The sequence below is a fragment of the Takifugu rubripes genome, chromosome 9 (assembly GCF_901000725.2).
Source record: "Takifugu rubripes chromosome 9, fTakRub1.2, whole genome shotgun sequence".
Lineage (NCBI taxonomy): Eukaryota > Metazoa > Chordata > Actinopteri > Tetraodontiformes > Tetraodontidae > Takifugu > Takifugu rubripes.
The window spans coordinates 11,160,994-11,301,853 of record NC_042293.1 but is presented as its reverse complement, the minus strand read 5'-3'; the positions used below and the strand labels follow the sequence as shown (position 1 = coordinate 11,301,853).

General features: G+C 44.4%; 11 protein-coding genes across 17 annotated transcripts; all 11 read right to left on the bottom strand.

Annotated features, from left to right (window-relative positions):
- Positions 1–29,650: 29,650 nt before the first annotated feature.
- On the bottom strand, positions 29,651–35,350 carry LOC101069440 (uncharacterized oxidoreductase YjmC-like). The gene is made up of 11 exons (XM_003967476.3): positions 35,046–35,350; positions 32,422–32,570; positions 32,150–32,338; positions 32,009–32,070; positions 31,857–31,910; positions 31,675–31,773; positions 30,753–30,888; positions 30,554–30,672; positions 30,126–30,221; positions 29,948–30,058; positions 29,651–29,855 (listed from the first exon to the last, which is right to left on the bottom strand). The coding sequence occupies exons 1-11, from the start codon at positions 35,051–35,053 to the stop codon at positions 29,790–29,792; spliced, it is 1,089 nt and encodes a 362-aa protein (XP_003967525.1). The 5' UTR covers positions 35,054–35,350; the 3' UTR covers positions 29,651–29,789.
- A 2,610-nt stretch (positions 35,351–37,960) lies between these two features.
- On the bottom strand, positions 37,961–39,740 carry LOC101079827 (interferon-induced transmembrane protein 5). The gene is made up of 2 exons (XM_003967606.2): positions 39,480–39,740; positions 37,961–38,935 (listed from the first exon to the last, which is right to left on the bottom strand). The coding sequence occupies exons 1-2, from the start codon at positions 39,684–39,686 to the stop codon at positions 38,702–38,704; spliced, it is 441 nt and encodes a 146-aa protein (XP_003967655.1). The 5' UTR covers positions 39,687–39,740; the 3' UTR covers positions 37,961–38,701.
- Positions 39,741–44,710: 4,970 nt separating this feature from the next.
- Positions 44,711–66,431, bottom strand: LOC101079597 (dispanin subfamily A member 2b-like). 2 transcript variants are annotated; one of them, XM_003967605.3, is made up of 3 exons: positions 66,007–66,431; positions 45,122–45,406; positions 44,711–45,013 (listed from the first exon to the last, which is right to left on the bottom strand). In XM_003967605.3, exons 2-3 carry the CDS (start codon positions 45,335–45,337, stop codon positions 44,837–44,839), a joined length of 393 nt encoding a protein of 130 aa, XP_003967654.2. In that variant the 5' UTR covers positions 45,338–45,406; positions 66,007–66,431; the 3' UTR covers positions 44,711–44,836. The 2 variants fall into 2 exon arrangements, with proteins under 2 accessions (XP_003967654.2, XP_029697417.1); XM_029841557.1 differs by having other exon boundaries at positions 45,122–45,416; positions 66,017–66,431.
- Positions 46,527–50,624, bottom strand: LOC101079372 (eukaryotic translation initiation factor 4 gamma 3-like). The gene is made up of 13 exons (XM_029842076.1): positions 50,428–50,624; positions 50,220–50,346; positions 49,828–50,011; positions 49,597–49,701; positions 49,231–49,513; positions 48,969–49,144; positions 48,788–48,872; positions 48,446–48,583; positions 48,102–48,314; positions 47,448–47,578; positions 47,218–47,325; positions 46,896–46,979; positions 46,527–46,762 (listed from the first exon to the last, which is right to left on the bottom strand). The coding sequence occupies exons 3-13, from the start codon at positions 49,879–49,881 to the stop codon at positions 46,697–46,699; spliced, it is 1,443 nt and encodes a 480-aa protein (XP_029697936.1). The 5' UTR covers positions 49,882–50,011; positions 50,220–50,346; positions 50,428–50,624; the 3' UTR covers positions 46,527–46,696.
- Positions 60,921–61,861, bottom strand: LOC101069210 (dispanin subfamily A member 2b-like). The gene is made up of 2 exons (XM_003967475.3): positions 61,506–61,861; positions 60,921–61,397 (listed from the first exon to the last, which is right to left on the bottom strand). The coding sequence occupies exons 1-2, from the start codon at positions 61,719–61,721 to the stop codon at positions 61,203–61,205; spliced, it is 411 nt and encodes a 136-aa protein (XP_003967524.1). The 5' UTR covers positions 61,722–61,861; the 3' UTR covers positions 60,921–61,202.
- LOC115250996 (catalase-like) lies at positions 62,357–64,292 on the bottom strand. Its single transcript, XM_029841555.1, has 4 exons — positions 63,882–64,292; positions 63,651–63,758; positions 63,275–63,358; positions 62,357–63,148 (listed from the first exon to the last, which is right to left on the bottom strand). Exons 1-4 carry the CDS (start codon positions 64,179–64,181, stop codon positions 63,083–63,085), a joined length of 558 nt encoding a protein of 185 aa, XP_029697415.1. The 5' UTR covers positions 64,182–64,292; the 3' UTR covers positions 62,357–63,082.
- LOC101079144 (dispanin subfamily A member 2b-like) lies at positions 65,303–66,062 on the bottom strand. Its single transcript, XM_003967603.3, has 2 exons — positions 65,722–66,062; positions 65,303–65,616 (listed from the first exon to the last, which is right to left on the bottom strand). The coding sequence occupies exons 1-2, from the start codon at positions 65,935–65,937 to the stop codon at positions 65,422–65,424; spliced, it is 411 nt and encodes a 136-aa protein (XP_003967652.2). The 5' UTR covers positions 65,938–66,062; the 3' UTR covers positions 65,303–65,421.
- Positions 66,432–66,572: 141 nt separating the features above from the next.
- cat (catalase) lies at positions 66,573–71,865 on the bottom strand. The gene is made up of 13 exons (XM_003967472.3): positions 71,706–71,865; positions 70,440–70,611; positions 69,997–70,107; positions 69,737–69,867; positions 69,541–69,645; positions 69,173–69,298; positions 68,907–69,098; positions 68,558–68,710; positions 68,324–68,462; positions 68,097–68,227; positions 67,868–67,975; positions 67,482–67,565; positions 66,573–67,355 (listed from the first exon to the last, which is right to left on the bottom strand). The coding sequence occupies exons 1-13, from the start codon at positions 71,769–71,771 to the stop codon at positions 67,290–67,292; spliced, it is 1,584 nt and encodes a 527-aa protein (XP_003967521.1). The 5' UTR covers positions 71,772–71,865; the 3' UTR covers positions 66,573–67,289.
- Positions 71,866–72,780: 915 nt separating this feature from the next.
- syt12 (synaptotagmin XII) lies at positions 72,781–84,377 on the bottom strand. 2 transcript variants are annotated; one of them, XM_003967602.3, is made up of 8 exons: positions 83,980–84,377; positions 78,521–78,629; positions 77,748–77,941; positions 77,264–77,668; positions 75,153–75,368; positions 74,768–74,888; positions 74,468–74,601; positions 72,781–74,352 (listed from the first exon to the last, which is right to left on the bottom strand). In XM_003967602.3, the coding sequence occupies exons 2-8, from the start codon at positions 78,564–78,566 to the stop codon at positions 74,179–74,181; spliced, it is 1,290 nt and encodes a 429-aa protein (XP_003967651.1). In that variant the 5' UTR covers positions 78,567–78,629; positions 83,980–84,377; the 3' UTR covers positions 72,781–74,178. The 2 variants fall into 2 exon arrangements, with proteins under 2 accessions (XP_003967651.1, XP_029698026.1); XM_029842166.1 differs by having other exon boundaries at positions 78,521–78,581.
- Positions 84,378–85,613: 1,236 nt separating this feature from the next.
- peak1 (pseudopodium-enriched atypical kinase 1) lies at positions 85,614–117,066 on the bottom strand. Of its 2 annotated transcripts, none has more exons than XM_011607433.2 (5): positions 116,847–117,066; positions 96,257–99,717; positions 92,243–92,490; positions 89,733–90,523; positions 85,614–89,201 (listed from the first exon to the last, which is right to left on the bottom strand). In XM_011607433.2, exons 2-5 carry the CDS (start codon positions 99,589–99,591, stop codon positions 87,885–87,887), a joined length of 5,691 nt encoding a protein of 1,896 aa, XP_011605735.1. In that variant the 5' UTR covers positions 99,592–99,717; positions 116,847–117,066; the 3' UTR covers positions 85,614–87,884. The 2 variants fall into 2 exon arrangements, with proteins under 2 accessions (XP_011605735.1, XP_011605737.1); XM_011607435.2 differs by lacking the exon at positions 116,847–117,066 and adding an exon at positions 106,921–107,162.
- A 3,359-nt stretch (positions 117,067–120,425) lies between these two features.
- Positions 120,426–126,757, bottom strand: hmg20a (high mobility group 20A). Of its 4 annotated transcripts, none has more exons than XM_011607431.2 (9): positions 126,632–126,757; positions 124,880–124,981; positions 124,575–124,784; positions 123,629–123,761; positions 123,324–123,361; positions 122,614–122,689; positions 122,166–122,381; positions 120,895–121,027; positions 120,426–120,821 (listed from the first exon to the last, which is right to left on the bottom strand). In XM_011607431.2, the coding sequence occupies exons 2-9, from the start codon at positions 124,943–124,945 to the stop codon at positions 120,818–120,820; spliced, it is 876 nt and encodes a 291-aa protein (XP_011605733.1). In that variant the 5' UTR covers positions 124,946–124,981; positions 126,632–126,757; the 3' UTR covers positions 120,426–120,817. The 4 variants fall into 4 exon arrangements, with proteins under 4 accessions (XP_011605733.1, XP_011605734.1, XP_029697993.1 ...); XM_011607432.2 differs by lacking the exon at positions 126,632–126,757 and adding an exon at positions 126,373–126,519; XM_029842133.1 differs by lacking the exons at positions 124,575–124,784; positions 124,880–124,981; positions 126,632–126,757 and adding exons at positions 124,160–124,216; positions 124,407–124,557.
- Positions 126,758–140,860: the final 14,103 nt, after the last annotated feature.

Genomic DNA, 140,860 nt, shown 5'->3' with positions numbered 1-140,860 from the left:
TGCACCCTTGGGCGATGCAGAACATCCTGGAGGCAACAAGCAGAGAAACAAGAGCTGTTGCTTATCAGCTGCTAACTAATTATGACTAATTACATAACATGTAAAATCACAATGCCCCAAACCTTCCAGTTTATTGTTTGGATATACAGTAGATAGATTCTAGTGTTTTCTAGAGTGCTGCAACTGAGAGACAGATTGGTTTAAAATTGAAAAGAGATCTGCACAAAATGCTGCAGCAACTGGTTCCACATTGGAGGCTTCTTCCATCAAGTAAACAAGAAGTGAAAAGCGATCATAAATTAGACATGGCTGCACATTTTAGGCCACTCTTGCTTGGAACGCCGCAGCAGCAGCATGAGCAGAAACATCTGTGAAGAGCACAGACTGGAAGTGACAGGATCAGACTGAACCAGCAGCGTTCCTGTGGGACTTTGGGATCCAGACTGGTAAAGTAGTGGTGGCTAATGAACCAGAAACGGGGGTGCCAGATAAGTGCAGGTGGCAATGGATGCAGCCACCCCAGCGGATGCTCAATAAAGGCCAGCTTTTGTGGGAGGAGCAACAGAAAAAAGTGATGGCACAATGGGTGCTGGTGGTGGGACTGGCCCTACTGGGACAGCGGATTCCAGAACACTATCTGAGGGTGCTCAAGAAGACAATTTTAGGAAATGGGTAAAACAAAAAATAGCAAATCAGATCATTAAAGTGGCCTAAACCCAGAGAATGTCTATGAATGTCTGCACCTTCCGCGACCACACAGCCCACGATGAGGGTGATCAGCCATTGGCACAGTTAACATTGTCCTCTGTCCAGTGATGTCACCTGCAACTGGAAGCGACACTGTTCTTTCTGCAGTCTCCTATTTTCTCCGTGTGCTACCATTACATAATCCCCCCCTGAATAAAGAGCAGCAGATACTTACCTGTCTGCTCTATTCACCCTACATGCTGGACCTATATCCCTTACCTACGGTGAATAGCACTTGCAGCAGGTTCCATTGTACCTGCCGATATAGAGAAGGAGGCGCAGGCCCCCTTGGTGATCTGGTGTCCTGTAGGCTCAGGTTACCTTCAGGGAACCCTGGTATCTTTCTGTTTGCTCAGCATTATGTGTGTCTTCCTGTCAGTGGCGAGGATATGACTGCAGGATGCCACCTGGGACGCAGCGTCAATTGTCCTCCTGCTAGGTTCAGAGTGGTTCTTCAGAATTTCTCTTAATTACAATGACTTTTTGAACAACTCTGCTTCATTTATGTGGCACTGGTAATCTACAGTTATAGGACTTCCTTTCAATAATGCTATATAGTATACATTTAATTAAACAATTTAGTTTGAGGGCTCAAATTGAATTGTCTTTTTAAACAAGAACTCTGACTTTTAATGTAATCGCCATGACAACATGGTTAATTAATGCACGCTCCAAAATCTTTTATTTTTAAAACCCCATTTTATACGGCATGGGCCGATTAAATAGGGGCCACAATAACAGCAGAAACTTTATCTAGACATCGGTGAATGAATACTCTCTTTCATATACAGGCCAAAGTCCTTTTTGTTCTGTTCATTTTGTTTCGAAAAGGTTGTCATGTTTTCCTCAACCTGAGTAAGCTGAGCACGTCCTCGTGGGACTCGGGCAAAAGGTGAAACTCAAGACGATCTCTAGTTAGTGCAGCGAGGTTAAAGCATCCTGCTTTCAGAGGCAGGTGGAGAAAGAAGGATGGAGACAAATACGTTCCCACCGGTGGAGAGAGGTCAGCTCTCCTGGGAGGCTTCTGCACTATTCTCAGGGTGAGGTGTGCGATAAGAGGCTTTTTTAATGTAAAGAAAAGGATCCCACCCATAACCTCCTATGCTGCACCCAGCATGGATCCCCCTCACTTACAAACACATGCACATGCAGTGAATTAACTCACTAATGGAATGACCCCTTTACCCTTTCACCTTTGTTTGCAGGCACAGATTACATTTGTCCCGCCTTACTCGATCAGAGGACAGGAGGAAGGCTGCCATCCCTCACACATCCATCAAAAAGACCTTTCATATAGATCAGGTAGTACCGGAGGAGGCCGCTGGTCTCTGGCAGGACAAGCAGCTGCAGTTTGGGTGAGTTTCTTTGGCTTCTTGAAGATCTGATGTGACAACATCAAGGAGAACTTGTGTCTTTTGGGGTTTTTTTGTGCGTCTCTGGGCATCTGTAGTCCTTCCTTTTGGTCTGAGCTGCAGTTCTAAACTCATTGTTCGGCTGTCCGCACACATGTGCAACGTTTGTGTGCGTGAGGAACACCCTTGATCTCTGTAGGTGAAGCACTTTGTGACAAACATGCAACCTCACACCGGCATCTGACTCCACAAAACCATTTGAAAGGGAACTGAGGGCAAAGGTTTGCATTTATCCTGCGAGCTGCATCTGCATTTAGATGTGTTTGCACAGCACAACATCGCGTGTGTGCGAGTGTTTGTGTATCCGGACGCACCGGTTTGCGTGAGGATACCGTTGGTGGGTGACAATGTCGATGTCTGAGCTCAGATCAAAGGGCGCAGCCCTAAAAAATCCTCCATATACGGTCTCCTAAAATCTAATCTAATAAATCGAATATTTAAAAAAGCTTAAACTTCAGAAAACGGCACTTAAAACAGGTAAATAAAACCATCTTCTATTCAGTAAATTTCATGATTTACCCTCAGGGAAATCTGACACCTGATCCATCTCCGATCTTCAAAAGGAATCCTTAATTTCTGCAACAGGAAGTCTCTTCTGTCTCAACTGATTTCGTTACCAGCCACCACAAAATGCTTGTTTGATCTTCACTGTCTGAAATTCTTCCTCTGCCCTCTAATTTCTAACCAGGAGACTCTGTAATCTGCCGCAAACCAACGAGGACGGTCGCCTTGCGCAGCAATTAGCCAGGCATTTAAAGGTGCAACACACCTTTAAACAACAGCCGACACAGATCTTCCATCTCTCCGTTACTCATTCTTACCATGAAACCCTCCATACAAAGACTCCGTAAACAGTTTGTTGTCCCGCCTTGAAGGTGAATCACACGGAGCCCGTCTGTTTGATGATTTTTAGGTTTTCGCCCAAACTTTAAATGTGGCTTTTCATAGCATGTCTGAGTGCTTCAGATTTCAGAGGTGGTGAGACAGTTCCTTCCCAACTGCTTTGTTGGGAACGCCCTGTTCTGCTCAGCTGACCTTCACCAAGGACACGACAAAGGTATGAACGAAAAGAGAAGCTTGTTCAGTTTTTAGATCTGTTGGCTGCCCATGGAGGCAACCAGAGGAATGACCAGTTATGATCCAGGTGGTTTATTAGGGTCTGACCTGTCAGAATAATGAATCTAAATCAATTAACTCTAAGTTGGCCTGGAATAGAAAGAGGGAGCAGATTTTATTCATGATCATCAAGAGACAGTTAGACACAGGTGGAAGACTTGAGGGAGGGGAAATGAGCTAACAATGGAAGACAAACCACAGACAAATAATAATAATAACATAGCAATAAACGAAAATTATACATTTTATTCCTATGCACCTTCTAGACTCCCGAGGATGCCATCCATTGAGATCCAGAGAACAAAACACACACAATAGCACACATAAATACGAGAAAAGATTAAAATACACTAAGCTAATAACTCCATAAAACCAAAAAAAAAAAAAAACCCAGCTCAAAGGACCCATAAGAAACTGGATAAAACAAACCGAATAACTGATCCCGACCCTGGTGACTAGAGAAGCTGCGTTTCATCTCTTCCGAAACTTAAATATGTACAGTACTTTAAAGATGAACTATAACATAAACAATGTCTGAGGTTAAGTGAGGAAGAGGAGGAGGAAACTAGACTCCAATTTTATGGTATGTTTGTCTTTTTGTACTTTACAATTTATGCTGATCTGTGTTAGTCGAACCATAAATGTTTGTCACTGTCTTTGTCTGTTTATGGCAGACAAAGTGGGGGGAGGTGTGTGTGTTTGTATGTGTGTGTGTGTGTGTGTGTAATGTGATCCCATCAAGCAGCGCCACCATCCCCCAAGGCCATTACGACTCTCTGCTCCCAGTCTCCTCTCCCTCCTCCATCCATCCCTCTCTTAAAGTTTGGACACCTGCCAGATCCCACAGTCATTTTCCTAATGGGCACTGACAGCATAAAGTCAGTCTGGCTACAACACACACACACAGACACACAGACACACAGACACACACACACACACACACACACACACACACACACACACACACACACACACTGAATGGCTGTATACCTCTTCAGACAAATTGAATGAAGCATAAAGGGAAAATAAGTGTGATCTTGCCCTATTATCATGTCAGGAACAATTCTAAACTGCATCTGAGGCGTGCCTAATAGTAAACAAGTACAATCCTGCCATAAGAAGTGGGATATTCAAATGTAAATAAGTTTTAGGAACAAATAAAACAATGACAAATTAACTTGAAAACTCAGATTAACAGATCAGGAAAGCCGAGCCTTCACTGGTACATTCACTTCAACAACAGTCGAATACCTGTCGGCTAAAGACCTACACTGATTTTTCAATAAATACACAAGTTTTTATGGTTCGTATGGCTGAAGTGGGAGATGTGGAAGGAAAATGGTTCTGCAAGGTTACAACACATCAAATATGCATGCATTTAAGATGTTGTTCACGATGAAAAGAAGATGAAATGGAAAATAAATGAAATGATATATTAAATGGCTTCACACCTGTATTGTGCTGCAGTCACTGAGACTTCATGTCATGTATCCTGCACATTTGAAAAGCTCAAACAAAAACAAAACCCGGATGCTAATGACAGGAAACCAGTGAAGACAAATTCATATTCAGCCAAGACCGATTCACATGGGAAACCTCCGGAGTGAGACACCTGCTAACGTAACCTGATGAGACGGTGCACTTCCTGGCGGGACGCCGCCTGTCTGGTCAGGACACATACAGGAAACAGGTTAGTGGGGTGTGTGTTTGCGTGTGTGTGTGGGAGCAAGAGAGAGAGACTACACCCTCAGGAGTGTGCCACCACGGAAACTGTATTCATGGGAACAATACCACCTGTCGCTCAGGGCTATCAGACAATGGAGACCAGATGGGGAGCTAAGGGTGGAGGATAAAACTCAACGCTGACCTACCCAAACAGCTACTTCAGGTATTCTATAGCCCAAAATTGTAGACTTATTGTTTAGCAATTTGTTCTTAAAGGTATGGAGACACAACATTTCCCTTTTTACAAATCAGAGTTTAGAGAGTTTTTGTGTCCATGATAGCAGTGCCAAATCACAAATGACTGAACAGTTTTTGTTGGGAAGTTATTTGTATGTACTTTATACTAGTTAAATGGAGATTTATGCTCATCAGGTGTTTCTTTAAGCCCACAAGTGTGTGCATTCTGGGGCCATTTGTCACCTTGATGCAGGCCAGCATCATCTGCCTCTCATAACTAGTTGATAACCCCATGAGAAGAAAGAGCATGCACAAGAGAGCAGACGGTTTTGTTCCCTTTCTTGTCTTACACACGACGGTGCACTCAAGTATAAATCCAAGCCGTCCCTGCTGCACATGCCATGCAGCCATTGGCAGTGTCGAAGTGAAGGCTGAATAGAACACGAGAATGTGGGAAACTGGAGTTTTTCTGCCCTGTCAGGGTCGCCATCTGTTCTTTATCCACGTTGGCACTAAGCCCCGGTCCAACCCTTGGCACCCTCATACGTGCATTCATGTAGAAACACAAGTTGCATGACTAATATAATAGTAACTCTGCTGACCAAAGCAGATGTGCATTGCAACACAGATGACAATTAAAGCCTTTTGGAAAAAAAAAATCATTATCTCCATTTAAACGTCCGCAATCGAGCACAGAGCCATTCATCTCTGGGCTCTCCTGCAGAATTTTTTGACATTTGCCAGAAACAACAAAATGAACAGAAGGAGATCAGTAAGTGTGTATTTGTGTTTGTCCTTGTGCGAGCAAATGGCGAGGGGGTGGTTGCATTTGTGAGTGAGGGACTATTTGTGTGCAAACAAAGAACATGTCTGCAGGTTTGAGTGGACGCACAAGTGGGCCATGAGTATTTTGTGTGTTCCTCGGAGTGAATGCAAACCTAAACTTACCGGCCTTTGTTTCGCTGAAGGAGTGGGTGTGGAAGGTGTGTGACAAACGTGTTTGTCTCCGTCGAGTTTCCTCGGCTCAGCCACGGGTGCACGGGTCTGTTTGGTGACCACGTAGGTTCCCAAAACAAAACCGGCAGCTGTTTTCACAGGCTCAGTCACAAACCCGTTCACCTGTGGTCATCTTCACCCCCTTTTTTTAATCCCCAGTCCTTAATTCAAACTTTTAAATGATCCCACATATGAGTTTCCCTTAACATACCTAACGTTGCAAAGCAAAGAGGACAAAAAAAATGATGAGTTCCACCATGACGGAGCACGCTGGCAAAGCAACGCCAAGGTTTACAGCTGCTACCACATCTGTGAGCGATCACATTGTTTGGCTAACGTCGTTGTACGGCGATAGTTGGGAGTCACTCATCAGAAAAACACTTGCTTATTTCATATCACATAACAAAGCCCACTCCAGCATGTGGAGAATGTGTAAATAAACAGCTATTTCATTTTTTTTACCCTCCCCGTGACAAGCAAACACATGGAAGACACACGACCCAGTGCTGAAACAATAGAAATTCCGTTTGATAATCAATTACGGTGGATGCTGCGAGAGGCACAACCAGTGTTTGACAGCAGTTGCGCCGCAGCAATGGTCTGATTATAAATGTCAGATGTGTGTGTGTGTGCGTGTGGACTTCCACAAGGTCACATTTGTTCCTGGGTAAATAAGACACAATGGACTATTAAGCAAATTGCAACTTCTGATTTGTGAGTTAAATTGATTCAGGCTGTGTGTTTCCAGGTTGTTTGTGTCAGAGATGTCAGCACATTTCCCCCCTAATAAAACAATTGGAGGAGGAGGGGGGGGGGGGGGGGGGGGGGGGGGGGTTATGCCATTGGAAAATTGCAGGGGGGAGATTTAAATGATGCAATGGTGAATGCTGGAATTTGAATCGGCCTTCCCGCATTACTCAGAAACCCCCATTATCCATTAAAAACTTTTTTTTAAAAATGCAACAAAAAACAAACAAGCACAAAACTCTGTGCGCATGCATGTGTGTGTGTGGGTGGCTGTTAGGTGTTAAGACTATCATTAACCCCGTGTCTCTTACAGGACCACCCACATGTACCTGTGTGTTTCCTACGGACAGACTGGTTTTGTGTTGTCTGGTATTTATCCTCGCCAGTCTGAGCATCTACACTGTTAAAATAATGTTATTATGGCATCACAACATTGAAAAATGGAGGAAACGTGCTACAGAAAAATCACATTACTAAGAGGCTTTGAAAGTCTGGCAGGGCAGCAGCAGCAGCCCCCCATATGACTTAAACAGGTCAAGTGTTTGTAATGTGACTCTTGCTTGATTTTCCTTCTGATGACTCAGTGGAGCGACATATTTGGGTCCACGTGCCCTCCAGTCACTCTGAAGACCCCCGTCATTTGGGCTACACCCCTCCAAGCCTGACCTAGATGCACCCATAATGATTATTTAGCCCCAGTGGTCCACCCAGAAGATCTGCTCATCTTAAGTGTTGTTCCAGTAAATGTTTTTTTTTACTATCTCATTGATCAAAATGAACAAAAAAAAACCCAGCTCAACTTTTATCAGAGCTTACATGAGCTGTCGGGATACGACCCAAAACCCAAGGCAGATAATATGATCATGAATGTCATTGATTACACAATCTGCAGGAGGATGCTTGGGGTATTTGCTATCAACTCTCTCTGAGGCAAACAGATGGAGAACTCCATCACTTCATTCATGCTTCCCTTGTTTATTTGCTATTGCTATATTACATCCTCGGGTCTGTACCGTGCTGCAAGGCCTGACATGTTTTTGATTTACCGAATCTACACTTCTCATTATTTCACATACGCTAGAAAATATTTAGTTAATGTGCTGGATTACATCACAGCTTGTATTTGTATAGTTTAACACATGGCACCACCAAAAACCTTTAACATGTACACATGCAACACATTATATGCATTCTTTGCATGTATAATACGTCCCATATGCAAACATCAGGCATTCCATCTGTTCAATGCCTTTTTTACAGTTTATTTGGGTAGAATTTGTTGTTCAAAGCATACAGGAACATTCATTATGGCATTCTTTCAACCTAAGACTGTGTATGAAATGGATTTTTAGTTCCTCATATTTTCAACTTTGACAGGGCTCCTACAAAAGTCTCGTACAGCGCCTGAAATACACGACGACTTATTTCTTTGTCATTTTATACACCAAACTGTCCCTCTGCAGGGTAGATGTTCGGGAGTTAAAAGGGGTTAAATGTAAGTTTCTAGGTACAGACATGGACACACGTACACATCCATCACACACCTGCGTGCGCTCACCGTCTGACTTTCTCTGCCCAAATTTCACACATCCCCTGCGGGCCTATACACTGCCCAGTCTGTTCCTTTGGGCGTGGGCTGCTGGGCACTCGGTTAATGTGTACTCAGGTTTGATGCTCCAGGGCTCTAAAAACAGACGGTAGACGCACACTTGGGATACACAATGGCAAAAAATATATACCTTCATGCCCCCTTTAACAGTTCCATCTACCTTATCTCACATGATTGACAGTAATGTCCTTAAAAATGGAACCTAAACTGTCCTTAAACAGTTAAGAGGACAGTGTTAATCTAGACTGGATGTAAATATCACCAACCAGTGTGAGGGCAAACAAACAGAGTCCTGTTGTATCCACACAGCTGGGGAACTGGGAAGTAAAGGAATGAGCTGGATGATCTATAACATTTGATCTCACACACACACACACACACACACACACCTCAACGCAGCCACACATACACACTGACCACCTCAGCTGTTGACACTCCTGAGCAAACATCTGAAGAAAGGCGGCCGTGAAAATTAACACTGAAACGTCGCGTTGCAAACAACACGTCGCTCACTGAACGCTGACCGCGACACAGGTGACACAACATGCAACGTCTGACGCACAATGGAGCATGTAATGTCTGTCAAATCTATAAATGTGCGAACATTAATCTTAAGAAAATACAATTGCATATGTTCAAGAGTAGGTGTCCATAATGAGAATAAAACCCACATGAGGTTCTATTCAAAGATTTAAAGTGTTTACAAGCTCCACATCCATCTTATAGTATTTACCCGCCTGCCGACTCTTTACATCGTACTCACCAACCCAGTCGCTCCTTTTGACCTGCCCTCTGACCTTTCCCCTGGGTATTACCTGCCATAAATGCCCAACATTTAAACAAGGCATTCTTACTCAGGGTGAGGCAACAAACTATATTAGGAGGCAACAGCTCCCTCAGGGAGGGCTGGAGCCCTTCTCTGTTTTATAGAGCACACATTTAAAATTGCGGGCAACCTGTGTGTGTGTGTGTGTATGTGTGTGTGTTGCGTGTGTGTGTGTGTGTGTGTGTGTCTATAATTAGGGACTGGAAGTAATGAGTGAAGACCAGTGCTGTGGCTGTGGCAGCTGGCTCCACAACTAGCTAACCATCAACTAGTTATGAGATCCCAGAGACTGACTGAATCAGGAAGACTGACAGGCGGACTCCTCAAACAATAAAATACAGATGGATTTGTTCTGGTTTATAATGATAATGCAATGAATGTAGAATAAAGATAAGGAAGAAAAAGAATAACCAAGAGAAAATATAAAAAGTTATAACTTTGTTGTGTGTTAGAAAGCACAAAGTGAAAAACTTTGATCAGCCTATTATCTCCTTTATTAAAAACTAATTTTACATATACAGTATATGTTAGGGAAAATCTTTTAAACTCTGTATGGCCGAAACAGCAGTTTCACAGACAGACCTTTTATTTTAGATAGAAAAATGAAACTGTCAGCAGTTTAAAATTCGAAGCCAGGGGAGATGTTTAATCATTAGAACACAGCACGGCTCTGGAGGAAAAAGTCACTCAGCAGGGGACAGTTGGAGCAGGAGTTGCAGGAAGACCCACAGTCTTGGATTTGCCCTTTTCAGGACTTACATATATATCCAAAGAACCCATCTTCATTGTGTTCTGTACCAACAGAACTCTACACTGATGCTAGGATTTGATGTACAGGAGCAGTATCTGTAGCACCAAACCCAGCAAGAACTCACCTCTCTTATAGTCACAGCTACAAGAAGCTGAGACTTTTAACTTAACACATTACTGGACTAATTTCTGTAAGGAAAAACCCATCAGCATGTCTAAAAACCTGAAGCAGCTGGATGAATGAGAGAAATTCATTTTGTCTTTCGTTGAGTGATTTTGTTCAGATTTGTTTTTGCTAAGCTGCGCTTGGCTCATCTTTCTCGCAGGATACAGGGACTCAACACGTATCGGGATCTTTCCTCTATCCAGTAGCAGGTGGCAGGCGTATATGAACAGATTTGAGGAGGATGCCTTGACATGTCAGTAACCTTAGACAGCAAATCCACGTGCAGACAGGGATACTCTTTCAAGCTATGTGTTGACCCTGGAGAAAAAAAAATCAGAGCTTTTGTGTTTTAAACGGTTGGGTTTGTTGTTTTTCCATCAGCGACCCAACCTGACGCCCAACAGATGCGTTGGCATTGTCTGACAGGCATATCGTTGCACTTTAAAGGCTCCAAGATGAAGCGTATTCTTTTGTCAATGAGCAATCTTTTGTTTGACAGTACTGATCTCCAAATACTGTTCTTTAAGGTGTGAACCCATATGCCCCCTTTATACTGATTGTTGTTATTTGTTTAAATTGATTCCATAGAGAAAATATAATGCAAAATATCTCTGTTAGTGTAAGTAACTGTGAGCAATGCCATTTTTGTTTACATTTTGGATAGATCCAGAACAAAGGAGGAATGCAACACAAAAGATGAGGTGTAGAGGTCAAATCAGTGTTTGGACGTTGGCATGGATGTAAAAAAGCTGGATTTAATGTTGACATAAAACCCTGGAGTGTGACGGAAAAGACGCCCTCCCCCACAAAAGCAAAGACATAATTATCCCGCTGAAACAGTCGGCACAGGTGCCCTTAGTGGGGTTGAGTTGGCTGCCACACCCACTGAGCTCTGCAAGACAAAGACCATTAAGAGACACAGCCAACCCCGCAATCACAGGAGGTGGTGCCGTCACAGTGGTGTACATTCTGACCCAGAGCTGTCTCATTAATCGCTTCAAAACAGAGGAGTTTCACACAGAAGTCTGTCTCAGGGGTCATGAACAACTCCGGTTAGGAGGTGGCCATCTCACTCTCTGCTTACACAGTCAAAAAAATCTGGCAGTCAGTTGATTCAGGGCTGTAATGACCACAATGAGAAAACACAGTTAACACAGAACGATGGGGAGAATCAAGGTTCATAGAATAAGTTTAAAAAAAAAAATGAAAGAGGTGAAACTAGAGCTGAGCCTTTGAAGAGCTTGGAAAACTGAGCACAATCTATCATCATTTAATTAAAAACATATGTTCGTGTCGGGGAGCAGGAAAAAAGATTTTAAAGTGAAAACGTGAGTCACATCTGCGCAAACAATAGCCCACTGCTTTATTCCTCCAGACAATCCTTCCAACCCCCACTGACTTCCTTGTTGCTTTCTTTCTTTCTTTGTGTGTGTGCATGTGTGTGCGTGTGCACATGTGTGTGTCAATATACGCGCTTACTCTCCCTCCACAGCAGTCATTGGTTAGCCAGATTTGTTGGAGGGGGGAAAAAAAACAGCCAAGGCGAAGCCGGCAGATAGTGCTGACTCTGCACTAAGCCCATTGTTCTTGTCATCTCGTAACCCTACACCTCCCTGCCTCCAGCCAGGCACGCCATTGGCCAGCCACAAGTGCTGGAGCCAGGGGGACTGCGGTGTTAAACAGCACCAAAAATCTTATCTCTGCCTCCATTAGACCCACAATGAGAGAATTCAGCAGCCAGAATCACAATGGCCACAGGCCCATTCTCCTGGTCATATCTCTGCTCCATCTCCACAAGTTTAAATGAGGTGTTTAGGTAGCAATCAGGGCATTTTATATAAATAGTCCTACCTTTTATTTGGTCTGTGTGGCTTTTTTGGAAAATGCACACTTTGTGCCCTGGGCTTCCTGAAACTATAGGTGTGGCATCTCTGTGGGTTTGAGTCCTGCGAGACCTTGGAACTGGTGAAACATAAAGGTTGGAAAAATCAGTTCTTTCATGCTGAAGTGCATAAAACAAAGACATATAGAATTGTACGATTGTAAATGTTTTTTTAGGAACAAATAAAAATGTGAGGGCAAAGTTCAGGACCAAAAAGAGACTCCTGACTGGTGCGTTGTGTTAGAGCCCTCTAAAACACAGCACATATTGTCACGTAGCTCAGGAGAAATGATATGGGCCAACAGCTTCCTTGGGGAGACGTACTAGGTAACAAATCAACGCTCGATAGGGGAGGAAAGCGAGAGTTGCAGCAGTGCTAGTAATAAGATCCTCGGTTAACTGGGCCATTTAGATCCACAGGGTGATAAAGAGTCTAGAGAGGCCAGAATTTAGAAGGGAGAATTTAGGCATGATTTGTTTTGTTTTTCACATGATTTGAACACTGTGTGTAATAGTAAAACAATGCTTCTAACACCATGTTCTAAACCTGATTCTATTCTCCTTTTTAGTAGGAAAGACATGTATGAAATTAAATACACCTGCCTTGTTTTAGTGGTATAAGAATGGAACAATAGTCCCAAGTTCTGCAAACTAAAGTCTTAGAAATTAATAAATTGTAAGTTTGCATTTCAACTAATGAAATCAAACCTGCAATACTATTTGGATATCCCTCCAAATAACTGCACCGATTAACTGATTGTAACTGAGCGTAACAGGGTGAGAATGGCTCACCACTATGACTGCTGTGGCATTTGAAGCATCTGCACAGGTAAAACATAACACCAGGAAACTTATATTTCTTGTAAATGCTGTGCGTTCAGTTCTCTCAGCCAGTTAATGCATCGGAACCCGTGGGAAGGGTAATGGTTGAAGATGTAGAAATGTACCCCCCCCGAAGGCTGTACGAGCCTACACACAAGTTCACACGGATATTTCCACCCTGTCGACATTCTCAACGTCAACATTCGCATGCAGGATAACAACAACAGTTTGCATCCAAGCTCTCATAGCCGGAGCATTGTTTGCCTGTGACGCCCAACAATTAGTCGCTTTTCCCATGTGAGACAATTGATTCCCCTGAGCCTACGTTTATTAGATTCCGCCCTGGTTGTATGAATATGTAGGAGGGCTGAGTCAGGAGGCACAATGCTCTCCCCCTGTCCAACACTGCTCATCAAGCCTATTCATAAATCCAAAATTCTGCCCACGGCCACTCAGTGAGACAACGAGGGTCTTTCAGCGGTACGGCGGCTCAGACTCCGTCTCAACAGCATAAATTTGACGTGATTTGCGTGTACACCTCTCATGGGAGTTACGTTAAAAATGTGATTCCTCTCCAAAAGCATCTAAACCAAATCTGGAAAGTTCATAGCTGCTCGATTTCTTTTTTTTTGTACCATTAATTCCTGACCGTGTTCTTTGATTTTGAATGTGACCTCCATGATCTGTGATGGTTTAGAGGTGGAAAACATACTTGGGCTGACCTTTAACTGATGTTACACAAAGAACAAGAGTAATAATGTCTGACTGACCAACTGCATGAATGTTTAAGTAGTTCTCTCCCCTCTCCCCCCCCCCCCCCCTTTTTAGGGTGTACAATCAGCTGTCTGGCCCCTCATTTTATTCCTGTGTTCCTTCAAAGAGTCAAAGTGGGGCCCCTCTGTGGTATTAAATATCTTTATTAAACTACTGCTTTGGGGGGCTCCCCCCTTTGCCCCCCTGCTTCCTCCTTTTCTTCTCCGTACACCCCAACTATCCCCACAAACTTGGCCGCATTGGCTTTTCATCAAAGGATCCTGCAATGCGGCTTCTGCCGGCTACCTGCTGCGCTGCAAGATCCTACACAAAAGCCCCTGCTGGTCCCCGCTGCGTTAAACCAGGCAAGCTCCACCACACTCGGCTGGGCCACATCTGACGGGGGGGCTTTGCCCAGGCAGAGTCTACAGGATCTGAAGACAGTAGGGATAAGGGGAATAGGTTTTTCGGGCCAGCTGTGTCATGGTTTAGTGGCTGCTATCAATAGTGCACACAAATGTATACACACACTTTACTTTAACAGATGCTTGCTACAAATTTGCAATCTTGCAAAATGGACCCTCCCCCTCTTTCCACAGCATGAACAAACTCTGGGGTGTTCCTAATTTGAATTATAAAACATTTAACCACATTTCAGGAAATTATAAAGCTGGTATGAATATCAGAATGAACATACAGGAGCCCTTATCCCTTAATACAGAGACCAAAAGATGTGAAGTAAATACCCCAAGGTGCACAGAACTGAAAAAACCCCAAAAATATTCAGGTCAAATTGTCTCATGAATCAATATCGTTGTGTATATTTCACACCAATTACAATACCTGGCTCCCTGTCAAAGGAGCCAGGTATCGCTTTAATAATATCAATAAAACAATCCGGTTTCTGCCACCTTATCGTCATTGGAAGCCACCACTCCAGCAGCCACCATAACAACCACTCCATCTTTCTTGCTTCATCCTTGTTTCTCTACAATCCTGCTTCAGGACAAGACCAGCAAAATCGGGCTTTTGTTGGATGACTGGCTGTGTAGGCATTGCAGCCCTGCCCTTTGACCCCAATGACATCATACGACCGACTCTTGTACGTCTTTGCTGAACCGAGGGGGTCAAGATTATTCAGTGGGCTTTCAAGCGGGCAAAGAGTAAGTGTCGAGGAGCGAGAGGCTTCCACAATCATGTGTGTTTGCTCTCAGAGGCTCTGCTCTCTGTCTGTACTGTATGTGTAGCCGCAGTGGCCGACCAATTCTGAGAGCAAGTGTATTGAAAAGACAGGAACGTGTGTGTGTGTTTGTGTGTGTGCATGCACGCACGTTTTCGTCTTTGAGTCCAACAACCATAATATCAGTTATTTGTCACGTTCATTCCATCATCCAGTAGAGTTTTGGAGGTGGATTTAGGGGGTAGATAGATAATAATGGTTAACTGGTGACTTATTGAAGTAACAAAAATGACACAGACGACATATATAAAAAAATGACAAGAGTGAAAAGTGATTGACTCAGTTTATATCACTGTCATGCACTATGTTTCAGTGTTAAACTGTTGTCTTTTACATCCTGTTTTTAAGTCTAAAACAAGAAATTGTCAATATATGTACTAAATGTCTAACCCATTCATACCAAACTAATGGCAGATCAGTCACTATTTTTGAAACCTTGCAAATATTGGCTGCAAAGCACAGAACATTTTAATAAAATGAATGTTTTGTTAAATAGTTTCTGCTGAAAAGGACCGAAGTTAAGCCTTATCACTAAAATACAACACCAATTGTTTTTACACATGATAAAGCTATTTATTAGGGATGCAGCTGGATTAAGAGGGCATGAAAAAACAGGTATGGGTATTAGTTGGTGGAACCGAAGAGTTATTATTTGCACGTCGGCATGTTTGGACACAAAAGTCTGATAAGTGATACAACTTCTGAGAGATTCACAGTGAATCCCAGTGAAGCTCAGCTCCTGTCTCTTTCTGTTTGTGTTGCATAAGTGAAAACATATATCCTGGACACAAGAGTCCTGACCCAGAAACAGAACCCTCTGTTGTTGGTAGTTATTGTTGTCAACCATGAGATTAGAGTTAAAACACATGATATTTTGCTGTTTGTGTTGGCCTGTCTCTGACGTAATGCTGGATTACTGTTTCAACATTGTTGCTTCATGCTTTTTATGACGAGCCTTGTTACACCTCTATTCAGCTTCACGGGAGGACCAAGGGTGTAGAATATCATAATATATGTCACCAAATACCAGAGAAATACTGATGTTTACGCAACCTGTCTTTAACTCTGTCCAGTTTTTCCAGTTTATTTTGCATCTGTAACTCCATCTTCTGTGGACATCTTCTTCAGCACACGCTCTCCTAATCCGGTGATCCAGCGGCATATAAGACACAAGGTTGTTTTCACACCACTTCTGTCACTGATTTACCCAATATCATTTCTAAAACAGTTTGTTTACCTTTCATGTTTTTTAAAACAATGAATAATTTGCCAGAAAAAAGTAAGTACTGTCTGGTTGCCTGTCTGGATTTGAATGTAAAACTGTCATTATGGCACTGTAATCACAACCATTTTTGCCTTTATGAGCTCACTATATATATATGCACTTTTTGTGTGTCTGTGTGTCTGTGTGTACACCATTTCTAGAAGCTCTATTTCTGGCCAGAGGCACGAGTAACACCAAGTGACTACTCCTGGCCTCTTGAGTTAGCAGGCCAAAGGTCAGAATTGATTGAATGAAGGGCAAGGAGAGAAAAAGGGGGAAGGTGGTTAGTGGTGGGGGTGGCAGGGGGGTGCGGGATACTGGTGTGAGTGGAGGATTCCAGAGGGGGGTAGAAGAAGATCAAACAAGGAGGGAAAATTTGGCGGGAAAAGGGAGCCGTGGAGTCCCCTCTGAAAAACATACGAGTCAGAGTCTGCCTCAATCAACCAACCACTCTGAATCACACTCACATAAACACCGTTGCAGTAAATCCTTAAACACTTACACACATACAGACACACACACACATTGAAATATACACACCATCCAATTGCCCAGCCCCCCCCCCCACTCCAAATACACACAGACAGAGTTTCAGATGATGTCACCTATCTTCCCCTCTGTGGCATTGCTATACAGCCATGACTCAACGTGTGCATGCGTGTGTGTCAGTAAAGTTGATGAGGTCAAGGTCCATATTTTCAGCCTGATGTCACTTATCATTGACTAATCCTCCATGAACCGTTTGAACAAATAGAACAGCAAAGGGCGGGAAGAGGGAGTCAACGGGAGGTAAAAGACACAGAAAATGGTGTGCATGCATGCGTGTGTGTGTGTGTTTATGTGTTTGTGCATAAAGCAGAAACTTTGTTCACCGGCCTTCACACTTTTGCTATGTGCACATTACCTCACGTTTTAAGTCTTTAATTAGACACACACACCCAGCACTTACCAAACTACAGAAACACAAACACTCCTTCTGTCTGTCCGAGTAACTCAGAACAACTTTCTCCTCGGCGTGCACGCTCCTCAAATCTGTAAATACTTGTTCATAGGGTCCGCTCACACTCTAAAGTGAGCAGTGTATAAATATGTCACATTCACCTTCACTTCAGTGAAACTATTACAACACAGGGACCAAATTAAACATCCTCTGGACGCCGTCCCAGGGAAATGAACTCATAACCAATAACGTGGCCAAGTAGACACGGAAGCCTACATAGAGCAGCCCATTCAATAACAAGGGGGCAGGGTGGCGCTGGGCACGCACGGACATGCCAGGGGCCCATGCGGCCTGCCAGTCAGTGCAGGTGCACTGAGGAGCCTGATGCGGATGTGAAAAAGAAAGGTTGCATACTTTACACATGAAGAGCACATGTGGTGCACGCTGCTGTGTGCTCTGCAGTCAGGAAGCCATGTAAACAACACAGCCTGTGGTTCAATGTAAGTGAATGTGTGTTTGCACGCGTGCTTTCAGGGTGAGCAATAGGTGAAAGTGAGAGCTGAGGCTGGGTGACATACATTCAAATTCGAGTTTGCTTCTCTAAAGAAAGAAATAACATGGTAGGTAATAGACTACATGGACATTCAGTTAAAAAAACAGACAAAATATAACTAACAGATTTATCGCTGTTGCTCTGGGTCCCCCTAAGTGAGTGCTACAAGGCAATGGCATGTTTTTCCTGTAGCGTAGAACACACACACACAAGCGCACACACACACAGACGTTTAGTGGTTGAAACTTTTTAACGTCACAGAAATGTGAGTATTACAAGTCAAAGGCTACAGATTTAATACAAACATGCAATTCACGTCACGGAAAATGCAAAGGTCCAAAGCTCGTACTAATTCACCATATTGCACGTTCGAGTGTTGCAAATTTGGATTGAATACAAGCTTTAGTCTGTAATTAAGACTGCATTGTGACAGATGTTTAATGTCCCCTGTACAGAACATCACTGCTCCCCAGACATGCTGTGGTTTGAAGACGAGGGCTTTTTACATCCCACACAGACACTATATCATATTAATGAGAGGAGGCATACATTCTCAAAAGTGTTTGATCATAAGGAAACCCAGACTGTGTACATTTTCCGTTTGCTGTTGCTTTGCTCTCTGTTGCACGTGGCCTTGCTTAATCAAACTATATTTAAGAGTTGACAAAGTTCCTTTATTTTGCCGTCACTAGTTTGTCTCAGTTGTTATCTTGCTCTGGTGGGTGTAGATGATCAGGAATTAAAAATCTTAAGACAAAAATACATTTTTAAAATTTGTGTTTCTAGAACACTGCTGATAATGCATGTAAAATGCCTACATGTGTATACACTGAGCTTTACATGCCGACAAATCTATGCATTTTACTGTAAAATCACAAAATTGCTGGCAAATCTTCAAGTACAAGTCTAAGCCAAGGCACCAATAAGTTCAGCATGTAGGTTTAAATGAAATCTTTTGTAAAAAAAACCCCAAAACATTGCGTTGTTTAAGAAGTTTGAAATAATCTTTGTTGCAAAGATATGACTCATTCTTATACTGACATTTTTGCCGTGAACCTCAGCACCTGCTGGATAAGAGTCTTGGGGGATTGCCTTCGAAGTTACTTTGCAGAGGAAGCGAAAGTAGTGAGTGGAATAAAAATGCTTAATACATGAGAATCTTTCAAGTGGCAACAGTTCTGTTAAATACACCACCCAAGATTTTTTTTCTTTCTATTTTTGTGAGAAAATCATGTGTATTTTCATCCTTTCCGAGCTGAAATCTTTCACACAGTTTCAAAAAGTGTTTACATTTTTAAGAAGTTGGGTTAAACATCTATATTACTGCTTTGCCTTTTCCACCAGTATTTCCAGTAAATTGACATGTTTCAAATGTTTGTCCAAGGCTGAAATGCTGCTCATATCTCATAGATGAGTTATCAATTTTTGAGTTATCAAGTTATCAATTTTGGCCCCAGGTTGAATCTGCACCTGTTCCTTCAACCAGCCTCTGCAGTCCTTAAGCATATTTATCATTCTCTTCAGTAAAGGTGGCCTCAGGCACACTTTCACTCGGTTTTTACGCACTCTTCATTTTGTGACTTTCCCAGATAGATAGATAGATAGATAGATAGATAGATAGATAGATAGATAGATAGATAGATAGATAGATAGATAGATAGATAGATAGATAGATAGATAGATAGATAGATAGATAGATAGATAGATAGATAGATAGATAGATAGATAGAGTCTCAGAGAAAAAAATGTGTAAGAGAAAAAAACTTTAAAATGACATGATGTCATGTAATACAGAATGTCTGCTTGCATCTGTGTGAGAGAAAGAGACGTTAACTTAAATTTATTTTATATGAACGTGTCACGAGGCCTCATATGCCTCTACTGCCCCCTGCTGGTGGCCGAATAATGCAGAACATTCATCGCGCGTGCAGTGATTCCACTTTCCACTGACGCCTGATGTTTAACTTTTTCCAGTTCCATTTCACGCAGCTAATATATAATTTTGTTCGGTCTGCCTCATAATCCCAGCCTGTTGATTTTTAAAGTTAAATTTGTACTTTAAATATGGGTGAAATTAAAGGAACCACTAACCTGAGCAGTATTGACGTCCTAAAAAAGCACTCACACCATGTCACAGAGACTGACCTTTTACTGACACACACACACACGCACACACACACACACACACACACACACACACACACACACACACACACACACACACACACACACACACACACACAAACACACACACAAAGAGCCATTTCTCTCCAGCAGGGTGTGGCTCAGATCTAAACAGTAGGGGAGTTGTGTATGTTGTGTATACATAGAAAACGGCAAACATCACTGCTGTGTTCACCACAAATAATAAAACATACAATGTAAAACTATAAAATTATGTCTTATTACAGTTAAAGTTTAATTTTAAAAATGTATTCATCATTTTGTGTTGATAAAGACTTATCAAAGACATATCACGGTAAATCCTGACTAGGGCGACAGTGACCCCTGCTGGTGAAAGAATTTATAAAATGTATATTAAACGTGAAATAGCAATTAAAACAATACACTAGAATGTAAATGTGCATGCTTCAAAATAGGCAGATTTTATTTTAGAACAACGCACCTTATCCACTGAAGTCAGTATAAAATCAGTACATCATGCATCAATGCATCCATACTGTATATAATTCATTGTTTTAAAGATTTGCAGGTGCAGTTTTTAAAAAACTTCCCCAAACTTTCTGCCCATCTTATGTGTCTTAAAGAAAAGAGTTTGACACAGTCAAGTCAGCAAGGAACCAGATTATGATTCCGGATCATTTGATGGATTATAGCTTTAACTGTTTTAAGTGGATCATCTGAGATCAGTAACAGATTACTGTAAAAACGCTTGAAAACTTGATTTGTTGATTGAAGTGCAGAAACTTTATTTGCTGTCAGGCTGAAGCCCAGTTTCGATCTCAGGCTGTGCCAGGAGAAAACACGCACCTTGTACAGTATAATCTCATGAGCACACATCTGTGGGGTTTTCTTGCAGCTCCAGACAGGGCGATAGCCTGTATTTGGCAACAAACACAAAGTGACACCAGCGTCACTTTACACTGAGAATAAACAGCAGTCAACAGGCAAGAGCCGACACTTGAACACAGAGGGGAAATACATTAATAAGAGGCATTAAAGTAAACAAGCGAGTGCCACCTCGCTGTCCTACTGAAGGGTCTCATTATTAGAAAATCACAGGACAGACGATAAACAAGAGACATATTCAACATCCCCCTGATCCATATGGATTCATGCAGTGAGTCAAGTTGTGCTTTCTATGATAAAAGTATACCAAATGAAAACATACATAACTAAACATTAGCCTCTGATTCTTTGTTCTTTTGCAAGGATGACTTCCCAAGAATAACAATAGACTGTTCAATATGTTCCCTCGGCAGTGCAGAATAAATGATGGCTTTGCAGTCTGTCCATCAAGACCTTTAACACAATGCACTCATTAAAATGTACAATACAAATATCAGCAAAGCTTTCCAAAGCCACTCAATGCTGTGTCACTCATCTGTCATCCATTGTTGTCTCCTTAATCCCACCATTGACAGGGAGGTTCATTTCCACCATCGGGGGAAGCAGAATTAATCAGTGGGGCTAAATTAGCCCAGGGCAATTAAAACACCCAGCCAACGGTTAATTAATTGACCTTGGTGGTCATTAGGCAATTCATGGAATCAATCAAGGATCAATGGTCACCAGCAATCTTTAATGCTCCGGACAGATGGGCTGTGACCACTTAGATGAAACCATAGCTGATAACAGCGGCGATGAAGTGATGAAGCTTTATTTACCAGACAGATGGTATACAGATATGTATAGTCCACAAACATCCCCCCATATACCCCCCAAAATCCAGGGTTTTATTTTTTAACCCCAAGGATCAAGGCAAGTACGCCCCTGTTCGCTTTCACCTCTTCTTTTTCCAGGCAAATTAAGTGGGAACAAGACTGTTGAACTAAAGTAGATTGTCTCCTTTGTTTTTGTTTTTAAACTGATGCCGTTTAAAATGATGCTTACTTTTCTAATCAACAACAACAACAACAACAGCAACAACCACAATAATAATAATAATAATAATAATAATAATAATAATAATAATAATAATAATAATAATAATAATAATAATAATGGTTTGTGACCCCTGAAGGCCCAGACTAAGGGACAAAGGAACTCTGCTAATGTTGGAGCTCCTCCCCCACTGCGACTTCTGTGCATTTAAAATCCCCAGACTCCACCCCACCCCCTCACACCAACCCCCCCAAACACACAAAACACCCCCACCCCTGATCTCTGTCTATCCTGGGCTGATTATAGTCAGTCTATTGGTCTCCAGCATCAACGTGCGCCTACAAGGATGTTGAAGCAGCAGAATGCTCAGAACACTCAGACTTGTTATAGATCCAAATACATGCATACAAATATATACATATGTTGCATTTTCTTTGTAATATTCGGGTTCAGTTTTGTAGAAATTCTCTTTGATTTTTCTACGCTTCTACAACAACAATCTACAGGAATCCTTTGTGCACAAAGACTCTTTAATGAAGTTTATTTAATTACTTTAGATTCAAGCACATGTAAGAAAGAAAGTGATAGTGACGCAGTCAACAAAACAAAAACAAAGCATGGCATGCAGTAGTGGAATCCCATAAATGGATTAAAAGATGGAAACCATGTTTCGGATCTGATTAATATAATTAACGGTTTACTCCCAGATATCAGATATTTTTGGACATGTAAACGAGCCCAGTGACAAAGACGAGAGGAGGTGCTGACCTGAGAACTGTAGGTCAGTGAGGACGACACAGAACAGAGAACAAGAATGTTGGCATGATCCTGGACGACTAACACGGGAAGGACTAGTTGACTAGTTTACAGAATATTTGGTCCAGTTTTAGGTAAATGTTAAGGTTCAGTCTTTTTATAGCATTAATAGATTGTAAATATTGTGTCTTGGGTGCCACGTTGAGGTTGCCTGTCAGTGGCAGCATGTGTTTAAATGCATCATTGGGGCGTGATGTCATCGCTGGTGCAACCCCCCCCCCAGCCAACTCTTGTAAACACACATTCACCCTCCTCTTCCTGCGGCAGCACCGGCCAGCTGTCTCTCCTCCTGGTCTCAGCTGATGGACTACGACGGGACCGGGGAGGGGCTGGAGGGGCGGGTGGGTCGACAGCTGAGCAGATGCAAAAGCCCCTCCTGGGTTTGCTGAGGACAGACCCTTTCCCAGCCACCCCGCAGCCGTGCAGCTGCCCAGGCACCAGCTGTCCCCGGCGCTCGTAGCGAAGGGCCCCGGACACTTCCTCACTGCGCCGGGTGGTGGAGAACCCCTCGGAGCTGCTGCTGTATAGCCTCACTGTACAAGTCCAGATGACATTCTGTGAACACCCACCAACCCCTGTCGGTACCCCAGACAAAACATGCCTGGAAATGCACTATTCCCCTTTTGACCTTTGACCCCCGCCTCTCAACACAATGAGCCCAATGATTACACAGCACAAATACAATGGCGGTAACACATTTACATTTATATGGGGACAAATTACTGTACAGATCCACATTAAAGGCTTCTGGATTCTTCAGGCGGGAGTGTTCAGCATCTCCAAGGCCCTGGATGTGCAGCCTGCACGGGCATCCCATAATGACTCTCACTGAAACCCTGCAACATGCAGCTGCCGCTGACAGACGGACCTACAGGACGTACGTACGGCCGCCTTTGATGATGATCTATATACAGCATGGAGAGAACGTGCGCGCCTGATGTGTTATTGCTTGTTTGTTTGTTTTTCAATCACGTGACGGACAAATTCAAGTGAAAATCAATCTGACAATCTGAAGTACATTTCACAATGATGATGAATTCCTTTTAGTTTATAACGTTCAATAAACCTGATCGAAAAGCTCTGCATACATAAAAATAACCCATACAAAATAAGCACAAGGGTTAAAAAACACTACTGTGCGACACATTTTCTCAATCTGGATTTTATGTGCGTAACCTTCCACCATCGCGACCGACTGGACCAACTGAAAACTCCTGTCTGCAAAGGTTGATTCAACCTTTTTAGACCTTAAGTCACCAAATCTGCAAAAAAGACCCATAATCATCGATTCTGTAGTTGTAGACATCCGTTAGAACGCAAAGGCAACAAAAGGCAATGTATTATTAATGTTATAATTGTGTGTGTGTGTGCGTGCGTGTGCATGCGTGTGCGTGTGTGTGTGTGTGTGTGTGTGTGTGTGTGTGTGTGTGTGTGTGTGTGTGTGTGTGTGTGTGTGTGTGTGTAAGAGAGAGAAAGAGAGAGAGATCATGAAGGGGAGGGAGGTTGGGGCCCCAGATGGATAATGGATGGGAATTTATGCCACTAATGGGACTCTGAGGGTCAGAGCTGTTGACATGTCCGTCCGTCCAGCTGACACCAAATCAAATCACTCCGTAGTTTCACGAGTAATGAAACTTTAAATAAATCACGTCTATTTACATGTAATAAAATTGAACATGCAAACAAGACTGTAATTGCATTTGAGCGGAAGCATCTGAGGCTCTGCAATCAGATCCACAATAAGGTACTTAAACATTCTTGTAGCTTTATTTATTACATAAACAGAAACAGAATCATTAGAACTATCTTAAAGCCCAGCAATGTTCCAGAAAACACGTGCATACCTTCTGCTGTTTTAGCCTCTAAATACAGTAATAATTAAAAGACCAGAGCTGGGGGGGTGGGTCAGGTTTGGCCCGTATTAGATCAGTTTCCCCTGGCCAGGAATCATCTCAGCTGTACCCATCCATCACAGGGGCCCCAGGTCCTGGCCCGGGAGCCCTGAAGCAGACCCAGTGAGCCACCAAAGAGAAAGGTGAGCCGGTGTCCCCTCCTCCCTCCATCACCTGTCACCTGTTACTGTCGTCACCACACAACAGCAGCTTTCTGACTCCTGAACCGGGCGCGGCAGCTGGAGCGACTGTATTTGTTCTGTGTGTGTGTGTGTGTGTGTGTGTGTGTGTGTGTGTGTGTGTGTGTGTGCGTGCGTGCGTGCGTGCGTGCGTGTGTGTGTGTGTTGGGGGTTGCCTCTGGAAGTGTGTTTAGGGTTACTAGCTGGATACTAATCCTCTCTGCTTCAGTGGAAGCCTCCAGTCGCCCAGAGGGGAGAAATAAACCAGACCATAATGTCACGCGCAGCAGCTGCATCTGCAGAGGAGACATGTGTGTCTGCATCAAAGCACGGGTGGAACATGGCCGTCAGCGAGCAGGAAGGGGCGGCCGTGCGCGTCTTTGTTTGCCGTAGTGATCAAAGGATCTCCCTGCTTTGAAGTGATTGGATTGTTCTATTTCCGTCTCTTCTTGTCCTGGAACTTTTCGTGTACTTTCATTTATCGTAGTTAATGTCAGATATCTGCAGATTGCTTTGTTGTCTGCTTAAGAAGAACCAAACTTCAGGTTGATTCTGGGCAGGAATGAAGATACTCCATCATTGGGTTCATTGTTTACATTAAAGGTTATTACCATGTTATTACCCCCCTCATAATCATCCATTATTGACTATGACTGAAGACTACACAGAGCAGTGACAGGATGATTAGTTCTTTTCTTCCTGCTTTATGCGCATGTTATAACAACTCATTTGCTGAGTGATTACCATGAAAGACTTCAGATTATGAGTCTTTGTTACCTTGTGTTATAGATGCCACGTGTTAACGGGACAATCAGAATCCTGCCAGGAGGATTTCCTGGTGGGAATTCCCACTGCAGGGTGACGCGTCTCTTTGAGGATCACTCTGCAGAAGGATGAGGTGGAAGGAGTCGGCGCCAGCAGGCGTCAGGATCGTCACGCCGGTCAGGAGCCGACTGGTCGCAGGAAGTGTGGTGTCGTGAGAGGAGAACGACCCAACGCGCGGGTGGCGCCGCACAGGTTGAGCTTGTTCAGACCCAGCTGGTTCTGATGCTTCTCAACATTTGTGGCCTTTTTCCTCCCTCGTGTTCATCTTGACGCCTACAGGAACATCAGAGGAGCTTTCACGGCTCACTTTGACCGTTGGAGGACATCTGAACATCACAGTTCTTAAAGAAAATAAATCTTCTCGAGCAGCTTTCTGAAGTTTGTAGGGAAGCAGTGAAATGTGCACGTGTAACAGCTGTTAATAAAACCTGCGTACACCCCTATTTTTTTTAACAGATGTGCTAATTCAAGCACAACCTGAACGAGCAACAGTTTTGCCACCTTTGCTCTACACAATATTCTGTTTCTGTTCTCATAAATACAAAGAAGATGATTCTTTTATTACATAGTTGTTTTTTCAGACTGTTCCTTTAGCTTTACTACAATTTGAGTCATTTGCCGTCTACTGACCATTCCTAAATGGTTTCTCTTGAATCCCCATCAATAAAGAAACACAACAAAAGGCCCGATCCTGCAGCTTTTTATTCCCCCATTCATCATCCTCCAAAAACAAACAGGAGGGGACAGTGACAGGAAATGAAGAGAGAGTGGTGGAAATGAAGTGGACCTGGGATTGCAGAGAAAACACGGAGCCAGCTGTTAAAGTGAGATTAGGACCTCACAGACGGACAAAAGACTTCCATCACCTCAACTGGCTGTTGCCGCGCTGGTGTAAGAGTCAAGGGCCCGGGGGGGAGAGGGGGGGATCCACGTCAACCTGAGGTGTTGGGAGAGCCGTCGTTTTTGTTCAGTCTTTGATGCTTTCATTTGGTGCAACGGGACACCCGAATTGGGCCGCGGAGACGACCCCATGATAGTTTTCACTGGCAGAAAAGCAGTTATAACTGTGTCTGTTTTACTGGCAAGGTCCATTTCAAGGTCACCTGTGAGTTTCCTAAGGATATATAAACAAGGATTAATTTTTATTATCAAGTATATTTTGCCATTGATGCAAAAGAGCAAATGCTGTTATATTGAGTGGGCGGGGCTTAAGCAGTAACACTATAATAGAATATGTTGTGTGCGATCATTTCAGTCTTCATGACATTTTGATGTTTTGCCAGCATAAGTGAATAAAAGAGGGAGCCAGATGGAGGGACGTTTGCATTCCCAAGCAGTTGGAGAGAACGAGATGGCAGATGCTGCGCTTTTATGTTTACGTGTTCGCTCAGTGGGTTTGGAGGTATGGTGGCCCGGGCAGGACAAAGGGCCAAGGCCATATCTTGGCTTTGCAGGGGCAACAGCTGGGAGAAACAAACCAGGAAGTCGCTCCACTTCATTAAAGGCCCAGCAGGAGCTCAGTGGAGAGCTTCACGCTCTCCTCCTACTCCCTCCATCACGCCACTCCTCCCTCCTGTCTGTCATCAGGCAGGCTTGTTAGCATCTTCAGCCGGAAACAGAAGCTAAACCAGTAAAGTAATGATTCTGACTAATAGGAGGATTTATTCTGGTTTTATTCGGGATTATTACTGTCAATTTAACGTTTCCAAGAAGATCTTGTCGTGATCCTTACTGAAAGATGCTTTTTTGACTGTTTTTGTCTGATTCCTGAGTCCCTGGGATGAGCTCTGTTACTTTAATCTTGTTGATCTCCTGTGCGCGAGGGTTTTTGCACTCACCGACCAGCTAATCTCTCTCAGAGTGGCTCCCTGCAGCTTTGCAGCCAAAACAACTGATCACTTTTTCAGCCACTATAAAAAGGGGGGAAATGGGGGGTGTCTTTGTGAACGATGTTGGACTTCAGTCCCGGTTTAAGGTGTTTTTCCCCATTTATCTGAATCGTTCCCTGGATGGACGACCAGCGTACAATTTAGCGTATAAGAAAAAGCCACACTTGTCAGAGAGAGGCCCGTAGCGTCTGAGCCCAAAACAAACAGTGGCGCAGGAGGACACACAGGCCGTGGCCTTTTGACATCCCTCGCCTCATCAGAGATGCTCACTCACTTCATGATTTGCTCGTTCAGTGAGTGACGGACAGTTTTCCCCTCAGCAGCACAAAAGAAAACACCTGTTTGAGTCTGCCTAATCCCGGCCTGCGGCTCAGCTCTTGGGACTCTTTTGGGCCCCTTCTAATCTGCACAAGGGCACCAGGCCAAGGCCGGGACAGATTAGACCCTAAGAAACCATCCAAGCACACACACACATCTCTAAATTTGCCTATAACAAGTGTTTGAAACGGCCCCTTAATCCTTGGGACTCTTTCCCCCTCAGTCCTAACCTAATCTCCATGCAGCCCCCTCATCCCCGTCTCTAGATCGAAATGCTCCCCCTACGTCTCCCTTTCCCTCCCCCAGTGGGGCTGAAAGCCCATTGATTTGTTGATTTCTGTTCTTTTGTTTGCAGGCGACCGAGTGTTAATGGGACATCCAGGGTCCAGGGTCCAGTGCCAGGACTTTTGGCATGGGAGATTAAGGTCCTGCTCAGGGCATCTGTCTCTGCCCTGTCTCCCCTCTGCATTGTGACACTAACAGGGGCCCGTTTTTAGTCCTCAATTAAACTTTAGTATTAAATTAGTGCTTTTGCTGGAGAAGAAGCTAAATTTTCTTTTTTGTCAATAACGGTAATGACCAAAAAGAAGAAACACAAAATAAAAAAATACTCTAGAAATACAGCACATAAATATGTTGGATGCAATATTTGTTTTTCGCATGCATAGATGCATAGATTCAGATGTTCATGCATTTTTCAAATATAAGAAATGAATAATAATCTTTTTTTTAAATATAAATTTAGATATTTGCAAGCTTATGCACTAAAAACTGGGCATATGTCCAGAAATCACAGATTCATACTATCTAATTTATAAATTAAGACCAACATAATAGATATAAATTACTCTTAAATGACAATTGCTTTATTCCAATCCATTTATTTCACACCTATGATCGTCACATCCACAGCCTGTTTCCATGACAATTATAACATGAAACAGAACGCACGGTTAGCCAGTCTTTGTCTCCACCTAGTGGTAGCATATTGATGTGCAACCACAGCGCACTCATAAACCAAACGTAGAAAAAGAAAATTATTCAATTTCATTTGATTTAATAAATGAGTGTGTTACTGCAAAAAAGAAAAAAATAATATTCTAAACGTGAAATGTTGAATCTTTGCGTCACTGTGTTTGCAAATATCACCGACTTAATCTTTAAATTGGTTTTACTTTCTTGTTTCACTTTACTCCAATATTATCATATTATTATATCATTATTTTGCTCCTATTTTGTGTCCTTGTCCTTTTACATTTAATTTTGCTTTTTAATTTAAGGATAAATTTGTTTTTATTGTATCACACGTTGGTAGAATGAAATATGCTGCCATCTAGTGGTTAAACGATTAAGTGTACCAATTTTGGTACATCCAAATAAAGAGGAAAAGCTGTGCAAGATTTTAAAAAAAAGGAATAAATATAATAGGATAAAAACATAATAGGAATCCTTAAAATAGTCTATGATACAAATATAAACACCAGAAAGATACTTTGTGTTCATATGGCTTTTATTGACTGAGGCAAATAGTGATCTTTTGCCAAGGCTTTAAAACTGTGTGAACATTCAAGACCATTTAAGAAATGTGAATTTAAAAAAAAACCCCATTGTACTATATGGTTACAGTACAGGTACATATATACATTGAGATTGTTGGTAAAATTATAATGGCCCAGGTTCCTTTGACTGAACCATCAAGTACAAAGTTCAGGCATGATTGTCAACAGCATAACTCCACCTCTTGATGTTCCAACATCCCAGCTAACTGCTTTGGACAAAAAAAACATAGATATTTGGATTCATCTGTCACACAAACACATGAAAATCATTGTGACACAAGACAACATGTGCAATTTCACAGTCATGATGAGAAACTTAGTTCAACAGGTCCAGCCACAATAGAAAATCTGTACAGTTGTCACGTTTTTTCTGTTTTTTTTTAATGAAAACTTCCAGTAATGTTGAATATGAATATAAGAATGTTAACAGGCATTATGAGTTACAGAAGTTGCATTTCCAATGTGCAACATGAACTTCAACATGAGCCGACATGCCGCGTTCACAGCCTAGAATTGACCTTTTATTCGGAGACGACTTTGTCACATGGCAGAAGTGGACTCACGCCGATTCTCTTTGCACAGTCGTTCTGCAAAAAACAACATAAAACACAGTAAGTCTCATTCCTGACCAGGGTAATCCTGATCCAACCCCACGTCTCTGCTGTCGTGCAGCTCTCACCATGTAGTTGACGACGTTGATGTGATAGGGAATCCCTCCCATCTCGTCACACTTCTTCATGTTGGTCCTCTCTGGATCTCCCGCGGCCAGAACAGGGAAGTCAGGATCCGCCTGACAAACAGCAGCATGTCAGGATTTCATTTGCATGTTTTATTTGCTAGCCAACATGAAGACTCACAGGCTCCATCCCCCTCTGGATGGACATCAGGTCAGACATCCTCTCATTGAACCCGTGAGCAAAGTTGTCCGGGTTGATGGCCACAAAACATTGACCCTGAAAGCACAAACAAGCCGATGACGATGTAAGTGACCCGGTAAAGAGACCTGACACAGTCAGGGATGTTGGCACGCGTTGATTGTGCTGATCTTTAAGATAAGAAAGGTAAGAGTCTATTTCAACATGCAAAAGTTGTGTCTAGGCTCATTTTACCGACCGTATTACTGATCAACCAAACCAAACACGTCTACTGTGTTTTTTCTTAAACCGCTGGGTTAACTTGTCAACATACTTTCACCTGCTACTTTAGTTGCAACATATTGACAAAGAAACCTATAAAGGCAGGATCCCACTGAAGTATTTCTGCTACAAACACAGAAATCACGTACCAGGTTAGCTACACGATCCGTTACTTTCCAGGTTCGGATGTTGTTGCTGTACTGGGCGCCGGCCAAGATGCCACAAAACACCTCCACCATCATTCCCAGGCCGTAACCTTTGTACCCTCCTGAGATCAGAAGCAGTCAACGTGTAAAAGAAGAGCTGTGTCACGAAGAGCCAATTCATCCTACAAAAAGAGACTCGGACCCGTGGCCTCGCTGCCTCCGATGGGCACCAGTCCTCCTCCGTTCAGAACCTTCTTGGGGTCTGTGCTCAGCTTCCCATGAGTGTCGCAGCCCCAGCCTTCAGGGATGGAATCTCCACGTCTGTCATGGAGCTCCACCTGTGATAGGAGATAGATATGAGGCACCTTTCCAGATTTACCACCTTCAAACCTGTGACACACTAGGCAGGAAAAACAGAATAGTAACAAACGTCAGGGACGTGTTTGCAGGGTGACGTTGAGATCTCAGGACGCTGTCCTCTGTGCTTTGTAAGCATTAAATTCCCAGTTGTTTGTATTATGGTTGCCCGGTTGCTTTAGTCTGTAGGGGAATACGCTGTCCAGCTGCAATGCTTTTAATTGCCATCAGAGATTAATCCAGCACTGAGGTGTCGCAGAACTCAAACATCCCAGAACAGAACAGGATGTATGAGGCGAACAATGTGTGCAGACACGTCCCAGCGGGGGGACATTTAAATCTGACCACCTGCTTCCTCCTCTGCAAATAGTTCCCACTTACGGGTAACTGAAATCCAAAAGAGTTTGTGGTGCAACATTAACATGTAATTATTAAAAAACAAGTCTATGCAGCAGTTTTTAAAGACATTTTTGGACTTGCATGAGGAGCTGTCACTAAAAGAAATCCTCTGAAACTACCGACTGAGCACTTTCTGACCCCTTGCAAATGTCAAAGGTTCCCTCGTGATCATGCAAGTCGGCCAACAGGAGTTAATGATACCAAGAGCTAATCTGTGAGAGGGGCCCATAACATGGGCGATCGATCGGAGTCAGGCCCGTTCTTATTCCCTCTACGATGGACCAATAAACGCTCTGCGTCTCCAGTTCTCAGGAGCAGCGCTGCACAACCCGCCAAAGTGCTACTGAACGATCGAAACACGACATCACCTTTCCGAGGGCGACCGCCGACGTGGCCATGTCCAGGACGAAGCTGTCGCCGTCTTTGCCGGGAGCCGCCACGCTGATGGGGTTGGTGCCCAACGTGCACTGAAAAGAGCAGGTTCACAACGTTGAAGCGTGAGAGAGATCAGTCCGGACGCAGCACAACGATGCAGGCCGGCAAGATTTACCTGTTTACCACGGGTGGGAACCACCAGTGGGGAGGTGTTGGTGAAGGACATGCCCTGGGGGGGGGCAGGTTATGGCACATGTGATGAGACACAGCTGATCCACCATCGTTACGCATTTCAGGACTGGAATAGTAAAAGATCAGCACTCTTACAATCATGTTTTCCTTCAGAGCCAACAGTGCATAGTGTCCAGCGATCCCATAATGGTTGGAACCTAAACGGGACAGTTGGGAGACGGTGAGGTTTTCAGTCATCGTTCGGCGATTTCACCGATGAGGAGTTGAAAAACACACCGCGAGCGACCACCCAGCCGATGCCGGCCTCTTTGGCCTTCTTGATGGCCAGGTCCATGCAGAAGTTGCCAACAACAGGCCCCAGCAGGTTCTTCCCGTCCACCAGCGCCGTGGCTGCACTCTCCTTCTCCACCACCGGCTCACCGTCCTTGGCGCAGATTCCGGACTCAATGTCCTTCACGTACATGTCTGCCAGAGAGACGGATCAAAGTAGAGCGACTCCACGGTCCTCTTTCAAACGCGCCCTCCCCCATAACGCTGCGTCCACTCACCCATCCTGTTGAGCCCATGGCTGTAGTGCCCCCTGTGGTCTCCCTCCACCAGCACCTCGGCCAGGCTGCGGGCGTGATGCGGCTTCGTGCCCACTGCTACCATACAGCGCTCCACAAAGCTCTGCACCTCCGCCTTCGTGATCAGACATCTGCACAGGAGGAAGGAGGACAGTTTAGTTTATTACAGGACAGGAAACAGACCAACAACACAGATAGTTTGGCTGATTATTGTCTATTTCGGCTACAAATAAAGCCAAAGAAGCCCCAAACAACCTCTCCTACAGCTCAGGCGTACTTGCGTGTATGGTATTGCATAGCTTCATGCACGGCAGTGTGCTGACACGTGGTGCTTGAGGGAGAGCAGAGCTCCAAGATAAGGAGGAAGTTCATTGTCGCCGCAGTGACGACATAACCAGGAAAAACTTTAAGGCCATGGCGCTAAACTACGAGGGGGCGTTGAGTTAAACGGAGAAAAAGCAGTCCGCGAACGCATGTTTCTGTGGCGCTGTGTGAATATGGGCTGCAGGACATCACAAACTAGGGGGAAAAATGCCCACAATGAGGCAATTGTGTCAGTTTCTGTCACACTTTGAGTCACATGCATGTGAGAACTTCACAGCACGTTTAGGCTTCAAGTTCCTCTCCAGCAAACAAGGGATTACCCAAAGATAACAGGCGTCACAAGCTCGGCTAAATGAACCACACATGGCGCCTGCACAGGAGAACGTGCGCTGGCGAAGTCAGGAACAGCGGACGAAACTTTATTTACTTGCTGAATTAGCCGGAAAATGAAACTAAACTCAACTCTTCTCTTGACTAACTTGTTTTTCTTCCTACTGTTCTTATCGTTGCCACCGCCCCTCTCTGTTTCCACTGGCCACAGTTAAATGGAGTCTTTTGGAATGTGCTATAATTTGAAGCAGGCATGCGTTGGGGCCGAGCTGCCCCTGCTCCCTGATTGGCTGACTCCTTGTTTTCTGTACAAACAACTTTGCTCAAAAAGCTGAAAAAAAGGTCATAAAATATCAGTCCCGTGGGCGATGTGGATGCTAGCCAGACAAGGATCCAATAACTGCTTACGGTTCCCACTTTCTAACTGATTTGAACCATTTACGCGACCCTTCCTGCAAAAACTGGGACGAAAACTTTTTTTGTGAAGCTGTTTCTGATGAAGAAACCCGTATAGTTGCGCAACCCCACACTCCCACTGCGCCCCCATCACTTACAGAAAACAGCCACCTCCTCTTTAGCTGTATAATTTGTGGAAGGAACCCCCTTTGCAGCCTCCGCCAGAGCGTGCAAAACTAAACTGTTCATCCAAACATTTGTCCTTTAAACACTTATCAGTCATGAGAAATGGAACAGTCACATTTCTCCCAGGGGTCAGTGACCTCTGGGAGAAACTGACTGTCCCAACAATCAGTTTCACATATCGGTGCTGGAGGGAACGAGATAAAGGCCGATTTAGATTCCTTCGCCCAAAAATCCAACCTCAGCCATGTTCTTATCTTCACAGTCTTTAAACAAACTCATTTCTATGTACATTTAGCAGTGAGAAACCCTGCACTTAAACCAATATGGGGCCACCTCTGACACAGCCGGTGGTCTCAGGTTGGGGGGAAGGTTGCCGAAAAACCCAGGAGTGCATTTAGGATATCAGGAGGAGCCAAGCTGGAACTTATGTAACATGTTATGCAAGAAACCTGAAGACAACCACATGTTCCGCTCGTAGTTTGGGGGTTTGATGTCAATCAGATGTGGAGGGTCTGTGAATAAAACACAAAGGAATGCTTTGAGGCAACAACGCGATGGAAACCTGACGACACTTGGGAATCTGGCCCTGTGTAAATGCTCGTTCTCTGAGAGGCCCGAACGTCCTTTTTAGATTCTGCATACGAGACACACGTGGGAGATAGATCAGCAGAACATGAAGGAAAATGTCTTGTTGCACCTGACTAATGACCAGAGGTTTGCATCTGGAGCACAAACAGACCTCTTGAATCCCTCCATATAGACCCCCCCCCCCCCACACACACACACACACACACACACACACACTTCTGAGGATTACAGTCAGGGTTATCTCCCCACTATACTTTCACATATGCATCTTTAATACTGGAACATTTCCAGCAGCAGGCCAGCAAGGTACTCCAAGGGTCTAAACTCCAGGCAGTGTAGGTGCGTAATTGTGGGACAAAGTTCAACCATACCAGCCTAAAGTCTGCCTGCAGATAGAAAGCTGAACCCTGGACTGACGCATGCGGACAACATCAGAAATGTGCGGGTTCGCCCTTTTCCTTTTGTTTTATCTCCTCAACTGTCAAAGTGCCTAAACAGCAAAAACACAGTCGATCCGTTCAGTTTTTGATAGTTTTGCAACTTGGGTATTCAACACCTCAAAGGGAAACGGATCGCTTCCCTGTTGTAGTTAACGCTGCTGCGCAAATACAACTACACACAGACACACACCCTTTTGCATTAAATGCGGGAAGTTCCATGCTGAAAATATATTTCTGCATTGTGCGACTCAAGAGTTTTCGCGGAAGGTCTAGTTCAAGTTCCTCTCTGCTGCTCCATCATCTTCCTCAGTCCGAGCCGACCCGGGCCTTCTGCAGTCCTACCTGCTCATGGTGGTTGTCTTGTCTTGGGCTGCTGCGGCTCGATGTCGGTTCGTTGATCTCGGCCTCGGTGCTGGTGATGCGCTGGCGAGGAAGGAGGACTCGGCGACCGGCGAACTTGCTCTTCAAGCCCGCGGACGGTTGCACGTCAACGCCCAGTATTATCGAATCTCTCAGGTGGTGTCGGGTGTCTGCTGTGGGCGGGTCAGAGGAGAGGCTGCAGGGCAGGATCGAAGCCCGCCGAGGTCGCTGAGATCCGGGACAAACGCGGCTGTTTACTGTCAGAGGTGCGCTACCTTCATGGGTCACATGCTGCCCCGGAGGGTATCGACCTCTAATCAGGGCGTGTGACCTCTGCACTGCGCACCACTGTCCAGATCTGATCTGATTTTATACTTCTTCCCTTGTATTCACAACAATAAAAAACAGAAAATAAACTGTCGGCTTAAAGGTGGAGTCAGTTACAAGAGAGAACCTCTTAAAAAAGGATTGTTGCTCCCTCTTGTGGTCCAAATCTGTCCCATTCGAAGATCTATATGGGAGTTTCCTGTCTGACAGAAAGACCCACCAGTCATATGAAGAGCTCGGAGCGGATTTCCGCCATATTTGTGGGTGACATTTTTCAGCTCTCCTGACTACAAAACTAGTCACAGTATCAGTCCTTCACTCAGTGCAAACACTAGAATACTATATTGTCTATGTTCGATGTAAATCAGATTTCCTGCAATAAGGGGGTGAGACACTTTGGCCTAGTTTACCTAAAGGATCCATCGAAAAGGGTCACAAATCAGCTTGTACTTTAACCTGTTTCATCAGTGGCATGTTCATAGATAAGAAAACGATAGTGTGGAAACAAGTTAATCACCAGGAAGACCAATCAAACAGCATTCAAGTCTTTCAGAGAACACTGTGACTAAAGTTTTTCAAAAGCAGCACATAGAAGTGGGAACGTGTCAGCAAACCCAGAGAGGCAGCGTTATAGCCAACCCACGTGGGTTAGAGCTAAATTAAATCAAATTATACATTAAAGTGTTTCTGTTCCTCTGCCTGCATGTCTACAGTTCCATGTGTGCTTGTTTCTACCTCATTATAGACGTAAAGTCTATTTTTAAAGGATCAGAAAGGCTGCATATAAGCCATGATGCCACCCACAATATTTAATGTGGTCGAGTGAAGCCTGTGACAGATGTTTGTTTACATCAGTGGTGCCTTTATTTGTGTTTAAATGAAGAACCGTGACTATGCAGGGATCCATCCCAGTGTGGTTGAAGATGTTGGACTTTAAAACTCAACAGACCTAAAATGCCCAAAAGAGCTCCCCCCAAAAAACACAGCACACGAGAGCCAAGCTCAGGTGGGCACAGACACAGCAGAGACACATCCACCTGGCACCAGCAGCAGTGCTTGGACTTAAATACAGGTCAATCAGATGATCAGACACAGGTGTGCAGACAGGTGTGACACCAGCACAGGGGCCAGAGAGGACGAGACACAAGAGCAGGAAACAACACTGAAGTCGTTTCAAAGCCAAAAAGTTACGACATTGTGAAAGAGAACAAATATTAAACACACTAACACAATGAACAACATGGAGTTCTCCTGACATGTTCTGAGGACACGTTCTGCAGCCTGTAGTTGGCGACAAAGTTGCTTCGGCTTCTGTTTTAGGCAGTTAAAAGAAGTTTTACGCATAAATTCCTTTGAGCTGAACTAACATGCCAGATGTTTCCAAACAGCATTAATCCAACCAGCGTTTTAATCACACCAGAAAAGCATAAACCCACATTTATCATCTTAAAGATAAACCTCGCTTGCACCCGGGGGCTGGTTCACTGGCCTCAATGTTACATGCAGAGTTTATAAGACCACAGTTTCTCATTAAGTTGTCTTTTTTGGACATATTACTACTGTTAATGTGTGTTAGTGACTTTTATTCATGTATCCTGCAGGGACAGTAAAATGTGTCCCGATTTATTAGAGCTGTCTTCTAAAAATCACCCTTGAATGGGATCATTTCGCAATTGTAGGTTATTTTGGATTATTTTAGGATATTTTTGAAAACATCAAAATAGTTCTGAGCTTCTGCTGAAGTTCCCCCAATAATGGTGATATTGTGAGTCAGACAGACGGACATTCTTGACACTGATTCACAGTAGCACAATTGTCCATGTGTGTGTCCCCGCCCCCTTGATGTGTGGGGGTTTAACTGCAATAAACAGAAAAAGTCAAACAAAAAGTCAACCGTTTCTCTCTGTTCCTACCCTGTCATTTCACACATCTCAAACATCTGTAAACATTTCTGCAGCCGCACGCAGGGAAAAAAAATAGAAAGTTGGAAGCTTTAGGTTGTAATTTGGGGCGTTTCTAAATAAAGCTGGGAGATGGAGCCGGGCTGCCCTGGAAGCCCAGAGGGTGGGAGGTCCAGAGGTTTGGAGCGTCCACATCTTCAAAAGCAGGACAGGAGACGGGAGGACAGACTGATCCTCGGAAGGCTGCAGCACCTTTTCATTAGCCTCTGGACTGGAAGGACGTGCACATCAGCGGTGCCTTCAAAGTCTTTATCCCAGAGAACACAGGACGTCAGAACACCATGGACACATTTGACATGATGTCATCTGATTCTTCAGAATGGGACCAGATTGACTGGAATCATGTCTCATTCCTCCTCAGGCAGGTGGTTTGTGTGGAAGGCGTCACAGCTGAGGGAACATCTGAGCAGTTCAAGGCACATGTTCTGTTTATACTTGCAGGCCCACCGCTGGAGATAAAAAAAGGGCCTCGTCCTTTCATTTAGACCCTCCCAGTCCAACCACATTGGCCAAATTATTAGTTTAAAACCCAGAGCAGGTGCAGAACCTCTTAATCTGCATGAGTTTGAAGTATTCAAAATAAGAACCTTTCGAAGCAGAACTGATTTATAATTTTACTGAGCTCAGTCAGCAGACAGATAATGTAAAGTCCAACTACTTAACATGGAAAACACTAAAATACAATAATAATACATGTTTGGAAGAATTAAATGAGTCAAACAAATAAAGAAGGAAAAACAACTCAGTATTAATGAGTGGTGAATGTCCCGCGACAGAGAACATGTTTCAATGCAACACCAAAATAACCCAAAGGGATTGAATGCCTCCTGGGAAGCCTGGGAAACTGGCCCGTGACCTTCCCTGTCACAGGAGCATGTGAATAAAGATGCAACACATGTGGGCATGTTCAGAATCCTTCCATCTGAATACGGATCTCAATCTGAATATGTTGACCATGTGATCAGACCGGCTCAGCAGTCGACTGCTCTCTTTTCCCACATTCCTTAAAGTATAAATACAACAATAAATAACAAGAAAGGTTTGACTCCCCACCCATCTGATGTTTCTGGTTTGTTTCTTCGTTCCCATTAAGGGTTTGGTCTTCTCAAAGGCAGCATGTGTGAGCGGAGCTGTTGCACCTCAGTAATCTTACAAAAGCTCATCAATAACCTCCCTCTTTGATGCCTCTATTTGATATAACTCACAAATTAAGGTTTGTTGTCATAATCAAGAACTGAAAATAATTAAAGAATTCTCCATTTTAGCTGATGTGTCACCTTCGCTAATGCCTTCACCGAGTGTCGACGGCTCTCCGGAACCCTTATTGGATTTTGGTTTGACAATTCCTGTCTACCAGCTGAACAGTTTCATAAAGTTTTGGAAGCCGTCCTCGCCGAAGAAGTCAAAGGAGCCTGGGGACGAGCCCTGGGAGGTTCCCAGGTGGATGAGGAGCAGCACCAGCAGGACCACGAAGAGCAGCGGGATCAGCAGGTTCCAGCCGGCCGCCAGGATGTTGTACCACTTGGCCTTGTCTGAACACTCCTGGGCGAGCTGCAGGTTTCCCTGCGTCTTCTGATCCCTGGCCTGCACAGATGCAATCAAGCACAGCAGTTGCTTCGCTTTCAGGGCTTCGCGGTAACCTGTAGGTTATTCTCTTTCCAAACACTAAAGAAGAAAAATCCCTACAGCTACTTACAGCTGGTGTCCACCTTTTTTTTTTTTAAAGGACACGCCTGAGTCTTTCCTGAGTACTCTCTAATTTCCCATGAGCCCAAAAATAAGATGCCAATTACCCTTTTTTCTTTCCTCTAAGAAAAGCAGCCTGTCTATAATTTTGGACCCGTATTGGACCCGTGACTCTCTGCTGCGCCCACTTGTGCAGTGGACCTGAGTAAAAGGTCATCCACGCCCCGCTATGACGACCTTCAGAATCTTTTCTTGTTTTTTGAGGTCACACGGATGGATGACTGCCTCTATACTCAGGCTCGGTCTGTAATATTTCCAGAAAGCTTGAAATTAGAGATAACAGATACGCTCCTTACCACCACCTACAGCTGAAATGAAAAGAGTTTTCACAACTGATCAGGAAATCTCGTAAAGAAGGACAATATGATATGAAGTCTCTCACCTTGATGGAGTAGACCAGAGCCATGAATCCCAGGCAGCAGAAGTTCACGTACAGCGTGTTGCACAGCGACCACACCAGATAGTCCCGTGGAGGGTTCTGATCGACGTGGCCCATGTTGACCATGGTGGACCCGCCTGGTTTACGGGCAGACTTACAGTTAGTCAGCGGGGTGCAGTCGGAGGGGAAGTGGTACGAGTAGTTGTCCATGTTTTGACCCTGATTCGACGAGCCGCCCAGGTTTCCGTGCGCTGTTTCTGTTCGGAAGGTGGCTCCCAGAAGCCTGAGAGGCTTATAAAGGCCGGTGAAATGGGAGGTGAGAGGCAGAGGACCGATGGGCAGGAGCTTTCACGCTATAGCAAGTCTGTCATTATGCGGTCAGGCCCGAAATAGAGATAGGCAGCGAAGGAACGCTGTTTGAGGAGGAAAGACGCCATAAGTCTCCATATCTTCAGCTCTAATGGTGGAGTTTAGTAGCAGAAGAAGAAGAAGAAGACATCATCAAATGTAATGACTTTCAACAAAGTCACATTCCACTGGAGTGTCTCGGAACAATTCCCCCCATTGGCACCTGTTTCCTCTCTCTGGTTTAGATTTATGAAAGAGTCTCATCCCAATTAACAGTAAATCTAAACAACTCAAAAGTCATGGAGTCTGAACACCTTCCTCCTGGTTGTCATGTAAAACTCAATTACATAAAGTGTCCACAGTTCCAGCTACAATATAGCTTTGTTTGCCAGATTGGAGAAACTCTGGTAACTCTGCACAGCTTAGCTTTAAACCAGTTCAAGCCTCAGTTCAGTTAGTTCCTCCTGCTCCTGTCATGGCCTTTCCACCAAATGATGCTGAGGTATATGGGTTCCTAACCTAGTCCCTAACCTTGCGCCACAGGCCTCTACCCATACTTGGGCCTTCATTTGGGTCTGAAATTCAGTTAGCATCTTTCCTTTTCAAAAACCTCTACATCACTGTTACTTAGATGTTAGCTAGCCACAATGCTGCTGTCACCCTTACCTGACGCATCCACGCATCCTTAAGTCTCTTGACTCAAATTACAAAGTAATTAGCTACCTGCTGCCACCTACTGATGAGGTGAAGTATTACACAGCGACTCGTCAGCACAGACACTCGACAATGGCACATTAATTAAACTCAATTGAATTTTTAAAAAATATATTTTTAGCCCAATTACATGAAATTAAAGGAAATCGAAGGCACACCAGACAATAACTACACACTGTCTGCCGCGGCACAGTGATTGAAAAGATTGCCTTATGGAGATGTTTGACAGGCTTTTAGACACTTTGCTGCTTCTCTGGACCCAGCATCCCACATCCTGCTCTTTCATTTTATATGAACCACACACACACACACACACACACACACACACACACACACACACACTCACACACACACACACACACACACACACACACACACACACACACAAATAAGAGTTGAAACCCTGGATTTGTCCACTTAAGTGAGATGTGAGGATGAATCCACCTGCAAAGTTGTAAGAAAAGAGTAAAAGATTTTTTTTTTTAAATGCCTGAGTGACATTATCCTCATCTGAACTGTTGTAACGGGCCACATCGGGATACACCTTGAACTTTGACTCCACGCACTGAGGCTGGATCTCTGGGGCGCTGAAGCTGTTGGGATAGTAGTTTGGAGCTCCACCTAGAGGACAGAAGAAGAAAACAGCATCCTACATCGTTGTACACACACACACTCACACACTTGTAATTGTATGGATTACAATACACAAACACTATTTTTACGTTTATATTTCTAATTTTATGTATGATCAATGCCACATTGTGGCACAAGTGAAGAAATTGAACACCCCCCCCCCCTTCCATCGCATTATATCAAGTTTGAGTGTAATGTTTTAGTATCACTAAAAGAACAAATATAATAAATACGCTCAAAATACCAGAATCTATTTTACTTTAAATCACACTTTATTTTATCATTAACCACTAGAGATGAATAATACTTGTTAGAGATAGTGTTCTTGAGGTAGTTTTAGTATAAATGTTTATAACTGTCTTGAACATTCAACCTCAATAAACCAAAACTCCTTTAGAGAGTAAAACATGATGATCATATCAGGATAAATGGTGCCTAAAACATAAATGATATTCAAGCACTTGTATTTGGAAATAAATTGGATTTTATTCAAAGACAGATGATATTACTGTTAATGAAATAATGCAGATTTTTAAAGAAAAAAATTTTTTTTTTTTGCTCCCCAAGTTCACTTTATCTGTCTGTTCGCCTCTTGGAGCCAGGTGAAGAAGTTGCAGACGGATACTACAGCTCTGCCTGCCAGTGAAAAACGTAATTATGGACAGACATGCGTTCAACACAACCAACCAGAAACAACATGAGTCTGTCCAGTCTTATGTTGCCACGCTGAATGTAATGGCCAAGAAATGTGACTTTGGTGCGCTACATGATGAACTGGTTAGGGATCGTCGGGTCTGCTGCATCCACGATGACGCGGTCCGCGCCCAGCTCTTAAAACAGAAAACGCTGACACCGGACGCGGCCATTGAAATCTGCATGCTGCATGAACGGTCGGAGAGGGCCAACAGAGAAATAAAGAAGGAAGCTGTGGTGTGTGTGGTCCACTTCAACCAGTGTACAACCTGCGGTGGTCAACATGCACCCGAGCGCAGCAAATGTCCTGCTTTTAACAAGCGCTGTAACATCTACAGAAAACCCAACCACTTTTCGAGATGCTGCAGATCAGGAAAACCACCAAGCACCATCAGACCAGCACAGCCCCTGTCCCCCACTGCACGTAAGGACATGTTTTACTGCAAAAGCATAGACCAACCACAAGATGTGCGTGACCGAGATGAAAGGTTTGCTAAGCTATCTGCATGCAACACGGGCAGGCAGCTACGCGTAAAGATTGACACTGGGGCCAAATGTAACGAAATATCCAGGGCGCTCCTGCAGCACACTGACCCCTCTGCCGGAAACGTCAAGCCCTTGCTGGGTCTCAAAGACAGTGTCAGACTGGGTTTTGTGACTTTTGGTCCGGAAGTGCATGCCCTCACACAGCAGGAATCACCTGAGCTATTGGAATAGAAAGACCTGTTCAACAATGACACCATCGGCAAACTGCCTGTTGTGTACCACATACGCCTTGATCACTCCGTGCCCCCCACCATATGTGCCCCGAGGTGGGTGCCACTGGCCATCAGGGACAAAATCGTGGCAGAACTGCAGAGAATGACTAACATGGGGGTCATCACACCAATCCAGGAACCCAATGAATGGGTTTCAGCAATGGTGGCCGCGAAGAAAAAAGACTATGCATTGACCCTGTCAACCTTAACAAGGCCCTCCTCAGGCCCCGTCACCCCCTGAAGACTGTGGAGGAGGTGATCGCTGACATGCCAGATGCCAAAATGTTCAGCATTCTGGATGCAAAGTGTGGCTTCTGGCAGGTGCCACTCAGCAAGGAATCCTCAAGACTCACCACCTTCATGACCCCAGTGGGCCGCTACGCCTTCCTATGCATGCCCTATGGCATCACCACAGGCAGTGAGGTCTTCCAGTGTCAGGATTTCTGGGTTGTGTCGGTCGTTGTGCTGCAGGGGGTGGTGTGGGGCACAATTGGTTTACATCGGGCTGCCTATTTAAGCAGGTTGCGCCTGCCTGTCAGTGCCAGGGTGTCTGTTTGTGTTGTCTGTTAGTCTTGTCAGTGTGTCTGTTGGTCTCGAGGCTGTCTGTTGGTCTTCCTCGTTGTGTGCTGGTGTTCTGTGTTTCCTGGAGGGCCGCTCCAGCTTCGTGTCTCCTGAAGGGCCGCCCCTGTTCCTGGCGCCCTGGAGGGCCGCCCCTGTTACCTGCGCCCTGGAGGGCCGCCCCATTTCCCTGCGCCCTGGAGGGCCGCCCCTGTTCCCTGCGCCCTGGAGAGCCGCCCCTGTTCCCGGCGCCCTGGAGGGCCGCCCCATTTCCCTGCGCCCTGGAGGGCTGCCCCTGTTCCCTGCGCCCTCTGCAGTCCTGGAGGGCTGCCTTCGTGTCCCTCGTGTGCTCCGCAGCCCTGGAGGGCTACCCTCGTGTCCCTCGTGTGATCCGCAGCCCTGGAGGGCTACCCTCGTGTCCCTCGTGTGATCCGCAGCCCTGGAGGGCTGCCTTCATGTTCCTCGTGTACTCCGTGTTCCTTGTGTTCTTTGTGTGCTCCCTCCCCCTGTAAATAAAGCTTGTTTGACCATTTTACCACTGTGTCCTGGCCTGCGGTCGGGTCCCAGTCAACCTGTTCGTGACATCCAGAGGTGCATGGAGCAGCTGTTTGAGGCACAGCCATGTGCGATCGTGATTGACGCCATCCTCGTGTGGGGCCGCTCTGGGGAGGAACGTGATCTGCGCCTCTGCCAGGTCTTGGACAGGGTCCGTGCTGTGAACCTGAGACTGAACCCCAAAAATGCAGGTTCAGGGTCACGGAGGTCCCCTACATCGGCCACCTACTCACCGACCAGGGTGTTAAGCCAGATCCCTCTAAGACAGCTGCTGTTCGCCTGTCCCAAAACACGGCCTCCAGAGGTTCCTGGGCATGACCAACTACCTGGCCAAGTTTCTACCAGGCTACAGTGAGATCACGGCTCCTCTGCGTGAACTGTTGTGGCAGGATGTGTACTGGTGCTGGCTGGAGCCCCACACAGCGGCATTCACTAAACTGAAGGACATCATTGCCAGCCCCCCTGTGCTGAGATACATTGATGTTCACCAACCAGTTGTACTGTCAGCTGATGCCTCGCAGCATGGACAGGGCACTGTCTGCCTCCAAAACGAAACGCCGGTGGCTTTTGCTTCCAGGGTCCTCACAGAGACTGAACCGCGCGATGCTCAAATTGAGGAGCTCTTGGCTCTCGTCTATGCCTGCACAAAATTCCATCACTACATTTATGGCCGGGCCGTGACTGTTGAAACTGACCACCAACCTCTCATCACCATACTGAGAAAGCCACTGCACACTGCCTCTGCACGCATACAACGGATGATGCTTCGCCTCCAGCGGTACAACCTCAATGTTATCTACAAGAGGGGCAGAGAGCCCTATGTCGCTGACGCTCTATCCCGTGCACACCTGCCCTCCACTGACCAGTCTGCGGAGTTGGAGGACACCATGTTGCTACACATAAGCGTCTTCAACGGACTAAATGAGAACGAATGTTCATACTTTCAGAGTTTACTGACAAATAGTCCAAGCTGAGTTGAGTTCATCTGCATTTTTATTGGGAAGTTGAGAATGATTTAAAAAAAAAAACCCACACATTTCTGGCTAAACACTGTTTTTTCTTTCTTTCACATCATTCATGTGCCAATGAGGCCCAAATTCTTCAACCGTAATAATGGTTATGATGCTTGTTTATCTCCACAGGTACAACAATGACTGTGATTAAGACAATGAGGAAAAACACAGCAAGCAGCACAGTGGACACGATGTTGAGGCAGCGGGCGGTGGAGGCATAGTGCTGAGCCCCGTTCATATCCCCCATCATCTTTCTGTCTCTGGCCTGGAATGGAAAAATGGTGAAATCCTCAAGCTAAACCTTCTTTTTAAATCCCAAAAAAGGTGTGACCTGATAATCTGGTGATTCATGACAAAATCCTCAGAAACTCACCTTGACAGAGAAGATGAGAGCTGCCAGTCCCAGGCAAAAGATGTTGGAGTAAGAAAAGCAGATGATGGACCAGATGAAATGGTCCTTGGGCGGCTCGGCGGGGATGTCCACTACTGTGGATGGATATGGAGCTCCGGGAGGCCCTCTGGGGAAGCCTTCGCTGGGCACAAGCATCAAATTTGTTTCCATGGGCTGCATGGCTGGATTCATCGTCATCGGCTCAGAGGTTTTCAGAAAGATGCTTTAGAACTCAGATGCAGCAAAGAAGTGCTGAGTTCCAGATACCAGTTCGGATTTACAAAAAAAAAGGTGTGTGTGTGTGTGTGTGTGTAGGGGGGTACAATTGTCAACCAACGACCCAGAAATGAAACAAATAGAAATTTCTGAGAATCACTCCCACAAAGATGAGTGCGTGTGTGTGGGGTGGATGGTGGGAGGGGGATCTGGACGGTAGGTTTCACTTTACACAGTAAGCATGAATGTGTTTACACTACACTCAGTTTATAAACTAAACCTGCAGCTAAAATGCAAACAGTCTTGAATCATCCAGCATCTCCAGTTTGGCTGAAGAGAAAGTTCAACAACATTCACGACCATCAATAGGAATAAAATATGAAGGACTCTGAATGGACTGCACTGAAAAATGAACGATCAATATGGAACAATAGTCAGAGCAGACGTCTGCTCAGTAACCCAGTTAAGTGGATTTTGAATAGACTCAGAACATCGTCAGGATGTTTCAAAGGCTACAGTAACAGCAGCTGGTCCCACCGGTGGTTCAAAGGAGAACATGACAGGTCTCAGGTCTGTTCAGGATAATTACAATTATTATCGACACCAAACCAAAAACTTGGGTGTGAGGGTTCAATTTTATTATCAACAACCTGTTAGTAGCTTTTCAAGGTTTGGAAATGACGTTAGCACTTCATTTTTGGAAGCAGATGGTGATTTTTGGTTTAAAATTGCAGCGAATCTTACAAGAAGTGCTCAGAAATCACTTTCTAGACGTCTGATTCAAAACCATTGAGTTAAAAACAGATTCTGTGCAGATCTACATCTGATCAGCTCCTCAACAACACAAGCACTTATTACAACTTTATTAATGTTACATTTAGATGCACATGAAATGCAGAATAAGTCAAATAACTGCCCCAAGCCAGTGTGGTCAGTCCTTAATAATACAGTTCTACTTAATTTATAAACACAAAGCAAGGAGGGATTCTTGTTTCTTGTGGAAATCAGTTCACAGCTCCTGAAATTCCAATTTTATAGACAAATAAATGAGACTGAAGTGGTTTCTGAAGGCACCGAGGAGTTCTCTGATGTAAACTTCTTGAACAGATGCAGAGATGCTAGCAAAAACTCACAATCTTCCAAAGCAGGAGAAGAAATTCTGAAAGTGGCCTTAGAGATGTGTTCATCTCTACATAAAATATTTACAATCATCACTCATGAAAGGATTAGGTTTGTTCAGTGAGCAGTAACAGGCTTCCTGTTACTGTTATTAGCAGTTGGGAATAAGTGCATTTGCGGTTGTTCACTTGCAAGGATGCCATCGGTGGAATTTTAAATCCATCACATCTTGGAGGATGCAGCCACGGCAGATGCTCCTGGACGGGTGTACACGCGCACGTGTGCATTCTGCCAAGGACAAAATTTCGCAGAGGAAGACGAAATGGCTCAGTACGCCATTCATTGTTACCATCACAAACACAACAAGAAAACCCTGAAACACAGAAAGGGCAACAAAGTGCATGAAAGGTGTGTGTCTGACCTTCTCCGCCTCCTCGTTGTACTTGTCGAGAAGTTTCTGGACCCTGCTGGCGTAGTCTGGATGGATTGCCTTCAAGTTCTCAACCTGCACAAACCAGACAACAATGAAAAATACCTAGAACATAGACTGAGCATCTAATAATGTCAAGTTAGATTATAATTACTCCAACACAAATTTACAGTTAGTGCATTGAAAGTGAAAGAAAGAAAAATAAAATTGCAGTTGCAAGGGCACTCTCAAAACCTCAAACCCACAGGAAATAAGCTTGTTAGGGTTTCTTCTAATTTATAAGCAGTTGGTTAAAGTTAGTGTGTGGACTCACCATGCGTTTCTGGATGAAGAGCTGAGCCCCCTTCAAGGATCCTGCAAAGTTCTCACAGAGTCGCTGGCGCTCCTCATCATTGAGCACCTCAGTGTAGAAGGTGCGAACCTGAAATTAAGGACACAAATAAGAGTTGAAACCCTGGATTTGTCCACTTAAGTGAGATGTGAGGAGATGAATCCACCTGCAAAGTTGTAAGAAAAGAGTAAAAGATTTTTTTTTTTAAATACCTGAGTGACATTATCCTCATCTGAACTTTTGTAACGGGCCACATCGGGATACACCTTGAACTTTGACTCCACGCACTGAGGCTGGATCTCTGGGGCGCTGAAGCTGTTGGGATAGTAGTTTGGAGCTCCACCTAGAGGACAGAAGAAGAAAACAGCATCCTACATCGTTGCACACGCACACACTCACACACTTGTAATTGTGTGGATTACAACACACAAACCCTATTTTTACATGTTTTGAGTTTACATTTCTAATATTATGTATGATCAATGCCACATTGTGGCACAAGTGAAGAAATTGAACACCCCCCCCCCCCCCCCCCCCATCCCATTATTTCAAGTTTGAGTGTAATGTTTTAGTATCACTAGAAGAACTAATATAATAAATACGCTCAAAATAGCAGAATCTATTTTACTTTATATAGCACTTTATTTTATCATTAACCACTATAGACAATTAATACTTGTTAGAGATAATGTTCTTTAGGTAGTTTTAGTGTAAATGTTTATAACTGTCTTGAACATTCAACCTCAATAAACCAAAACTCCTTTAGAGAGTAAAACATGATGATCACATCAGGATAAATGGTGCCTAAAACATAAATGATATTCAAGGACTTGTATTTGGAAATAAATTGGATTTTATTTAAAGACAGATGATATTACTGTTAATGAAATAATGTAGATTTTTTTTTTTTTTAATTATTTTTTTTGCTCCCCACTTTATCTGTCTGTTCGCCTCTTGGAGCCAGGTGAAGAAGTTGCTGACAGATACTACAGAGACTGTGGACGACTTCCATTTAAAGAAGGTCTCGTCCTGGATGACTTCTTCATCCAACAGCACGTCTAAAAACATCCGCAGCAGACCTACACGGACACACACCAGCAAAAATCACAGGAATAAGTCAATAGAAACACACCACTGGCTTCTGAATTTAGAGTTCAAAGTTAAAATGAACAAAGCCGTGACCGTCGAGGTGGATAGATGGGACACTCACCATCAGGTTGGTCTATGTGGACCACCAGCTGCTGCAGAATGTTCAGGGCCACCAGCTGCTTCTCGTCCTCCTTGATGTACTTCTTTAAGAGGCTCACTCTCTGGAGCAGCTCGTAGGTTCTCAGTGTAGGAACCCCACCTGACAACACAAACACTGTCTTCACACCACTGTAAAGAAACTGAACACATCTAATCATGGACCATAAAGTGTCCCAGGCTGGTTTTGTAGATGTGCTCATATAATGTAAAACAGACATCTATGTGGAGTAAAACTAATGAATTATGTTTTTGGACAGAAACAGGCTTAAATTTCTGCCTCTATTTGACATTATAGAACACTTACAGTCAACAATGACTGACTGGCAGACTGCTCGCATCAAGGCCCTCACAAACCCGTCTGATGACCTCTGTCTGTTGTTGAGGGTGTTCTGGGAGGGGGGAGAGGAACCTTTGTTAGTTTCATGCCTACAGTCACAATCTCTGTAGAAATATCCAGTTTAAAGGTCATTCTCATCCGGAGTTACCTGGATCCACTCTTCTATTTTATCATTATTGCAGTTCCTCTGTAGGAGTCTTTTTAGTGCTTGGTACACTTGTTCTTCATTGCAGTCCTGCACTTGTGCCTCCTCCTTTGCGATCGACTCCAAATAAGAGGGCTCTGATAAATATCCTGCCTGCTTTGGGGGGGTCTTGTGTTCAACTGCAAAGAGCAACAAGTAGTGAAAAACCCCATCCAGATGTCTGCTTTAAAAATGCACCTAATCTTTTGGTTTTTCAGTTATTTACCTGGAATTTTGATGACACCACGACATGAGCTGCTGCCCAAATGGCACCGCTGCTTCCTTTCTCCATCACAGTCGCGGCTGGAGTCCTGGTTGACCTTCCCAGGAACCTCTTTCACATGAAAGGATTGGCCGCGATCTGCCGACCTGCCACCACCTCTCCAGTGCATGGTGGTTTGCCAGTTTTTGTACTGGAGCTGCTCCCTCTCTTCAGCCTCCTTCACCTCTTGGTGAAGCTGCTGAATGGTTTTCGGTCCCTCAACTTTCCTGCAGGTCACCCAATTGTTCTGAAGGCCACACAGGAGATGTGATGAGAATTCAACCCTGACTTGCAGACTATATTCATGATTTAACCATCAAGGAGTCTCACCTTTCTTAGGGCCACAACGTCCTGCAACATGAATTTTATTCTTGAGGACATCTTCTTCTCCTTCAGTAGGAGGCATATGTGGCCATAGTAGCTATTAAGTTTTGGCTAAAAGGAAGAAAATAAGAGTCCCACTCATTCAGTTTATGTGTTGACAGTGTGTGTGTGTGTGTGTTTGTGTGTGTGTGTGTGTGTGTGTGTGTGTGTGTGTGTGTTGCACACAGCTCTCCTTACCCTCTCAGCTTCAGTGTCCAGGCCGTTCCCCACTATGGACAGTAACTTGCACATACACTCAAGAGTTTATCTACGCAGGTGTGTATGATGGGCTCCCAGATCATCTTCAGCTGAAAAAGCTCACCGATGAACCTGACGGTTCCCACCAAACGCACGCGGGCCTTGTGTCTGGTTTACTCAGATCCTTTGAGGGCAGATTTGCATGTATTTAAGTTAGGTGAAACACTGTAAAGCTTACATTTAAGTTTGAGTTCAAAATCTAACTATTCAACCGTTCTTGCCAGTGGAGCAAGCACAATTTTTTCTCACGAAAGGTGCATTTATGAAGCTGAGCTGCAGTCCAATAATTGCCCTTGCATATTTGGTTCCGCTGCAGGCGTGCCGGTACTCACCTCTTCAACAACAGACACATCATTTTCCTTTTGTCAGGAGTCCACGGTTCTGGAACTCCATCTGACATCTCGTGAGCAGAAGTTTATGGAGGACGAATCCATCGCTGCTTGAGGACGAGACCCTCAGCTGATGTGGGAAAGGTTTGGCATATCAGTAACAATAATCTGGTCCAAATTCAACCAATTGTACAAAGAAAGCAGAGTTTACCCCCTTCAGGTGGTGGCACATTTGAGCATAAGTTGAGCTGTAGCTCTGCTCAAACAAAGCTTTGTCCACAAGGAGCTCAACGACCGTGTTCAGCGTCTCCTCATCGTTGATGTTGAGCTCATCCACCTGTCTCGTGAGGCTTTCAAACTTCTCAGGGGTGAGCTTGTTGAGGATGCCCCGAAAAGTTTTGATGACAGGTGGCCCCTGCTGTCCATCCATCTCCCTCGCCGCCATGCTGGGAGCTGCTGATGGAGGGATCCTGTCCTACCCGGCAGATGTTAGTGCTCATAGTTGGAGTCTAAAACCACAAGAAAAAACAAAAAAGCAAACATTTGCTATAATTTAGAATGACAAGTAAATTTATGCTGTCACATACAAATATGCCATTTTCTTTGAAGCGTTAAATGGTTTTGACTGAGGGAAAATTTCACCCTAAAGTTTCTATAATGGCCTGTTTTTTTGAATGGTGCTTTGAATTAATTGAAGAATATGGGCGTGGCGGTCGCTGTTGGGGACTGGGCTGAGGAGCGAAGGGTTCTTAGTTCAGGCCCCAGTGCAGACAAAGCAAGGGAGGCAGTAGGAGAAAGTGTCAGAAGCCCCGCCTAGTCAGAGCACTGCCGAGGGACCCTTGAGCAAGGTACCAAACCCACAATAGCTCACATAGGGCCCTCTGGCTTTGTGCACATGCTTTGGTTCTAACAGTCAATCCTCCATCTACTTTTTTCTTTAGAAGTGATCTCGCTCTCATCAGTTTTATTCCATTAATTAAACCAAATTCATTTCTACTGTGTCCATAAAGAATTCCACAGGTCTAAAACCAACTCATCTCTGTTAACTTTGAATTGCAGCAGGTGTGAAGCATGTGGCAAACGTGGTAAACACTCATGTTTCAAGCTGCTAACATTGGTGTGAATTTGTTTGAAGGTGATTGTAAAATACAATGTAACTTTAAGTGCACTCAGGGTGACATGAGTATAGATTTCTGGGCTTGTCAGTGGTTGACCGGACTGTGACGGCCCATGAGCTGTGGGGTTGTCTTGCTGTGTGCTGTCTGTGGTTCACAGGTTTCCAGCAGGGTGGAGCTAACCTAATTGGAGCACCAGGCCAGCGATCTGCAGGTTATAAAGCTCCACCTGATCCAGCATTTGGTGGGCTTTTTCTCCTACCTCCACCTGATGTCTCCAGCTGCTTTGCCTCTTGGTGAATTATTGGATTTCACACCTACAGCATACTTCACCCCTTCACTCACTTCATCCAGGCACTTGCTCACACCCCTGATTTTCACCCTCACCTGCCGTATTCCTTTGTTGGGTGTTTTCTTTTTGGTTTAAGAAATAAAGGGTTAAACTAGACAGCGTGTCTTCCTCTTTCTTTGGACCTCATGAGTGGGCCATAACAGTGGCAAAAACTACAGCTTGGACAGCTACATTTCCACTATTTTCGGTATCTTTAATTAAAATGGAATGAGTTTTATCTGTTTTTTTTAAATTTTCTAGTATTTTTATGAAATAATGCCAGTTTTTACTGATTTATTTTAATCTTTTTTTCAAAGGGGAAACATGTGTATGTATACATATATTTTAATTTGCAGTACAAACTACAACCTGGATAGCTACATTTTCACAATCTTTTTTCATTGAGACCTCCTCAAACAGCATCCTGACGTTACTCAACTGTAAATATACTAAGGGAGAAGTCAAGCACAAAGAGGGCTGTGCAGCCATAGGTCAGTCTACAAAATATCCCGTTTTGCTTCATTTGTCCCCCAGATGCTTTTGAGATGAAACATCAAATTCTATAACTTGTTAGTGCCTGAGAGATTTGCTGACCTTGCTGCCAGATTTCAGCACCCTCAGAAGTTCCAAAGGGTAAAGGATGGCAAAAATGGGGATGTGAGGCCTTCAGGTCAGCTAAGAAAGGTCAGCTAAGAAAATCTTTTTCTGGTTTCTTCTCAATATTTTATCTAGACAGATTAAAATGACAGGTTTATCACAAGGAGGTGCTGGACTAATATACACAGCTCTGGGCAGGCTTTGTGTTCCCAGGGGCAAAGGTCAAGTGAAAAGAACACCTTTTCTCATTTCACACAGCTACTGCACAGTTTTTATTATTTAACTATTTATATATAACATTTTACTTGCACTTGTGTTTTTATTTATCTTTTATTTACTAGTATTTATTACCAATATTAGCACTGTGATATTGTTGCTGCTCTAAGAGATTCAGCCAAATGAAATTTTGTTGTATTTTTCTATGATGACAATATTTCCTCTCAAACATTACTATTATCATCATCACAATAAAATAGAAAATTCATGATGATAATAACAATATTTTAATGTTGATTATTATTATCATCACTGTTGTGAATGATACATCCTCTTTGTATATTCCAAATCCTGTTCTATTTGATTTTATCTTATTTTTCTCTGCATGCTCTTGCTGCTGTTGTTGCACTGTAAATTTCCCCGTGTGGGACAATAAAGGATCTGAATGAATGAATGAATGTAATTGATATTGATAACCATGACAAAAATCCAACATAATCTAATATAAGGTATTTTGTGAACGCACGCACACACACACGCACGCACGCACAGATAATATCTACACACTGTCTGCCGCGGCACAGTGCTTGAAAAAGATTGCCTTATGGAGATGTTTGACAGGCTTTTAGACATTTTGCTGCTTCTCTGGACTCTTCTGTTCTGGACCGCTCCTGTTCCTAAGCTTCTGGTTTCCCTGGAAGACCGCTCCTGTTCCTGTTCTCCTGGAGGACCGCTCCTGCTCCCCTTGCAGCCTAGGAGGACTAACGCTAGGCCAATACTAACAATTCATTGACCGCTCCCTTTGATGTAATCAAGAATAATAGAAGTTTAATCATGGTGCCATCTTCTTTAGATGTTCCCGGATCTGTCCAAGCGTTCTCTGTGAATTACCTGCTGGGGTACATTGATTCCAGTGATACCAGAGTTAGGGTTAATGTGTTAGGGTGTTAGTATGTTAGGATGTTAGGGTTAACATGTGATGTTCACTCTGCAACATCAAAGGGACCAGTCCACCTGTGCTCTGACCACTTTCACTTGATGACTCTCTTAAGAACCCACTCAGCTGTGTGTGGAATTCCTGGATCCTCACTGACTGTTGTTACAGAGGTTGCCTGTTGGGAGAAAACTGAGAGAGTCGTTTTTAGTTGAACAAAATAATATTTATATTTCATAAAAGTGCTGGGCTGGCCTATGGATTGTAAATCTTTATTCTTAAAATGAGTTCCATTATCATATCTAATTCGTTTGTGGAAACCATGTGTCAGATTAATCAAAAATTTAATAACACTTTTTGCATCTTCTGCTTTTACGGGAACCGCCTCTGGGCAGCCAGTGTATGCATCCACTGCCACCAAGAGGTATCGGAACCCATTGACTCGGTCTATCATGTCAGTGAAATCTATAATAATTTCTTGCCCTGCCATGGGGGCAACTGGAAACTTTCCCTCATGTGGTCGAATTGTTGATTTTACATTAAAGTGTGTGCATATTGAACATTCTCTGATATAATTTTCTACAATGGCTGACAAAAATGGATGCCACCAATGTGTTAGATACCGCATCATTTGTGGTTTCCTGCAGTGTGTCAGGCCGTGGGCCTCTTCCAGAACGGCATCTAACAGACCGGGCGGGAGAACAGGTCTTCCGTCTGGGCCCCGCCAAATTCCTTCAACTTTCACAGCCCCCCTTTTCCTTTCAAACTGTTTTTTCATGTGGAGAAGCTTCTTCTTGATCACAACTAAGTCTTTCCCTGTCATATCTTGGAAGCATTTCATGGACTGTTTTCTCTGCCAACAACAAATTGTAACTTGGTTTATAACCTGCAGCCTTCTTTGCTGCCTGATCTGCAGCCTCATTACCTCTTCCCTCCAGAAAGTTCTCTTTACTATGACCTTTGCATTTTACGACTGCGACCTCCGCTGGTTCCATGAGTGCCTGTGTCAGTTGCCTCTTCTCTGCCTCATGTTTTATAGGAGATCCTGATGCTGTATTAAAACCTGCCCGCAACCATTGACAACGTTCTAACTGGATAGCTCCCACTACATATGCTGAATCTGTATAGATGGTCACTCTCTTTCCCTTTGATATTTCTAATGCTCTAATAACTGCCTTCAATTCTGCAAGTTGTGCTGACTCTTTACCTGTTAGGTTTCCTGTTTCCACTTCTTCAAAATCTTCTTCCGATTTTCTAACTATTGCATAGGCAGCTTTCAGCCCCTCTTGTGGGTGTCTGAAACAACAGCCGTCTGTGAATAGTATTTCATCTGGATCCTTTAACGGCTCCGCCTTGAGGTCTACTCTGATTTTTTCATCTTTCTTCACTTTCTCCTCACATCTGTGTGGTTCGCCCTCTCCCATACCATCTGCCATACTTATCCCTTCATGAGTGTATGTTATGTGTGTTGCCGTTAAAATCTGGTCCATCCTGGTCTGTCTAAGTGAGGTCATGGTGAATGCTGCTGAGCTGACCAGTGATACCACACTATGTGTTGTAAGAACTGTCAGAGCGTAACCCATCACTAAATGTGCTGTTTTTTGTAAAAGTTTTGCTACCCCTGCTATATACCTTACACATGGTGGCTGCCTGTTTTCAATGGGGTCCAGCATTATACTTGCATACATTAATACTTTCCTTTCACCCCCTTTTTTCTGAAAGAGAACACCATTTACTGTATGTTCTCCTTCAGAAACATCCAAAAAGAAAGTATCTTTATATTCCAGAACTGCCAAAACATGCAGATATCGTGAGTGCCTGTTTAAGAGCAATGAACGCTTTCTCTCCCTCAGTTGTCCATGTTAACCGAGCTGCCAAATCACGCATTCCCTGTTCATTCACCATTGCACGTAGGGGCGTAGTCTTTTCTGAATATGCAGGAATAAAATGTCTACTATAGCTCGCAAGACCCAGAAATGACAACATTTCCTTTACAGTCTCTCATACCACTCATTCTGTTCAGCAAAGTCGACCTGCGCAGCCACACCTTCAGGCCCGACACACAAACACGGTGATGTAATCATCCAGAAATTTCCCTGTAACTTTTCTCTAAACGCATCCTGATACACCTCATTATTCCCTCGTAAAATAGAGTGACATGATAGGGATCAACTGGCGGGGCAAAAGGACTTAGCATCGACAGCCAGGGCCTCCAGCTCTGAAACAATGCCACAACACCGACACCAGGTGAAGTCTCAGGCTCAAGTTCTCCCGAATAAATATCCACCCACACCTCCTGTTCTGGAGAGGGTGTCGGACTCATCAGCATTTGTCCCTTCACACCTTGGTGTGAAATACAGCAGTTCAATTTCCGTCCATTAGGAAATTGCACCACAAGACCTTTATCTCCACACAGAATAGCTGCTCCTGTCCTCACCAGGAGATCTCGTCCCAACAGGTTGATAGGGCAATGTGGTGAAATGACAAAGGGGTGCAACACAGTCTGTCCAGCAAAACGAGTCACTAATGGCACAGAAAACGGCAGTCTTTCCGGGCTTCCTGAGAACCCCACAAGCTCGACGGTGTCAGATGAGATCGGCTCCGGTGATAAATTCCATGAGATGGTGGAACACTGCCTGGTACCTCCGGGTAGTTGTGATATGGACAGTCCCTTTGCCAATGACCATACCCTTTGCAGGCGTGACACTGATCTCGGCCTAAGTACCCGCCTATCAAGCCGTATCCCTGCCCGCCGCGTCTCCCACACATGCCTCCCCTTGGACTGACCCAATACGGGTTTATCGGAGCAAAATTTTGCTGCGGACCTAACTGATCTGGCTGCACCTGCCGAGGAAACCGCTGAACCATCTGTTTCTATTCCTTTCGTTTATCATTAAACTTTTTCAGTGCCTCATCTAACTGTATTTTTAGGAGCTGTTCCTGGGCTGTCATCACCCCCTCTTTCTTTCCCTGTTGTTTAACTTTAAATGTGTTGATATGGTAAGAGAGATGTCTCTCCCAGACATCCGCTGTACTGCCTGGAAGGTCAGGATTTCCTTCCATGGCTTCTTTCACTAATTGTGGAAGTCCTAAAATTATTGCCTGACGGAACTAAGTGGTGTGTAGATTATCTGAGCCAGGATGGCACCCTGTGGCACACATCCATTCCTCTTTACACCTCGTAAGGAACCCATGTGCCGACTCACTTTACTCCCACTTAAATCTTAAGTTCTGCATTGCTCCTGGAGATATTGGAAATATCTGTCTCATAGCTTCACCAACCCTGGTTGCACAAGGCCCAAAACGTGCAGCATTAGGTCTATCTTTAATACCTGCTGCTACCTCGACCTTATCCAAATCCCAGAGAGACACTTGTCTCCCTAAAATTCCTCTAAAGTCTCCCATCGCCAACTGCATGCTCTGTGTTAAACTAAAAAGGCTGGACATCCACTTGCCGCCTCCCTCTGCGGGTGGGGGCATCTTATTCACTAAACAATTAATGTCTGTGATAGCAAATGGAACATATACTGGTTCCTGTCCTCCTCTTTTCTGTATCAGAGGGGCCTGTAGTTGCGGCAGTCCTGAAACGGGCCCCTTACTCCTTGTGTGTATTCCTGTTTGACCCACCTCCTCATTGTTTATGGCCCTTGTCAACGGTTCACCTCTATACTCACACTCACTCTCTTCCCTTGATTCTGATTCATAATTTTCCATACTTGAACCTGGATCTTTTTCATATAATTCGGTCTGAAATTCAACAGGCTCCTGAAGCTCCAATTCCCCAATAAATGTAGCCGGAAGTTTAAGGGTGTCTGTCTTACTCTCGCTCTCCTCTTTATCACTGCCATAAATCAGTCTTGCCTTCTCCTCCCTGCGTTCAGCCCTGGCAAATCCTCCTGAGGGATCAGCTCTTTTCACTTGTTTTGTTTGATTGCTAAGTGTTTTAAAGACGATTTTTGACTGTCCTGTTTTTTAAATGTAGTCTGTTGGGAGATTTTAGGGTGAACCACCTGGGATTCTTCTCTAAATTCAATTTTTCCTAAGTTATCTTCAACCTCTTCCTGTCCCTGTTTGATCATTCTAACCTGTCTCCAAAGTTCCCACACTGTCTCACGTAACTCCTGCAGTTCTTCATCTCTGTCCACATCTAACTGACCACTATTAATAGTCAAAACTGGCAATTGATATGGGGGTGGGGAAGTGATAGTAAGTAATGATGGATAAAGAGTGGTGTTAAATGTCAGTGTCTGGTTTGGATTTCTAATGGAGGCTTCTCTTCATTGGGCACTTCATTGGAGGATTGCCTTCATTGGGCATTGGGTAACCCCCTAGATCTGCAATTGTGCACTGCTGCACATGTCATAGCCACAACATGTATCCTTCGACGCTTCCCTGTTTCTTTCAATAGTACTTCTGGCCTCTAACCGTCTATTTTCCGGACTCGAACTGTAATTCCTGCAGTCGTTTCAATATTTTCTATATTTGTATCTGGAATTTATAACTAGGACACTTCAATTGACAGTGACGACAAATTTGGAAATTGCCAATGTGCAGAACTTTTGATTAAACAGGTGTCTGCTTAAATTTTATTAGGGATCCCTTTGTCGTCAGTTGTCCTCCGAAGTGACCGTTGTTGAATTCTTTGCCTCAGATGACTTTTCTGTCTTCATCACGTCGGGGTTACCAAACTGTTGGATTGCAATACCTCTCGTGTGTCACTGCCAATCCGCGTCTTCTTTAAATGAAGACTTCAAGTAAACAAATGCCAATTTCAAAATGTATTTAGCAAATAGAATCAATTCAAGATACAAATATACAGAGCTCTGGGCCAGTTCATAACCCTAGCAACAACAGAGTTAATTGTCAGGGCATGAAGTCTGACAACCTAACTATCCCTTGACCCAGTCTTTTATAGAAAAACATATGTAAATTATTGATGCTAATTCAGTCCAATCCAGTCCTTCTTCTTGGATGACCTCATCTTCTTCTTCCAGCCTCCTTTGGTGTTGGTGCGGTCCTTCTTCTCCATTATCGTCCCCAGATGGCCAGATCAGAGATCTTATTTCTGCCGAGGAACTTATCAACACCAGTAAACTATGCTGTCACATTTTACGATGGGGGTCTACCACTTTCCGTCTGACTGTCTCCTCCTGGCCCCAACCGTCCAAACAACATTCATGTCAAGGAAGGGTCAACTGACTTGCTTATGTTTATTCCTACTAAAGATTATATACTATCCCTAACTTCTAAACTAACTGTAACAGAAAACAAAAACATATAGTATAACACATGCTAACAAGATAAAAGATGCTGACAAGATATAATAATTCTTTTCAAGGGTCTCGGGGCACGTTCGTGTGGTGAGCGTGTCGCGCCGGACTCCCGAGTCCTCGTCGGTCCTGGAGGACTGCTGCGGGTTGAGGACCCAGCAGTCCAGGGGGACTGCGTCTGGTGTGGGGACTCGCCGATGGACCTGTGACGGTCGGACGCTGCCTCCCGATCCCCCTGCGGTCCAGGAGGACTGTTTCTATTGTGTGTGCTCCCCTTCCCTGTAAATAAAACCGTTTTGACCACTCCACCATGGTGTCCTGGCCTGCGTTCGGGTCCTGTACTACCACGTATCGTAACATCCCACATCCTGCTCTTTCATTTCATATGAAACACACACACACACACACACACACACACACACACACTTGCAGAGAAAGAGAAATGAGCAATGACTGCTGTCTGTTTAGAATTTACTTAAACTAGCCAGTTCTGATATTAAACAGGGATTAACTTTAAATGTGCATGGTGTAATATATAATATTATATATATACAGTGATCCCTCGCTATATCGCGTTTCATCTTTCACGGCTTCGCTGCTTCACGGATTTTTTTTGCGAGTCGTTCATTGCAGTTCTCAAATATAATCGAAGGTGGCATATCCGTTTATAAAAATCTTCTTGCTCAGAAAAAGAAAGAGCGGCAACAACTACCCATAACAATGGGCCAGATTCACGAAACGTTCTTACGAACAAATTTGTTCTTAAGTCCCACTTACGAACATTTTTTGAAGATTGTGGCATTCACCAATTTCTTCTTATCCTGGATTTATGCGTAGGTAAGAACAAATCCTACGAACACTCAGGAGTACTCTTGCGCACATTTCAGTGCCGACATGTTGGCATGGTTGGGTTTTCTTCTCTTGTGCAGTTCAATAAAATTCAATATTACAATGATAATTCTGTCATATTTATTTATTTATTTGTTTATTTCCTATTTTTGGTGATTTACGGAGAATTTTAAAATTACGTAAATGTGCCAATGACTTAACATTAACCAACCAAATTGGAAACCATGCCAAAACTGTCTTTTTATTTGATTTTATCTTGATTTATTTTATTAGGGGATCGAGGATATGCCCTGGCTCCCTGGTTGTTGACACCACTGACCAACCCTCAGACTCCACAGGAGTTTTATTCAATCAGATGCATGCGCGCAGTCGCTCCACCATTGAACGCACCATCGGCATGTTAAAGGGGCGCTGGATGTGTTTGGACACAGAGCCACAACCCCCTGAGGATGTGCGTCCTGACGCAATGATGGGGCCAGACTGCAGGCACGCGGTTCACGTTCGAGCGCGATTAATTGCCCGTTTGTGAATAAAATGCATTATTGTCACAATCCGAGCACAGCTTTTACACGTTTATTTTTTTTACATTCTTCTTTTTTTTACATTCTCGTTGATTTCTTTAAGCGTGTTGGCTATAGTCATCAGGGTTGAGGCAATTTTTATCAAGCGTGTTAGCCATCCTTTCTTGATTGTTCAACACGGCGTCAGAAATCAGGCGTGGAGAGGCAAGCTTTGGGCATTTCGCTTTGGGCATTTGGCTGCTTTTTGCTCTGTCTACAGGGTCCTGCTGCAGTTCCTTTTATGGGCATTAGTGGGCGGTGACTTATGCTAATCGTATGTTAATTAGACTCACCTGGCACGCGCTTTCAACTTACGAACAGATGGCATTCATCAATCTAAGAACACAGCTGCGAACAATTCTGGGGCTTACGAACGCGTTGATGAATCCGACGTAGGGTTTTCTTAAAAAACTTCTTAATAACAACTTAAGAAAGAATCTAAGAAGATTCTTAAGAACATATTGGTGAATCTGGCCCAATGTTTCCAACCTTGTATTACTATATCATAATTATTGTTTTAAACAAATTTGGGGCTTTAAAACAGGTTTTGATTTTTGGTTTCATTCTATAGTTCAGTATTGCATTGTAAAATAATAAAAAAAAAAAAAGCTGACTACTTCACGGATTTCACTTTTCGCGTGTTATTTTTGGAACGCAACTCCCGCGATAAACGAGGGATCACTGTATATATATAATTTTTATCTTATAGTGTGTTTAGATTGAAGTTGAGGTATTGATCACAATAGGGCAAAGTCTAAGTTCTCTTTTCCAATAGGCGTTCCAGTGTTGTGCAATCCAAAATTGCCCAGGAAAAAAGGGAATGATGCAACTCTTTGAGGTTCGAGATGGACCGGTTTATTGAGCAACTCCTCAAATTCCTCTCTGAAGTGGGTACACTTGCCATGTTGCAACACATAAAGGTGTCTTCAACAGTCTAATCTAGAATGAATGTTCATACTTTCAGAGTTTACTGACAAATAGTCCAAGCTGAGTTGAGTTCATCTTCATTTTTATTAGGAAGTTGAGAATGATTTATAAAAAAAACCCTCATATTTCTGGCTAAACACTTTTTTTTTCTTTCACATCATTCATGTGCCAATGAGGCCCAAATTCTTCAACCATAATAATAGTTATTCTGTCTTGTGAAGGTGTGCATCTGCTTTATCTGCACAACTACAACAATGACTGTGATTAAGCCAATGAGGAAAAACACAGAAAACAGCACAGTGGACAAGATGTTGAGGGAGCGGGCGGTGGAGGCATAGTGCTGAGCCCCGTTCATATCCCCCATCATCTTTCTGTCTCTGGCCTGCAATGGAAAAATGGTGAAATCCTCAAGCTAAACCTTCTTTTTAAATCCCAAAAAAGGTGTGACCTGATAATCTGGTGATTCATGACAAAATCCTCAGAAACTCACCTTGACAGAGTAGATGAGAGCTGCCAGTCCCAGGCAAAAGATGTTGGGGTAAGCAAAGCAGATGATGGACCAGATAAAATGGTCCTTGGGCGGCTCGGCGGGGATGTTCACTACTGTGGATGGATATGGAGCTCCGGGAGGCCCTCCGGGGAAGTCGTCGCTGGGCCCAAGCATCGAAATTTTTTCCATGGGCTGCATGGCTGGATTCATCGTCATCAGCTCAGAGGTTTTCAGAAAGATGCTTTAGAACTCAGATGCAGCAAAGAAGTGCTGAGTTCCAGATACCAGTTCGGATTTATGGGAGGCGGAGAGAGGCCAACTGTGAACCAACAACCCAGAAGTGAAACAAAAAGAAATTCTTGAAACTCACTCCCACAAAGATGTGTGAGTGTGTGTGTGTGGGGTGGATGGTGGGAGGAGGGATCTGGACGGTAGGTTTCACTTTACACAGAAAGCATGAATGTGTTTACACTTTGGACCCGTTCCACTCAGTTTATAAACTAAACCTGCAGCTAAAATGCAAACAGTCTTGAATCATCCAGCATCTCCAGTTTGGAAAGTTTGGCTGAAGAGAAAGTTCAACAACATTCACGACCATCAATAGGAATAAAATATGAAGGACTCTGAATGGACTGCACTGAAAAATGAACGATCAATATGGAACAATAGTCAGAGCAGACGTCTGCTCAGTAACCCAGTTAAGTGGATTTTGAATAGACTCAGAACATCGTCAGGATGTTTCAAAGGCTACAGTAACAGCAGCTGGTCCCACCGGTGGTTCAAAGGAGAACATGACAGGTCTCAGGTCTGTTAAGGATAATTACAATTATTATCGACACCAAACCAAAAACTTGGGTGTGAGGGTTCAATTTTATTATCAACAACCTGTTAGTAGCTTTTCAAGGTTTGGAAATGACGTTAGCACTTCATTTTTGGAAGCAGATGGTGATTTTTGGTTTAAAATTGCAGTGAATCTTACAGGAAGTGCTCAGAAATCACTTTCTCGACGTCTGATTCAAAACCATTGAGTTAAAAACAGATTCTGTGCAGATCTACATCTGATCAGCTCCTCAACAACACAAGCACTTATTACAACTTTATTAATGTTACATTTAGATGCACATGAAATGCAGAATAAGTCAAATAACTGCCCCAAGCCAGTGTGGTCAGTCCTTAATAATACAGTTCTACTTAATTTATAAACACAAAGCAAGGAGGGATTCTTGTTTCTTGTGGAAATCAATTCACAGCTCCTGAAATTCCAATTTTATAGACAAATAAATGAGACTGAAGTGGTTTCTGAAGGCACCGAGGAGTTCTCTGATATAAACTTCTTGAACAGACACAGAGATGCTAGCAAAAACTCACAATCTTCCAAAGCAGGAGAAGCAGAAGAAGAAATTGGCTTTCGAGATGTGTTCATCTCTACATAAAATATTTACAATCATCACTCATGAAAGGATTAGGTTTGTTCAGTGAGCAGTAACAGGCTTCCTGTTACTGTTATTAGCAGTTGGGAATAAGTGCATTTGCGGTTGTTCACTTGCAAGGATGCCATCGGTGGAATTTTAAATCCATCACATCTTGGAGGATGCAGCCACGGCAGATGCTCCTGGACGGGTGTACACGCGCACGTGTGCATTCTGCAAAGGACAAAATTGCGCAGAGGAAGACGAAATGGCTCAGTACGCCATTCATTGTTACCAACAAAAAAACCTTGATACATGGGCAGAAAGGGCAACAAAGTGCATGAAAGGTGTGTGTCTGACCTTCTCCGCCTCCTCGTTGTACTTGTTGAGAAATATCTGGACCCTGCTGGCGTAGTCTGGATGGATTGCCTTCAAGTTCTCAACCTGCACAAACCAGAAAACAATGAAAAAAAATAGAACATAGACTGAGCATCTAATAATGTCAAGTTAGATTATAATTACTCCAACACAAATTTACAGTTAGTGCATTGAAAGAAAGAAAAACAAAATTGCAGTTGCAAGGACACTCTCAAAACCTCAAACCCACAGGAAATAAGCTTGTTTGGGTTTCTTCTAATTTATAAGCATTTGGTTAAAGTGACCACAATAAATTGCACGTGCAGAGGCCTGGGAAAATGGCCTGAATCCCTGGGGTACTGATAGTGTTTGGACTCACCATGCGTTTCTGGATGAAGAGCTGAGCCCCCTTCAAGGATCCCGCAAAGTTCTCACAGAGTCGCTGGCGCTCCTCATCATTGAGCACCTCAGTGTAGAAGGTGCGAACCTGAAATTAAGGACGCAAATAAGAGTTGAAACCCTGGATTTGTCCACTTAAGTGAGATGTGAGGAGATTAATCCACCTGCAAAGTTGTAAGAAAAGGGTAAAATATATATATTTTTTAAATACCTGAGTGACATTATCCTCATCTGAACTGTTGTAACGGGCCACATCGGGATACACCTTGAACTTTGACTCCATGCACTGAGGCTGGATCTCTGGGGCGCTGAAGCTGTTGGGATAGTAATTTGGAGCTCCACCTAGAGGACAGAAGAAGAAATTATATAATTCTCCAAGGCACACCAGACAATATCTACACACTGTCTGCCGCGGCACAGTGGTTGAAAAAGATTGCCTTATGGAGACGTTTGACAGGCTTTTAGACATTTTGCTGCTTCTCTGGACTCTTCTTGTCTCAGTAAACAGCATCCCATGTTGGGGTTTCTGGGATTGTGTCGCTCTTTGTCCTGCAGGGGGTGGTGTTGAGCACAATTGGGTGCAGCTGGCGCTGCAGGCAGGCGCACCTGTGGGCAAGTTGCATCTCGTTGCCTATTTAAGCAGGTTGTGCCTGTCTGCCAGTGCGTCTGTTCGTGTGGGGGAGTGTGTTTGTTTTTCTAGTGTGGGTGTTTGTTCGGGTTCCTTGGTGTCGGTCGGGTGTCTGTTCGTGGTGAAGCTGTTTGGTCGCTTCCCCTGTCGTGTGTTGGTGCTCTGCGTCTCCTGGAGGGCCGCTCCTGTTCCCAAGCTTCCGGTTTCCCTGGAAGACCGCTCCTGTTCCTGTTCCTGGTCTCCTGGAGGGCCGCTCCTGCTCCCCTTGCAGCGTAGGAGGACTGCCTCTGCCTTCAGGGTCTCGGGCCACGTTCGTGTGGTGAGCGTGTCGCGCCGGACTCCCGAGTCCTCGCCGGTCCTGGGGGACTGCTGCGGTTTGAGGACTCACCGGTGTTCCGAGTTCCCAGCAGTCCAGGAGGACTGTTTCCTGTCGTCAGTGTGTGCTCCCCTTCCCTGTAAATAAAACCGTTTTGACCACTCCACCATGGTGTCCTGGCCTGCGTTCGGGTCCTGTACTACCACGTATCGTAACATCCCACATCCTGCTCTTTCATTTTATATGAAACACACACACACACTTGCAGAGAAAGAGAAATGAGCAATGACTGCTGTCTGTTTAGAATTGACTTAAACTAGCCAGTTTTGATATTAAACTGGGATTAACTTTAAATGTGCATGGTGTTATATAGATATATAGATATATCTAGATATCTTAGTGTGTTGAGATTGAAGTCGATGTATTGATCACAATAGGGTAAAGTCTAAGTTCTCTTTTCCAATAAGCGTTCCAGTGTTGCGCAGTCCAAAATTGCCCCGGAAAAAAGGGAATGATGCAACTCTTTGAGGTTGAGATGGACCGGTTTATTGAGCAACTCCTCAAATTCCAAGTCCTCTCTGAAGTGGGTACACTTGCCATGTTGCAGCACATAAAGGTGTCTTCAACAGTCTAATCGAGAATGAATGTTCATACTTTCAGAGTTTACTCACAAACAGTCCCAGCCGAGTTGAGTTCATCTGCATTTTTATTAGGAAGTTGAGAATGATTTTTTTTATTTTTTTTTAAAAAAAACACTTTTCTGGATAAACACTTTTTTCTTTCACATGCCAATGAGGCCCAAATTCTTCAACCATAATAATAGTTATTCTGTCTTGTGAATGTCTGCATCTGCTTTATCTGCACAACTACAACAATGACTGTGATTAAGAAAATGAGGAAAAACACAGCAAGCAGCACAGTGGACAAGATGTTGAGGCAGCGGGCGGTGGAGGCATAGTGTTGAGCCCCGTTCATATCCCCCATCATCTTTCTGTCTCTGGCCTGCAATGGAAAAATGGTGAAATCCTCAAGCTAAACCTTTTTAAATCCCAAAAAAGGTGTGACCTGATAATCTGGTGATTCATGACACAATCCTCAGAAACTCACCTTGACAGAGTAGATGAGAGCTGCCAGTCCCAGGCAAAAGATGTTGGAGTAAGAAAAGCAGATGATGGACCAGATGAAATGGTCCTTGGGCGGCTCGGCGGGGATGTCCACTACTGTGGATGGATATGGAGCTCCGGGAGGCCCTCTGGGGAAGCCTTCGCTGGGTCCAAGCATCGAAATTTTTTCCATGGGCTGCATGGCTGGATTCATCGTCATCAGCTCAGAGGTTTTCAGAAAGATGCTTTAGAACTCAGATGCAGCAAAGAAGTGCTGAGTTTCAGATACCAGTGCAGATTTATGGGAGGCGGAGAGAGGCCAACTGTGAACCAACGACCCAGAAGTGAAACAAAAAGAAATTCTTGAGAATCACTCCCACAAAGATGAGTGCCTGTGTGTGTGTGGGGTGGATGGTGGGAGGAGGGATCTGGACGGTAGATTTCACTTTACACAGAAAGCATGAATGTGTTTACACTTTGGACCCGTTCCAGTCAGTTTATAAACTAAACCTGCAGCTAAAATGCAAACAGTCTTGAATCATCCAGCATCTCCAGTTTGGAAAGTTTGGCTGAAGAGAAAGTTCAACAACATTCACGACCATCAATAGGAATAAAATATGAAGGACTCTGAATGGACTGCACTGAAAAATGAACGATCAATATGGAACAATAGTCAGAGCAGACGTCTGCTCAGTAACCCAGTTAAGTGGATTTTGAATAGACTCAGAACATCATCAGGATGTTTCAAAGGCTACAGTAACAGCAGCTGGTCCCACCGGTGGTTCAAAGGAGAACATGACAGGTCTCAGGTCTGTTAAGGATAATTACAATTATTATCGACACCAAACCAAAAACTTGGGTGTGAGGGTTCAATTTTATTATCAACAACCTGTTAGTAGCTTTTCAAGGTTTGGAAATGACGTTAGCACTTCATTTTTGGAAGCAGATGGTGATTTTTGGTTTAAAATTGCAGTGAATCTTACAGGAAGTGCTCAGAAATCACTTTCTCGACGTCTGATTCAAAACCATTGAGTTAAAAACAGATTCTGTGCAGATCTACATCTGATCAGCTCCTCAACAACACAAGCACTTATTACAACTTTATTAATGTTACATTTAGATGCACATGAAATGCAGAATAAGTCAAATAACTGCCCCAAGCCAGTGTGGTCAGTCCTTAATAATACAGTTCTACTTAATTTATAAACACAAAGCAATGAGGGATTCTTGTTTCTTGTGGAAATCAATTCACAGCTCCTGAAATTCCAATTTTATAGACAAATAAATGAGACTGAAGTGGTTTCTGAAGGCACCGAGGAGTTCTCTGATATAAACTTCTTGAACAGACGCAGAGATGCTGGCAAAAACTCACAATCTTCCAAAGCAGAAGAAGAAATTGGCTTTCGAGATGTGTTCATCTCTACATAAATTATTTACAATCATCACTCATGAACGGATTAGGTTTGTTCAGTGAGCAGTAACAGGCTTCCTGTTACTGTTATTAGCAGTTGGGAATAAGTGCATTTGCGGTTGTTCACTTGCAAGGACGCCATCGGTGGAATTTTAAATCCATCACATCTTGGAGGATGCAGCCACGGCAGATGCTCCTGGACGGGTGTACACGCGCACGTGAGCATTCTGCCAAGGACAAAATTGCGCAGAGGAAGACAAAGTGACTCAGTACTCCATTCATTGTTACCAACAAAAAAACCTTGATACAAGGGCAGAAAGGGCAACAAAGTGCATGAAAGGTGTGTGTCTGACCTTCTCCGCCTCCTCGTTGTACTTGTCGAGAAATATCTGGACCCTGCTGGCGTAGTCTGGATGGATTGCCTTCAAGTTCTCAACCTGCACAAACCAGAAAACAATGAAAAAAAATAGAACATAGACTGAGCATCTAATAATGTCAAGTTAGATTATAATTACTCCAACACAAATTTACAGTTAGTGCATTGAAAGAAAGAAAAACAAAATTGCAGTTGCAAGGACACTCTCAAAACCTCAAACCCACAGGAAATAAGCTTGTTTGGGTTTCTTGGAAAATAAAACAATTTATAAGCATTTGGTTAAAGTGACCACAATAAATTGCACGTGCAGACCGCTGGGAAAATGGCCTGAATCCCTGGGGTACTGATAGTGTTTGGACTCACCATGCGTTTCTGGATGAAGAGCTGAGCCCCCTTCAAGGATCCTGCAAAGTTCTCACAGAGTCGCTGGCGCTCCTCATCATTGAGCACCTCAGTGTAGAAGGTGCGAACCTGAAATTAAGTACACAAATAAGAGTTGAAACCCTGGATTTGTCCACTTAAGTGAGATGTGAGGAGATGAATCCACCTGCAAAGTTGTAAGAAAAGGGTAAAGGATTTTTTTTTAAAATACCTGAGTGACATTATCCTCATCTGAACTGTTGTAACGGGCCACATCGGGATACACCTTGAACTTTGACTCCACGCACTGAGGCTGGATCTCTGGGGCGCTGAAGCTGTTGGGATAGTAGTTTGGAGCTCCACCTAGAGGACAGAAGAAGATAACGCATGTGAGCTGGAACATGCTTTAGCGTAGCTTTGTGTTAAATTATTCCCCAAAAAATCATAGGTGGCACACACCCTGGTTGTCAGACATGCACATCGGACCATCGCGCTGGTAGTTGGCCACACGGGCTCTGTAGGGGCAGTTGACTGGGATCTGCAGATAGTTGGCCCCCAGTCGGTGTCGATGCGTGTCCGGATAAGAGAAGAGGCGGCCCTAAAGAAAAAGGCTCAACGTTTACACACTACCGCACCAGACAGAGGCACCAAGGCGCCGTGAGAGCGGAGGACTGCAACGGGTTTCCGGATCACCTGCAGCATCTTGTCAGGGCTTGGCTCAATGCCTGGGGGCATGTTGCTGGGGTCATGGGCCATCTGCTCCACTTGTGCAAAGTAGTTGACTGGGTTCCTGTTGAGGACCATTTTACCCACTGGGATCAGAGGGTATTCTTTATGCGACCAAACCTAAAAGACAAAACTTGTAAACACCCACTGGGAAACTACAAACCATCAAGGTTACGCTAAGATAAAAAGAGAGCATCATGAAGGATTTATGTGTGGGGGAGAGAAAGTTATGTGCGGTTTTTAGGCTTTAATAATCACGACACTAAATTAGTTCTTCGTTTCTAAATGACGGCTACATTCGCCAGGGAGGAGATACCTTGGTAAGATCAAAGGGGTTGAAGTGGAATTTCTCCGCCTGTTCAAAAGTCATGACCTGGATGTAGAAGGTCCAGGATGGGTAGTTACCATTGGCAATGGCATTAAAGAGGTCTCCAATGGCATAGTCCGGGTTGGCGGAGGCCAGACGCCCTGCCTCCTCCACGGACAGATTCTTGATTCCTTGATCAGTCTATAAGGCAAAAACGTGTTCTAAGAAGAGAATCTACACGTTTAAAGAAACCCTGATCGAGACGTCAGACAGACCTTGAAGTGGAACTTGCAGTAGACACATTCCCCTTTGGCATTGACCAGTTTGAAGGTGTGGGAGCCGTAGCCATTCATGTGGCGGTAGCCATCAGGCAATCCCCGATCGCTGAACATGAAAGACACCTGCAAACAGGCAGACGATATTTGTGACACACTTCACAGTCATAGTCACCACTATTTTAAAGAAGCCTGTGTGCCTTTTTAGGGACACAATTACATTTATGTAAATGTCAGCAGCTTATATGAAGTCATTGACATTTATTACATAAGCTAACGATCGTTTTCATTAAAATCAACATGTCTCGCCTGCGCGCACTTGGCTTATATGCGCGTTCAGCAGCGGGTTCGGGGTGGGCAGCAGATACCTGATGCAGACTCTCCGGCCTCAGGCTCCAGAAGTCCCACACCATGTCAGGGTCTTTCATGTGGGTTTGGGGGTTTCGCTTCTGCGTGTGGATGAAGGACGGGAACTGCACAGTGCATAGGAGCCACACGTGACATGTTTGACATGACCCGTGTGATTATGGCACAAACTGTAACGTTTTTACGCCTCACACTCACCAACAGGGCGTCCCTGATGAAGAAAATGGGGGTGTTGTTGCCAGTCAGGTCCCAGTTGCCCTCTTCAGTGTAAAACTTGACTGCAAAGCCTCGTGGATCTCGCACGGTGTCAGCTGACCCCGATTCGCCACCTGAAAGGAAACATATTCTCCACTATCGCTTGATATTCTTCCAGTGTAAAAAAACCAAACAAGATCTCACCAAAATGTAAGTACTGGAGGTCAGATTCACCCTTTACGCACAGGTGTGGTGCTACTCACCCACGGTGGAGAAGCGGACAGCGATGGGCGTTGTCTTGCCGACATGTTCAAACAATTTGGCCTTGCAATAGCGGGTGATGTCATGAGTCACCTCAAAGTAGCCAAACGCTCCTGGATTATGTAGGAAACAATAATATCACAGTTTGCTTCACCACATTCAAAACCATGGTGGTCCAGCTAGTTAAATGTTATACAAACGTTATCTGCCCATCGTGTGGCCAAAGTCTGCCCTACAAGATAAACTTATCAGGATAAACATTTGACTGGGATTAATCCTAAATAACAAAGTCTGCAAAATACTACTTTTCAGACGTGTTGCTGTTGGTGCAACATGGAAACAGTGAGACATTATTAGAACCTCAGTCTTGCGCAGGAACCAAAAATGTATTTGATAATTAAAATAACTTCTAAAGAGAAGGTTGAGGCGACTCCTCAACACTCACCTGCCCCTTTGGCGTGCACGACTCTCTCTGGGATTCGCTCACGATCAAAGTGGGCCATCTCGTCTGTGAAGACCACATCTTGGACCAGCAGGGGACCCTTGGGTCCTGCTGTCTGCAGATTCAGTTTGTCCCCAATGGGATGGCCACCCCCCGTGGTCAGGATGTCAGGCCGCTGTTGCAAAACAAAATGCAGACAAGATTTAGGGCTCAGAAAAAAAAAAGAAGGATTATGCGTCTTAACCAACAAGAATACAATCATTACTTCATAAACCGCGCCCTTGAGTAATTTGTTAATTCATTGTTGAACAAGGTTTATTCTGTATTATCTAGAACCCCTGTTATGTAACTCAATTCTCTTAAGTGCATCAATGGCAAGAGAGTCAAAGCCAAACCTGTGCATGTACCAACAATCTAAATCTTTGGTTCCGGTGATATGGATTAATTTCTAATGACTCTAATGACTAATGTTATTTAAATTCTAATGTTGAGAAACTGGTCGTTACATAACTTAATGCTTTACAGATCGGTAAAGACAGACAATATCTGAACATTTAGAAATACCAGAGGATCTAGGCAGACGCTTGTGTGCAATGATGTTTGAAGTGCCAGGACCCAAATATGTGGAAAAATATAAACCTGACTCCACCATATGTGTTGAAACTAACGTGGAGAGCTCAAATGGTCTCTATTGTCCTCTTCACTCTTATGGTCACAACCGTGTTTATTATTCAGGGATGGATTCATGGTCTCATAACTAGTGTAAAAAGGTTTGGAGAAGCCTGAAACCTTCACACAAATAAGGGGAAACTGCCACAAAGGGACAGAGGTCGTGAATTTAAGAGGTTAACTATGCGCTGCGTGTTTGTTATACAATTCGGGGTTGAAGTTCACTAAGTATCTGCACAATGAACCAGTTCCTAATCAAACCGTTTGCATATGCATTGAGATCTTTTCATATTCAAGTCAGGAAACATTGAACATGAAACCAGCACAGGGGTTTGTTTTATGTCTTTTTGCAATCAAACTTAGCAGGTTTGCTACCAACCAGAAAATCGACATTACAACATTATAAGATACAGCAAGCAAGCAACAGTGTTTAGCTGCAAGGGGGGGTTCATGTAAATGATTGTTGGCTACGGCTCGGAAGAAAATTCCGACATTATGGGTGAAAATTTGCGATTTTGAACCTTTCATGACCCCTCACCCAAATATTCCAAGCGAGACAGTGCAGCGCAGCAACAACTCTGAACGTAGATATCCACCCACCTGATAGCCACGACTCTCCTTCCACAGCTTCATCTGATCGGTCGCTTTGTCTCTTTTGTCAGCCATGTCGACGGCTCGGGGAGGCGATGCTTCACAAAGTTGTGGAGAAATGCGTTATTTCTGCAGCCTGGAGTCTTATATTTCTTCCTGGACCTCAGCCGATAGGCCCCGCCTCCTTCACGCTCCTCTTCTCTGATTGGCTGGTAGGCGGGAATTGACCCATTTTCTCATCTGGTTGAACGGCGGAAGTGGAGGCGGAATAAAAACATCTATCTGGTGTTTTTACGTAAATTAGTAGGTTAAATAAATTTGACTCTTCCTACTTTCAGGTTTGCAAACAAAACAATGACTTGCGAAGTTTTTTGGTATAACAAATGACTGCCATTAAAGGGCCAGTATATAACATTCAGCGACATCTAGCGGCGGGGATAGAGATTGCAAGATTTCATAGCTTCCTTTTTTTCTTTACCCTTATCCTGCCCACCCAGCAGTGAGGCACACCCCACTGGCATATCATATTTTTTGCGTCAGACAGATTTTGCCTTGTCAGGATGAGTCTGTTGAAGTCAACATGTATCATGATGAGTATTAAAAATGTATTTTATGTATGAGTGTTGGACCTGACTGCCGGGAAAAAACAGTAACTAGCAAACTATCACAGCAAAACAACACACATAAAAAGAGAACAAAAAGAAAAAGAAACTAGCAAACCCCCCAAAATAATAACCACTTCACCCCCCACCATACCAATCCAGGAACAATAGACAGAATCCCCAATTTGTACCCTTTAAATGCAGGACAGAAGAGAAGAATGTCGTGCACAGAAATTAAAATATGTACATGACAGCTGCATAGTTTAAAATAAAAGGCATTTACTCACAGAAAGCTTTCAGTCGTTGCATCTCCTAAGGTCCCAGGTGTCTGGACAGCACTTTAGTGCACCTTCCATATTAACCTACAATAGCTCAATGACTTTAGGATGTAGTGTTCAATCCTGTTAGTGTCCAGTACCTCACTGGAACAGCTCAATAACGTCTAAAAAACCAAAGAAAACTGCAAGAAATGACCAGCGTGGTGCAGCTGAGTTGCTTTTATTTTAAACAGCATCCACACATTACAACTTATTTGTGAGGCACATTCACATCAGTGCTAAATAACGTCATGCATGGTCGAATGGCGGCTACAGCTTCGATAAAATGCCAGTGCTGATTGGAAATGAAAATATTGCTTCATTATTTGGCACAGGAGGTAATATTGTAGATTAACCACAGATGAATTACACATTTGATTATAAATCTCATGATGCGTTTGAAGTTTTCATGAGCGTTTACCTCACAAGAGACTTCACACTCGGAAAACACATCATAACAATAACTGGTTTTAAAGTGATTTTTCGGATCAGGAAAACTATTGGTGTTGTACAAACAAAAGCGTACGTTGTAAAAGTGTAATAACACGGATAATAAAATCCTATTTGCACCCGGAATTGAAACGAAAAGGTGCTGATGAACAGGAGTAATACCAAAAGTTACACGATCGATTGATCACATGTTACATTCATGGTAAAAATAGAACAATAATGACATTTATGCTAACTACAATTGGTTTTGCCACCCTGTAACAACTGCTACAAATTACGTTTATTTCACCTGGATAAGAGTACCTGGATGTGTTTTTTTTTTGTTTTGTTTCTCCAAAAGCACATTAAATTCAAAGAAAAACTAGTATTTTCCCGCCTTATCGTTACACACAAGCAAATCCAAGAGAGCGAATTCAAGTTAGCTTTAAGAGAGCTACAAAATGGATGGAGTGCGCAAGATCCACGAGTGGCACGAAAGACAAAAGAGTTTTGTCCTGAAGGTGGAGAATATCATCCATTCAATCAGTCGGTCTCCATGCAGGGGGGGTTAGAAGGGGTCAAGAATGAGCTGCTTTTGTTAGTTAAGTCTCACCTAAAATGCAAACTACAACTTTGCAAATGTGTCTCTCTTCCTGTCGCCATTTCAGATTTGAGTTAAAGTTAAAAATTGTTGTCTTAAAACGCTTTAGGTTACTTTGGGCGACTAATCTGAGATGATCTACAGTGGCACCGAGACGTCCGCAGGCTGCTGAGAATGCAAAACATCGCAATTGGACAACAGTGACAAGATTGTTTGCTATAAATTAACGTGAGTACAGAAAGTTGCACGATAACGAGGAGGGAATAAGGACTCCATCTCTTTGTGATTTATTACCTAGGTGAGATCCACGTTCACAATCTAGCCTGCAACAGGCACAAGAATGAAAGCCGAGGGGCGATCCAGTCGCTCCCAGCTTCTGTTTGACACTGGCTTTTTAGATTCCTCCCCCTGGCATGAAGAGATGGCGTGAGCCAAAACTTCTGATCTGAGTGAAAGAGCTGCGCCGCAGGGGCAAAGGGGAAAGGAACATGAAGAGCACAGTGTTTTATTTACTCGACTGGGGGAAAGAAGGACTAGATCCTGCGCAGTGGGTGCCACATGGACACAGGCTTCCTCAGAGTGGCCAGCATCTGGTTCCAGTGAGTGATCCCCATCCCACTGGCCTCTGGGCCGATGATCACGTGACCGAGGTTCTCGCCGCGGCCGTCTTCTGTGGTCTCCGCCACTGTTACCCTCAGGGAGAGTTCCTGCAGACACATGGCACGGTTGCGCTGTCGGGATCACTGTCTTTTTCACACACACGATCCCCCCACTTAAGGAATTATACCAGCTGATGTGATGTGATGTGCAGAACGTTCTTACCTGCAGAACGTTGGATGGGACAGAGAAGATCATGGCTTCGTTGAAAATGGGGTTGGTGTCATCCCTTTTGGTGGACGTCTTCTTCTTGCTGATCTTCTTGCCGTCTTGTAGGAGATACACCTTGACGAAGGGGTCTGGGAGGACGCGCGAGTGACAAAAACGGTACGAAAATGTGCACATTTTACACACACAAGGAACAGAAAACACAATCAAAGTTCCAGTAGTGCAAGCACAGCGTGATCGGACGTTTTTCATAATCAACCAATCAGCACGTTGGTCCCGATTATAGACGTGTCTAACCTGCCGTCGTCTTGCTGTCTGTCCACACCAGGTTCTTGCACTTGGCCACAACCACAGTGAGACGCTCGGCTGTTGGCAGATAGCTGAGAGACAACAAGATTTCTCCAACCGCATCCACGGCCTGCAATCAGACAACCGCCTGGGTGAAGCTCCGACGTTTCCACAAAGTAAATAGCCACCCACACAGGTCTATAAATGTGGACAGGTTTCTTTTTATTGCTCTTTAGTGCAGCTGAAAAGATTTTTTCTTTTTTAATACACACGGGGTGCAGTTCTAAAGAATATCCAGCAGAGGGAGCACAACATTATTGCATGTCATGCAACTAAAATGGAGCATTTTCTTACTTTCTTAAAACGTGAACCTTTGTCACATGGCTGCACTCACTTTGTTAACGTCCTGAAGGTAAAGCCAGGCATTGAAAGGTCTGACGGTCAGATCCAGATCTGACAGCTTGAGATCTGCTATCCCAGCGCTTATATTTCTCTCATCGGCGTCAATGCCAAAAGCAGCAAAACGCAAAGTGTACTCCTCCAGAGCGGACAGGTCCATAGGGATGGTGTAGTGCTCGTCAAAAATCACCGTGAATGCGTTCGTCTGGACCTGTGGGAGGCAGAGCATAAATGTGCAGTGATGCAAAAAAAAAGAAGTAAAAAATCGCTCTTGCAGGGAGAAAGTCCTCTTGGACCTGATTTTTTACAGGTTTATTCTGGGGATGCACATGTGAAAACTATCAAAATGGAAGAGGAAGGGCTAATGGGAGGAAAATTGAAGAGTTTAATTATGTAACTTCACTATAGTGAAATAACACAACAATTCAATATAAATATAAAAAACATTCCATCCTTTTAAAGCACCAAAAACTGTTGAAAATCTAGGAATAAACCATCTGCACAAGGAAAGAAATACACTCTACATCCTTCATTGTGAAGTCAAACTACTATTCTGTGTCCAAAATGAAACTTTAATGTTGGATTCATGACTTGACCAGTATGAATTCCTGCCTCTCGCCCAGTGACTGGTGGTAAAGGTTCTGGTTCTGAACTGGTCCAGCTTATCAGACACTGTCAGGTTTGATCCAAAAACGATCCTAAAGATCCTAAATTGAAGTCCAAACAACCAATCAGTGCAAAGTGAGCTGCTCCAACATCTCATAGCCAACCATCTCCCCAGCGGCGCCTCCTGAAACGTGCCCAGAGACGTGGGTTCACACCGCAGTTGGAGGTTACCAGGCAACGCAAGTGTGCAAAAACACAATTTAATAACAGCCTTGGTGAGTATTTTAACTAATGAGTCTGGAGTAAAACCGCAGCCTTCCTCCAATAAAAAGACACTGAGAGAGAATGAGGAGTCGTTCAGGGTAAATAGATAAATAACGGTTGCTGAAGGCGAATCCAGACTGAAAGATTGGAAATCTATTGGCCCAACCTTGACCCGTGTCTCAAACATCATCGCAATCATACAGCATCCACACAGATATGAAGCAGCCCTGCACACCATTTTATCACCTGTGTGTGGTGGTGACAGTGAGGCAATAACAGCTCGGGGGGGGGGAGGGGGGAGGTTGTCGGCCACTGGGGATCTGTTTGTGTCTGCCAGCGGGTTCCATCATGGATGGAGAAAAAGAGGATGGAGCGAAGACACGTGATTAAAGGCAAAACAAAGGTGTGAAGCGGTGTCAGGAGAAACAAATGGAGGAGGGGGGGGGGGGGGGGGGGGGGGGGGGAGCGATAGAGTGGTAAATAAAGGAGGCAAAAACGGCAGAGAGGAAAATAAACAGGAGGGAGAGAGAGAGGCAGACCACCGGGGTGGAGCTGATGTCAGCGGTTCTTCTCGCTCAGGAGGCGCCGCCAGAAGCGGCTCCGTCAGCGACGGGCTCGGGCGAGGTGAGCCCGCACCTACAGCATCGAGCCGCAGTGAGCCGATGATTCACAGCCCGGCGGGGGGGAGCGGAGATTCTGGCGGTGTCTCAGTGAGAGCAGAAGGTGGGAGGCAGGTGTAGCAGATGGATGACTGTGGCTCCGCTGTTATACATAAAAAGCAACATCGGTGGCGCAATTCTGTCATAAAAGCTCATCCTTTCAACTTCAAAGTGAGCTCCTCTACATAGAATTACGTTTATATTGGAGTATGGATACATCATTAAGTACGCTCCTGAGTCGTCGGTTGGATAAATATTAGATATGACGGGCATGACCCCTCTGACATCAGCTCCTGATAGGGGGGAAAAACCTGGCATCCAGATCCTCATCGTGGTTCAAAGTGGAACAGATGGTTAAACCTCCGAGGAGCTCTTTCACCAAAAATGACAATGATTAATTAAGACATTTCTACATCTGTGGCATCGCCATATTTCCATGTGATCCTAACTACAGCGTGTCTGCTCACTGTTGTGGCTGTTGCCTGCAGCTGGACTTTATCCACCCCCAAAATGAAGGATCAACAACACGATTCCAGATGCATGTTGGGACAACAGGAGAGGAGAGCCGTTTCCTTACCCTCGTGACTCCTATATTGATCTCTTCGGGCCCCAGGGAAACTCTAATGAAGCAGCCGGGGAAGTCTCCCTCCTCCTTTTCCAGCAGGTCTTTGCCCTGGTGCAGAGTCATGTGGAGCAGTCCTGTCCCCTGGTTGGGGTGTCGGGACGGCTCGAACTCCAGGGTGACCTCCAGCTGGCCCACCGTGAAGTCGTGGCCGAAATTGTTGGCGATGGAGGAGATTGAGCTGAGCGAGTCGGTGGAAATAGAGCGGTTAAGCTGAGCCATCCCGGTGGGGTCCAGCTCCCTGCTCATCAGCTCCAGGTGACCCAGGTCCCTGAAAGCGTCCGGAGTGTCGCACAGGGCCAGGCTCGGCTTGCGGCTGGACGTGGCGGAGGTTCGCCGATGGTTGTTGGCAGCGACTCGCTTCGGGAAAGAGGGTCAAAGGTCAACCGTGCCCTCGCCAAGAAATTACAGGAAGAATAAAAACAGCAGCTGCTGATACCTTCTGTCTGACTTCTGAGAAGGAAGTCCCATATTTTTCTTGTAGGTAGCGATAGTCAAAGTTGGGGAATGGGGACGGCGTGGGGAACGTTCCAGATTTCCACAGCTTCCAGATGTTGAGCCCCGCCACGGCCAGCAGCACAAAGAAACCTGCCAGGTAGATGCCGACCTCCCAGCCAGGTGGGTTCCGCACCACTGCAGCGAGCACACATCACACCACTTTCAACAACCGGACAGAGTTTTGGTCTCGTAACTCGATTTTTAGTCATCGATGTCCGAGAGAAACCGGAGTTTTTGCTTTATTTAGAGGCCGGTATGATTTTTGGTTTTACAATCCATAAGCGAGTCAGCCAGCTACTGTACATCGATCAGCAGCCTGCAGCGGAGCGACCGGGAGGCTTCGGGATGCATAAAAACTAGAGGAAATCAGTTTGTAATAAAAATCCACTCAGAGCATCTGATGTTGCACTGCAGAGAGAGACTGAGCCCGTGCCAGAGGTGGTTTACACTTGATGAATAAGTTGCGGGGGAAGGTTTTGACAGCCTCCTCCTAACGCAAATAATACCCCAATTATAGGCCAACTTCAAATGTTCTCTAACCCTGATGGTGTTCAGAGGTGCTCTAAAGCTCGAGCGTTTCCTGAGAAATAGACTCGAGGACACACACACACACACACACACACACACACACACACACACACACACACACACACGTCCTGCTGAATTTAAAAATGTGTTAAAGCAAACTTTAAAGGAGCGTGATGAAGCACTCACCGCTCAGATGGTAGCCCGATATATCCCCACTTTGAGGCGAGGACATGGTGCTGCAGCCAGCCTGCAGACAAACATTCACAGGGTGATCTGTTCAAGTTGGGTCTCCTTTCTGTTGTCAGACATACAAAACACAAAGAAAAAGTGGGAGATAAAACTGTTACCAGACAATATCATTGGTGGAGTGCACGAGATTCGTCCTGCGAATCTCACGCCAGGGCAGCCCGGCCGTGTGAAGGTCCGAGCAAAGAAAACCCGTTAATCACAGGAGGGTTCTGCTGTAAAAACCATCTTACTTCCCCCAAACATGGCAGCTTTATTTTTCTTTTTACCCATAACTGCAGCTCAAACCACAATTCCCCTTCCACATCGGTGCCAAACGAAGCTCTGGCTGTGCCCAGAGACCTGCAGCAGGTTATATAGAAATCTGTCCAGTAATTGGATGACAAACAAACGCGGGTCAGCCAGAGTGTGACCCAAGAGCTGACAGATGCTGCAGCCGCTCCCAAATATAGAGGAAAACAGTTATAACCGTCACATGCTGTTATAACCGTCACATGCTGTTATAACCGTCACATGCTGTTTGATTTAATACCTCCCTGTCGTGAGGTTTCTCAGAACTAAGTGCTTCTACCCTTAGACAACCTTCCTTCATATTTTGCCTTTATTTGCTTTACAGTAAGAAATCTATAGATTGATTTTAAAAACAACAACAACAAAAAGACACCTGAGGCTGTTTCATAAAAGATGGGATTATTTTTCCGTGAACCTCTTCCTCCGCAAACTTCAAAAAGAAAAAGAAAGGATGGGCACTGGTGTGTGACTCATTCCTCCACCTAACTTCCCCTCCTCCCCCGCCTGCTGGAATCTTCCCATATCTCATGGCTCGGAGGAAACGGGAGCATTACACTAATGATATAGAGAAATGCTGCAGGGGGGGTTTGTTGGGGGGGTTGTTCACTCAATTCTGCTGAGCGTTTTTGCAGACCACAGCCATGCGGGCCAATTAAAGCGGCTGACGCAGTGCGGGGCCCACTGACAGCTGCTGATGTTCCATTAGCAAAGCTCGGGGAATCTCTGGGACGGAGCAAACCGGCAGACACGGCCCTCCGGCGCGGCCGGGCCGTGGACGCGATCGGTTTAACCCGGCTGCCGACACGTTGCGCGTGACTGGAGCACCTGAGGGAGGCGAGGGGAGGTTTTAACAAGGGGGGGATAACAATGAGGCAGCGTGGGTGCTGGATGCAGAAGGATGCTCCAAGTACAACCAGGCTGTGAAGCTTTAAATAGATGAAGAAAACAAAGAGGCACAAAAGGAGCTCTGAATGTGTTGTCTGGGGGAGGTGTTTGGGTTCATTCATTAGCATCAATTAAACTCTTCAAGCCTCAAATTATTGTAAAGTATTGCGCACAAGGGCCACCAAGATTAGATCCACCTCTTTTCCCACACAGGACATTTTTTCCTCGTTTGGAAAAAAAATTTGACATTTTGACAGCAATTATCAAACTTTCCCTTAAACAGGGTCTATTGGAAGCAGGTCAGACTCCAGGGAATGAAGAACACTGATTGGTGGAACCTGTTGGTTGTCTTTAGCTAGTTTGTACAAGCTTCACTTTGTTTCAGAAAATGGAGGGGGGGCTTGGTAAGACTTTATTAAGCCTGCAGTTTAGGCAGTTTAGGGTCACTCTTGCTCACCACCTTCAGAGGGTCAAAGGCAGAACCTTCAGCTGAAGACCACCTGAATCAGGATGCAGCTCAGTAGTGTTTCGTTATCGGGGCTCCAGCCCGGATGCGTGGTCTCCGTGAGTCAGCGATTCACTTCCCTCCAGATTGAAGACGTTCTTCAGTCTGACAGCTCTTTAACACGTGGCCGTGAAGGGAAAGACAACAAATTTATTCCAGCTTATCTGCTGATGTGATAACTCCATGAATCAGTCATGCTGGGATTCCGTGTCTGGCAACGTTCCTCACCGAGCCTAAAATGACTGTTTTCCCTCACTGCACAGACGGAAGACATCTTACCAGATGAGATAAGCATGAAATGAGTTTTGCCACCTCGGCTTGTAGAACCGACTGTGATGATCTTGAATGCTCCTATAAATATTCATGTATTTGAACAGTAGCTTCCAGCCAACTGGAGGAAGTCAGACGTGAGCAGCGATGCCTTTTTGGCTTATATTCAATATTAAATTCTCTGGCTTTGGTTGAAGGATGCAAGAATCTTAGCGTTTCTTAACTTCAAGAGCAAACTGGCTCTTCAGCACATAATCTACGTTAATAGAGTGCGTTCACCGAAGGGATTCTGATCTACACACAGAGAGAAATTACAGAGAACAATAGTGAAGCAGAGGGAGAGAGTTAAGGAGGGAAAATTCCAAGGTTGCCTTCTTCTGAGAGGGAAAGAAAAAGCCGCTGGGGAAGAAAAAAGGGGGGGAGGGACGGCAAACCTGTCTGCTGTGAGGCTTTCTCACTCGCTCTGCTGATATCTGATCAATCAACTTTACTTTTAATCTGATTAACTGCCTTCTCGCTGCACTCAGTGAGACGCTGTAACCCCGAGCAGCGTTTTTGCCCTTTTACTCACGACACTTCTTCATGCTTTCCCGATTAAACGTCTCTTCTTTCGCATGAATAAATAAAAGCTGCAGCAAACGGGGCTTTGAAATGTCAGCGTTGCAGCAGAGAGCTCTGACAACACTCTAAACCTGACCTCTACCCACAGGTGGAACAGCCGTCTGAGCGACCGGGCCCATTTAATGATGGACATATGCCCAGCTCAGGGCTGTGGGTTTATCCCAGTACAACCAGAGGGCAGTTAAACAAGGTGTTGACTGGGTCTCTTTTTGGTTCCTCACACTGACAGTTATTCTGCATCGTAAAACATTCGCCAGATCCAACTACATTTTTCATAAAAAGGTTCCCTCGTGAGTGTAAATGCGTGCAGAAGCCAAAATTGAGGCATCGGCAGTTTGAGTCGGGGAATCAGATTTATTGATCAGCCATCGCTGAAGATGTTTTTGGACAGAAACACACAGCTGATGTGCCACTTTGCAGGCCTGCTTACTGCACTTTCCACAGAAAAATTGCAGAAGTTCAAGTTGACATCAGCTACAGATTTGACTCCTTCTTGAGGGAAGCTATTTAGCCTAGCCAGCGGCTGCATTCCTGAGCCGAGCCAGGGCCACCAGCCTGAAACCCTTGGGTCAGTGTTATTTTCTTATCACCAAGGCTTCTAATATTTGACCTGTGAGTCAAACACACTTGTAACAGCTGTACAGTTGTAACACACTTGTACAATAATACACCATCAATGCAGATGTCTGTAGATAAAAATTAAGCATTATATAAGAACAAAGAGCAGATATTGTCCCTGAATAAAGACCTTAGTGGCATTTCAGGCTTTCTATATGGAATATATACCAAACTGGGTAAAGTTTAGCTCTCTGGGATGACTTTCATGATCGTTGCCTTATTGTATACTTGAAATACGACAATAACAGCGAAACCTTTCAGGAATCCAAACCCCAAACCAACAATGAACACAAATCCCCGAGGCGCCAGAAACATTTATGGCATTTTCAGCCCGTTTCGACTCGTCTGCTGCTGTCATGGTGATCTCTCTGGAGGTGCTGTGCGATGGAAAACTGTTGGATGACTCATCCATATTCTCATCCGTGTTCCTCCGCGATGTCGGCCCACGTGACCTCTCACCACCCAGCCTGGAAACCATTTTGCATCTTCAGCACTGATTTTAATGGTAACTGTCACGTCTGCGTCTCAGCAGCCCCCAAAACAGCTCTTAGCGCCCCCTGGTGGCAGGCTACAATAAAGGCATGAAAATCTGGTAAGGTTTGATTAAACCCATCAGTATTCTTGTGTGGAGAAAATACATTTAAAAAAAAAATCTGAATTAAGTTCTAGACAGAACTAGAATTTAGAATTGATAGAAAACCAGGCCAACCAGAGACACACGCTGCCTGCTTGAATCTGATGACTTTAAGAGTCCCATTCTCATAAATATGATTAACCTTTATTTTATGAGTACCCCCCCCCCCCGCCGCCAGCTGTGTTCTCCTGTAGCTCCGAGCGTGAGCCACATTTGTCAGCCGACTGCTCCGTCTACAGGCATCAGATATAAATCTGGGCCCTCCTGCAGGAGTTGGCTGTCATAATTTCAGGTTTTAGTGGGAATGGGACAGTTCCAACTCTCACTCGGAGGAAGGGCACATTTTTATTAATGTCGCAGTGCTTTTCTTCCTAGAAATTCCAGGGGGACACGGGGAGAGTGAGAGAGAGAGAGAGTGTGTGTGTGTGTGTGTGTGTGTGTGTGTAGGGGAAGCCCATGACAGCAAGAGGGTGGTGCATGAATGACTGAGGTGATTGCATGTGCTGGTGGAGGAATTCAGTTCTGTGGAGATTGTAATTTCAGTCCAGCGAGGAGAAGACAAGAGTTACACACACACACACACACACACACACACACACACACACACACACGCACGCACACACACACACTACTTCACCTCCAGCATCAGCATCAGTGCACTTGCTGATTCTGAGCATGAGCTCACATTACCAAGATTGAGTTTTTCTTCTCGGTATTTAAGTTTAACACAACCAACCCAGAAACGCTCGTTGCCAGTCAGCTGAACGCTCATCTCGTGGATCTATTTCAGTAATGCAGAAGCTCGCCTCCCACACATCATCTATATTACAGCTAACTGGCACGAAACGCCTTTTTGGCTAATCACAACTTTTTAAAATGGAATTAAAGACTGATGTGAAACGCATCACAGTGGGAGGCTCCCTGGATAATGGAATAAAGGCAAACTTTAGTTACACTCACTGGAAACACAAAAACATTCCCATAATAATGAACCCCCAGAGTTTTAATCTTCCATATGTTTAGTCAAGCTGTTCAAAACTAACAAGCATCCTGCTGTATCTTTTCCCCTCTTCTATTTCCAGTTCTGCCATCCTTTTTTGGTTTTCCAACAGACATTAAACGCAATTTGTCAGGTATCAGTTGTCACTTTTACAGTGTTGCATCCATGAAAATGATGGAGCAGCAGGACTCTTCATCAGCAGTAGTAAAGTCCATTGTGAGACCACGTTATTACAGCTGCCTCTCAAAGCTGCGCCAAGTGCCACAGATCTCAACTGGAGTTCAGCGGGACTGACAGCGCTTTTTGGAACACCTGAGGTCCCTGAATGCCGCACGGAGCATCAATTCGCTCCCGCAGATATACACCAGCTCCCGGCTACGCCATTCAGCTTCTGGGTCGTCTGAGTGGAAGTAAATACCGCGACATCCCGTCAGCTAATCCATCAGCGGGAAATTAACAGCAGCGGGAGGAAGAAAAGGACGCATGCAACTGGCGTTCTGCGGGATGCGCACCGGGGAAGTGCGGGAGCGCAGCGGCGGATGCGCGAATGGCCCGAGAGAGCACGCATTTCTTACCCCGAGTTTTCTTTTGGTGCAGTAAAGGATAGAGGGAGGAGGAGGAGGGTAGAGAGCAACTCCGCCGCTCTCCCTTCTTCAGGCGCTTCTCTCCATCCAATGGCACCGGTGCCGGTCCGCTGCCTGTGTCCCGGGAGGAGGATGTGGTGCTGGAGGAGGGAGGGGAACCGCGATCACACTCCTCCCGTTTCAGCGCAACCGACAGCTAGAGGGAGGGTGGAAGAGGATGAAGAGGGCAGGGGGGAGGAAGAGGAGGAGGGTTTCTCACGCTCGGAGACTGCGTTGGGAAAGCTGCGCTAGAGGCGTCTCTGTGTCGGCTACACACCGAGCACCAGAGGACGGGAGATGGGAGCCCCCCTCGGAGAAACTTCCACCACCGGTCCCATCACCAATAAGAACCCCCCCACCCCAACACACACACACACACACACACACACACACACACACACACACACACACTGGTGTTACGCAACAGGGCTCACCACCCATTAGGTCAGGTTGAACCTCCTAAATCAGAATATTCATTTATATCTCATTATATAGAAAACCTCATTATTTAATAGAAGTGAAAATAAGCGAATGTATAAGTTTTAAATAAAGATCAAATGAATAAAAATCCATCGCTCCATCGGTGATGAGTCAGTGTGAAATTACACAAGCGTCTGTCCTGGAGGTGGGTGCAAAACGACTGTCCTCTCATCAGGAGAACCAAATTAAAGTCAACGAGCCCTGCATGGCTCTGGACATCACACAAAGCCCGATCAATATGATTATTTATTCTTCATGAAACCATGGTAACCACCTCCTCCATCAAGACCGTTTGATTGTTAAAGTAAATATCAATCCCCCCCCCCCAGGTTTATCTCACAGCTGATATTATTAGGCAGCCGTTGCCTACTCGGGAATACCCTGGAGTAGCTTGACCTCATCCAATTCCCTAATTGATTAAGTAATAAGCCATTGAACAGGTAATAAACCTACTGGAGCGTCGTCAGGCCACATCCACAGATGACCACGGACAATTCTCATCATCACTTTGAGGGTGGGCAATTGGGAACAGGCAGACAATAAACTGATTTTAAACCTGATTGTTTTACACTTAATATGCACCAAATACTAAGGTTGGGTTATTAATGAAAACAGATTTGGTGAGGAAAATGTACACCAGCTGATCTGATCATAACACTGTGGGGGCTCCAAGACCTGGTAGAGCAAGAAAATCGAGCTGGAGACGAATATGCACCCTCCAAAACTGTTCATGCCCATTACTTCAACCTTTGGACACGTCCTAAAAACAGCAGTCATTCATTAAACTATGGAGCAGCTTCAGCTCTACGCATTTCATTTAGGGTGTCTCCCCCTGTTGGAGGAAACAGGTACTGCTGAGTAACTTATGGTCCACCACGCAAAATTCACAGAGCTGCACGTTAAACACACCGTCGGCCGGGACACTTATTGAATTTCATTGGGCATCTCACAGGTCTGATCTTCCAGAGGATCTAAGATTCAACCTCTGCATATAATGGGCTTAAATATCTGAAAGTGTCGTGAACTACTAGTTAATATTAACAACAGTGCAATATTTCCTTTCATGAGCTGTAAAATCATACACACTAACTGAACAACCTGTGTATTTATAAAAACATATATTTATTGTTCTGTTACAGTTGGATAAATTGATCAACAATAAACTGTGGCAGGCCAGGACACATACTGTACACATATTCATATAAAGTAATAGAGGTTTTCCTCACCCCCCCCATTCAGTGGCAGTTAACATTGTGAAAAGCAAAGAGAGAAAATAAACGATATTCACTGTCGGCCACACAACTGACAGATGTTCTAACCGTGCAGAATCCTGCAGGTTCTTTTCAGAGTGGTTCGTCTCCGGATAAGCTGACCAGGCGGGTAAAAGAAAACAGACATTGTTCTGTATATTGATGCTTTTTATCATGTGGTTTGAAGAGAACGTGATCTTTAGTCTTGGCCTTGGACAGTGATAAACTACTCACCCCTTTCTCCCCCAAGGACGAAGAACGTCAAGTACAGCTTTAAAAATGAATACATGATGTTTAAAATCTCTCAGAAATACAGGTGCTCTACAGCGGACAAAATAGTGTGCAGATTAAAATAGGTTATATTTCAAATATAGCGTTATACGTATGGAGGTTTCAATCTCTTGACACAATGACAGCCACCAGCGGCGTCGACACACACTCCTCAGCACACAAACCCTTTTTAACGCAGAAACAAACTCACACTTGCTTTATCTCATTTTTTCTCCGTGGCCCATTAAGTCTTGTACTGAACATCTGCACTGAAGCAATCACAGGATCCTGAGCCCCAAAGCGCCCCCCCACAAAGTGACAAGTTGAGTCGCTGCAGTGTTGATTGGAAGAGGAATATTTACTGGAGTGAGATGAGCCAAACTCCTGAAAGCTTTACTGTAGTGTCAGTTTGAAACCGTCGCCCCGGAGGGAAAGATGCAGCCATCAGAGTGCTGCTGGGTTCTCAGCTTCAGATGCTTTTACATTGGTTGGATCAAAAAGAAAGTCCCAAAATAAAGCTTGAAAATGACAGTTTAACAGGGGATTGTTATTGTCAGAGCTCAGTCATGAAAGAAGGTGGAGGGGGGCAGGTTGAGGAGGCACACTTGCATCCCACGCACAAGATCACCAACCAGGCTCCCATTAATCGCAGGACCAGTCAGTCTCCGTCGCGTCTTCTCCACCAGAGTACCAACGCTCAGAACAAATGTGCAAATGCTGTCCGTGCCGCAAAACTGTCCCAAAATGACTTGACGGGAACAACAAAACAGCCAAAGAACTCTGTGGCAGTCCCTGAAACTTCCCAGTTCTCCCATCCATGCCTACGAGTCCGATTCTTAAATAGCAGGAATTAATGTACAAGAATTAGTATATGTGCCACCAAACTCATGAAAAAAAACAGGACTTGTATAAGGCTGCGTATCGTAGAAGCTGTAACCTCCAAAGGAAGTTAGCAAAGATTAGAATTGCACATGCTCCAACAAGAAGTCAAGCCTGGTCAGGGCTGATGGATCCTACCTCATCTTTAAAACTCTTAGAACTACACAGACAAAAGAAGCATAGTGTTCAAACCCCACGTTGAAGCCCTGGGCACAAGTGTTGCATTTGTTCTGACACAACATTTTAAGGTCAAACATCCGTTAATGTGCAAATCTGGGGACTAGAATGAAGAATCGTTTTGTTAAAATGTTGATCTTTGGTTTAAGTGGAAAAATATTCATACTACTTCAGATCTGGGGTGACTTTCAGGGATACATGAATACAAAAGCTTAATAACTGTATCCCTTTATTTCACTTTGAGTCCCAATTTCAACTTTAAAAGGTTTTGTATCAAATACAATATATGCATGAATGGATAAATGTTAGCCAACTCTTAAAATTTCCTTAGTTAAACAAACCTTAAAGACAGGTTGACCTAATTCCCTCTGCATCTATTCACAATTTGATAAACAAAAAATCCCTCACGGGTTTTGTGTGTGTAACAGATTCAGAGAACTTCAGTGGCATGACAAAATAGGTGGAAAACCTCACAACGTTTCAGGTTTTCTTAGTTTCTATGAAAAAACACTGAGTAACAATGGCATCCACCCTGACGTAGCTGACCACGTTGGAATCCTGTATCCTGTATCCTGGCTGGGACGACAGCCTGTCACACTGCAGACGGATTTCACCATGAAGAAGAACACACAGCCACTGCACAAACAACAGTTTAGATCGAGGTGAGAACTGTGACTGCAACAACAAAGCTGACAATTAGATCACATCACACATTAGCGCCGGCAGAAGGACCAGACGGAGGAAGTAGGAACTGTTGCCATAGAAACAGCCGAGTGGAGAAAGTCAGAGCGGCTGCGACTGTCAGGTGGAGTGTGCATGAGTTTGGTGCTGTGCTGCCTGGCTCAGGCTGTGGGGCTGAGGGTGGGGCTGCTGCAGGATGTGCACCACCCGGCTCAGGGTGTCGGTGGTGGCGAACGCCAGATACTGGCAACACAGCCAGTCCTCCAGGCTCACGCCGCAGGCCGTGTCCAGGGAGCGCTCTGCGAACTTGATCATCATCAGCGTCCGCTTCAAGTCCAGCCAGTTCTGGAGGGTGGCCTCGCGGTGGCTGGCGGTGGAGCCTGAGATGGGGCCTGTGCTGCTGCAGCCCAGCGCCTGGAACAGGTCCTCACGAGGGCCCCAGAGCAAGCACTGCAGGCAGGCCCGGGCCTCGGACATGCGGATTCTTTCAGATGGGTTGACTGTGAGGAGCAGTCGGGCCAGCTGCTGCAGCCCTTGTGAGTAGAGTGACCTGACAGGCAACAGCGGCAGGTCTGCCCACGTGTACTCCCTCTCCTTTAACTCTGGTGTCTCTTCAAATGGGTTGAGCCGGTGCAACATTTCGTAGATGAGAATCCCGGTCTGAAACTCATCGCACTTTCGATATTGGGTCGCCGTGACGATTTCAGGTGCAAGTCGGGCCTGGTTGCGTAGTGTTCCGGGGTCGGCAGTCATCAGCGCGCTCTTCTGTTTGGCCTGGGAGAAATTACTGATGATGAGGCGGGCGGGACAGGTGGCGTTAGAGGCAGCAGCGATGAAACTGGCGCAGGTTCCTGCAGAACCAGCTCCACTGCTGTTGTTATTGGGCTCCAGAAGGTCCGGGCTAGAGGGGTTGCTGGGCTGAGAGTGGACCAGCAGCAGGTTCTCCATACGCAAGTCACAGTGCGTCACGTGATAGGGTTTCATGTGCTCCAGGCCAGAACAGAGCTGCAGGAGCAGGAGGCACACCTGGCGCTCATACAGCTCTGGGTTCTGAGCGTGCCGGGCCACACCTTCATGGACAAAGTCAGCCACCGTCTGAAAGGGCACCTCGCGTGTGATGACCACCACTCGGCTCTTTAAATGTCCAGATGTGTTGATGTCACCTGCAGTGGGCGTTTCTTCCAATTTCCTATTGGCTTCAGTCTTTAACTCTTTCCCTTTGAGGCCTTTTCTGTTTTCCTCTTCATCTTCTTCCTGGGGTTCTTGCTCCTCTGCCTCCTCCTCTTCTTCTTCTTCCCAAGGAAGCAGGCACGTAGGAACATCAGCCAGAAAGTGCCCACAGTCTTGTTGGATGTTGAAGTGAACGGGAAGACTTTGTCTCACTGCCAGGCTGTGGAAAAACTGCTGCTGGGTCTCTTTGACTTTACTGCGGCAGATCTGAAGAGGGCAGAAATTAGACTAGCTTTAGCTTTAAAGGAAAAATAATAAATGTGGGAGGCAAATTCCTTGTTAATCCCAAAATTGTACACTGTGTGTTCAAAACAACATGTTTTTATACAAAAATCTTAGAAATAATGCGACAGTGGTTACAGATGTAACACTTCTCAGGCCACTAGATGGCGGTAAACAGCCAGTGGGTGACTGAGACAAAAAATGGGAAATGGGGTCACAACACTGGAGAAAGTAATGAGTTCAGGTCAAACATCAGTTAACTTCAACTGTGGAAACTGTCACAGTCTGACAGGGAGCTGCCTGACTTAGCGGTCTCATGTTGCTGCAATATAATTCTTGTACAACACATAAAGTTAAGGGGTTATTAACTGGGTTATTATCTAATTATACTGGTGGTACGATTGCTGGGACAAAAATGACAGCCTCTGTACTTTTCAACACTTTATCGCTGAGCAGTTTATTATTTTAAAATCTGCAGATAAAGATACAATTTTCCATTCAGATCTCGTGTCTTACCTTGATGGCATAGTTGACCAGTGGGTCTTTGGCATACGAGGCAGTGTAGTATACAGCATCTCCTGCCTCACAGCAGGGTTTCCCAGTGGTCAGTCTGAAGTGAGACCAGCTGTCGGTGCCAAATCTCAAGAGACCTTTCTGCCCAGCCATGAAACGGTCTTCGCATTTTGCTGCCAATTTCCGCAGTGTATCTGTGTGGAGCCCCCGGATCCTTCCCACCACTTCATCCCAGCTATCCAACCCCTTATACAGAGCAGGTCTCTGTGTTTTGGAGCCACTGTGTGCTGTCCGACCTCGCCTATTCAAAGATTCTGTACTTGGATAAACTCTCTTCTCTCTGCTACTGGTTGCACTGGGTGCACCAGCGGAAGCCTGGGGACCCAGCGAGGACATGCTGTTAGCCGTTCGACTTTTACTGGCAGCTGTGGCAGGTAAAGGCCTCTCCAGTGAATCACCACTTTCATGGTCGTGAGCGCGATGGTGCTCTGAGCTTAGAGAGGAGCTCTGACTGGCCGTCTCCCAGTTGGAGTCCAGCTCGTAAAGTGGGTTGGCCACGCTCAGGTTGGTGCCACCAGGCTTAGCCTCGGCTCGAGGTCTCAGAACTCCCTGGCCTGGTTCTTTGCCTACGATGCTGGGTTCAGTGCTGGAGCGAGGCACGGCTTTCTTTGGCAAGGGCGGTGGTGGTGTCAGCTTAGCAACAGAATGGTCCAGATCAATGGAGGCCAAGGTGTCGTTAGATGCTTTAAAGTTCCGTGGCTGCTTCAGTGGGATCATGTTGGCCCTCGATTGCCCTGTGAAACAGAAAGTGTACCATTATGAGTACAGTTGTGTGTGTGTATGTGTCGTAACAAGATTTTAAAAATGCAATGTGACAGTACTGCATTCAATTAATTAACCAAAGTAAAGGGGCTACAATAATCTGCAGTGGAATATTTTATGAGGCTACTTTTGCTTAAATGGAGCCTATAGATATTCAGATGTACTGTAGAGAGTAGGCACAAGGATTGGCACAAGGGTCTGTGTTGCTCGGCTAAATCTGCAGGTTCTGTTTGCAGTGTTGCTTAAAGGGACAGTAGAGACACTACAATTCTCAACACTGTGAATTTTACAAATGGATTTCCCCCCCGTAGTCTTTCACATAAAGAACCCGATCGAACCTTTTAACACAGCGTAAATATTAACCAGAGAAAATGATTCCATGAGCATCTTTCTGCCTTTGCTCTCACACTGCCATAATGTCTAGGCAGCAGAAGTCTTAAGAAAGAGCAGTGAGGATAAAGTAAATGAGTCTTGGTAATCCTCTCTAGAACGGGTGTATTTAATGTGCTCAGCAGTCAGTAATAATCCATCCCGGACAACAACCGTCTCCATCTTCCAGTCCAAAGGGGCTTTTTTATTGCAGCAATGTTGCTGTGTAGATCTTTCTTTAGAATAGATCTTTATGACGGTCACTGCATAGACACATTATTAAAAATCAAAATAAATAAATAAATGATAAATCTGCATATTTTTTGATGTAGTCTCACCAGCATATACCAAAAAAAACTTTCTAATTCCATCTGATTCCATCATTCCTGACCTCTCTCTTGCAGACAGACATACTATCAGCAAAACACATAAAAAGCAAATGAAAACAAACAAGCACAGAAAAATATCCTGCAAAAACATTCTTTAGTAAAGACAGATCCCCTTTTTTGGCAATAAGGATGCTTACAAAGGAGAGAAAAGTCTGGGAAGGCAGGAACAAGTATGCTCAGCTTTAGAGACCATTACTCTTTATAATTTGATTTGTAAAGAGGGCAAATGCTCCCTACAGGCCGACACTGTGCAGTTGTATTTTGCATGTATACAACAAAGAAGAAGTGGGTTGAATGAAGAAATGCAGATTGAGATGAAAAAGGACAAAGACCAAGAGTTGAAAAGATGAGGAAAAAATGACAACAAAAAAATACCCAAACCCCAAATAATGCTAAGAGATGTGGGCTGATAAGAAGATTAGAGAAACCTACCTCAGCTTTGCATTAATTTTCTCAGTAAACGCACAACACCAGCTGCAGCAGCGTTAAATATTTCTCCCTGTGACCATCGCGGTGCAGAGCTGCTGGTGCCAACAGGCAGGCTCAGCACTCCAGCACTGAGTTCTGTGAGTGAGACAGAGAGTGCTCTGCCTCCTACTGTTGATGCTCTGATTAACACACAAGAGTGTGCATACAGCACTGAGTGTTTTTGCTGAGGGCATGTGAATTATAACAAAAAGGAGTGAGCACAGTACTAACTGGATGAAAGCAGCCTGTGCTGCAGGAGATGGTATTTCACCTACAAACTGATGCCATGATAAACGTCTCTGTGTGTAGCACCCTGTGTGCACCCTTGTGCCTAATGGAGACTCTCTCATTTTATTTTTATCAGCAACATTTCAGCCATTAACTACAAGTGAAGGCTAAGTATGTTTACGTCACTGCTGGAGGTACAGGATGAACTGAACGGGCAGTAACATGAGTCTTTCTTACCCAGGTTGCTGTATGTGGCACTACACTGGCTGGAGGCTGTAGAATGGGAGTGATGGGATGGATTGTCATCTTCCTCTGGATCTCCAAGGCAGACACTGCCCTCACTGGCAGGGGCTTGAGTGGCACCCTGGTTGGCATGATCTACCCCTACCTCCCTGCGCAGCAGGCCCAAATTCACTTTGGCAGACACAGAGGCAGTGCTGGGCAGCTCCCGGTCCCTGGTGTTACTGGCATTGACTGGTACCTGGCTGGAGATGAGACCAACATAGGGATGAAAATGTGGAACACTTCCTCATAGCCATTTTAATTTAGTCATCTTCTGTTAAAAGTTCTGTCAGAAACATCACATTTTAGAACTGCCTGATAATTCCAGGCTCAACAGAAGTTGATAAAGGCTTCAGTCTGTCTTTGTTCAATATTTCTATTAGTAGGAACTACGTCTGAAATTACAGAACAGGAACAAATCACAAGCTCGCAAATGTTTTGATGTTGTTAAATGACTGTCTGGCACATCAATCATTCACTTCTTTCTTCCTATGATGTAATGACAGAGCAGACACGCCTGCCCCGTGCTGGATTCCGAAGTCTTGTTTCTATCACATACAACCCATTAAGCCTTGCCTGAAGGAAGGCAGAAACAGCAGGCATATAATTTCACAATGTGTGTAGTAGATGCCTCTGTCATAATAGTAAAACATTAAAAGAGCAGCTAAAATGTCATTAGTCTACCACATTAAATTTGGCAAACTTGCTACATGCTTTGTTAGTAAGCACTAAATATCACCCTTGTCTAATTTATGGCAGCTGTCTGTTGGATATTATCTCTGTAATAACTCCGCAACCAGTTGACAAATGCAAAATGTTTCTCCTCACAACAGGAAACGGTATGCTTCATAATGTGCTCATACTGGAAATCTGGGCCATATGACTTATAATGGTTGCGTTACCGCCGGTGGGATTACACAATGACTGAAATCAAAGTGCACAGCCCCCTGAGATGTTATGAAGAGTCCTGTCAGACTGTAACTCATCCCTGGAAATGTTTCACTGGTAAACTGCCACATACGTCTGCAGTGAAATTACAACAAGATGTGGCCTATATGCGTCATTAAAACAAATGCCTCTACTGACATGTCATATTTGGTCAAGGATTACTTTGAATTCATAGGAATTATCTCATACTTTCTTAAGTTTTAGCCAGCTACATTTCTTCTACCTTCTGCTTGCACAGGTGGACATACATTTTCACACAGACGTGTCAAGACCTTGGCTGGAGCAATGTTAAATAAAAAAAATAGGTCACCTAAAGTTCAGAAAGCAGCTTTTGGTGGGGTGGGGCTAGTTGGCAGTAATGTGTAAGTCAGTCATTTGCTAATGACTAATATGTAATAACAGGAAAAGTCATCGTCTATAATGAGTAAATCTCCTGCATTCACACAGGATCGGTCTGAACGTTTGAGGGCCTGAAAAACAACATTTACCATCGTTAAAGAACTCGGCAAACACTAACAATTTATGTGAAAGCAGTGACAATAGTGATGTCTGCAAGGACTGTGGACACAGTTACAATATTTTTACGGTGACAGAAAATACCAAAGTGTCTGCGTTTACCCTGGGGCAAAGTGTGTGAGCAAAGCGTCAGATGCGACATCTTTAGGATCTAGTTCTGCAGACAATAAGCCCTCGGTGTCTCTTTTAAAAAGAGTTGATCAATAAAACCTGAGTTACCATGGTTCCCCCCCTTTTTTTAAGCCACTTGGCAGCAGAAGACAGATTTGAAAGAGCTGTCAGAGCTGTGGGCCAACTAGAAAAGAAAAAGTAAAGTATGACAGAAAAAGTCCATGAGTTTCAAGTTAAATTCAAATTTACTGACGCACATCTACATGTTAGCTTCAGCCGTTTCCTCTTTTTCTCCCTATTGTGTCTTGATGTCACTTCATGGGATTTTGTTCCATAAATATTTACGGCAGTTATATTATAGAAAAATACACAGCCTGGCTGGAAACATAAATCAAAGAAGTTTATGGAAGAGCACACACAAAAACCTAAACCTCCAGGGTAGATATACAGCTTGTGAGGCCCTCGACACAATAAATACCTTTAATGGAGTTACAAGATTCAATGTCAAGATCTGACTTGTTCCGGCAGAATGAAACGGCCTTTGTGCATTTCAGTTTCTCACGTCTCTGCCACAGGAAATGAACAATCACAGGTCCAAAACAAAAATACAATAATCCCCAAACACGATCCTCTCTAACTTTCTGTAGCACGTTCACCTAAATCACGTTGGCATTTATTTACAAAAGAAATCATTTTAACAACCCACTTACCCGCTGTATTGGCTCACACAGCTGCCCATCTGGAAACTTACGAGGCAAAACTGAAATTACATTCTCTATACAGCAGACTGACCATCTGAGACCATCGGTCAAAAAGTGTCTTCCAGGACTGAAAGCGTGCTTCTTCCTCACTATCTGAAAGCTCATACCTGTCGAAGGTAACGTGTGCCTGCCAGCACTGCAGAGCACGCCCATGTTGGCCAATAAAAATGGATGCTCTCTAAGGAAAAAACAGACCCTACAGGGTTAACCCCTTCAATGCTTAGATTGCAATTTCTGCAATTTTAAGATTAAAAACCTCTACCGCGCTGCCATAGGGGATAATACAGAGCAATGCTTTACAGCTCACAAGAATCACTCATTTTTTAGAACATAATTAAACTGAAAACATAAAAACAATCGCTTGCTTATATTCATCTTACAGCTCTACTCAGAATTTCTAACACTTCTAACATGCTCAAGAGCAGCACTGTCAGGCACCTATTTACATTCCGTGTAGACATTCTTCCTGCAAACTCACACATTCTTACATACCACCCAGTGACCTCTATACAGCTGAGTTAGTGTGTGGAGTAACACTGAACCAGCCAGACAAGTGAAATTAAAAGTTAATAACTGACGGATGCACAAGTCATAAACATTTTGTGTCACAAGGTCCTATAAAAGGCAGAAGAATAGACGGCTCATATGTAATGGGCTTCAGCAACATTTGCTTACAAGTTGTTTTATTTGAGAATTATTTCAGTAGAAATTAGGTTAAAGTACATTGTCTACTTAGCCACTGTTGCATTACGGATGTTTTCATAAAGCTTTGTTTGGGAACTATTCATCCTGGAAGTCCAAATCTGTCAATATCTGCATATCAAACTCTTTCAGATCAAATAATTCCTAAATTACATATTAAATCTGATCTATAATTTCCTTTTCTTTAATCTAAAGGAAGAAAAAAAAGGTTTTCTTTGCTATATGATAAAAGAACAAAGAAAAAAGATGTTTTTCTAATGTTCTTTCTATATGATTTAAAATATATCAAGCACATAACAAAGAATACTGCATCCACTTGTCTTCAGAGTTAAAATCCCCTTTAGGGAATTGTTATTGGGAAATGGGCAAATAAGTTACTTTTGTCAACAGTCTTCTTCCAGTTGAAAGGACAGAGGTAAAAACTCGCACAGAGCAAATTCAATGTTCCCAATTTTAGCATCACTTTGTCCAAGACAGATCATATAAGTAGAAATTGATGTAGATCTGTTTAAGAAGGAAAAGGGAATTATTTCTGGAACAAAGGTGACTTAAGCTGGAGCTTTGTGATGAAAGCAACGGCGGGGAAGCTAAAAAGTGACATAATGGGACCAGCCTCATGACAAGTTTGTTAAAAGAAATGGTGAAGAATTGAGATTTTTCACATTTCAGTAATAACAATCAAGACAGTATTAATAACTAAAAGTATTTCAGATACCTTTAATAAGTCAAGCTGGAGGTAAATTAAATGGCCATGATGATAAGAGAGGCTTCTGATATAGGAAGACCATAATAATGTCAGATATCAGTTTGAGATCATAATTCTTTTAAAATAGTTAAAGATACAAGTTAACTCAGACCATAATGATAGCCCTTCTCCCAGCACTTTGCTTCACGCACTGCTACAATAAAGGGAATTTAAAAATGTACATACCCGAATTCCGTTCTGTTGAGCTCAGAGTCAGGAGGTAAAGGAGCTGCTTCTCCTGGACCTGCAGTTTGGGAGCCTTTGGCGTCATCAGCCTGCTGTAGTCCATTATCTCTACATTCTTCTATTCTTAATTCTCCTTCATCTCCAGTGGTGCTTTCTGGTTTGTAGGTGAAAATGATTGTTGGCTTTTGAGTGGGATCCTCTGGTTTGGCCTCAGTGAACCAGTGCTGCTGTTGAATTGGTGGTGGAGGAAGTACATGAATGACCGTCCCATCAATGCCGACCAGCTTGCCTTTCTCCTTCTCTGCCCTCTCTCTCGACTCATCCTCATCTTTCCGTCGACGAAAAAAACTCTTAAAGGAGATCCAGCGTTTGGGTTTGGAGGACTCCGCTGAAAGACGTCTCCCCTCACCGCCCGGACTCACTTCATTGGGTCTCATAGGGGAATTGGAGAAAGAACTCTTGGTCCAGTTCCCAAAATGTCGCTGCAGAATGTTGGCAGCGTGGTAAGGGGAAGATGTAGATCTTGGAGGAGGGAAGGGGGCATTGGGTTCTGATCTGGGGCTAGCGAGTGGGACAGCAGCTGAGGCACTCTGAGATTTAGACAAAACCTTTGAAGGGGTGTCCTTTTTGGGCTTGGAAAGACAACCGTCAGTGGTAGAAAAAAGAGACTTGGGTCGGGGGAGACTGTCCACCACAGCGTCAGGTGGCAGGGCATAGAGCTCCTCAGAATCAGGGGTTTGACTTTTTTCAAAAGGTGACTCTGGAGGAGAATGAGGGGGTTGGATAGAGGCCACAATCTGGAAAAGCACAGCACTTGCCTCCTCCTTATGATTAACCATTGTCTCGGATGAAATGGCGCACTCTTCTTTACCGCAAGTTGCTTCCACGCTCGTCTCACAAGCATTTGAAGCGACGTTGGCAGGGGGGGTTGTTTTCTGAAGGTTTGCAGTGATGGCAAGAACAGCAGGGGAACTTGATGACGTGGTAAGGGAGGGTGCCCTGTCTGTGGAGCTGATGACAGTGCTAGTAATTATTCTAGAATCTGTAGTGGTTTTAGTTTGCAAATCTGATGGTTTTGACACCGATTCAGATGGACATTTTGGCTCTTCAATAGAAGTGATCTCTGGTGTGCCTTTACCGGGGACAGTTATCTCTGTGGAGGATGACTGGACACTATCTGAAGATCCAATTTCTTCATAAGTATGACTAGCTACTCTATTACCTACTCCTTTTGGTTGGGGCAGTTCGCCACCGAGGCCCAAAAAACTCTTGTAAACTGCTAGGTTGTCATAAGCACTTGGGTTGATGACAATAGGTACCTTAACAGCATTCTTGGAGCTGCGAGCGTAAGCCGGCTCATCTCGAATAATTATTGGGAAAGGAGGCATTCCGGCATTATTGAAACTGTTGAACTTGATCTCTGATAAATTGGGAGATTTCACAGGTACAGTACGAGAAGAAGACAGCCCAGCAATGGGAGAAGTCGGAGCTGACTTATGGCTGCATGGATGAATGGGGCTGGAGGGGCCAGGGTGACTTCTCAGTCCAAATTCCCCTTTTGGTATCTTTTGGCGGGGACTTGTGCTTGAGGTCCAGACCTCTTGGTACCGTATGTGTCCAGAATTCTTCTGGGAAGTACCTGGTAGACCAACAGATGTTGGTGATCCAGGCATCACAGGAGAAGACAAGGACATGGGGGATATTGGACTGAGGGGGTGTCCAAGAGAAGTACTACAGGATGATGTGGGGCTTGAGGGTATTGACAGATTTACCGTCTTTGGAGTGGAATCTGAAATCGCTTCATCTTTATTGGCCATGGATGCAGACACATCCACTACAGTGTAAGGCTTACAAATAAGAGATGTTTCTAAATTTACCACGCGGTATGGTTTAGCTTGCTCCTCCGTGGGACTGAAACTAATAGTCACTGGTTGACCTGGAAGTGCTTGAGGCAATGGCACACCATCTCTGCCATCCTGATCATCTAATCTAATGGCCAGCACAGCCTTGTGTGTTTCGATTACTTTGGGTGAACTCAGTGCTCTGTGGATTGGCTCTATTTTTGGAGAAGTGCAGGAAACAGGTGCTTTAGAAGCTGTAGGAGATCTAACACCATTCTGAACAATACAGGGGGCACTGCTGCCATTACTAGAAGTTGTTTGGGAGTCTTCTGGTAGCGACGAAGTGGATTCTGGAGAAGTGGTTGACTCAGAATTTGAGAAGAAACCACTGCCTTGTAAATCATGCGGCCCATAGGGTGGAAGGACACCACTGGAGTTAATAGAAGGGTATCCGTTCAAGATTTCGTCATAGCTATCGTCATAGTCTACTGCACAGATCCGCTGAAGTGAGCGGTTGCGGAGTGGCACGGTATTCCACTTTTTACCTGCAGCAAAGGGCACTGGAGACAATGTAGCAGCACGGAAATTTGCAAATCGTGGTTGTCCTCGCATGCGGATCTCCATGGCTAATAACTCCTCATCACTTTCATCCCAGCTTTCGTGTTCATCGTCATCCCTTTCAGTGTCATCATCCTCATCCTCCTCGTCCTCTTCATCTTCACTGGAAAACTCGGGGTAGCAAAAACGACCTCCCTCTGTGCTGATTATTTCACTGCTACCACTAAGGGACACTCGTTTCTGAGCAATGCCGCCGCTACTGTTGCTTCCCATGGCTAAGCAGCTCGAGGGTGGAAGGCCTCTTTCCAGAGACCGTCGGTAAGAACAACTGATCCGTCCCCAAAACAAGTCCTTAGAACTGGATAGAGGTGTAGGGCTCAGGCCAGGGCTTAAACCAGCAATCTCCTTTAAAACATCCGTCAGTCCGCTGTTGTTATTTCCACTTGGTGTTCTCGGGCTAAGCTGCCCAAAACTCTCAATGTGCGCACTGCAAGCGTCTCCTTCATTGTTGTTGCTGGACCCCTCTGACCTCTTTTGGTTCATTCCATTACGATTCCAGGCTGTGAACGGTGATGCTTTGCTCTGTTCTATCACATTTGGCGGGTGCTGTAGGCTGCTATCTGCATCAAGTTCCACCGAAGAGCAGGGTAGCATCATAGTGGGCTTAACAGCAATGGTTGGTTTTTTAGCTACCGGTGGACGGAACTGCCCAGAGCGCGCTGAGCCGCTACCAGCCCTCTGGGAGTTGATGGTGATGCTATGGCCAGGTTTGGCTGCAGCCGGAAGTAGATTCTGTTGCTGAACTTTCGGAGGCCTCGGCTCAGGAGGCTTTTTTGCAACACTCTGAGTCAGACAGTGCAGACTCTTGGGTTTAAAGCAGTTCTTACATTCCCCTGGTTTCCAGACATGCTCAGTAAAGGTGCTACAGGCAGACATGGCTGCAGGTCCAGTATTGTAGCCTGCTCAGTCAGTGAACAGGAAAACCCTCCATGTAGCCACACATCACACGTTCCAAGTGATGATGGCAATGATAATGATGTTAAAACGATGTAGACACCGGTCCTAAAAACAAAAGAGAAGAGGTTATAACAATTACATTTGGTTTATATTTGCTGACCTGCAGAGCTGTGCAAAATCTACAGACTTTGAAAAGCAGTGCCAAGCTGTGTCCATTAGGGGGCAAACTTTCTCTACACAGCAGCCAACCAACCCGGGGGCATCGTTGCCTCTGAAACCCTGACTGGCCAAATAGAAAAAGTAAGGATGGGACAGAAGACGATTAATGCAGTGTTTTGCTTGCTCCTCTATGCTGTTGTCAGCCAATCAGCATAGAAAACACACTATCTGGCTGCAGACCCTGACGTTATGTATATAAATGACCTCTGTGATGATTCTGTACATTTACAAGCAACCTCTCTCTGTATTTCTGAAATACAGTGAAACACTGGAAACGGTAGCTTAAATATTTGAAGTGATGGGTAAATCCATTTTCTCATCCAGGCAGGTCACGAGCATCAGATCCTGTGTGGAAGGATGCTCCCACAATAACACGCAGAACCTACCCAGGACCAGACACAATGAAGCAGGAACTCCTGAATCAAACTTTGCTGACCAGAAATGACAGGCGGGGTAGTTTTTCTGCTGTCATGCACAGGCTGCATCCTCACAGGAAGCAAAAACTGGACTTTATTATTCAAAATTTGTTGACATAGATGCATTATAAATCCTGTGTTGAGAGAAGAGTGTGAGAAAATAATTGCCAAAGTTCCTGAGTACTAACATAAATCCTCTAAAGTTTAGGATCCAGAACTTTCATTTCAGTTTGTTGTCCCTCCTTAAAACTCAGTGCACACCTAAACACACACACACACACACCGTGTAAGGTAATATGATAATGCTTTCAACAATAGTCCTTTTAGTTGAATTTTTCATGGACTCAAAGGCGAATGATGCAGTGTTGCTCACAATATCTAATAAGCGGCGTTGCTCTGCCAAATATGTCTTCTGTATTTGCATTTAAACCAGCCAAGAGCTGATTTATGTTAATGATGTGTTGGACTTATCATTTTAATGGAACAGAAGGAGGACAGAGTAACAGACTGAAACCATTTAGATGGACTAAGACGTTTGTGTATGGGTGCATGCATATCTGCAGTGAGTGTTTGGCACACTGGGCTGCAGCAGTTCTTGTATATTTGTTTTTGGGATGATTAAGCAGTTGCTGAACAACACAAGCGCCACTGAGAACTAAATATTCACAGCATTCACATGCAGTAAAGTACACAAAGTGATTCTTGGCCTTCCTGATTCCTCAATGATTGCGGTGTCCACGAATGCCTCTAATTGCTTCCTAATGTTGTGCTAATTGCATCGTCCAACTGGTGGTCATCCTAACTCTCACAAATGCAAAAAAAACCCCCAAACAAACAAACAAAATACGCCAAAAAATGAAGCAAGTTTTGCATCACATGCATTGCTGACAATCAAATATTTACATCTGACTATAACACTTCAATCCAAAAAAACCCCAAAATCCCGGCCTGAAATCGAATCCATCAGTTTGATGCTGTGACGAGACACTTATTGTTGTTCAGGGTCACGGGAATGTTGGAGCCTCTCCCAGCAACATTGAACCAGAGGCAAAATAAAGCCTAGAAAGTTAGCAAATGTAACACAGGACACCACTCAGACCTTAGGACAATTATCATTGAACACATTACAATTAGAATACTTTTAGTCGAACATGATTAATAGGACCGGCTTGCAATTACACCTAATTAGCAGCCATGGTGAGGTGCATACACACTACCAGGCTGAGATATTGTTGGTAACAGACAGTCAATCAGAGTATGACAGAGAGAGAGAGAAAGGAGAGAAAAGGGATAGCATTGTGCAAGCTCTGGGAAAAGTTACAGTCTTTCCTAGGAAAGACCAAGTGCAGGTCTCCAGGGAAACCAACCCAAAGACCTCCAGACAGACACTGGCAAAGACACAACCCCATGTGTGGGTGTGTGTATGCAAAAACTACAAAGAAAAGCATTTTCCTGCAAGTATGCATATCAATCATGGGGAAGAAGTGGAGGTGGAGATGTGTGTCAGGGGTGCTCAGTGCTAAGAACGTGCAGTGCCAAACCACAGATAAAAAAAACATGGCTTTGTCCTGTTTAGGTTTCAGAAAGTAATCTGTGTAGAGATGCCACAGCTGTCTCTGTCTGATCTCATCCATGCTTAGCATGTATCAGTTTTATTAATATGTTTCAGATATTTGATTGCTCATTGAGCTATTGTAATAAGGCTATTCCCTGTAGATTTCTCTGGTTGCCTGTATGTAAATGTAAAATTCTGGATCACAAGTCTTAGATAGCGCACAAAGACAGACAAACAAATGAGAATACACACATTTTTTATGGTGTCATATTCTCTCTGGGTCCAGATGAGGGCATGTAATGTCGCTTTAACCAACCTGTGTTTAGCCAAACTGTCCGTAAAGCAGGCAAAGCCATATTTTACCCCTTCTACAGTATAAAAAAGCAACTGTTTGGAGCTCGGCTCTTACTCCCATTGTGCAGCGTGGATGCACCAAACAGCACAATCACTCATCGAAGTGTACAAGCACACCTCAGAACAGGGCGTGAAGCTGAGGTACACTGACGGCTGTACTTTACCGTTCAAATTCATCCTTTTGTGTCTCCACCTGACAGCAGAGAGAATATCTTCTGAACACTGGTGGATGAGGAGGAGAATTGACAAGGGCATGAATATAAAGGTGTAATTAAGGATTTTGAATGGACTCAAACAGCTACATTGTTGGCAGGCCCGTGTGTATTCTGTAAACAATGGGTTCAACATACGGCTGGATGAATGTGCTGGACACGGTTAAGACAATGCTGAAAAATCCAACACACTGGAACGCCACATCTCAATTAATGCAGAATCCTGCTGTAGAGCTATAAATAACAAGAATCTCATCCAGAACTTTCTTTCTCTATCTTTCCACACCAGCCCGCTCATACACACACACGTTCTGTCAGTTTTACCATATGCAAATTTAAACGTGACGCAGTGATTAGCCAGCGGGATTATGATGCTATGGTGAGCTCCTGTGGTCCCCTGACAAAACTATTCTTGATTCCAGCCCTGAGGAGAGACAGAAGAGTCCGAAAACCAGACCAATAATTGTACTCTGACACATTTTATGTAATTACTTGTTGGTTTGCCCTGCGTATTTGCTCATTTTAGTTTAACCCTGATCTATTTACTCATTTAGCTCTTTAAGCTCAATCAGGAACTGAAGCAAACGAGCTTCATTATGGTGCCTATTACAAATACAATGAAATATGCATGAAAGTCCAATAATGCCCACTGTGGAGAATCGTTCACGTCACTTCAAAAGTAAGGATATAATGTCGAAGAGAAGTAGAAAGCAACTGTATTACACTATTCACATGTAAAATTCACCCTCGCTTAGCCAACCTCCAATTAGTCTTTTTAATGTACAAGCATAAGAAACAGAATATAGAGGAGAAACAAAAGACAGAAACAGCCCCGAGACAAAACTGAAGCCGCTGCAGAAACTTGTCCTACTTTCTACAGAGAACAAATTCTTGTTCCTACCACCGTGCTGGAGATGGAGAGAAATGAGAAAGGGGAACAGATTTGATAACAGTTCCCAAGCAGCAGCAATGAAAGAGACAGCATTTCTCTGAGTGGCGTTGTTGGACTGTGTTCTCCCAGCGGAGGGGAGGGGAGCTTAACACACTGATTTCACCGCGCTTTATCAATTCCTCTGCCTGCAAATTTTTCCTTTTTCGTCCAAGCTGAGTCTGGTTCTAATTTAGAGTCCATTCTGCATTAGAAAAGTGGTGTTCATTTATCCTGTGTCAGCTGAAGGACAAATAGAGGTATTAAAAACAGAGACCATAAAACCAGACACTTATTTAATGGTCTGAAAATCAGGTCAGGTGTAAATTTACCGATTATTCTATATAATCTATTAAACTACTGCAGGAAACAGTCATTTTACCCTTTTGAAATGTGAGTAACGGCTTCTCCTACAGGCACTGATCAAAGTGATGGAGGAAACCGCTTCTGGAAAACAATACCTCATCATATAATTACACTAAACAAGAAACTTTCCCCACTCTTGACTGTCAACTGCAAAATAAATCAAAGGCAGGAAAAGATAATATAAACTACCGAAGGCAGAGGCAGGGGGAATGGTAATGCCATCCTACGCTGCTGCAGCCTCAAGGTGAAATGCTGCACGAGGCATCAGACTGAGCTGTCGAGTGGGGGGCAAAACTTCACACATTGTTCGAAATAAACTCCACTGTAGAACACTGGTGTAAATAACATCATATATTTGTACTTTTCTATCCAAATAATAACGTATTACAGATTATACCTGAGCAAGGGTCTTGCTGGTGATCACGTCTTTCTTTACCCCCCCCCCCCCACAGTGTCAATAAAGCAGCCTGTCAGTCATTGAGAAGTTCTCTTCAGGCAATGTCTTGCAAAGTCTCAGTGTTTTAATTCAATTTAAAGCCAAAATATTAGAATATTGTGAAAAGTGGAACTGGCAGAATAATAAATGGAGCACAAAACGCTAATCACATCATGACTCTGGTCCATAAAGAGTAACCAGATTATTCCGACATGCAAATATTACCTTCCAGCACAAAAAAGATCCAACTACTGTATAGCAGAAAGCCATTAAGTCAGAACTATAGGCAACATCAATACCAGGGGTAGGCCTTATATGAACTGTGGATGGAAACACAGAAACAAAGATGTAAAGCTGGAAAAAGACACATGCTAGAAAAATAATATTAAAAATAATAATAAATAATATACACAAGATCATAAAATTGACTGTTAGATGATAAATTGACCTGAAAGACGCCTTTCATAGTGTAAAGCAGTTCAATTTTCTAACGGCTTTACTTGACATTTACCTGATGAAGCTGATGAAGCTGATTTGTGTGTGCTTCCCTCTTATCCCGCATAAACATCACCCAGGTGATGGATTTAATGCCGTTATCTATTGGAAGTTTTAATCCTCCTGTTGCTTGTTAGGATGTGTTTCACAGTTGTTGAGACCAAGAAAAGAATGGCTCACACAATGGTGATTTACCTTTTTTTTTTTAAAAAAAGGAAACAATAAAAAATATAAATGAAGTAATATAAAGATAAAGCAATTAACAGATGATGTGTTATAACTAATTTAAATAAATAGGTAGACAAATTTACATGGATCTAATTCTCCCTCTGCTATTGGGAAATCGTATTTCTCTCCAGAAGCTGTTATGCATATGTTTGCAAATCTAAGCATGTATAGTTCTGTTTACCACGTGCACGGCCACCTCCTGGTGCTCCTCTGCAACCTACTACCGTGTAAACAACAGCTGGTTCCTTGTAGTCCAGAAATACCTGTAAATTCCAATCTCAAGGACTCACACGTCTGCACGCCATTGGTTAGACTGCACGAACAGTTGAGTGCATGTTGCTACGCCATAATAACAATCTGAGCATGCAGCCAGCGCGCACAAGCTTTACCGAGCGACTGTGGGACTTCTTTCATTTCAACAACATGGTTTCCCAGAAACTACAAAGACAGATAGTCTGCGCCAAAAGCTCCTGAGATTAGGGTTGGCAACCTCGTGAAAAATAAACATGGGACAGCTCACCGGGAGGGCCGACCGACACGATTGTCTCCGCTCATGCTGAATTATTATGTTGCCTTATTTGTGTGTGTAATGATTTTCTAAACATTTGACTCCAACCCAAATTTAATTAGATGCATGTTTTGAGTGATGCAAATATACGTGGAAGACAAATTATTCAACAATTTATTTATTTATTGTAAAATAGCAAAAACACCAGATTAGAGCAAATGTCTTTCTAAAAAAATATCTCTCTCTCTCTTCTATTTAGTGCAGTTAGAAAAGTGCAGACTATATTATACGATAATAGGGGACAAATACGCTATGCATGCTGTTTTTCTAAATATGGGACACTTCCATTTTTCTAGGGATGGTTGGCAACCGTACCCGTGAATAAATGCAGGAGATTGTTGCGCCTTCATTTAATTTCCAGTTGATACACTGGTACGGGGGGGGGGGGGGGGGGGGGGGGGGGGGGGGGGGTTGGCATAACTCCTACACCACTCACTGAAACTCACATTGGCTGCAGAGAAGAAGCTGTTAAGTTAAACTGCAGTTATTAAATCATCGGCTGGAAAAGCAGAAACAAAACCTGTTAAAACAAACTGGACATAAAAGAAAAAGAATAACGATGACCAACGTTTAAACGACAGGGAATAATCTATTGATGTGACACCAAGCAGACCAAACCTGCAGCTCAGACTGATACTGTCAACATCTGAACTGCAGCACATCTTTAAATGTGAGGCCTATATTTTTCTAAAATATGGTGTGTCAGTTTGCAATGAGCTTGTGGTTGAGGGCAGAGACACACAGGAAGCCTTTACAGAACAACAGGGTTAATCCAGAGCTTACTCAAACGTTGATGCCAGACAGACAAGGTTGTGACCTATAACACACTACATACAACACAATTACTCAACGCCTCACAGTTTATAGCAGAACAGCAAAAATAAAAAATCTTGGGAATTATCAGGATCTTTCCAATTGTGTGACCCTTTTAAAAATGAATTTGTGCAAAAAAGATTGCTTCAATTGTGGGTTTGACTCATCGAGTAGATATTAGTGAGTAACACCTTGATGAGCATATTAATACAGTATGACGGCCTCAGTGTCACAATGACAACGATTCTTCACTTATCATTACTTAAATGTTTTCTAGAAAAAAAAAAGATTTAACAACATTTTTTAGACAACCCAAACAAAAAAACCCTCCCAGAAAAAAGTTATTCAAAACATGAACCAAGGTTGTGGAGGAACAAGCGGTAGAAAGTGAGTGAGTGAGTGAGTGAACCAAGGTTAGCAGAAGCTAGCCTAGTTCCAGGTTATATACTGGTCCAGTCAAACATCTTGACTCTTATAATTTGGTAAACATGTACATAATGTTTTAAAACGTCCTCACCAGTGTCTCATCTGCACTGGAAGTCAATGGCAATAATGCCTGGACTAGCTCGCCGTTACTCTCTTCTCCTTTGTTCCGCTCATTTATTTAGTCTTATGCAAATGTTTCCCATCTGCAAGCCGCTGCCACACTGACAAGACAGAAGCTGCTAACAAGCAGCAGATAAAGAGGAAAACAAAGTTAGATAAAAAAAATACTCACAAACTACTATTGTGTCCCCAATCATTGGTGGCGAGTGGCGAAGAAGGCCACATTGCACACGGAGGCCAAATGGAGGTGGTGCGTGAATAAGAGACAAAGAGGAAGGAAGAGAGAAATAGCCTGAGTGCTTCATAAGAGAGAGAGAGAGAGAGAGAGAAAGGGAGGGTACGAGTATGAAAGTGGCTCATAATTGAGCCAAAACATTATGGAAGAGAGCGAGCGAGGAAAGAACACTGGATGGGAAAAGAGCTCGCAGTAAACGAGTGTAAGAATTTCATAATCTCAGCTTCCTCTACTGAAAGAAAAGAGGGTAGCACCCTCCTTTTTGCAGCATGGCAGCAAGCAGAGGAATGGAAATGGGGAAAAGGTTTAACTTGTTTTGTTCAAGACCCCACGCAAACCGTCTTGTTGCTATAAAAGTGCACCTCCTCATACACCTTAATATGTGTCCACATCAGGATCCTTCTGCTAGAACCTGGGCCTTTTCTCTCCTGTATAACTGATTTGGTCAAGCCTAACTAATAAATGGCACACATGGTTAGATACTAGATTTACAGGCCCAGGTTGGAACTGGGTGGCCCATGTGAGTGACGGTTTTACAACCAAGACAAATCAGAGGCATTTTCCTAAACTTTTACGAATGTATCTCTCTGACATTTGCTATGGTCCACAACATTACTATGCACCTAGTCAGCAGTGCCATGTCCCCCAGTCACAACTACTGGGAAATATACAGTTTGGCTTCTACACGGAAGAGGCAGGGCTGACATTCAGGATGGAACAGAACGGCCTGCTGGGTGGAATCAGTCCAAGGTCACTGGCTGAAAAGATAATGAGAAGCTAATGCTTCTCATTATCTTGAGTGGGATGAACTTATCAATAAATTCTAAAGTTGAAGTTCAACTTGTCATAATTACGCATCAATATAAAAGGCCAATAAAAGGAGAGCCACTACACAGAATACACACAGATAGTCTCAGATAGTCTCTGACTTTATCACTCAGTTTTAGGGATGAGAAATCAGTGGGTATATTAACATAAAAGACTAAGTCACTAGTGACAAAAAGAAAGAAAGATTGCTGACACAAGCTTCCAGGGAACATGAACCAAAATAATAAATGCCTTTGTAGTTGCTGTAGTTGCTCGTCTTTGTAGATGCTTCTGTATCTCAGGGCGCAGCTTAAATATAGCTGCTTGAAAATATGACTGCTCTACCAACTGGAGATCTATTCACACATGCAGTCTGTGTTACCAGAGTTCCAGGATTTTCCTCAGAGGCAGTAATATATCGATAATGATCTTTATTTAATTGATGCTAATGCTGTTACATATTCAATAGTTAGGGTTCAAGTTTCAAGTATTCTTTGTTAAGACTCCACTGGGAAATATATCATCCCAAGAAAGGGAAAATAAATCATTACTGACTGTGTAAAAAGGAAGAAACAAAAGTAAGACTGAGGATAATGGGAGAAAAAAGGCTGTCAAGTGTCAGCTTAAAGTCTTGCTGCCCTTAATGCATGGCTTTAAAAAAAAAAAAAGGTTTGTGGTTGGACAACATGTATGACCAACCTACCATTACGGTCTGCTGCCTTTCATCTGCTTGTATGTGCGATGCTTCTTCCTACATAAATATTGCTGTCAAGCATGCACTTCCACACAAACACCACTGATCTGTCACGCAAACAGCTGTTTTCCATCAGTCGTATCTTGCAGACACTGGCACATTAGCAGTTTCTGTGCATCCAAAAAGAACATCCAGAACTCCTCCTAGCTGACAGTGGTGATGTGCACAATAAGCTCAGATGCTGCCTGAGTAGTCGGTTGTCCGTACTTCATATTTATTGAAAATGTCTGAAGGACAACATGGGGTGGTTGGAATTCCCACACTATCAATTGTGCCAAGACTGATCCTCCCTCACTCCCTCATGCCCGCTATCAGTAAATAGCCTTCTGAAGCTTTCAATCTGCCCTCTTTCTTCAGCTGCATGGTAATTATTAATGGGATCAAAGCATATGACAGAGCTTTTTTACACCAGTGATGTTCAGCCTGAGGAGCTTAGGGTGGGGAATGATAACGGGAACTCTATATGCCCTCTATATGCAGCAAAATAATTTAACTTTAATTAAAGTAAGAAGTGAGAGGTTTAAGGTTGTCATTTTGAAGCTTATCAGAAGCATTTAAATGGTGCAAGATCCTCATTCCCTGGATGAAAAAAAAAGATGTTAACAATGGAACGACGCATGTAGATGTGATTACATAATTTGGAATTGTTTCTCAGAAAATGCCTCTCTAGGCAGAAGACTTTAGCCCTCATGAGGAATGCTCTTGATGTGACAGGACGCTGGGATCCATCAGTGCTGGTCGCTGGGAAAATGAAGTCATTACAACCCTGAGCGAAGTCAAACCTTGCTGCTTGTTACTGCCTTGTGTAGCTCAGTTCTATTTATAGGTTGATGGGCTTAAAATATCCATATGAAGTGTGATTCATTACCTCAAAATCAAATAATGAAGCAAGGAAATTTTTTAGAAAGCTTCTGAACTGCCTGGGCATCTGCATATTCATGCACACCTCATTGACCCACATCAGGATTTATTAGCTTAACTACAAGTTATGATTATCATGGCTCAGTGGGCAAAAATGGGTCAGCTGTGTACTGATGTAAGACCCATAATAAGCATGTTTGCTTGGCTCCGGCCTGAAATGGTACACTCTGATATTGACATATCTGTGCCATCCTGCTAAGAAGAAAATTCAACTGTGCCAGCCGTACATTCCATCAACAGCTGAGCTTGTGAGAGACATGCACAAACAGGTCACCGCAAAACAGCCAGAACCTTGGATCAGCCAGTCCAGGCTTAAGTGCCGTATCGCATTGCAACCTGATACAATTTAGGGATTCATAACAATGTGCCTCCAGACTGTTGGGAGGAAGTGTCGTGTGACTTGTTGTGGCACAAGATTAACATCATTTGATATATTTGAACATGTAATAAGTGTGTCTTCTTAGAAGCTTAGCATTGCAGCTAGCAAGTCAAGCTAACTGCTCATCATTTCATGTCCTTGAACAAAGTTCCTCTGGGCCAAACAAGGACCCCCCCCCCCCCCCCCCCCCAAAATAATGAAAAGCAGTTCAGCGGCGAGGTGGTGGGAAAGTTAGTTTCTACCAAATATGGGGAGATAAACAGCTGGGGGGTGTTGGGAGATAACAGCACAATAAAAATACAATTATCTTTTAGATGAAAACTGGATAAAATTCTGCTCCCTTTCGACTGTGTGTCAGTTTTTCTCTCCCAAAATATTCTCTGCCCCCTCCCCGGTAGCCCTGCCAAGCTGTCTAAAAATCTTAATTGTTGCCATTTGGCAAATGTAGACAGAGTTGGCTCTGGAGGCCCTCTGGCAAGATGGAGCCCACAAGTTCCCAAAGAAACAGTGCAGCACATAAATCCACACATGGAAAGTTATCACTGAAATACCGAAGGAAAGAAAATGTTCAGAAATGCTTCATGAAATGCATATTCATAGTTTTAACATTTTCAATGACGTGATTTCATTAAGATTTTGAGTTTTTAAGTGGAGTGTTTGGACATTTGAAAAAGAAGAATTGGACATTTGACACTGACAAGCCAGAATGTGGGTAGTTATCCTAGTGAGGACTCATGTTAGCATGTACGGAGCATGCTTAACAGCATGAATGAATGATTACCTATAAACTCTCCATTTTCAAACTCATCAATAATGTACAGAGTATTGATGCTTTTCCTCCACATTAGCGAGCTCTACGATATGGAGGAACTACAGTGTAATGGGGGAGGCAAGCAGCGTGAGCAGATCTATATTCCTCCTGAGGAAAACACATAGAAACCTGTTTTCTTGTCATACAGTCATATATAATCATGCATCTAATTCTGTCAATTTTATGCACAATAATGTATGAATGACACACTGCCAGTATAGGTCAATATAACATCATGTAAATAACATTTAGAAAGCTCATGATATTGGGTCCTGACATGTCATCAGAGGTCCAGTTCAATAAAGGCATTCTTTCCACCTCCAGAGGGCTGGTGTGTCAACACAGCTGACAAAACACGCAATGAGGGGTGGGAAGAACCAGGTCTCTGGAGCCACAACACAGAAAGATTACACATGAAGGAAAAAACAAATAATGGGCCAATGTGACTACAGGACAGGCATCACAAGGCCAGAAGGCCACCAGATAGGCTCAGTTTGCTCACACACACTTGAATACTTTATCTGAAACCTAAACATTTGAGAAAACATTCCCAGGTTTTTGAAAATGATGTAATGATGGACGGGATGGGGCTGCCTGCATGGGAAAGCAGCCTTGACTAAGGAATGGCTGGGACCCACTGAGGGAGAATAGCTAAGTTGGGATAACTATAGCAGACGGCGTGGAGAGGACAAGGGTCATCGCTTGGTGGAATTCTGGGGGCTCTGCCACGCCCCCCGTGGCAAAAGTTCCGGGTAGCCAGCCGAATTCCAACAAAACTATCTCGGGATGAAAATAGTTCATGATATCACACTGAAGGCATCCAATCAGGCAGGTAGGAGGAAATAAAAATCATTTAGGTTTTGTCTGATTCTGGGATGGATGCCAGGAGGCCGCTTTTAAAGCTCAAGAACTGCAATTTCTGTATTTTTAAAAAGTGGGTTTTATTTATTACAGCGTCAACAAAACTCAAACCGTACGAGTGATATTGTTGTCAGCAATTATCCTACAAGAGAGACGAGCTGGCCCAGATTACTTGATGTTGACACTTCAAGCATCTCTGCCCCCCCCCCCTCGCTGAGGTGATCTGATGGGAACCTGAACGGCTGCTGTTTTCCACAACCCACTTACTTGGATTTCTATTAGGGACTGACAGCAAAAAGCAGAAGTGTGATGGGCATATATGACCCAGACACCCACTCCTTTATTGATCTCCGATGACCTTGGCCACAGTGACATGATGGACGACAAGGTCAGAACACCACTTAAAATGTTTTGCCTTTCTCTTTTTATTCCCCCAACTTACATAAATTAACAGGCTCCACTGCATTTTAATGATGTGAACTGGTTTCTAATGGAAGGAGGGCAGTTTTAACGAGCACTGGTCCAAAATCTGGTCCATTTAACACAGCAATCAACAACAACAACAATGTAAACAGCTTACATAGGTCGGCCGTGTGCAATACGTGCATGTTCTTTGCCAGTCAATACACAATGGTTTAGAGAGGAGACAGAAACAACACTTCCATGAAACTTACATTATTTTTTTTTCCATAATAATAAAATTTTCTGATAAATGTTAAGACAGTGTCTGAGCCAATGAACAGATAACAGTGTCCATCATTCACAAAAGCTTTTTTTATCTTAGCAATTGGATTAAAATAGATTTATCTACAAAAATAAGTGTTCTGGGAGGCAACAGGAGGGGCGGTTAACAGATTGAAATGGTTCATGAAGCGTGTCCTCTGGCAAAGATGCTATTAAACAACCAAAGCTTTTATTTTTTCATAAATCAAAGCTTATTAAAAGGGCTCTAAAAGGAAAAATTCAATTTCCTAAATGATCTAAACTAACTAAATTGCAAATTTGACCAGCAACTTTAGTGCAAGCGGTGCCTGCTGTTCACTCCTGTTTCCTGTCTTTCTCCACTCCTATCTGGACAGTAAACTAGCCTGAGTAGTCCGATTAAATGGGTATAATGTCTGTAAAAGCACAAGCAAGTCAAACAAAACAAATTAGGCTGGGACGGATGCTCTGCAGACCTGCTATGTGAGGTCATTACTGTGCCTCTTGGACTCAGGGTAATAAAACCATTTGTACGTAGCCAAAAGCCAAGTACTGACACACTCTGCATTCCAATTCGACTTGATAGGAGAAGCAGAGGGCATTTTTGAAATGATAGCTCTCCTCCGATTTCCTCCTCTCAATTTCATTTTTCCTAATCTCATATGGCCGAGCAACTGACTCCAAAGCAGACACCTCTGAGGGTTAAGGGGGGGTAGCAGAGTGCCATGGTGAGCAAAATAGATGCCAGTGCAACAATAGAATATCTAAACTACCATGTTCCAAATAAAGCACTGGTCATCCCAACAAGATGTTTTCTCATGCTGGTCACGTTAGCTGACAATAATGGTGAATTAGCACGTGCTGGTAAACATTAAATAATTCATTTTGTTGTTTATTATTCTGTTGGAGGTCTAGAAATGTCATGAACTTGTGTCTTAAATGTAGCATAGACGAGATTGCAGGTCGCTGCCAATCTCTTGGTCACTGGCTACTCTATGGCAACTCTTCAACCCCTATCATCCTTCCATGGTCCAAATGTGGCTGAAAGGACGCTCACCTGCCAACACAATGAAATTAAAAACACACGCAATCTGAGTAAGGACTCCCTACGTGTCGCTTTTCACATCATTCTCAGACAGACACGTCACGCTCTCCTCGCTGCCAAATAACAACCGAGCCATAGCCAGCGTCAGCCCGCGAGTATGACATAGCTTTGGTATTAGCTACGTCTGAGGGAATAGGAGCGTTTGTCTCCTGCCATTTTGATCTCTATCTAATCAAGATCGCGTTACATAGATGGCAGACGACCCCGCTCTTACCCAAATGGACAGAGGCTAATACAGCGAAACTCCGGTCAGCACTGGGAGGAGAATATCTCTACTGGGATAATGGCTGGGATGGCTTCCCCAGGTATGTGTCACATCGGAAAAGATGTCATTTTAAAGAAATCTGACCCGAGCCCTCACTCAGCGGAGCTGGAAATGCCGACCCTCGCAACTCAAATGTGTGCGGCACAGACAAGTTTATTTGCGTCGTGCTGGCAAGATGAGGTGCTCAATATATTTATTTACGAGGCACGCGGTTGTGCATCATCATAAATGTTGCGTAACATCTCCACCGCATCCATCACCCGGCTCCTGTTGAGGCGAAGAGGTTTACTGTGACAGAATAACAGTAATGATGGCGTAAAAGGTCACCATAGATTCATAGTTTGTGCTCACCATATTCAGTTTGATGAGAACTTAAAAAGAAGCTTTTTAATGTAGCTCTTTAAGTAATTAAGCCTCAAACCTGAATCTTCTGACCGAGATGACTCAGATTACACAGAGCTGAATTTGAATAGCTGTCGTCTTATTCCTGAACTGCTAAATGTATTTGGTTTAAGACATAACCTGGAGCAACATGGATTATATCCAGACAAAGGAGTTCAAATCAAATTCACTTTGGTTTATTAAGAACACCCGATAACCAAAAGTCAGACTTGTAGAAATCCAAAGTCGAATGTTTGCCATAGGGACCGACTTTGAGCGTAACGCAGCTTTTCAGAACCATCAGCCTAGACTTCCTCTCTCCTGCTTGACCCATGGGTCACACCTGTTACCCAACTCAAACCCTGCTATAAAACACGAGGAAGAGGTCAACACTCATCACTTCACACGATACGTCGTTAAAACTCTTCCAGAGAATAAACCTGCAGTATTTATGATGGCAAATATGTTGCATGATATATAGGGAGGTACAACAATTAGGAGCCCATAATGATGATATTGAGGGGGTCTTTCATTGGATAATATTATTTTAGCCAATAAAACTAACCAATAACAATGGTTTTCATTAATTTAACAAGGCTACGCATTCCAAAGCTGGAGGTGGCACAATAACGTCCACTGTTCAGCAAAGACACTCAGAATAAGCATCTGTTGTCTGTCGCATAGCTGGTTTTCACATTTTATTTCTGAATAGAAAAACATGTGCTGCAAATATTCCGACAGAGAGAATAAAATGAAGTCTTACAAATAATCTTATTAGATACTAGAAGTAAACTGGAGCGTATACCTCCTGAATTCACATTTTTCAACCACAAATAAACAGCAGAAAGGAAAACATCAGTTTTATTCTGAAAATGGGCAGACTGGGATCTGTGCTGGGACTTCCTGTCGGCTGTGAGCACGTCTGTGCAGCTTGACGTGGCTTCCATCAAAAATAGAACTGCTTTCTCAGGAGTTGCAGCACTTCTGGGACGGCCCTGCTGGAATAGCCGGGATCAGCTCTGGCTGCCCCGGTGCAGCCATGACGCAACACCAGTGTACCCATTAGGACCTCGGGGTTCTGAGGACGAGCCCGCCATTGAACTGCCATGTGCTCAGATATGAGATCAACCTTTGGCCTATAACAACTCCTAAAACTAAACTATGCCAACTACGTTGAAACGGTGCTACGATCAGATATCGGGGCTCAGATGGACCGTTGCAGCATGTTCTTATCGGTAAAATGCCAAACTGTCAGATTAGTCACAGACAAAATAAATCACCGAGATAAACAATAATCTAAAACAGACCCAGAGATTCTTCCAAAAGCGTTGTGGATTTTCACATTACAGAAATGTACAGAAGCGTTCCGTGAACTTTTTGTCCCACAGATACTTTGGAAACAAGCCGAGCGAGCGTTTATCCAACACAAATCTGTAATCTCTCCATCTCTCCATCCACTTTAACCTGATGAAGAGTCAGTAACAATGTCCAAAGCCTCTGTTGACAGTACCAACCCAAGATGAGGGCTCAAAGCAAGGAAGGGGTTCAGTGCAGCATAATGCATTTAATCAACCTTCATCGATATTGGACATTTCAGCATTTGTGCTAGCATGGATAATGTGGTGTTTTTTTATGTTGCTTACTGAAGTAAACATGATGTTGGCTGCTTTGAATCCGCAGGCTCATGTGTCAATTCATTTAGAATTAAGGTGTAAATCAACGACACCAAGATCCACTAGCACATTGCTGTCCTCAAAATGAGGTCAAATCAGCCCAGAGCTGCAGGCTAAAACGTCGATCGTAAATCTCGAGACCAAGGGTTCGTCAGTAATCATTTAAATGCTGCATGTCAGTAAAATGGTCTCTAGTGTGTTAAAACTGAAAGTGAAAATCAAACCAACTTTTTAACTTCAAGAAAAATCGGGCTTGTAGATTTCCTGCTGTAGTCTATAAGTTCCATCTCCTTGAAACCAAAATCCTGGCTGCATCACTGGAACACTGGATGAAATGTGTACATCCCAAACATTGTGGGTCTTGTGGGATAATATGGGTGATTTTCTCTTCTTAATGGGTTTGAGCTCTGCCTGAAACCACAGCTTTAAGGGGGGGGGGGTCTGATAGAAAGGACTGACAGGATAATCCCCTGCACCTGTCTGGGTTTTCTCTCTCTTCTACACCAAAATTGCCGATATATACATAGAAGCAACACTCACTGGCAACTAAAATTCTGAAATCCAATGACCAATAGACGCAATGAAGGCTCGTTCTGCATCCATTCTATCTAAAACACACCTCCCTGGTGTAAAATGCTCTTGATTGTATTTACTTTTCAATAAAACACCTCCACTGGTTCCCAGTAAAAACGATCCCCACCTGGAATCCCATTTGGACATGAGGGCTATTGTCCCATTTTATACGCTGCTACGGTGTGTCCTGGGTTTTGCCTCCAAACAAACACACACTCACACACACACACACACACACACACACACACACACACACACTAACTTTTGAGAGCCAATCCGACCTAACGACCATCAGACCGGGGCTTAAACGGGGCCGTGGCCCGTTATACCGGAGGTATGACAGCAGCGGGTTGTTATGTTGCAGCCTTCCGAAGTCAGCGGCCGCTAATTAGCTCACGTTCGGCTCGCTGAGGCGGAACAACGGCTAGCAAACTTCTTCGCCTTCGCATCACTGAACAGACTCCAACCATTCCACATTTAGGCCGAGTAATGCCCCTTAGTTTACCCGGAGAGACTCGACATTCCGCAGGTTAACAAACTGGAACTTACCGAGGGACCTGACCAGACTTGCGCTTTGAGGCACTTTCAATTTAGGAAAAAAAGGAGAACCCCTTTGCTAACTTTTTCTTACCTTCTGGACGCCAAATATCTCCCCGCCCGTGGTAACACTCTCCCCCGACAGTAATTCCGCTTCTGACAAGGTCACCAGAGTCGGGAGAAGCGAAATTCCGAGCGTATGTGGCTGACCTCTCGCCGGAGCCAGCGGTTTGGGCTCCCCTCGGCTCCTCTCGGCTCCGCTCCCTGCGTGGCTTCGCTACAACAGCCGCCGCAGTTCTTTCCACAGGCGCGGCGCGGGAGCGAGCGCACGGGGAGGCTGAGCGTGCCGGAAGAACCGCGTGAACGCGCAGTCCCCCCCCCCCTTCCCAAAAAAAAGAAAGAAATTAAATCCGTTTCTTCTGTGTTCAATGATCTGGATTCCCGATCTTCGAGCTCATTTTTTGGAATATAATCGCGGTATTTTGTAAATATTTTTCAAACCATTTTTTTTTTTAAAACCAAGACCAGATTCTTCCCACAATCATAATTGTCTCACTCCAAGAACTCAAAGAACGGTGTTGGATTTTTTTTTTTTAATTCAAGTAAAATCATATTAAACTACTATAATTACATGGCCTAAATATTCTTCCTTGAATAATCTAATTCTTGGGTTTTTTCCTACTTCTGTTGAAAGTGGAAGTAATACTCAAAGAAAATATTTGGAGTGTATTTATTGTTGTTACAAAGACACTAAAATGACCAAGACCAGAGGAAAAACGGTCTTTTAATAATCCTGTCTGTATTATATTGTCTGCAATCGTTTTCAGTCAATTTGCATTTGTAATATCAGCTATTATATCGAGATAACAAAGAATAATGGTTGACTACATTTTCAGCGGCTTCCGCTCAATTTGAGCAAACATATTTTTGTATCGCTCACTTTCATCTGTCTACTTATATGAAAAGCAGCAAAACAGACACTGGTATTACACTTTGCTTAATGGTTTCTTAATTTTGAGGCATTCTTCTCTTTCATTATTCAGATTTGTTGGCTGTGTTGACATTAGTCACCGCGAAGCTCTTTGAAACATCCAGCGAGATTGAATCCAAAACCATCTCATTTGAAAAGTGTCCTGAATAATAAGAGGAAGCAGTGTGGGTCTCTGTTATTGAAAGGTATTTTTCACCCCCACGAAGCTTCTCATGACAGAGCCTGAGCTGAATTATTCTTTTCTGTTGCTGCATTCACTGCACCTGGGAATATTCCATTAATGATTAAAAGACACATTCTCATTGAAAGTGAAACCTACCAATTATTTAAATTATCTGATGAAAGATCACATGTTTGGACAGCATAAAAAAGAGGCACAATAAAACAGCCATAGCACCTCCTTTAGGAAAAGGAGGAGCTCATTTTGAGTTTGACATGTGGGAATGACTCAAGTTTCTTTTTTTTTTTTTTTACAAATTCCAAGCATTGTTTCCTCCCTCTCTCTGCCCCAGTCCCAGGCACTGGGGCCAAAGTCTTCCCAGTACGGTTGAAGATGGAGTGAATCAACACAGAGGAAGATGAGTCACCCTTTTTGAATTCCAACCCCCCCCCCCTCAAAAAAAACAACAAAAAGCCATAAAAACAGGGAGCTTTTTAATGACAGAGTGGGAGAGGACTAAACCAGTTTTATTTACTGTCAACAGTTCTGGAAATAAATCACACAAACTTAAAAAAAAAAAAATCAGAAAAAAGACTGGGGGCATCTGGAATTAGGCTGAGCCACATCCTGCTGTGTCATCACTTTGGTAGGAGTTAGGGGTCATCCAGGGCCGACATGGTGACATTTGAACTGACTCACATCAGCAATGTTGAAGTGAGAACATTGACCCTTCCTGATGACTGGACTTTTATCCCCATTTGAGGAAGCAGACGGGCGTGGAGGCAGGAGCGTGACATCATTCTGCATGTCTATTTAGCCCACTTTTCATTCCAAACCTCATTATGTTCTCAAAGATGGTTTAATAAAAGCAGAGGGACATATCGGCCCCCATATTGTGAGGAATTTGGAGGCATCTCCTCTGAAGAGTTTCCATAAACTGAGGTCAACATACAGATGCACGTTTATTCCCTTCACAAGCAAATACGCAGTAACTACAGCTTTGACCATAATAGTGCAAAATGAAGCCGTTTAGGACTCGGCCACCATCCCGCGCCAATTCTGTACGTGATGACTGACTCATCCTCCCGACTGCGAGCCGCTCCTACCCCGCCGAGGTCCAGAATCTGTCCACCCTTTGCTGGAACCGGCGCCTCTCACCGGTGTCGTTCCGCTGGCAGGAAGCCGAGCAGAGGTCCAGACTCGGCCCTGCTGAGGACGGGGTTGTTTTCATTCCAGAAGGTGTTTCTTATGTGAAGACAAAAGGCCGCACAGAGGGACGCCGCGTGCACCACCTGGCTCCTTCGAACGCAAGCGTTTCAAAATAGAACGGTGGAGTTTCTCCAGAGGATGCTGGTGCCACAGATCAACTCGAGGGGATGGAAAAGGCGATGACTCCACTGTTTATCACTCATCTTTTCCCCCTTTCATGCAGCATCGCGCCAACATCAAAGCGGAGGCATAAGCAGACGAAGCTAATTGCTCAAATGAGCTCCGGGCCCGTCGACATGAAGGAAGCGGCGAGCGTCGAACAGGGGGCGGAGCTCAAGAACACGTTCTGGTGCTCAGGAATATCCTTGTCTATCTTGCTCTACCTCCACTGCCAGGCCCGTGTTTGTGTGGGGGCATTACCCTCAATTCTAGATGCTAAAACTCTCCACTTAAAACACCCAAATGATTGTTAAAGATGATGCCAGAGGTTTGTTTTTAAATGCAAGCATCATATTGCTATTTAAATCAATAAAATGTTGTTTAAGCTTGCACAGAAACATAGATTCTGCCAACATTCAAGCATATATTCACTGTGAGCACAGCCAGGAATTCATGAACTGATCTGACTCGCCAGAAGGAGCAGAAAGCCTGTTGGGCATATTGATCGGACAACACATGACAGGAAGTCTCAGCTGGCAAAGAGGAAGTAGGCATCCGCGACTGGAAACAGGAAGAGCTCGTAATATCGCGAATAAAATAAATACAGCCCCTCTGTTGACAGCATGCTAATGGGTCTCCTTCTGTGCGCACAGCCATTGGGACTCGTGTGGCTGCGAGTAAAACAATCCTCAAACATGAAACGGTCCTTTTCTCAGCTTTGGAGCAGCTTAGTAGCAGTCAGCGAGCCTCACAGTGTTGGTAAATTACAAACGAGCTGCCAAAATTAACTTCACGTATCCAAATCTTCTCGACTCCAAACTTAGTGTATAAATAAGCTTTCGGTGTTGACCCAGCAAACACGGTGACCAGCAGCAGGTACTAGAGCAGGATGGCCGCAAATCTGGATTAGATGACAAGAGTTTGGTGTGAAAACTGCTGTTAGAGCTAACAGCTCTTCCCATCTGGAGCGAGCGGGACACAGAGCTTGTTTCATGTTTCTTTTGCTAATTTTACAGACGCCGTCAGGAAGGGATCTGTTGCTCACACAAAAGCAGCTGCTGTAAAACCCAGAACAACTTCTTGGCTTTAATGACGACATTTTAAAAGAACGTGGCGACGGGACCCAGCGATAACCTCAAAAAAGTCACGAACAAATCCAATCCGGAATATTTATTGGAAACACAAAGAGTTCTTTGACAGAGTGTAAAAAAACTGCTAACCCATTTAACTCCCTTGACCTCTCTAAACAGAACAAGTTCATGTCCAGATGGAAGTATTGGTGATAAATGGAGACTGAAGGCAGAATAGAAGACACACATGTGATTAGTTCTTTCTTTTTTAACTACAGCTATAAGAACAAAATGTGGATTTTCATGTTATAAAGATGTAAAAAGCAATAAATAAACCTTAAATGTGCTACATGACCTTCACCTGTGTCCCCTTAAGGGTAAGAAAATGTTGTTTGAGATTAACTGAGATTACAGACCAACAGAAGTCAGACAGCAGCATCCACTGAGATGCCCCCCCCATCACGGCGTTGCTTCAATTATCTGGAGGAAACGGTGGAAAAGACTCGTCAGACAAGACGAAACAACCGACAGGAGAAACAAGTCGAGCTCTCACCTGTCCAGGCGACTGACCACGTCCCTCACAGTATTGATGAGACTCTCGTGCTCCTGCGGGTTACTGATGATGAGGCTGTGGAGCTTCTTCATATAGGAATCAACGGTGTCCAGAGTCGGCGTCTCTCCGCTCCCTGCATGGCAACAGCACAGGACGCAGGTTCAAAACGGTAGAGTTTTAATGTCACGCATGCAGGCAGTGGCCAATCACTGGGATGAGAGCAGCCCGGTGTCCCTGGAAACGCCCAAAGTCAGGGTGAGAGTTTCGGTTGATGGGAGTCGATCACGTGGCGGCTTGGATTCGAATCGCTCACTCTTTGTGTGACTCAGCTGACAGACAGGGATGATGTGCTGCTGCTGCACAACAGAATCTCATCTTTTCACTGCAACTGTGCCAAGAGATTCAGGAAATAATGACTGCAAAATCGCGCCACTGACGCCCAAAGTGTGTTTTAAACGTGGCGGTTAAATTTAGCCTGCGCTGCTTTTTCAACGCTTCATTCCACGGCGGACTAAATATTTATCGACTCCCACCATTTTCAGGAAAGATCTACCGCCTCTTGGTGAAGAATTGATTTTATCTTTGCTTTTTTTCCCCCCATTTGTGTTAATCACTGCTGTTTGTAGCTAGCAAACACCTTGCACTGGCCTGGTGCGTCTGCAAGCTGGACTGAACCAATTCAAGTAAACAGAAGAGGGAAGAGAAGCTGGATGCATTTTTTATTTTCCCCCCAAGCAAGAATAAAATATGGCTACACTGTGAATACCCTGGATCACTTATACAGATTATTCAATCAAAAAAAAAAAATAGAACTGCAGTAATATTTTCCAGCTCCCCTGGCTATGCTTTGCTGAAGTCGAGCTGCGCTGCACCGCGCAGTCACATTTTATGGGCAGGCGCTTGAGAACGAATTCACGTGTGGCGTTCGCGGCGTCTCTCTCCGTCTCAGAGAGGTGTGGAGAAAAATGCAGTGGGTGTGACGGTCAGGCACGGCTTCTACATGTGCATAAAACAAGTGTGAACAAAAAACGATCATTCCTGCTGCTTCCATAGCGTTCAAATTAAGAGGGCGCCACAGGCTGCCCTGCAAACTCCCGATCAGATTGTGCGTGTTCGCGGCTTTAAAGCGCACTTATGTCCAACCACTTTGACCTCTGATAAGCTAAAGGGCTCTATAGTATTTGCACTGAACGACGACAGCAGGCTGACTGAGATGCATTTATGGAGCTGTGGGAAATCCTGCTACTGACCCACGTGACAGCGGTTCTCACCTGGCAGGGGGAGGGAGCAGAAGCTGGAGGTGAGCGCCTGGCGCAGCGTCTCCAGGTGTTGGTGGAGGAGGCTGTTGCGTCCCCTCTCCTGCATCACGTCGCCTTCTAGCCGCTCCACGGCGGCGCGCATGCTCTCCACGTGCTTCTGCAGGGCAGCGTTGCGCTCCTCGTACTCCATGTGGGTCTTGCGCAGCTGCCGCATCTCAGCCTCACGTGCTGGTGAAGCAAAGGAGACACAGAGAAGCTCAGGCGGTGACGCAGCAGAGAGGGGACGGCGGTCGGGGGATCATTACTTTTTTATTTGCTCTGTAAGCTCCCTTAAATTGTCAGGCATCACTGATGTTTGAGAGACTATTCTGGGATGTTTGGAGCGGCAGGACTACATTTATACACCCCAAAGGAAGAAGGATGTGTAATACAAAGTGTGGTGGGTGCTTCAGGTCCTCACCTTTGCTGTGGTTGAGAAATTCCTCTGTGAAGATCGGTATGTCAAACACTGTTCGGTCTTTTCCCTCTGTATCTTTCTGTTTAGAGGCAGAGGCACAAAGAGGAAAAAGATCAGAGAAATACTGGAAATATTCAGCCACACTTGCATCAAAAAGCAGCCATTTGTCTGTCTGGAGAGTAGAAAGGTCGTAGGTCAGAAGGATTTCTACCAGAAAAGGAGGAAAATGTATGATAGAGTGAGAAGAGACCCTTGAACTTTTACACTCTGGCTCAAAACATCAACATCCAAACGGAATGTATGAGAGTGTGCGTCCTGTTTCCTTTAAGGAACTGTTGAATCCACCCGGGAAAGTTAATTTCAGTAAAATCGCCTGAGCTAATCAGAAGAATGATGCAGAAAATCCTTTAATCACATGAAAAACTTCATTAAAAATGTGTTCGGATCACAAACTTGGGCTCAACAGCACTTAGAGCAACAACAACAAACACTTGACATTCAGAGCAGGAACGTGTCACGTGCGACAGATTTAGACTCCTGGGTGAAACCTATCAAATCCCCACTCCAACATTTGAACGGGTGAAGACTGGCACTTTTTAACAATCCTAATAATTGTGCGTGGAATTCCTGCCAAAATAATCACATGTGCTGAGTTTGAGGAAATTAAAAAAGTGGATTATCTACTAAAATGCTGCTTTTTCCTGAGTACTGACCTCGTGAAGCGCCTCATTTGCTACCTGGTGGCCTCCATCTGAAAAAGAAAGAAAGAATAATGGTGGAAGACAGCGGCTGTCTCTAAAGCACCTAATGTGTGTGGTATTGATCCCTCTGCCTGTCTGATGCCGCGTGTTTCACCTTCAACCCTAATGGCAGCTGGGGCACGGAGCCAAGCTCGCCAGATTGAGTTAACTCGCTGTTATCAGTTTTTCTGGAAATCGCCACATCCATCGTGGGCAGGTGAGCCGTGAAAAACCCCTTTTGGCCGTGTTTGGAGAGATGCAGCAGGATCCAGCCTCACCTCCCCTGTTCCGCTTGCCCTTCTGCTTCTCCTGGACCTTCCTCTTGAAATGCTTGTAGGCTTCGGTCTTCTGGTACTTCTCCAGCTCTCGCATGTAGCGCTCCTTGTCCCGCTCCGCCTCGTCCAAGTACCGCTGAGCAGAGAGGAGAGGAGAGGAGGGGAGGTGAGAAGAGCGGCGAGGCGTGAGTCAATGAAGAAACAAACAGGCAGGAAGGTACGATGGATGACTGGCGGGTAAAAGAATCGTTCCCACATGGAGCTCATTCCTTGTGGAGGATGAACTAAAACAGCATTAATAACTTGCGTTGGCTAAAGTCTGGTCATGAACATGCGCCCTTTGGTAGAATTAGGTTGGGACTATAGGGGAAGCAGTGGTAAGAAACAATCTCGCTTAAAGTGCCTAAACTCTCATTTCTGAGTTACTGGTATCACGTACAGGCAATGGAAGCGACTGGAACGATGGCATCATTCACATTAATACGTTGGAATGACAAAAATCTTATGGACATTCGACAGTAACGGTTTTATCACCGAGCAGTTTGATCCACTCAGGTCTCTTTCTGCTATGCTTTCATCACAGGTCAAGTTCTAGAAATACAAGACGACATCAAACTCTGTCAATACATCCTGGAAAAACACGTCAAACACCTGCTGACTGGCTCGGAGTCGCTGCGTGCAGATGTGCGGACGTCCCATCGTAAATCTGGGACCAAGTCAGCTTTGATGTGGTGGTGCGATTACAGAAAGCAAAGCGTGACGACAGTTTAGCAGCCATTACTGTGATCGTGTCGCCCCGGGGCCGCCGGGGCCGCTCCGGCCTTTGGTGTGTTTGAATCACCCTGGTTACTTCAACACACGTGGATAAACACATCTGTAAGCTCTCTGCAGGTGACATGTGCAGCACAACTTCTAAATGGCTCGTCCTGTCTGACTCTTCTCCACTGACTTGCTTCTCCTCGGGGGGCAGCTTGCTCCACTCGTTGCCCAGCATCCTGGTTATCTCGGGGAAGGGCACGTCTGGTCGCTCAGCCCGGAGCTGCTCCCGCCTGTCGTTCATGAAGCGGACGTAGCCTGTGAGGGGGGCTTTGGGGGCGTTGCTGTCCTTCATGGGCTTCTTCCTCTTCCTCCCTTTGGTCCAGCTGCCACGTCTGGGCTTCTGTAGTAACGGCAAAACAAAGCTCAGTTATAAAACTTCGAGATGGAATCCAGAAAAATAAAAACGGTGCTCGATGCCAAAGTCCAGACGCTGACCTCCTCTCCATTCCTCTGGCTGTTGTTCTCGGCGTTCCCTCCAGGAGAAGCGGTCTGTTCATCCATGACTCTCACGACAACAGGAGGAACCTGAAAAACTATCTGAGGGACACATGGGAATAACAGACTTTAGGGACATTTGATGATCGATGGGAAAAAAAAAACCTCAGCTAGGAAGACGTTTCTTTCTGTGGTGCTATTGCCTGTTTGGCTTTCGTCTACTCCTCCCATTCTTGGCTCTAAACTCTTCTCTATGGCTGGTTACATTTCCTCTCATAGAAATCCATTAGTGCAACTATGGAGTGAGTCAAGGAAAGCCCCAAAGAGCCTGTTTTCCCTGAGAGGAATCATTGTTATACGATATCGGAATGCGTTTAAAAAAAAATGTGTTATTAAATTACTTTTACTGAGCCATTTTAACATTATAAAATAGATAAAGCTATTAAAAATGTATGCGCTTGGAACTTGCAAGGGAAGAGGAAGACAATCATAGCATTTAACCTTTGACCTCATATAATGACTGTGGTAAGTGAGTATCCCGGATGTGGTTTTCGCCCCCGTGCCATTGAACACTATGGGAAAAGTCTCAGAGAAATGAGTTAGTTCCCCACCAAGAGGCAGTTTTCTCAGGAGAATATATTTAGGGGGAATTCCCCATCCAGCAGGGAGTAAAAGTAGGAAGGGGATTTCTTTCAAAGAGCCTTTATAATGCCGCAAATCAGCTTCAAGTGATAAATTCAGCAGACCATCTACTTCAAGTTGGGTGTGTGTTCCATCTGTTCTCTGAAAATGCGCAGATGATACTTAGTCTTTTTTTAAAAAAGGTAGCAAAGAAACAAACCGAACGTGTTTTAAAGACGATTTCCAAACGTACCGCTGTGCTGCAGCGCCCCCTGCTGGCCGCAGGTACCGATTACATCAAACTAGACCAAACTGTCATTGCAAAGCAACATTCTCGTTTCACAATGTTATTTAACCTCTAAAACAATAATATGCTTGCATAGGCAGTATGTCACTTTCCCCCAACAGTAATAACACAAATCCGATTAATGAAATAGAGCTAGCCTTACAAGCTGGGAGTCAAGGCCAAAGCCACCTGGACCTGGGTTATCACTATTAACGGAAATAAAATATCGGTATGTAGTATTATTAAAAATCCAGTCGGATGTTTATACTGTCAAGAGTTGCAGATGCAATTTTAAGTTGTCTGCAGGGCTGCTTATAAGCATTAGACTCCTTTGCTTAAGGTGTCTTCTGATAGGTTTAGCGTCAAGAATAAAATTTAAAAAACTAAAACGAAACAATGTTTTCAAGGATATAAATACGCTCGCTAGTGATTAGTGCTACCTACACTTGACATAAGGTTAATATAATCACGGTATGTTTGCTAGAATAGGCACCGTGGCTCAAAGTGTCAGATACAGTATAAAACAAGCTAATGCTAATTTGGACTAAACAACCAAATTAACCCGATTGTATGTGCCACGACTCACTCCTATTCTGCCAGGATGTTACATCCGTCACTCGAGTGAGGAATTGAACTTTAAAAACAAAGATTTCAGAAGCATTATCACAATGGCCAGCGCTTATTATGCTTCAGGCTAAGGTTAGCACTTTGCTAAGAGACGGTGAGCTAGCAGATGGAGCAGCAACATTAGATTTTGGCAGTTTGCCAGTCAAGCGATAATATAAACGCAAATTAAATAAATATGATATATACATAGACGGTAAAGACGTCCAATGAAAACGAACCTTAGATACAGCAATCGGTGCCTGCTTTACAATCTGTAGTCTATATCTGTTCCTAATCAAAACAATGCAGCGGCAACTCTATAGAACCGTAACAAACAGAAGCAATTTGAGCTCATGCTGCGGGCTATTGTAATATTATGGCCGCATGTTGGAAGCTTTTTACATTATTACGTTCTGCATTTGTGTTTGTTGTTGTAGCTGAATTGGTTTCATAGTTTTTCAAGGACACAATCACTTGAAAATACACGAAAACCTGGAATTTCTCTGAAAAACTTAACAACCTTGGACAGAATAAATGATACCAATGAATGGCCTTCAAAAGCAACAGAAATAATGGTGTGATTAAATAGTCGATAGAAAATAAGAGTCAAGTCTGATGATTTTTAATATCTAAAAAGAAAACAATATCTTGTCCACTCTAGATAATCTAGCTCTTTGCTCAGCGCTCACCCTCTTCTTCGTTGAAATGTTTGAATGTCTTTTAGGAAGCGAGGGTTTCCCCTGCTGGACAGTTGGGGAACTGCTCGATTTAAAAATCGAGCAGTTCGTTTTTGTTTTGTTGACGCTCACAATTAAGGAGTATGAGAAGGATAAAAACATTTTGGTTAATGTTCATCTGGGAAAGTGATGTACTCCCAAACAGGGCTGGCAGTCATTATGCCTGTGGGGCAACTTAGCTTATTAAGTTAATGTAACTTGTAGTTTTCCCATCAACTTTAATTTCACTGTCAATTTTCGTGTTTTCAACTGGGACCAAGCACTGCCAGTTAAACCCACACAAGCAAAACCCCTCATCGATACTTATCCTTCCAACAACCTCAGGGTGTAATTAAATCGTACAACCCTAGATCAGCATGTTGCACCACATTGCGTATCCTCAACCCACCAATAAAAAAGGTGTATTCATTTGAGAAAAATACTTACTAACAGATCACCGTTGAGTTGCTGTAGGATACACAGGATTAATAGTCCTGCTGGTCTCAACCCAAAAGAAACCCTTAACTTCAGAGGCAGTGTGAGAAGGCTAATTCTAAATGAACAGATCAAATCAACACCCAAGTGAGAGAAACCAAACTGAATCTACTGTTTAATTGAAACGCTGATTGCAATCTAATTGCAATTATCCAAAGTTAATCCAACCCAATTCTCAGGCTCATTACACAACGGTCGGGAACATCCGGAGTTGAGAACATACAGTCACAATCAAAATGAAGCTATTTGGTTTTCTTTTCTCAGGATAATCTAATCAGAATGCAAGAGACACCCCTTCATTTTTCAAGTGTGGCATCTGTTTCAGCATCAGAGTGCTTCGTGACCTCATCCTTTTAATAAAAGTTATTATGTAATTAACATCTTCCCTGGACATTTCATACATATTGGACTATCTGAACGGCTGCTGCACAATCTGAATTTGTAATCACGTAAGTTAAAAGAACACCAGCTCTCCAGCAGCCTCAGGACATGTGCTACAAGTCCATGATGCATGTGGACCTGCCAGGAAAAAGTAGAGCTCTGCCACCTCTGGGACCAGCTCTGGTAATACAAAGAACACCGCAATTTACAATTTGAACTTCCCCTTTTCGCCCGCAGTCATGTTTGTTTGGCCAAACTGACTCGCATTTAGGTCAGATTTTTGGCGAGACGGGAGCAGCTTTACTCCATCCTGCATGTTAGCGAGGACCCTGACGTCTGTCCTCACGGAACATCAGTCCGTCCGGAATATCGGCTCCCGATCAACCCTGACGCCTGGTGCCGGTGTTCTGCCGAGCTTCTGCCGCAAACACGGTCGAAAGTCACTCTTCCACGCAAATCGGCTTTTCCCTCATGCATTCGGAATCATGTTTGTCACTAATTGACTGCTTTGGAAAAGCTTAATGATGCAGGCCGACCGTCCAGCTCCCAGCAGCAGTGGCGGCGGCGGCACACCTGGCTGGCTCCCCATTTCAACCCCTCCCCCCCCATGTTCGGCAGCAGTGTGGTCATCACATGGTGCTCAGCGGCCTGAGCCGCGCCAGTTTGAACTGGACACTCTTCTGATCCCACTTGGCCTGTGGGGCACAGGGTCCAGTTGTCCCTGCACCATCATCCACCTGCCATGCCTCATCTAATTATCCAGGCCCGGCCAGAGAGGGTTAGAGTGGAGGGAAGCCCTCCAGCAGCCGCCTCTCGTACGTCTTTGCCAGTTAGTCTGTGAGGGGTGAAGAGGGGGCAGCGCTGTCACCCTCGGCCCCTTTGGGTTACCGAGGGTGATCTTGTCAGATGGCGTTATTGGCTCGCCATAAATCAATGGATCAATGGTGCACACACACATGCACAAACACACGCACAAACACACGCACACACGCACAAACACACTCCTACATGTCCAAGATGGTAAAAACAAGCCTGTGATTAATAGATATCGGATTTTTTTAAAAAGCCAGAATAACAGAGAAGAGTTAGCAATTTCAAGGACAAACGGCGCCGTTGCTGTTTTGGTGCCGCTGCAAACGCAGGCACAAACTTGAACCGCCTCCAAGTCAAAATGTGTTGGATGAATAAACCATCGGCGCCTTTTATTTACGAGGAACCAGTCTGAATCATGGGCGAGGTCTGCGCTCTGCCAAACACACCGCGGAGGGGTTTGGCCCCTCGAAGACACGCCTGATAGCCCTGGAATATAATATCTGATGCTTGGCTCCAACTCCAGTTGGTTTATTAGCCAGCGAAAGACCAGAGGATCATAAAAAGTCCAAGCTTTAACTTGGAAAAGAGGTCTGCGGGGGGAGGAGCTGCAGAAACGCTCATTATTCTCATGTATTTCTTTGCATTATTCAAATGAGGCCTTTTCGCCCGCTGCCGTGAGTTGGCAGACTGGTTCTAAATAAAATTCCACAGTGCACAAAAGACTCCAAGCGGAGGGAAGGAAATAAAACACCACATGCATCATCTTCACTCTCAGAGAATAAAAACACAGACGAATGACATTACACACATGCAGGTAATGTAGCCGCCCTGATCCACAAGAATGTCACGGCCGGACAAAGAGGACTCCCACAATGCCTCTCTCACTCTCACCTTTCCCCCCACATTCACGCACCTTCACACAAACAAACAAACAAACAAACAAAGCTGCCTTTCAACCTCCTTTTTTTTTGCAACATTGTATGAGAAAACACAGTTTACAACTTTGGTCCATCACGGGCAGCTCAATGATTTTCTCTGGTTCTATTGTGGTCACCATTCATCCCCAGCGGCTTTTTCACGTCATTATTCCACATTCTGATTGAAAATAGAGGCGTCAATGTATGCGTTCATCACCTCATCGCATTATCATCTGAATCTGAATACAGGCACGTATTAGCTCATTTAAATACATTTGCTTCTTATGCTAATGTCACAGAATCTGGGGCTGTTGCTCTTGTTGCTATGCAACGGCTTAATTAGCCTCAGCTACCTGAGGAAGCACATGGACGCGGTGGTGAGAGGACGAGCATAGGTGTGTGGGGACACGGTGTTCCACTTTATTCACAGTGGAAGGACACCGCGCGGAGAGCGTTCTGCCGTCTGAAAGCTGCGGCTGCAGCGTGATGGGCATTCATGTCCCGTCAGGAGCCAATTACACTGGATTTCATAGCAATCAAACAGTGCACATCCCCCAGTGATTTCGCTGATTAGCGCCTCTTCTCGGGCTGAGGCTAATCAGGCAAGCTGAAATATAGGTTGATATGTGCTTTAAGAAAATATCGCGTGTGGTCTCGACCTCGAGGCGCGAAGGCAAAGCACTTCAAAAGGCGCCATTATCATCACTCCCAGAACCTTTCTCATCAGCACCCTTTTGTGTTTTCAGCTCACAAGGCTCAGTTTCCCGAAGCTAAATGCAGGAAGCGGTTGCTTCGACGCCCATTGTTGTGTTCATACTCCACCAAAGCTAAGATGCTTAGAAGTTTAATTTTTTTGTGCAAAGTTTCCTGAGGTCAGAGTCTGGACCAGACAGCCTGGAGTGAGCAGGAAGCAATGTAGACCCCATGAGACTCTAGCATCTCTTTATGCTGTTCCTAATGGGGTGATGAGATGCAGGAGGGGAGATAGACCAGGCTGCAGCTCCTCCCGTGCTGCCAGCAGTCCTCTGATCCACTAATGGGAGGCAGGACAGTGTCTTCCCAACAGCAAACACCTGTGATGAGATCTATAGTTAACGGTTGGCTAATGTTTATGCCCTGTGTTGCATACACACTGTCTACATCCTGCTTTCCTCTTAGGGCATTTTATTGACTTCTGCAGATTGGATGTAGTACTGCTGGGAAAACAAGGGGGCAGTGTTGAGCAACATTTCCATCAAATTTAAACAAGATCAGAGAAAGTCAATATAAGTATTTCTATTATTACAGTCTTTACATTGGCTACATGAGGTCACTGGAACGTGCACGGGTCAAACATCAAAGAAAAAAGAGCTGCTGTGAAAACATGCACATCATCAGCATCACATCCTCCCTTGGAAACAAACAGTGGAGCAACTTCAGTGCACCAAACGGAACCTTTGGAGTGAAGCCAGCAGACCTTAAATGAAAGTGGCGAGACGCCCTTTGAGGGGGGGTTAAAGAGGGACGAGCAGCTGATAGTACGTTGAGGTATGGGGTGTCTGCTGTGAGCTTTAAATGTCTTATCTAAATTGCTGCTCAGTGACAGCAAATCCACGAGCACGTCGCCTTTGTCATTTTGGTTGCACTGCTGGCAGATAGTGGAGGGGGGAAAAAATCAATATATAAGAAAATCAACCAAATGAGCCGCGAGCTAACGGCAGCAGGAGCTGATGGATGCCGTCTGTTCTGGCAGGCTGTGTTTGTAGAGGACGGTCAGGAGCCTAATTCAGAATCTTTGTTTAAGGCTTTTCTGGAAAAGAAATAAGGTGATGGGGGAAGGTCAAACATCATTTTATAAGTCACATATTTCTTAAAAGGGTTTTGTTTTTCGCTGTAAACCTTCATTTGGTAATAAGAGTGATTTTAAATGCTAATCTGCATTCAAAATCAAGCTAAATATGTCGAAATAACTGCAAGAAATACTGAACCAAAAGAGCACGAATACAGCTAAATTAGGGAAAAAAGGTCAAGAGTAATTTCATTTCGACCGAAATCAAAGGCTGAGTGAAGGTGCGCTCATGTGGAGGGATCCTGGTCCTGTTGCCACAGAAACACGCAGCTGCCACATTCTGGCCTTTTCCTCCGTGTTGGGCTGGAATCCGTCAGGGGACTCTGGCCCGAATGCAACACGCTGTCGTGCAAAAACGTTTAAGTGTTCTCAGGCCCGCTGGCCGCCACGCAGCCCACCCTGGGGGCACGCTGATGGACAAGTGGGGTTCTGGGAGTTCGGCGGTGACACCGGCCATCTATTTTTGCCATATGTGTATCGGCATTCGATGCATCTGCAGCCCCGCGGCACGGGGGCCAAACCGCCGGCGCCTTCGGGGACTGGTTGTACGTGTCCATCATGTCCTCTCATGTGTGCCGCGGCGACTGGTCAACAAGACATGTTCCTCTTTACCGTCTGGTCACATGCCAAACATGTGGAAATACATGATGTAAAGCCAGAAGGTGCGTTCAGGCCCGTCCTCTCACGCCGACACAGTTTGCAGGTCAAGAGCTCCGTGACATTTTGAAGACACTCAGGAAGCTCTCAGGACTCAGCCCCTGCTTCCTAGGTTATTCCTATTTTATGTATCCTTTCCCCATGTGAGCAACTTTCTTTTCATACTGACATCTTTTGCTAATTTCTTTGAAATGTTTGCAATATTACATAATAAAATGTTACACTCTTTGTACCGGTTTGATAGCAGAAAGATGGCGGCGGTGGTGTTGTGACACCGTCGGTTGTTTTTGTTGTGATGGAGGTGTGAGCTCTTTATTAACGTTAATCTTTGTTAATGTTTGAGATTTGGAGGATAAAGACGGACATAAAACCAACAACTGGCGGATATAAATGGAGCGAGCAGCGGTGAGCTGCTGAGGCGTCATAAAACTTGTTGAAAGAAGGTGAAAGTTTGGGAGTTAGTCATCGTTGAAGCAGTTGGCCGTTATTATCTCCAACATCACAGGAACAGACAGTGATTCTTATTGCTGCGTGATTCCCGGCTGGTGGAAAAGGTCAGGCCAGTCTGATGCTTTCCTGAAGTGCTGTTATGTGTTCTTCGGTTGAAATGACAAAACTGAGGAGCGTTCTGTGAAAATAAACAGAACCGGCCTCGTCTCCGTGCCAAGTCGCGTCCCCACGAACGCCGATCCCCAGTTCTGGAAACCCAAACTCGTTTTTTTTTAAATGGGCTTTTTGTCTGTTGCTCGGCTGCTCCTGCATTCAATCCTCTTCCTCTGCCGTCTCTTGGCAGACTTTTCCCTCCTTGAATGTTGGCTTTGTGCCGTTGTTGCTGCTACACAGGCTGGCTGAAGTTGCAATTTAATTAGCAAGTCATGCAGTTAATTACCCCAGCAATTCTCGGGCAGACCACTTCCTGTTTAAGCTCCCGCTGTGCAGACAGCGACGAGCCAGCGCGAGCCGGGTGTGTCGCGCTACGGCCGCCCTCTGCTTCAGACGGATGTAAACGCTCCCCTCTGCAGAGACGAGCTCATTTCCTCCTGTCTTGGTAACAGACAGACCTTTTCTTTTGGGACTTTGGCCGACGACCAAGAGCCATGAAAGAGAGAACACAAAGTGACTTCAGCAGCCAGTGAACACGGAAATAGAAAAAATAAAAGGTTCTATTCAGATAGGAGGCGAAACTAGTCCAGGATTCAACTCCCCTCCCCCCCCCAACCCATCACGCCCTACATATTCAGAATCAAAATCCATCTTTAGTGAAACAGGCTGTTTAAACCATCTGATTTTTGTGTTTCTGGAGCAGCCATGATGACATTTTTCCTATCAATTACAGGAATTTGAATTACATTTCAGGAGTTCTGTGGGCCTTCTCAACCCTCATGTTTGAACACTATAAACGCTCATTCTTTAAGTTCTCCAGAGCAGAGATCTGCCGAATGGAGATTTAATATTTGCTAGAAATCAAAGCGATCAACTTCCAAATGCATGCAGTGGAGTAGCTGGGCAGATGTCTCAGAATATGAACGCTAAAGAGGAGAAATGAGGTGACGTGGAGGCTCCAACTCCTCCGGGTGCTCGTTCAAAAGCTCTCATTTCTGCAGCCAACATTCAGGCCGACGTGACATCATGCATACATGTGATTATTTTGACCAGTGGGTCCAATCCCATCGCCATTAGCCGCGTTTACTTTCATCTGCCCCCCAAAGGGCCGCGCTTTATACGACAACGAGCAATTAATGAGTGGGAGGAACCCAACCAGACACATGTGACGAGCGTGTGATGAAAGAGTGAAGGCACTGTGAGGGCTGGCCTTTGTTGGGCTGACGCAGCGGGCCGAGGGTTGCAGGAGGCGATGGGAAAAATGAGGCAGCCTTTATGAAATAAGTCTGGGTAATCCATCAGATGCCAGGCCTCATTATGACTGCGGCCACGGCATAAAAGAGCGTCTCCTTCTGAGCTTCCTGTTCTTATTAGCAGCACTCAAGCAAAGATATGAGCAGTCACTTCTTCATACCCCGCCCCCACCCACGCACACGCACGCACACGCACGCACACCTCTGTGCTGAGGGAGCACTGCTGACACAGAGCAAAGTCATTCTCTGGCCTGCATTTGCCGGCCAGATCTACGGGCAACGCTTGCCAAGTTGTGAGGATAAGCGCGTCCGCGTGTGTCGCCCGAGCGTACGCGCACGCGCACGCCCACACTTATCCGATGAAGCTCAGTATTCAGTGTTGGGAACCAGCTGCAGCAAAACCTCCCAGTTATTGACAGCAGCCAGACGGTGGGAGCTATTTTTGAGCTTCTCACTCGCCGAATGGAAACCCTGTAATTAATGCAGGGAGCTCAGACAAACGCAGGCTGCACCACCTGCACAATTCACGTTGGATTATTTGGTTGAGAGTGCATGCAAGAGGTTTAGAGATCTTGAGGGCACACAAGTTGTGCAGTTTTTGGTAAATATGCCTGTTTGTTAAGCCTCCGCCGGAAGAAATGCTCAAAATTCACTGGTAAACTGCACTACCAGGCAGCGCCGACAGAGGGTAGTAAGTGACAGCATTGGGAGCCTGACATGTCGGTTCTGTCTAGCTGAAAAAAAGCGGGGGCTGCAGAAAGCATGAGAGGAATATTATTCAGCGAATAATACCCTAAAAAGGAAAGGGGGGGAAATGCTACAAGGGCGTCAAATCATCTCAGTCAGGGAGCAAATGTGCAGAGGCGGTTTGAACTTTTTAATAGTAGAGGAGACCCAGCACGAGGGTCATTAAGAAGAGGGGGAGCGTTTAGCTGAATTAGAGGCAGCAAAAAGAGGTTGACTCCTGGACAATTTGGATCCTGAGGGTTCTTTAGGGGCATGCGGGAAAGGAGAAAACGAGACAGATGCCCCAGTGGATATGCATCAATGTGGAAATCATCCTTTTGATACCTAATTTACTATCTGTTAATCCCCACAGGATCGTGCTCTACTCAGGGTGGGTGCCTAAAGAGCAAAAAATGGACTGGCTGGAGATGAAGGCTCTGCTCTATGCTCTGGACAGCTTTCAATAATAAAGAATTAAGCACTAGCACATCTATTTGCGCTGGGGTGGAACAGTTATGTTCAGAATTATTCACATTATATTTTTTCACCAGTTTGGTCCGATCATCTGAAGGTCAAAGGTCAAACTGAGCTCATGGCTGACAAAGCACAGGAGAGCATGAAGCACATGCACAACCATACAGGCACAAGATTTGTGAAGATTTGTCCACGTGTTTGTCCGTCGTTTGCTTCGAGACTCCGACTCCAGTTATAAAGTAGATTAATTTTTTCCCCCATTTCCTGGTAGCGGCTCCAGGCCCAGGAAGAGGCCCTACTTCTGTCCATAAGGTGCTCTAGTGCAGCCTGGTGAAATTAACCTTCCCAGAAGGACTCGCGGGACCTCCAGAAATTCTCCCGCAGTCTTAAACTATGTCGGAATTCACCTTTCTGCTTTGCTCTTTAATCACCAGAGTCGATTCTATTCATGCCAGAGTAGTTCTTTCGTCTCCAAATTGCAATATCCCCATCTTTAAATGTTATATTAATTGATGACTCTGCTATCAGAGGTAATGCCCACAGAGCTTGAACACCATTACCACCTCCATGAAGCTTTAAAATCAGTCCAATTGAACTAATTAAACATTATTATCCACAAGTGCATATAAGGCTCATAATCTTTGGGCGCCTAGCCTTCCCGGCTCAGGCAACGACACCCAAGAAGCCTTGAATTTCCATCCCTCCCACTCTCCCCACACTCGCCATTCTTCCCAACACAAAGCTAATATGCGGCGGGCCCGACAGTCACGACCGCGCGAGGAGGCATTTACATAAGCTTGTGTATGCGGCCATTGTGATAATAACAGGCGTGTGATCTCCTGTGTCAGTGAAAGAGAAAAACATTTCATTCAATCCAATAGACGTGTCAGCCAAAGCATTAGCCTCCCCTATAATTGGCCACAGAGGTCACCCCGCCAAAGCCGAGCGGCGGCATTTCGCGCAGGAAAATTTGTTGTGCTCATCCCTCCTCTCTAGCCGGCAGACAAATGCTGCTTGTGCCGGGCTGAAATGCGACGCGCTCGGCGGACCGCCGTGGCCGCCCATCCAAGGGGGGGTCGCGCTCCTTTGCGAGATTCCTTAAATGGCTTCCATTAATATCACTTATGTCCGGCGTCCCTGCAGAGACAGACAAGCGCTCTCATTCTGTAAATGTGTTCTTTGTGCACTCTGTGGGAAAAGGCTGTGACAGGCGGTACGGGAGATTACAAACAGGCGCGGAGGGTTGACCTTGCAGGGTGACACCGCCGTTAATCTGTGTGGTTGGCCTTTTTATTTTTATTTTTTTTCATATAGTGCCCTCATGCATACTGCATACTGGTGGGTGCAGGATGACAAGACAAAAGAGTAACACACACACACACACAGACACACACACACACACACAGACACACACACACACACACACACACACACGATTTCAGCAATCATGTAGCAAAATTTTAGAATATTCCCATTTTAGGTCGCTCATTGATTTTCCTTTTACCTTTTTACAAAATAATTCACCAAGAGCAGCAGAACCGTTTTCAAAAACCCCCGTAAACATCTCGTTCTGTCATTATCCATACTTCACACTGTCCCTCATATTTTCCGTGGCGGGCCCGTCCATAACAGCCAGCCCAGCGCCTGCACTATTTTTCCTCTCAGCGCTGTTGTCATAAATCTCACAGAATGTGTCTTTTTATTGTCCGCCTGGAATAAGCATCCCTGGAAAAGCATCATGTGGAGACCTGTGTGTGTGTGTAAGACAGAGAAGATGAACCTCAAGGCCCCTTTTCATTCTCCGTTCTGTGGGAACCTCTAAATATACGGTCAAAGATCTCATTAACACACTCGTTCATTAACACATAGAACTATTGGATTCCATGTGAGATTGTTTGATCTATAATCATCTTTGAAGTCACATTTAAATGGATATTATTTCTTTAATGCTAGCCCCAGACAGGGAGGGACAAATGTTACAGTCGGCTGTCGGCTTGTCGGGTTTTTTCTCTCCCTCCAACGGCATCCCGCAGTGAAATGTACCAAACTGTCATCTTCTGCTCTCACATTCCACCAGACAGCGAGCAGAAACACTGTGTGCATTCTCGGACAGGTCGGACAGGAAAAATTAATATTAATGTTGGCAACGAAGCAGTGAAACCTTGTGAAATGCAGTTTCTGATCAACTAAAGAGGGGAATATTGTGCACTGAGAGGAACAAGCCCCCACATTTGCTGTGTGATTAGAGGAACATTGTCCTGTGTGATGGATTAAAGAGGAGTCTGAAGAGGACGGCGTAGCATCAAAAACCAAATCAACAAAATAGCATTTAATCTAAGCCTTTAATCAAAATTTTAAATCCCCCCATTCTCTTCAAGATATTTTCCTCTTATTGTAATTGTGGGTTCGGTGCCTTGCTCAAGGGTAGCTTGGCAGTGCTCTGAAAGTGTTTTTTCGCTACTACCAGAACACCTTATATCCTTGGTCTGTGCTGGGGCTTGAACCAAGAACCCTTCTCAGCCCAGTTCCCAACAGGCTGAGCTACCCGCCGACCTCTTAAATATAATAATAGAACCAATAACATTAGAAACATTAAAGCATTTATAAATCCAGAAAAACCCAGAAGTCTGTTGGTGTTGTGAGTCTGGGACGTACATCATCATCTGAGCGACAACACACCCCGACACAGGTGGTTTTTGGACCCTGCAGTGACGATTTATAGTTATTACACAGAAATTACCAGCATTATTTCCAGGTCAAGTGACGGGAACACCTTGCTCACGCTTGGAGGAGTCCACCCGTCAAGGTTTGTTAAGTTTCATCACAAAAGTAGAGTCAGAAAAGTTATTACATGCAACGCTTCGATGATAGTGATATAACACTGTTATCCTGCTGTAGCTAAGTGAGAGTGAATTTATGGCATTAGAGCAATAGATTCCCCTAAAGGTCAAGGTTTAAACTTCACACATAACAGAAAGATACAAGCTTGAAAATCGGGGCGAAGGAGAGACGTGTTTGTTTTCGATGTAGCAAGGAGACATCTAGGGATCCAAGTCCCTCTACACTCCCTGCTCTTTATATAGGAACCAGGATTGCTCGTGAGTCTCCTCTCCCAGCGTGGGAATGGGAGCACCAGCAGGCAGGAGCTTGCCCACCACACGGGTTGATGTTACACCTCATTGATGGGCAACAGCGATGGTTTCCACACAGCAACGATAGCAAAAGATCTCAGATTTTATGCACGTGCGTGAAGAAGCACAAGGATCTTTGTGCTACCTGCTTTGCTTCGTTATCATATCTGCCTTGGGCATGTTTATTTATATTTACCATTGTGCTACTTCAAGGTCTCTTCCTCAGCCATGACACACATAGCACCCATCCATGAGAACATTAATAATTGATCGCCTCCAGTGGAATATGCTGCATTGTATGTTGACATGCTGGTTCTTGAAGGGGTCTTTTTTTCTGTGGTATGTATGGTTTTGTATCTGTCCTCCAGGGCAGATGCTCAGATTGAGGCCTTTTGGGAGCGAGGCCAACATCTCTGTCATCAAACTTTGCAAACAAAAACTCAGCTAGGCGCAATTCTGCTCGGCAACCATGCTGTGTTTATTGATTTTAGCTGTCCCGACCATCCCCGCTAACATCTCTGAAGGCAGCGGTCCAGGCAGTCAGATCAGAACGCCGCCCATCATAAGCTGAATTTGTAAGTATTTGTGCAGGTCCAACTGGACAGGTACCTGGAGCACACTTGAGGGATTACATCTACCATCTGGCCCGGAACGTCTTGTGAGGCGGATTTCGGCGCTAACTTGTTTAGCCAGCTGCTACGCGCACCTGGCATGAGATAAGCAGCCAGGAATTAATGGATGGATGAATAAATTGGGATGGAGTCAGAAGTCTTACAATGTTGGAAATCAAATTAATGAAACGAACCCTGCAATTATCCTGCAGGGTTAGATAAGGAAAATTGTTTGGGAAATGGCCACAGACGCTCACATTTGTGTGGATGGGAATGAGACCGTCGTCGCCGATGCTCTCGGTGGTGGCCTAGTAGCGAGTTTAAGTCAACATTATGTCATAAATCCTCATCTTGTGATCAGAGTAGTTAATATTTTTCATAGGAACACAGGAACCAGTTCCATCTCTGGGGGTTTAAAGCTGGCCTGTCTGGGTCTGAGATACCGTTCATGTTATAAATTCACCTTTTAAGCATCCTGCTAAAGAGCCATCTGCACTCACATTCAGCTGAATTAAGTCTCCGCTCATCATTACTGCACCTGGAGGCGCTCGCCAGACCATAAACAATGAATCCACCAGGAAAAGCCTCCTCTGGCATCGCCCCTGAGAACGCCGCCAGAACCCTCCGCTGATCGCCGACGCTCTGATCTGATCAAGTTTTCTTTGCTCGGGTTCGGTATCGGCCTGGATTGTGAGAGATGAGGCGTAAACACAAACACGCTTATATCCACATTGGCGCACCTGAGTGACGTTCGCTGAAGCTTTTTGATGCTCATTAAGCCCAAATTACAGTTGTTCTGCCACTCACAAGCAGGCTCCACGCCGACGGCGGCGTGCGGTTGTCAGGGACACGGGTGCGTCTCACATCACACCAGCTGACATGAAAACACAAGTAGCTCTTGTGGTGTGACACTGAAATCCTCCCCACTTCTCATTTAACATGCAAATATCTCCCTGCTTCTTCATCCTCCAGTTTAAACGGCGCAGAAGTGACCTTTTCAGCCACCGGCACCATATATACCCAGCAAAGGTGAACTTATATTAAATACAGCAAATGGAAAATGTGTTTCACAGCCCACAGGAAGAATCACCACAAGAACGGACATTTCCTCTCTTTATGGCCAATTTAAATGTCGGTTCTTACTTTCCATCAAGCCCGACAAAGAAACAGGGAACGCAGAGCTGCATCCCGTCCGAGAGAATGAAAAGAAATAAAAATAAATCGTCACGCTCTTGGGTGGACCTGCTGTTTAGCAGCCGTATTTCAGAGACGTTTTCATCGAGGAACCTTTATTTAACCAGTGTGGCTTCAACAGGAGTTCACAGAGAGGGAGAGAGAGAAAAATGGCACGTGGAATCTTCTTGTAATGTCGCGCTCGCCGTCCTTTCTTCCATGCATAGCTTGGCATCATTAACGAAAAGGAATTTGATGATTATTTCATAATCAGATATTCTTTGTTGAGTCGAGCTCCTCCGAAGGGTGTGCGCATGCATTATGGAGTGGCTCGCCATCACAGCTCTTGTGATAAGCGGAGGCATTCGGAGGTTAATGAAATGAGGTGAGTTAACGAGCCCCCCCCCTCCCCAGCCCCCACCCTTCAGCACGTGTCAGGGAGCGCTCGTTTCGTACATACAGGAGGCTGTTTTCATTCGGCTGCCAGTGACCTTTTGGGTGAAGCTCTGTAATTTTGATAATGACGTGGCTGCTTATTTTATGCGTATTATTTCAGTGGAACAGACAATATGAAAGTGAGTCCGAGTGTTTTCCCCCAATGGCCAATTAGACCGTCTCAATCGGAGTATCATCCCGTTTTATACCAAAGGATTCCAGGTAATGCACGGAAAAGGTTATCAGCGCGACTCG

Excerpts from the sequence above, each read along its gene's own strand:
- LOC101069210 (XM_003967475.3), bottom strand. The coding sequence starts at position 61,721 with ATGACGATGAATCCAGCCATGCAGCCCATGGAAAAAATTTCGATGCTT. Across the intron at positions 61,398-61,505 it reads CTCTCATCTACTCTGTCAAG|GCCAGAGACAGAAAGATGAT; the intron begins GTGAGTTTCTGA and ends TTTCCATTGCAG.
- LOC101079827 (XM_003967606.2), bottom strand. The coding sequence starts at position 39,686 with ATGGACAACTACTCGTACCACTTCCCCTCCGACTGCACCCCGCTGACT. Across the intron at positions 38,936-39,479 it reads CTCTGGTCTACTCCATCAAG|GCCAGGGATCAGAAGACGCA; the intron begins GTGAGAGACTTC and ends GCATCTGTGCAG.
- syt12 (XM_003967602.3), bottom strand. The coding sequence starts at position 78,566 with ATGTCCTCGCCTCAAAGTGGGGATATATCGGGCTACCATCTGAGCG. Across the intron at positions 77,942-78,520 it reads ATCGGGCTACCATCTGAGCG|TGGTGCGGAACCCACCTGGC; the intron begins GTGAGTGCTTCA and ends TGCTCGCTGCAG. Across the intron at positions 77,669-77,747 it reads TCTCAGAAGTCAGACAGAAG|CGAGTCGCTGCCAACAACCA; the intron begins GTATCAGCAGCT and ends TCTTTCCCGAAG.
- LOC101069440 (XM_003967476.3), bottom strand. Across the intron at positions 30,889-31,674 it reads CGGCGGTCGCCCTCGGAAAG|GTGGAGCTCCATGACAGACG; the intron begins GTGATGTCGTGT and ends CTCCTATCACAG. Across the intron at positions 30,059-30,125 it reads TCCAGAGGGGGATGGAGCCT|GCGGATCCTGACTTCCCTGT; the intron begins GTGAGTCTTCAT and ends GCTGTTTGTCAG.
- LOC115250996 (XM_029841555.1), bottom strand. The coding sequence starts at position 64,181 with ATGCTGTTTACTGAGACAAGAAGAGTCCAGAGAAGCAGCAAAATGTCT. Across the intron at positions 63,759-63,881 it reads ATGAGGATAATGTCACTCAG|GTTCGCACCTTCTACACTGA; the intron begins GTATTTAAAAAA and ends CCTTAATTTCAG. Across the intron at positions 63,359-63,650 it reads TCTTCATCCAGAAACGCATG|GTTGAGAACTTGAAGGCAAT; the intron begins GTGAGTCCAAAC and ends TGGTTTGTGCAG.
- peak1 (XM_011607433.2), bottom strand. The coding sequence starts at position 99,591 with ATGTCTGCCTGTAGCACCTTTACTGAGCATGTCTGGAAACCAGGGGAA. Across the intron at positions 92,491-96,256 it reads CTCAACAGAACGGAATTCGG|CCAGGTACCAGTCAATGCCA; the intron begins GTATGTACATTT and ends TCTCATCTCCAG. Across the intron at positions 90,524-92,242 it reads TGCCACATACAGCAACCTGG|GGCAATCGAGGGCCAACATG; the intron begins GTAAGAAAGACT and ends TCTGTTTCACAG.
- hmg20a (XM_011607431.2), bottom strand. The coding sequence starts at position 124,945 with ATGGATGAACAGACCGCTTCTCCTGGAGGGAACGCCGAGAACAACAGC. Across the intron at positions 123,362-123,628 it reads GGGCAAGCGGAACAGGGGAG|ATGGAGGCCACCAGGTAGCA; the intron begins GTGAGGCTGGAT and ends TTTCTTTTTCAG. Across the intron at positions 122,690-123,323 it reads CAAATGAGGCGCTTCACGAG|AAAGATACAGAGGGAAAAGA; the intron begins GTCAGTACTCAG and ends GCCTCTAAACAG.
- LOC101079144 (XM_003967603.3), bottom strand. The coding sequence starts at position 65,937 with ATGACGATGAATCCAGCCATGCAGCCCATGGAAAAAATTTCGATGCTT. Across the intron at positions 65,617-65,721 it reads CTCTCATCTACTCTGTCAAG|GCCAGAGACAGAAAGATGAT; the intron begins GTGAGTTTCTGA and ends TTTCCATTGCAG.
- LOC101079597 (XM_003967605.3), bottom strand. The coding sequence starts at position 45,337 with ATGACGATGAATCCAGCCATGCAGCCCATGGAAACAAATTTGATGCTT. Across the intron at positions 45,014-45,121 it reads CTCTCATCTTCTCTGTCAAG|GCCAGAGACAGAAAGATGAT; the intron begins GTGAGTTTCTGA and ends TTTCCATTCCAG.
- cat (XM_003967472.3), bottom strand. The coding sequence starts at position 71,771 with ATGGCTGACAAAAGAGACAAAGCGACCGATCAGATGAAGCTGTGGAAG. Across the intron at positions 68,463-68,557 it reads GCCCTGACAAGATGCTGCAG|GGCCGCCTCTTCTCTTATCC; the intron begins GTGATCCGGAAA and ends CTTTTTCTTTAG. Across the intron at positions 67,356-67,481 it reads ACAACGAGGAGGCGGAGAAG|AATGCTCACGTGCGCGTGTA; the intron begins GTCAGACACACA and ends TGTCCTTGGCAG.
- LOC101079372 (XM_029842076.1), bottom strand. The coding sequence starts at position 49,881 with ATGTGCAAGTTACTGTCCATAGTGGGGAACGGCCTGGACACTGAAGCT. Across the intron at positions 49,514-49,596 it reads ACGTTGTGGCCCTAAGAAAG|AACAATTGGGTGACCTGCAG; the intron begins GTGAGACTCCTT and ends TGTGGCCTTCAG. Across the intron at positions 47,326-47,447 it reads ATGAGGATAATGTCACTCAG|GTTCGCACCTTCTACACTGA; the intron begins GTATTTAAAAAA and ends CCTTAATTTCAG.